The 144,179-nt window shown below is 39.1% G+C and overlaps 2 protein-coding genes across 3 annotated transcripts in view; one reads left to right on the top strand and one right to left on the bottom strand.

Annotated features, from left to right (window-relative positions):
• Nucleotides 1-3,060, top strand: part of sub1b (SUB1 regulator of transcription b) — a 5,175-nt gene extending 2,115 nt beyond the window's left edge. For both annotated transcript variants that reach the window (XM_014977434.2, XM_014977433.2), the window contains exons 4-5: nt 2,496-2,604; nt 2,710-3,060. In XM_014977434.2, the coding sequence (XP_014832920.1) occupies nt 2,496-2,604; nt 2,710-2,789 (189 nt within the window). In that variant the 3' untranslated portion in view covers nt 2,790-3,060. The remainder of the gene's footprint in view (nt 1-2,495; nt 2,605-2,709) is intronic.
• A 27,081-nt stretch (nt 3,061-30,141) lies between these two features.
• npr3 (natriuretic peptide receptor 3) lies at nt 30,142-122,952 on the bottom strand. The gene is made up of 8 exons (XM_088009165.1): nt 122,044-122,952; nt 93,510-93,632; nt 89,702-89,877; nt 65,322-65,457; nt 49,182-49,276; nt 48,947-49,073; nt 48,761-48,845; nt 30,142-34,523 (listed from the first exon to the last, which is right to left on the bottom strand). Exons 1-8 carry the CDS (start codon nt 122,693-122,695, stop codon nt 34,412-34,414), a joined length of 1,506 nt encoding a protein of 501 aa, XP_087865291.1. The 5' UTR covers nt 122,696-122,952; the 3' UTR covers nt 30,142-34,411.
• Nucleotides 122,953-144,179: the final 21,227 nt, after the last annotated feature.

Below are 144,179 nucleotides of genomic sequence, written 5' to 3'. Positions count from 1 at the left end.
GGTTCTCATATTACTTTCAGTCCCTATGAGATTATTGAAAAGCTATGAGGGTCAAAAAGGAAGTAGAAAACCCACAATGGGCAGTGAAATGAATCTGTTTTACTATAGCAAGGCAGTTGGGATTTTATACCTGATGAGACACTTTAAAGTGTCATTGGTGTGATAAAACTACTTGCAATCCCTTTATACTGTACAAGATTTTAACAGAAATATTCTATGGTTGTCAGAAGTGTAAAAATCTAACTCAAAACTTGGAAATAAGAGCACGGGCTGCACAGTGGCGCAGTTAGTAGAGCTGTTGCCTTGCAGCAAGAAGGTTCTGGGTTCCCGGCCTGGGTCTTTCTGCATGGAGTTTGCATGTTCTCCCTGTGCATGTGTGGGTTCTCTCCGGGTACTCCGGCTTCCTCCCACAGTCCAAAAATGATTGTCAGGTTAATTGGCCTCTCCAAATTCTCCATAGGTGTGAGTGTGTGTGCATGGTTTTGTCCTGTCTGTCCCTCTGTGTTGTCCTGCGACAGACTGGTGACCTGTCCATGGTGTACCCCACGTCTTGCCCGGAACGTTATTTGGAGATAGGCACCAGCAACCCTCCAACCCCACTGAGGGACAAGGGTGTACAGAAAATGGATGGATGGATTGATTGATTGAAAAAACAAGCACTAGACGGAGTTCAGCTATATCGGAGGCTTAATGCAGGAACAAAAGGACATCCGGAGCAGCCGGTAAAGCAGCGCTCAACTACCAATACTCACCTGGATCACGGTCAGAAAGCTAAACAAATAACCCGAAAGATAATTCAAGTCTTTGAGCTGGCGGTGTAAGACGCTGGTTCTGTTCTCGCTCTTGGACCGCCACTACGCGGTACTGGTAATATTTCACAGATGGAGTGCCGTCAGTGAACTCTCACACTGAACCTCTGTTTAAAGCTGCAGCATACAACTTAAGCAAATAAAAAAAAATAAAAAAAGATTTTAGATATGTTTTAAAACTTTCGCTGTCCTAAGATAAGACAGATAATCTCTGAAAAATAATCGTTCTCGTGTTCTGCAGAATTACTCAGCTCATTCAGAAACAGCCAATCAGAACCAGCATTAATTAGCTACCCAGGAAGTTACGATTTAGTAACTCAAGATTGTTTATTTTAATGCAACCTGCATTTGACTTTAAATAAATGTCTCCTTTATTACTTGACATTATTTGATATAGGCAGATTTATTTGACTAATAATTTATGGAACAGAGAGCCTTACTGTTAAATATTATTTTACTGATTGCAGATTTTTCAGTTGTCCTTTTAAGTGAGTAGCTGTGCTGCATTGTGCCTGAAAGTATTTTGCATGTTTATGTCTAAATTATGTGAATTTATTGCCAGATAATTTTTTAAATTTTGCCAGATCACATAATATCATTTCTACCTAAAGCAAAAAATTAATAGTCAATCCAGGCGATCGGCCAAGATCGGCCTCATGGGTGATCGGTATCTGAATCGGCAGCAAAAATTCTGATCGGAGCATCTCTTAATATAAACAGATCTGTTTATTACCATTCAGTGATTTGGAGGCGACAGATGCCCAGTTCCAACCCTTCCTCCCCAGAAACGAAGTCATTGTTTCTTCCTGAACTATATGGCTCAAATAAACAAGGTTGCAGTCCTTCATTAGAACCAGCTCCTTTTCTTCATCACTACATGCAGCCTCTTCCTCCAAACTGCACATAAATCGCTCAAGTCTTTGCTGAACTCTCACATCTTCCGCTTCCGTGTATTCAGCTTTAGTTGGTCATGTTTTGACTTCCTCTTACTACAAGACAAGATGGCGCCAGCGTTTGACCTGATTACTACAGACAGAAACAATACTGAAATGTTGTGGAATTTATCAGTCTGTGTGAAATATTTATTAACAGCTTTTGTGTACACAGATTAAAAACATAGTAGTCCATCTTTTAAATCATGCAAGTGTTTTTATGTGTGAGTGACACTTAAGGTTCTCTGTACGTTAGTTATTTGTGTTGTTCATGACTGACTGAATTAATAATACAAGTCTTTTTAGTTTTCTGTCTGGCTAGATACCTAAGATAGACATAAGAAAAAACAAAACAGAATAAGGACAACACCCTGAATATGGGGTAAGCTGTACATCAACTCCAAATAAATTAGACCCAGAGCCATCCATCCCTGTTTTATAGATGGAAGGTGGAGCGAAAGCTTTGGATATTTTCCTGAAAAGATGAAGTCCAAACTTTTCTTGGCAGATCAACACAAGAGAACAAACATTTGGCAGATGGATGGTCAGGAGGATGGCTGACTCCTGCTGTTGGCTCTCATGGTTTTTGATGTTTCCTGATAATTCCACAGAAATCTATGTCTATGACTCCTGGCCTCTAACATGACCACAAACTGCTCATGCAGAACATGCAATGCCTTTTTTGATCCTGGACTTAAAAAAGGAAGTGGATTTAAGTTCTGAAGCAGGATTGACTCTCTTCTTGTTCTTGCAGATCGGTAAGATGAGGTATGTCAGCGTTCGAGATTTCAAGGGCAAAGTCCTGATTGACATCAGGGAATACTGGATGAACCAAGATGGGGAGATGAAGCCAGGGAAGAAAGGTAATCCCATCAGGAAGTTTCAGTTATGTTAAATTATTACTATTGGATGTTAGTATTGCTTTTCCACACATGGTTATTCTCCTTTGTTTTGTTTTTGGCTTTTAGGCATCTCCTTGAATCCTGAACAGTGGAACCAACTAAAGGAACAGATTTCAGAAATTGATGATGCAGTTAAGAGATTATAAATATTCCTTTCATCTTTACCTGTTGAACTAATTGGCCATGTTTGTTAGGTAGTTTTGTAAAGCCTTTGGATTTATTTCCTAATTTGTAACTTTTAGGTTTAGTTATGTGCAAACCTTGACTTTGTGTGTGAAAGTTATTTTGAGCTATTCTTGTGGGCTGTGGTGGGAGGAGTAGGTGGGTAATCATTATACTTTGTTGGGCATAGTGCACCAATACAGTGACTACAGTCATGTTTTTGTATTGATTAATAAAACCAATTCACTAGCTTAATTTGTTGTTGTTCCTGTTAACAGCTCTCTTAGAGTTAGAAGTCGCAGGACGTGGTTTAATGTGATGTATTGCTTCAGAGAACTTAGTCTAACGCCCCTTTTCCACTGGCTGTAATGATCCCGGCTCGGTTTGCTTTACAAGTGTTTCCACCGGCCTTTTTTCGAGGCTGGCCCTGCTTTTTAGGTCCCTGCGTTGGCCGGCCCTGCTTTCGTGGATGATGCAAGCTACGCTCCTGTTCACTGATTGGCTGTGGGTGTGGTCAGACATAGTAGCAAAGAGAGAAGAAAAAACGAAGGCCTGGTCCCAATACTCGCATTTCCACCCTTCTCCCGCCCTTGTGTCCTTCAAATGCAGGTTCATCTTGAAGGGTTTGAGAGCGTAATGTGTCCCACCTTCTTCACATCCGCCCTTCACCCCGCCCATTTTGGGTACTATTTCTGCCCTTGCACGAATTCCGTATTTTCACGTATTTCAATGAAGTATATTACCCAAAATTAACTGTTGCATGTGACGTTTTGAGTTGCAAGCAGCAGTTAAAAGGTGGATTTATGGCAATGTTTTGTAGTTTCTTCCAGTCTTTATAGAAAATTCAAAGAAAAATAACATGACAAGACACACATTAGTAATAAACTAGAACATTTCTGAAGAAATTGAAACAGGCCTGCCAAAGTGTGCCGGTCGGTTGAAACCCAGCGTTCTGATGCTAAAAATTAGCACCAATGCTAGGCTTAGCCAAAAAATAGTCAATAGTATGTGGAGAGTCACAAGTATGTTGACTAACATGGATTTATGCCATTCAGTATGTTAAAGTTAGTGTGTAAGCTAAACTGAGCCAAAATGTTAATGTTAGCCTAAATGCTGCCAGTGGCATTTGGATCACTAGCATTTTGTCTTACATTGACTTCCTCCATTCAGTATACTAAACATGGCTAATAAATAAGAAAAATAGCTAAAAGCTTAATTTAGGGGAAAGTTTAAATTAAGCTTTTAGAGGTCAAAAGATGGCTAAAATGCTTAATTTATGATATACTGCACCACTTAAGGCAGTGCACAACCCTGAGAGAAATGTTCAGGCTTTTATTTTGAAATTTTAAGTAAGCTTTATTTTTAAGGGCTACACTAATTTCATGAGTAACAGTGGTTAGGTTAAACCACTTGGTAACACTTTATTTGATGGGGTGTGAATAAGACTGACATGACACTGTCATAAACTTGACATAACACCTGTCATGAACATGAGTAAGTCTTCGTGAATATTTATGACTGTTGTCATAAAGTGTCATTTGGTAAATCATGACACTTTTAATACAAAGTTGACATTATTCAAAATGTCTTTGTTATGACAACTTGACAATTTTGTCAAGAAATTCGTTTAGAAACTAAATTGTTTAGAAACGAATTTCTGGCTGCAAAGTCAAGTAATTCTGATCTTTCATTCTTACCTGTGAAAGGTAATGCCAATGAATCCAGTTTGTTTTGTAAAACGGTTGAAATAAGTCCACAAAGCACAGGACTTAAGGAGCTCCGATCGCTCTGCTGCCACATACAAGATGGCGGTGACATAACGTACGACTCAGCGCTCCATGAGGGTCTACGTATTCATGTCTATGGTGGGGCCTACCTAACACTAGTTATAACAGCCAGACCTCCTGTTTAAAAAGAAGCCAAAGTTTGGCACCTAATACATATGAGGTATGTCTTATTAACTTTACATTTTCTTTGAGAAAATAACATTGACTATGTTCTTTCTTTCTAATGTTGGCTATGAGCAATTCAAACCAATCCTACTTTGCTGTAAGTTAATGTTAGCTGAAGTTATTAATCTCCATTACTGTAAAGTTAGCCCTTAATATTAAACATATTTTAAAGACAGGCAAATAGGTTTTTTCCCTCCAATTTTAATCTAGCAAATTAAAAGCTAACATGTTAGTCAAAGTTATCCTTTATGTACATTATTTAGCATCTTGATGTGACAGTGCTTGTGTTCTTTGCTTCGGCAACATGAAGACTACATGTCTTCGTCACATGAAGACCCATGTTAGCCTAAGGACACATGGTGGGGGGGACAAAGTTGGCTAATGAAGACATGGTACGAGTGTGGAGGATGATAATGAGGACCAGGCACCAGAGAAAGAGGTCCCTGTTTGAACAAAGAGAAAGAAGCAGATGAAATATTCCCCAAGATAATTAGGTAATTTTTGTGTTAATATTTTCACCATGTGAAGTGAGGTGGGATGGGCCAGATAAGTCTGGAAGGGCGAGCAGGAATCAACATTCACCAGCTGAGTTAATAAGTTAGGTTGTAGACAACTAAAAACTGGTGTTAAATCTATTTATCTATAAATTTTTTGCAAACATCAATAAACCAGAGTATCTTGTTGGAAATAATTTAGACTGCTCATTAAGTGAAAAGATGCACTCATGTGCCTAAAACTATATATTAAATGATGCAATTTGAATAACAACAGTGGCAGTCTGTCTGAACTTCTGCCAAACAAATATTTGATCAGAATAATTTTGTTCAGCTCTAGTTATTATGCTACTTGTATTAAGAAATAATTGTATTGCACTTTATAACAACCAGTCATGTTAACTAGACATTTGCCTGCCAGTCTACCATTCTGACAGTGTGCAGCAAGGGACATTTTTGGGATGGTATTTAAATAAATACTAAATTATGATGACATTGTTTTTTGTTCTTTTCTTTTAAGTGACCACAATCAATTGAGTCATCACCGACTATGGGTGCGTTCACACTGCAGCCTGAAGTGACCCAATTCTGATTTTTTGGCAATTCCGATTTTTTTTGCCAGGGCCGTTCACACTGCCAGTAAATGCAACCTGTATGCGTTCTACAGTGTGAACGGGCAAACAACCTGAAAGTATCCCACATGCGCTCTAGAGGGTGCAATAGCAACGTTCTCAGTGTTCTGCCAACTGCCATAAAAAGAAGTGCTCAGTGTTTGCGGAAGTAAACATTGAGGCTAATGGTGGCGCATAGCTTACACATTTGAAGTTGTTTCTCAGCCGGAGTAATATATTAACTTAATCCTCATATTGTCCGTCATGGTTGTTATTTTTCTTCCCGCTTGCGAGTATCAGGATGGAGAATAGTGAGATTTGTTGAGTAGCAGTGAAGTTCAGTTTGGATGAATGCGACCTGAACGTTAGGTCGCATTTGAATCGGATACGTGTCGGATATGGGTCACAATCGAAAAAGAATCAGACCTGTGCTGTTCACACTGCCATGAAAAGATCGGATACGGGTCAAAAAAATCAGAATTGGGTCACTTCAGGCTGCAGTGTGAACGCACCCTATGAGAATGTCCAGAAGAGATTCACTATGTTTGAATTCATGAAAAGGCTTTCACCATGATTAACTATTACAAGAACAGCTATAATTTCTGAGCATTTCTGACACCTTCAAAGAGCTGCTGCCAGGAAATGAAGACAAGAAGATCTCCTGTTTTCAGAGCATTACAGGAAGGCTATAACGAAGGAGATGGCTGTTGAAAGAACCTATTTTCTAAAGTTAAAGAATAAATAATTCTGTTTTAGTTTTTCAATCAGTGTTTCAGAGATACAGACGTTGACCCTCTGTTTGAAGAATAAGTAATCTTTTGTTTTATTCCAATGTACAATGAGTTTGTTCTACAGCTATGGTAGTTATAAGTAGTTCAGTGTGTATCACTTCTATCACTTCCCTTGAAATATAAATGACATCTTTATAATTGTTGCTACTTGTTTCACTTTACTTTATGTAAAAGTTAATATTAATGACACTGTAATAACACTTAATGACATTCATAACTGGTGCCAGTGTTGTGTTCAAGACCACCTAACCCGAGACCAAGACAAGACCAAGACCAGAGTGTATCGAGACCGAGACAAGACCAAGACTTTTGGGGTCCGAGACCGAGTCAAGACCAAGACCAGCAGCCCGCGCTACATGACACAATAAAATGTAAAATATGATCGAAATTGCTTCTCAAAATAATCTGAAAGATCCATATTACCATAAAACACCTGGATATTAAATACTTAATACATTTTACCAATATTAAATATTCCATTTATGTGCTAAAAAGTGTGATGGTCTCGTGCCATCCCTAAAAACATAACGCCCTGGGCATTTGCCCATATTGCTCATATAAGAAACCACCACTGTCTGCACCATTAAACATAGCAATTGAGGCAATGCCCTGACGGTAAATAATGCTCAACCATGAACACTGACCAAGGAGCAACAAGCAAGAAGTAACCAAACAGAAGGCGCTCATCGTGACTGTTTTCACTCTCTATCCCAGTACATGAAGCCAGGTAGTCTGACACCATGGCAGACATTACTGCTGCCACTTTGAACAAAAACAATCAAAGAGCAATGTGCATGCTCTGCGTGCTCTTTCGTTCTTGTGTTTTAGTTATTTGTTAATTTAAATATCAACGTACATAATTAAATAAAATAATGATGCAGTGTACACAGAGCATTACAAGAACAAAGAACGGGTGTTCTGTCAGGTCAGATCGTCATACGCTTAGCACGAACTCACGGTGTTCTGTCAGATCAGCATACGTTGTCAGATAGTCGTACGCTTAGCTCAGACATGCATACGCTGTCATTACCATATGATTTTATTTAATCAGCAACATAGAATCATGACGTAGATCATTATTAACAGTTATTAACAGTTGTATGGCATCCAGCTGCAGCCAGACCTGCTTTAAACACACTTTGAAACCACGATATTGCATGTATATCCATCTAGTTATCACATTATGTCATATTATAAACAATTTAATTACTTATTTTCGTCATAACTTGTTGCGTATACTGACAACTACACTGACGGTCGGACTTAATGCGCATGCACTGGCATGGTACTCACTGCATGTATGCTATTCTGACAGCGTATGGTAATGGAACACCGGCAATATCTGTCAGACACGTCATTACCATAAGATTTCATTTAATCAACAACATAGAATCATGACGTAGATCGTCATACACTTTGTTATTAACAGTTGTATGACATCCTGACTTAGCGGTTAAGTGAGTTTTACACGGGCGTGTGTTGTAGCTGACTCCAGCTGCAGCCAGACCCTGCTTTAAATACACTTTGAAACCATGACAACACATGTATATTTATATAGTTATCACTGAAAACAATGTAATGACTTATGTTCATCATAACTTGCTGCGTATGGTGAACCGACAACTCCTCTGACGGTCGGATTTCTTAATGCTTAATGCATGTTATGCTATCCTGACAGCATATGGCTATCTGATAGAACAACAGAACAACGGCTCTCAGTGAATGACACTCCAGTCCCATCTAATAAGTAAAGAGCCGTGGAGAAGAATCGACTGTTTCTGAATGTCACCTCACTATATTGCAGACTTTTGGACATAGCATTGTCCCATATATGCGACAAGTCAGTCAACACCTCCGCACAATAATTCAGCACAGTGAGTGATAACATTTTTCATCACAATGCTTATGTGTCTCTGTACAGCTAGCTTTGCTAACATCACGTTAACGGAGCTTACCTTCTTTGAGCTACTTTTCTAAGTGACGAAAAAAGTTAGATGTTGTCTCCACCGTCTGTGAAAGCGAAGCGCTGCTGAGTTAGCTGTGGCCATCAGATTTCTTACTATTTATGCAGCGCTATTATATTACTGACGATTAGACAAACATTTTCTGCCGCTGAGAGGAAACCACTGCGCATGTCCTGGAGCGCCGCACGCGAGTGAAAGGTGGGGAGGGGAGGGGGAGGGAGAGTAAAAGGTGGGGAGGGTGGGGGGAGTAACAGAAACACGTAGTTGCTTGGATTTTAATCGGTGCGTTTTGCATCCACTGAAAACAAAGATGTTAACAAATAAAGTGGACAGAATGCTGTACGTTTAGTGATATTTTCACAGTTGCGGTCTTGACTGGTCTTGAAATAAAATGCCGAGTCCTCAGCGCCCGAGACCGAGACAAGACCGAGACCAAATGCGGTCGAGTCCGAGACGAGACCATCAGAAAATGGTCTTAAGACCGGTCTTAAGACCAAGACCAACTTCGAGTACCACAACACTGACTGGTGCTACTTTTTCTACCTGATGTAAAAGAAATTGTTAATGACTCTTATTAAATCATTTGACAGTGTAATAAAGCTTAATGAAATCTTTATTGTTGGTCCTATGGTCCTACTTGTTTTGCTTTATTTCAGGTAGTGGAAATATTAATTGATGTTTTGTTAAAACTTTTGATAGTGTAACATTTAAATCATTATGACTACTATTATGACATATTTATGACATATGATGATTCTTGGTTAATGTCAAGTTGTCATAACAAAGACATTTTGAATAATGTCAACTTTGTATTAAAAGTATCTTGATTTACCAAATGACACTTTATGAGAACAGTCATAAATATTCACAAAGACTTACTCATATTCATGACAGATGTTATGTCATGTTTATGACAGTGTCATGCCAGTCTTATTCACACCCCGTCAAAGTGTTACCAACCAGTTATATTGAAAGTTGAAACTCTTCAACAGTTGAAACTCTTCAACTCCTCACTAGAAGTTGGAGGGAGATCCATCCGTCCGTCCAATTTTCGATAGACTTCTGGTTTTTCAAGGCAGGCAAACAACATAGCTGGTAGGGAGGAATTACTGTATTCACCAGCTGGGTTACCTGGGAACCCCTGCTGCCAGAACATTAGTGCTCTGATGTTGGTAGCCCAATAATAGTGTTTAAATACAGGTAGGCCCCACCCTCTTTCCTCCCTCGGCTTCTGTAAATGCACTTTAGAAATCCTAGTATTTTTCCCATTCCATATGTAGGTTTAAATTGTCGAGTCCAAGTCTTTAAAGAAGGCTGCTGTAAGATAAATAGGAAGATTTTGACATAAATACAAGAACCTAGGTAGGGAGATCATTTTAATTGAATTAATGCGTTTGACGGGGGCAAAAGTTTTTTAGTACTCAATATTTTGCTTTAATCCTGATATAAACTCTGCAAAGTTTAGTTTGAATATAAGTTTTGGGTCTTTGGGTGTAGTAAGACCTAGATAGGTAAGATGGCTCTCAACCACTTTGAATGGGACTTTTTGTAAAAATCCAGATGGGTACATATTGGAAAGAGGCATCAACTCACTCTTTGACCAATTGATTGTATACCTGGAAATTTTACCAAAAGATGCAATCAAGCTGAGGAGGAAAGGAACAGATTTTACTGTCACGTAAATGTCACGTCATTGGCGTATAAACTAACAAGTGTTTCAACACCACCGACTCGAAGGCCTTCAACGTGCGGGTGCTCCCTGATTGCCACAGCAAGTGACTCCAGTGCAATAGCAAAAAGCGCTGATGAGAGCGGGCAGCCCTGCTGAACTGAGCGCTGCAGGCGAAATGGAGCTGACCGATCATTATTTGTCAGGACGGAGCACATGGGTTCTTGATATATCGGTTTCACCCAGGAGATGAAAGTCTCGCCGAACCTAAACCTGCACAATGATTCAAACATATACGGGCATTCGACCTGGTCAAAGGCTTTATGTGCATGAATGGCCAGAATAAAGACATTGGTATTTTTATGGTCAAGTTATACAGTATTAAGTAATTGTCATACATTGAATAAAAGACAGTCTGTCAGGGATAAACCCTGTTTGATCAGGATGGATAAAAGATGCTAAGCATTTATTCAGTCTAATTTTTGTGATTATCTTGCGATAATCACAAAAGCTGTCAGGTCAGGCAAGTTTCCCATATGGAAGGGACTTTATAGCGTCTCTGAACTCTTGAAACGTCAAGTCAGACTCAAGATAGTCCCTGTCAGATTTATTCAGTTTAGACAGCAGGAGGGATTCAAAGAAATCATTAAAATTAGATTGTGTTGTATTATTCTCTGAAGAATACAGCTTGGCGTAGAACTCTCTGAATCTGCGATTTATGTCAGGAGGGTTGGTTAAGAGAGTACCAGTTTTTGACTTGATGCTATAAATTGATCTTGTGGCTTGGGCACCCTTAAGTTGTAGCACTAACAGTTTTCCAAGCTTATATCCAAGCTCAAAATTCTTATGTCGTAGTTTCCAAAGCAAGTTACTAACCTGGCCGCTCAGAATTCCGTTATATTCATATCTAAGTTTAAGTATTTCCTTATACTCGTCAGGTGATTCAGAGATTTTGTACTTTCTTCAAAGTCAAATTTATTTTAAGTCATGTTTGATATATACAACATTTTTATAGCAACTAAAGAGTTACTAGATTGTGCTATAAAATGGTACTGAGCCTGGAAAATACATAATGCTGGCCCTTTAACCAAGGGCGTAAATCCCATCTCATAATTGGGCAGCACCATAAACAGGGAAATTTTTTAAGAGCAATTTTGGGGTGGTCAGCAAAGTTACAGTAAAATGTAATGTAAAATGTGATTTAATTTTTTTTTGTGTGTTCAAGGTGCATCATCAAAAATGACGAGTAAGTAGCAATGAATAACAAAAGTGTTTTCCACAGAAGTCAAACTAAGATTCAAATGCTGCTTAGATATGAGTTTGATTCAGTGTCACCGATCTAATCTCTGCTACACCTTTACAAAAACTTAAGGCTCTAAATAAAAAGTTTTAATAAGTAACTCTACTTAATGCAATTCCTCATAAATATTGATTTATTGCAGTGGTTCTCAATACAAGTATCATAACTTAAATTTCAAGGTCAGTACCAGAGTTTTTCTAGAAAAATATTCAGATTTTATTTTGTGGTTTTAAAGGCTCTACATTGAAGAAGATAAGAAATAAAGGCATACTCCCGCTCTTCCTCCTTCCCGGGATTTACGCCTTGAGCAGAGCAGTCAAGCACAAGTTAACAATGACAAATTTAATTTCCACAGAGCATGGCTTTGTTAAGTGTCAATCTTTTTAGAGACACATACAGAACACACAGCAGCAAGTGTCTGGGAAATGTCAACAAATCCTCAACATCCCCTCCCTACAAGACAGCCCACCATTATGCAGTCAATTTTGTTCAAATAGTTACTGGGTTGGAAAAAGTTTTATTCCTAGTAGGCATGACGATGTGAACTTTACTCAGAGTCTGCACATCTGAATGCTCAGTATACTGCCTGTGACACAGTCCTTTTTTCCTTCTCATGTACTCAAACCTACAGTCCTCTTATAATGTATCATGAAACATAATCAACTTGTTTTGTCATTATCTGAAATCATACAACAATCAAGTTGTCACTGTTATTACAGATCATGAATACAGAATACAGATTATATATTTCAATTATTCATTACAGACATCGTAATCACAAAACCTCAATCATTCCAACTATTACACACATATGTATTTTGTATTTCTTTTCTTTAATCATCCTTAAATCAATATACAAGATCACTGTTATTCCTCAGGCCTTTACCCTGCTTTCTGCGTGTACCTAGAGAGATCTCACAAGTTCATGCCAGTTTTCTTGACAAGGGAAATGGAATGGTTTGTCTTTTGCAAAAGTGTTATTTTAAAATTACACCATCTGATCAGAGCAAATATTGAGGATGGCACAGAAGGTGCAGGAAGTCAGCAATACCTTTCCTTTTTATTAAACATCCTGATATTTTTTAAAGAGTCCAATTAAGTTCTAAAGATAAAAGCTTAATGAATTCCCCCTTAAAGTCCACTATTATGCCCAATTCAATTTTCGCATGTTTCTATACTTCCATTTGGGCAGGGCCGTGCAGAGACTTTTAAAGAGGAAGGGGCTCAAAGTTAAAAAGGGGCACATTAAACAAGATCTTAAAACACCATACATCAACATAGCAACTACCCATATTAATCAAGAATCTAATATTTAACTGGATCATATTATATCATTGTCATCATGTGTGGACAATGCAAAGCAAATGTAGTCTGTTTTCCCCGATAGGTATAATGTTGCTGAAGGGTTTCTTCTGCTGACAGAGCTGAAGGACTGTGTTGATCTGAGACTGTAGCTTTTAAACAGACCATAGGAGAGAAGGTTGCTGGTTATGAAGTTATGAAATAAGCAAATTTGCTGCTATTTTACTAAATAAACCCAAATAATATCTGACTGTTTAGCCTCCATAGAAACTTGGCTGCAGATTGCTCTAAAGATCGGAAAAAGCTCAGAGGGGTTAACTATATAATTTTACGATTTTAACACCTCAGAGAGATCTAGAATTGAGAGATAAATTATTTTCATTAGATTTTCATTCTAGAAGATCTTGAGAAACATACACACATTTAAGGTCAGTCGATTACTGTGACAGTGTCTTCATAGGTCTGCCTTGAAAAATCTATCAAGCTTCTACTGAAGGTCTATTGGCTACAGTCTTATGCTATCTGTAATCTTTATATTTGAGCTGGATTTGTTCACAGATACTTCACAGTAATAATACCCAATAACCAATGATTGATTTTAAGCTGGCCAATGAACCTGGCCCCACTATCACAGAGTTCACTAAATCTATATTTAATCACTGCTAGTGATGCTGATGTTCTGCTCTAAATCAGATTCTGCCTAAGGCCCCATAAAGGCCCTGGGGCTGGCCCTGAGTTAGAGCTGTTCCCCTGCACTGTGCACTTCTCTCCTGGATGTGAGAGGCCAATAGGGAAATTTAATTTATGAGGCACTACTAGGGACAGAGTATGAGGCTTTTCTGTTTCGTGACTGTTGAGCCACAGAGGCTGTTTTGGTTGCCCGGACTTCTTGTTTTTTCCCCCGATCTATCAGCAGTGATGTGAACCTACCTAGTTAAGTTAATCCTTGGTGAAGCAGAAAGCGAACAGTGAGCAGGTGGTACCAGGGCTTTGAGGTGCGTAACGGTGATAGTCATGGTACCGTTTCTCTATATCAGGATACCTGATTCTGACCCACAGCAGTGGGACCGACTCAGGCTGCCTGCAGCAAACTGGGCATTTAGTCCAGCACTGGGGCAGCCTGATAAAATTAAAGTCAGAAGTGTTCTCTGCAGACTAATCATCTTTGCGCTGGGGTGCGAGGAAGGGGCTTTCCTGCTATTATGAGAATTACAAAAATAAATAGAAATGGTTTTTCTAACTTCCACACCAGACCTATGGTTTTATTCACAAACAAGTGTATGTTGGAAAAAATATATTCTTGCCCATAATTTGATAGAGTTCTGCCTCCCTCATCCTCACTATGGCCCCTCATCCTCACTATGGCCCCGGTGTCTTAGCAACATATAGAGGCAAGGGCACTGAGAATTGGTTCAGTCATTATTAGACCAAGGGGAGAGAGACTCGTTTATTTAGCTAAATTGTTATTTTTAGTTAAATACTATTTTTGAAGCCTGTTTGTGCCCTTCTAGATAAAAAATAAAATAAAAATCAATAAATTATTGAAAAAGGGAAAAAAAGAGACTCAAAATGGGCACTTAGAGCATAGGGGCAGTTGCCCAATAATCAACAACCTTTTTGATCAATTAAACTATCTCACTTTCAGGCCCAACTCCTTTCTAATTACCTGAAGCCAACTGTTGGAGGATGGAATATCATAAATGCCACAAAAATGATCAATTGTCTATACCTGCTTATCCCTGTAGGGTCGCCAGGGAAAAGGTTAGGGTTACTTCTGAAATCAGCTAGTATGGTATGTTCTCTTATGTTTTTATTTGGGGGGGGGGGCACTATGTATACTCTGAAGGGGAATTTAAATAGATATCTAAATTTTCTGAAGCTTGAATAAAGCTCTTGCCTCTGACTGTATTGTCTAAGATCCAAGACTTTGGCTGATTCTGCTCATCAGATGATCATCTTTTATCCCCTTCCTTCTTTATCACTGTTGCTATTAGATACTAGACCAGTAAGGTTGTATATATCCAGCAGGCATTGGGTGAGCAATAAGGCACACCCTGCAATAGTTCACTAGTCCATCAGATGGTAACACAGAATGCATATGAGAGCAATTTAAAGTAGCTAATTAACCTTACAGATAATATGTTTTCTACAATTAGAAAACTCTCATGAATGCCAAACACAAGTGGTTTCTCTCAGTAGGGCTTTTTGATTGTCTACATTTTCACCAGCTGTCTCCTGCACCTTTTGATATTTTGATTGCATGACAAGTGTTTTCTCTTGTTTATATTTGTCTTTCTCTATATCTTCTGTCAGGTACCTCTGGCTCCAGAGCAGCTTGTGTACTCTGTAGTTACTGGCCTGAGAACTGTTTATTGGTTTTTGTTGTCTCTTTTTCTTTCATCCAGTTTGTTTTTTCCTCTTAGTGTCCTCTCATTGCAACAAGCAGAGGCAGATGTCTGTTGTCCATTAGTTTGGCTTCATCAAAGGTTTCCTTTGTTTTAAATTGATTTAACATCATTTGGTGAATATAAACAGGATTGCTGGGTTGATCAAAGCACAAAAGATTACAACATGTTGTGACATACGCCTACAGTGATTAATGACCACAGGTCTAGTTTGCTGATTAAAGTTGCAATATCAGTATTTTTTTTATAACTATAGAAGGAAGATAAGAATTTGTCATATCTGCCTTATCAATGCTCAAATTTATGAACAAACCTATCAAGGCATGTTGGGATAGGCAGAATGAAGGTATGAAACACTAAGGTATGTAAAGGACTTAGAGAAAGGAAGAGTAAAGCAAAGACGGAAGGAAGCCATTTTTCCCCAAGCTGAAAGAGGATGCATTCCATTGCAGCTTGACCATGAACAGTGTGAGATCTGATAAGTTTTTGACGTCAGGCAAATCAGCAGTTGATGGCGATGTGGATAATGTCCAAATCAGCATCATAACACGGTAGTGAGGAAATGACTGTACTCAGCTTTCTTTGTTAAAACTGAGATTGAGTGACTTCCTTTTGTGATGTTTACAACAGTCTTACATCAGATATCCCCAAATCCTCTGGGGATGCTGCTTTCCTCTCATGCAACAGTACAAGTTCAACTTTACCTATTTCTCCAAAACTCAACATGGTTTGTTTTCAAGAAATATTTCAGAAAAGTGTTGACAAGCAAATTTGGTTTTTCAATATAATGACTCAGAAAATTAACTAAGTTAATTGATAAAAGTAGAGAGTAACAAAGTGCATTTGAAATATTTTAGTAATGGTTACATAAAACATTGTGTCATGTTACTTAATTCTGAACCTTTATGACTCACAATGTTTAACGCAGGTCTTGAGGTCTGCTGCACATGTCTTTCACTTGTCTTGGGTGAGTAGCTGAGCATTTAGTAAAGCGTAGAATAAAACAAAAATGTCTTTTATTGTACCTTTTTGGAGAAATTCATATATATACCGGCGCCAAAGTGACAGGTAAATGGAAGCATGATTCACATAATAGTAAAAATATAACAAAGGTCAAATTTTCAACATGAAAAACAACAACACAGTTATTAAAAATAGCACTCTCAGATTAAAATAAATTTGGGACCATGTAGGATAATTAAAAAATGTGTATGTTTGTGCATAAAAAACCTAGCATTTACTGAAAAACTGCAAATAACAGCAGGGATGTAAACAACTTATTGAAACAATTACAAATGTTATTATTTTTTAAAGATGTCTAATAATGATAACAGGGTTTAAATACATCCTCATTTGAGGCTAGATACAAAACTCAGTTGAACTACCTCACTGTCAATCCAATTTATTTTTATATAGTGCCAATGGACAAATAATGTCATCTGCAAATGTCTTTTACAAATATTTTTTTTCAAAACACATTTTGAGAAAGGAAGTCAATTCAATCATTCAGACACATTCAAATATACATGCATTCCAAATTAGCCTAGTTATCAAACAATGCAGTACAGTTCAAATTACTATCAAATTTGCAAAAAAAAAAAAATCTCACAGAATGGTTTACTTACTTTTAGGATTCCTTCTCCTGGATCAGCATGCATGAGTGGTACACTTTGCAGCAATTCCTAATTCTGAGAATGCACATTACTATCAAACTTGTAGTAATGTGCACAAATGCACATTACTAGTCTACATATATTGTAAACCCAATGCTAAACTGGATTTATTTATGTATCCTGCAGAGTTGGGCAGGTTGGAAAAATAAAATATGTAAATTGTGTAGTTTATGCCGTTTTTAAGGGTGCATGTCTGTCTTACACGTGGATGCGAACAAGTGGATGACTACATTGTTTAGGTCTAATGCAGTGGTTCCCAAAGATTTTCTTCTGGAACCCCCTATGGATTACAATGAACCAAAAAAAGGAGAAAAAAAAATCAACTGGGAACACAAAATTATGGGTGAACAACAACAACAACAAAACAGTGAAAGGATTATAAAACATCTGGTAACTATGTACTACAAGTGACTGCTTTCACATCCACTTGCTCTTTCTGTTTTTCCATTTAACAACATTGTGAACAGATGTGTCATTAGGCCCGAGCAGTGAAACGCTGACGAAGGCCTATTGTAATCGCACGATTTCTTCTTTTTTTATTTTTCAGCCACTTTACACAGCCTTCTGGGGCCTTTAACATATTCAAAAACTCACCAAACTTGACCCAAAATTGTCCCCCGAGGAAAATTTTTGGATTCCAGTGGAATAGCAAGCGGGCGTGGCCAAACTGCTCTACAGCGCCCCCTAAAGTGATTGGGAGAAACCGTAGGTCGTAGAGGTCTGAAACTCAGTACGTAGGTAGATCCCCCCAAATCAAGAAAAAAAGCCTCTTGGAGGTATCCTCTAAAATGCACAGGAAGGCTGCCATTTTGGGTCAAAGATCAAATTTTGGCCATTTTTCATTTTTACTCACATCGAACTTTGACAAACTCCTCCTTGAGATTTAGACCTATCAGTTTCATTCTTGGTCAGAATTCAGTTAAGGCATGGGGCTTTAAAAGGTATCAAAAAAATTTACTTTTTGTATATGTTCAGGGGGCGTAGCAGAGTGGCAAACTTGATGTACTCGCCAAAACAAACAAAACGCTATAACTTTCACATGAAAAGCTCAATGGGCTCTTTGCACCTCAGCTTCCGCGTTCGGGGTAAAGCGGCTCGATTGTTTCCGATCCAATACAAATATCATTTACATTAGGTGCTTGCAGGGCTTGGCCAAGGTTTGTACATCGATCCGAAGCCCCAACAAGTCAGCTGGAGAAAGGTTTTAAGATGTTCGCCTCGTTATACATTCATTGACACGAAGGTGAGTTTTACTTAAACTTTGTGGCTAACATTAACGTTAGCTTATGCTAGTAGGCAATATTCTCGGACATTGTTCTTGTAAAATGTGCTATTTAAGTATCTAAACATTCTAACGGACAATGTATTTATCTTATTTTCAAGTGTGTTTATTGTCGTTAGTGTCACAGACTAACGGGGAGGTTACGGTTCGGACTTTTAGCTTCCGAAGCCTGACGAAGCTCAACAAGCCTCATAGCTTAACAGTAGCGCCGCTCTGGTGTCAGAGATCTGGTTTAGCTGTTCAGGTTCAAAGTTGCTGCTTTTAGAAAAATATGACCGTGTTGCTTCATGTCTCCGTGTTATTTCGTTTTATTACCTTTGCGTGTTTCTTGTGAAGAGCTCAGATAGGACGGTGTTTACAGCAGGATGTACAGGCGGATCAGTTGCTCGGCTGTCTGGCTCTGGTCTGCTCTCTCGTTCCCATAAACTCTTTCAGGCTGAATATAGATGTGATTCCATGGAAATAACTCAGGGAGGCTCCTTTATTTATCATCCGTATCCCCGGTAATTTTAGGCTGATCTGGAGTGAAGTGAAGGCTGCAAACTTTGCTGTGTGGCGTTAGCTGGTAGCGACAGATATTTACAAGCCATCTTCTTAATTCAGGATCGCTTGGAAATTAACGAAAACTTAAAAGCCCATTATATTAGGAAGACAACAATATTAATAGTATTGTTTATTTGCATCTGAAATACAACTTAGTCTTTTCTACCAGTCATGGTAACTCAAAGCGGAAAAAAGTGAGCCGCATTAGCTCCTGGAGATGTGACGTCAACGCCTTAGGTGCAAAGAGCCCATTGGCACCAAACGTGGCATGGGGGGATGTTTTTGGGGGGATCTAACCAGGATTGGTTGATGCCTGACGATTCCATCTCGTTATAATCTGACGTCATATAAGCCCCGCCCCCTCACAACAGGAAGTGACTTTTTTACTTGGAAAGCTCCATCTCTGGCTCTCTTGACCTAATCAAGATGATCTTGAGTCAGATGACAGATGACAAGTTGGTCTCACTTGCTTTAAAACGCCCAGAGTTTTCAGAGGAGGGCATGGTGGCGTGGTGAGGTCACAGGTCTTGCTGCCGCCATATATTTGGCTCTAGATTCCATATGTTTTGGCCCAGCTGCACCAAGCGCTCCATGAAACATCAAGATGGAATAACTTCCCCATATAGGCTCCCAGCTGCATCAAACTTCATTTGTATCATCACACACCAGAGCTCATCACATTCAAATGGACAATTGATGACATCACTTTAGCCCCGCCCCCTTCCAACAGGAAGTCACCTTTTGGAAGGAGCAGTTAGAACAGTCTTTCTTTCTGTTGGAAGAAAGACTTCTCTAAATCATACATGCATTATCCTATTTGCAGCAAACTTGTTATGGGCTTGACCTTTGTTAGCCTCTAAAGAGCCCAATAGCTTGAAATTGCAATTCAGTTAGACTGCGGTTGTGCATCGTCAGGGAGCGCTGCGGAAGATGTCAGTGTGTGTCACCTGGCGGACAGCTGCAGGAACTGTGCGAGAGCTTGGCTTTGCTGGAACCCCCGCAGTTGCCACGAGGCCTTCTGTGCACTTCCCTGCGAGGGCCTCCAACACCGGTTGCAGCTTTAATTTGCTTGTTATTTTGTGGAAAAGGTAATTTGATTTTGTGATTTTCAATCTGCGTGAAAAGTGTAAAGACAATCGTTTAAAGGTACATGCAGGCTTTTACTTAAGATTTTATTTAATACAAAGAACAACTGAATTATGAAAATTACCATAATTGGAGCTTTGTGCCAGCTCTTGCCAAAAATCCTTGAAGAAACGGCAGGCAAGCCTGACTTAGTAGGAAATGAATCTTTCTGCCATAATCCAAGACTACACATTGTCAGTCTGAAAGCAGGACTTCATGTCTTTCTTTTCAAAACTTGTAATGCTTGTACTCAAAACTTCTCCTCATGCTCAGATATAGGCTGTGTCCGAATTCAGGGTCTGCATCCTTCGAAGGACGGGTCTACGTAAGATGGGTCCTTCGAAGGCCGGGAATAAACTAAGACCGGAATAAAAATATCTGTGGATTCGGACAGGTCTAGCCTTCACCAACTGTCCCCGCCCCCACCTCAGCAACTCATGTTGCCAAGCAACCGTGACAGTGCGAAGCAGAGAGCGGAGAAGAAAAAAAAACAACGGAGCCGAAGTTTGTTTTTCAGTCATATATTACTGATTTCTATATTATTCTTCACCTTTTATAGTAAAGGATGTTCCATAGTAAAAAGGAAATCTCTTAGTTTGATTCTAAAATGTTCAAATGTGTACTGCAGTTTTCAACAAGGAATACTAATTATTCATTTACAAATATAATACTCTCCACATCACAGATAGGACATTACGGTTAAATAAACCTATTATGTTTGAAGGCTTAACTTTAATTATTCAATCAAACCGATGTGCTCTGCTTTGAAATACTTTATAAACCAAAATTTTTTCAACCAGACCTGTCTGAATAATATGTGTGTTTAACTCCCTCTCATTGGGGAAAGCTAGCGGGAGTTTTTATAAAAATGTGCCAGGAGTAAGGCGTTTTCTCTCGGTATACCGAACCTGGAGCGCCCGGCCAGCTAACAGCTGGCGGGGAGGTGGCTGTTAACACAGCGGTGGCAGACAGGTCCGAAAATGTCAGAGCAATATTGCAATTAGGTGATGTATTGATGAACCGAGGAGATATTTGAGATTTAAACACTTACATTCTCGCCTAAAAACGTTGTATCAAATCACGTTGTGCCATTTAAAGTGTTATAAAGCTAAATAATTATTCGCTATTCACCGCCATGGACCTTACCAAGCTCCGCCCAGAAAAGCCCCTCGACAGTCCCAAGTGGCTGCATGGCTCACAAACAAAGCCTCGCAGGGCTTAGTTTCTATGTGTAAACATGGCGTCTTTCGTTTCAACTGACTCTCTACAAAGTATTTCTGAGTCGATTAGTGTAGCATTTCTGCCGGATTTTCATGTCATCTTTTTTGGACGACATCAAGGTGTTTGAGCCATGCAATGCCTCCAACATTGTGCGCGTCGCAGCGAAATGCTACCGGTCGATGAGGAAAACAGCAGATCCTCACACCCTCTGCATAAATATAGCTGTGGACAAGATCACTGATGCCTATTGTTCTTGCAAGGCTGGGTAAGTCGGCATTCATGGTTTTGAGGGTTATTTTTGGAATCAGTGATTTCTGTTGTTGGCAAATGTTTGAGTGTGCCTAGGCCTGTTACTCGGTACTCGGTGCTAGCGTGGCTAACACGATTACAGTTTCGTAAAAAGCCTTTTCAGGTAAAATAAAATCTTTAATGCATGTCAGATACGGTACACATTGCATATTGATCTGTTCAGCTAACGTAAGACTGTGTAACAGACAGGCTTCAAGGTGTAGAAGTTGTATCGGTACTGCCATTATGCTGTACTTAGCTAAAAGGTTTTCATAATGGATGTGTTTATTATTGACTTTTTTCAGACTTGGGGGTCATTGTTCACACATTATAGGCCTCCTTAAGACCTTACAATATTTCAAGCTTCAAAATTCAAAAGGGATCGTACGGAAAGCGCATTGCTATCACGCAGGAAAAAAAAATTCGAGCGCTATCACGTTATAACGTGATAATTTCGAGCGCTATCACGTTATAACGTGATACGTATCTCGTTAAAACGTGATAGTTATCTCGTTAAAACGTGATAGTTATCTCGTTAAAACGTGATACGTATCTCGTTAAAACGTGATAGTTATCTCGTTAAAACGTGATAGTTATCTCATTAAAACTTGATAGTTATCTCGTTAAAACGTGATACGTATCTCGTTAAAACGTGATATTTATCTTGTTAAAACGTGATAATGTTATGTCCAGGAAGTGGCGGTATTATGCTAGGCTAGTACAGTGGCTAACATGAATTGGTCAGGTTTCCTTTCATGTTTGGTCTACAACATGTAGAGATACGGATGCTGCTTTGTACTGTGGTTAAAACCATTAACAGCATGCCTACTCTGAGCAGGATCCTAAACAGAACGGGACTGCACCGAAGGAAACGTCAGTCCGGTCCTCTAGCTGTAGCGGCGTTCCTGACTTTCTGGATCGAAGCTCAAGTTGGCTTCCGATTGTAGCTTCTGATTTGGGAAATGGCTAAAGGGAGATTATAACCGAGGCTCAGATGTATTTGCTGAACAGTTTCTGTTCAGATTTTTTTTAACAGTACACTTGCTGAATGGCAAAGGCTGTTCGTAACCAAGCAACCGAAATCAACAGAAGGCTCGATAGTGGCAAAAGACAAAACTAGATCCTGTTAAGCATTCTTCAAAATAAAAGACTTCCTCTCTCCAAAATAAATCATAAATCAGCAAAAGCTGAATGGCCTCCTTTAAGCGTCCTGAGAAACAATCACCTAATGATCCTGATTCATAAATTCATAATATTTGTCAAATATTGGTCAAAGATTTTTAATATTTGTCGACAAACAAGGAGCAAAGAAGAGACACCTCTCCTTTACCATATAGGTGACTTAAAATAATGTCTTCTAACGAAGACAAAGAGGGTAGATAAAGATTATTGTGTTGCTTTGATAAAATAAAACTCTGAACTTGAAGATAGTTATAGAAATATTATGTAGGAATATCATGTCTGTTTTTCATTTCTTCAAGTTACATGAATACCTTCCCTGGAAAAAGATCAGACACTTTAGCTATATCCTTAGCAGTTTAAATCCTGCTCTACATGGATGAACATTATATCAGATAGTTGCATTTCTCCCAAATAATAAAATGTTTTTTGCCAGATCATCATTGTATTTTTCAGAAATGGGTATTTTGTTTGCTTAATTAACCTTTTCCTGCCTGATGAGTACATGTACAAGTCTATAGCAATAGAGATCCAGTGGGACACAATAGTAACCCATGCTGGGGGCTGTCTGGCAGTAAAGTAAAACATTGCTGCCCTGATCTGGGTTGAAATAACATAATAGGTTTGATAATTGTTAACACCCTCTGTCATATGGCAGATATAAGAGAGACAGTTTCATTCTCGGGCGTTTACCATTTAAGTGAAGTTGGAAAAAGTTATATTTAGCTCCTTAAAGGGGAGTGAGGAAATTGAAACTGATTAGAAAACATATAAGAATTTTGGCAATATTGTAATTTTTATAATATTGATGTGACCAATTAAGGAGATGGGTAGCATCTTTAACTATTAAACTTTTAAAGCTAACATACTTAGACACTTCCGACCTGGAATAGATTATTCATCTCTGATACTATGTTGCATCACTATAAATCGGAATCTGAAAAGTTGTTGGCATTATTATCCCAGCTGATGGATCCTTGTAAGCCACACAAAAAGGCAGGTGCTCTAGGACAAAAAAGTGAAAGAAAACAGAAGGTTAAAATAATAACAAATATTGTAAATGTGATAGGAGTTTATTTCTAATGCATTCCAGATGCAAAAATATTTTTAAATCTCTCATTACTGAGGTTTCAATTCAGATAAAGATTTCACAAATCACAAACTAGGTTTGAAATATTCTGCCATTAGCGTAGATTAGAATAATCCACTCCAGATTTGAAGTGTCGATGTATGTTCGTTTTTAAAGCAGAACAATTGATTTCTTAACATTTATATGTTAAATATAATTTCCATGATTAGTTACTTATCTACAGTCATATGTCAAGTCATATGTTAAGTATAATTTACATGATTATTATTATTCACCGAATTTAACTTGATTGTACACAATTCCAAAAGGTGACGTGAAAAATAATTAAATTCAAAGCTTTATGTATGATTTATTTTGGAGAGAGGAAGTCTTTTATTTTGAAGAATTCTTAACAGGATCTAGTTTTGTCTTTTGCCATTACCTAGCCTTCTGTTGATTTCGGTTGCTTGGTTACGAACAGCCTTTGCCATTCAGCAAGTGTACTGTTAAAAAAAATCTGAACAGAAACTGTTCAGCAAATACATCTGAGCCTCCATTATAATCTCCCTTTAGCCATTTCCCAAATCAGAAGCTACAATCGGAAGCCAACTTGAGCTTCGATCCAGACAGTCAGGAACGCCGCTACAGCTCGAGGACCGGACTGACGTTTCCTTCGGTGCAGTCCCGTTCTGTTTAGGATCCTGCTCAGAGTAGGCATGCTATTAATGGTTTTAACCACAGTGCAAAGCAGCATCCGTATCTCTACATGTTGTAGACCAAACATGAAAGGAAACCTGACCAATTCATGTTAGCCCAGTGGCTAACATGAATTGGTCAGGTTTCCTTTCATGCTAGGCTAGTACAGTTACTAGCCTAGCATAATACCGCCACTTCCTGGACATAACATTATCATGTTTTAACAAGATACATAACACGTTTTAATGAGATACGTATCACGTTTTAACGAGATACTATCACGTTTTAACGAGATACGTATCACGTTTTAACGAGATAACTATCACGTTTTAACAAGATACGTATCACGTTATAACGTGATAGCGCTCGAATTTTTTTTCCCCTGCGTGATAGCAATGCGCTTCCGTAGGATCGGGAGGTGCTGGTGCCTAACGTTCCGGGCGAGAGGCGGGGTACACCCTGGACAGGTCGCCAGTCTGTCGCAGGGCCACTCAAAATATCCCCATTCACTAAACACAAAGAAAGCAAAGTAATAATACTTACACCAGCACACACTCCTTTGTTTTTATTGATCTTACGACGGTTGAGCTGCAAATGCGGTCGTGCACAAGCGTTGATCCAAGCTAGCCATTCAGTATCAGATTTGGGAAATCTGTGAGTTTTATTTCCACAAATACAATCAGGATACCTGACATCGCCTGTACAGATTCCCCACTGACTCTTATTTGAGTTCTGTCGCAAATACTTTGATTGTGTAGATTGTGGTCTGCTAGTCCACAATCTACATTAGCATGTGTATACTACTTTAGCTTTTGCTTGTGAGACGGTCAAGCACATGGTAGCTGCGCAGTGACGTCAAATGGGCATTAACCAATGAAACGCGGACCCTGTGGTAAGGTCCATTGACGCTCTGCCTGAACGCCCAGTTGGAACCCTATGATAGACATAATATAAGGATAGACGCCTCATGGACCGCTCTCGCCTATTGTCGCTGACGAGATTTAGGGCGGCCATCTTGGAGCGGTACTCCACTCCACTCAGCGTTATGTGTTTAGCAGCTCAATGACGTATCAGCGGATTTAATCGATTATAACACACTTTTTTGTTACTGGAAACCATATTCAAACATCTATCAAAGCAACATTTATAAACAATTGTATTTTTAAGTATGTTTTTAATACATAGTTCATCATATTTAAATATGCTTAGTGGCTATAACAATAGAATAGGAATGGAATATTCTGATATCGATGTATGAAGAGCATATTACAAAGCACACAGCCGTTCATAATTTATTTAATAAATTATTTAGTAATATCAATACATATTTTATATAACTATACAAACACTAATAAATAAAGATTAATAATGGCACAAATAATGATTAATACTGAATTTTATATATATATATATATATATATATATATATATATATATACATATGGGTGATTCTATAATTGGAGATACATTTGGCACTTCAAGAATTGACAAAAAAAAACTTTTCATTTCTTAAAAATTTTCTTAGGTAGTCTATTGAAAAGGCATTAAACTTTAAAAAAATCTGTAATTGCCAAACATTAGCTACATATTTTATAATTTTTTCTCAGAAAAAACATATATTTTGCGGTATGTTATGTCAACTCTGTTACGGACAATATAGACAGTGAGTGAAAAAAACAATAAATTCTAGCAGACTAAAATATTTTTATTCCATTACACCAAGTGTCCTACTACCCAAATACTTTAAATGGAGATGTTTTACTTAAAAATACATTTTAAAAAATCAAAAGATACTCAACTTTTCACAGAGTTGTTCGCATAGGGTCAAACGTTTTTCATTAAAACTCATTGAAAACCATCATTCTTTTAGAAATAAAATTGGTCAGTAATACTAAATCACAGCAGAAGTCAACCAACGATGTATATGGCGCTCTAGACAACAGTTTTCCTTTTTTTTTTTGTGAAAGTATGTCATAAACATGTCAACTCTGTTACCTAACAGAGTTGGTGTTAGTAACAGAATTGACAGGACCATAATAATTTAGAACTGAAAACTCTGTTACTGTCAACTCTGTTACCCTATTTGGTAACAGAGTTGACAGTAACAGAGTTGACAATTTCAAACATTTTTATTAAAAACTCCACTTGTGAGTAGAAATTGTGAAAAAACATGACACCACTGAGATAATGGTTTAAAAACCATTAAATAAACTTGTCTCTGATCAAAAATCTGTGGTATTTTTCTCATGATTCTTTGGTAACAAGATTGACGTTGAAAACGATAACACCTGGTGATTGTGATTTTTAAACTAAAATATTTCCCAGAGAATGGCACATAGACCTCTGTGTGTTTCAGGTCTTATCAGTAAAAGTAAATGACTTAATTTTATGCAGTTTATATAGCCGTAGAAGGCAATTTCCTAGATTTACAGGGACAAAACCATATGGTAACAGAGTTGACAAAAAATTCTCGGACACATATTTTTTCAAAAATAAGGGTATTTTGAGTTAATTTAATGTGATGTTGTTATTAAATTGACCTTTTAGGCAGTTTAAAAAAAGACAGAAAAAACAAATTCACCAAAGAAAAATAATAAAACATAGGTTTTTGCATCATTTTTCAGGTTAATAAAAAAGACAGTACCCAACTCGGACGACAAGAAATCTTGGTTTTTCAGCTATATAAAACAATTTTAAATGTATTTACTTAAATGTTTTTACTTGTTAAATATTATGATCCATTAAAATGAGTAATAAATTATGAAAACATTTAAAAATTGAAATATTTTAATATACCAGACCAAAAATAATGACTCTGGACATCAAATGTATCTGCAATTATAGAATGACCCATATATATATATGTTTTTCAGCCGACGAGTCCAAAATCCGATGTGAGATTCATCCGTGCTGCAGTGAATCCGTCTCTCTTTATAGATATCTCCCTCTTCTTCCTCACATCGTGTCTTTAGGAAACTTTCAAAACAAAAACGGAAGATTTAGGATGTATCTTACTTTTGACAGAGTGAAAGAATATAAATAATAGTATTTACCACTTGTGTAAACTTTGCCGGTGAATGTTATAACACATAATATAAGTTTTATAATATGCGTTATATTGTTTCATTTCTAATATAGGCCCTTGTGTCAGATAATCTAAGTCAATGTTAGAGAATAATTAATTTTTTTAGATTTACGGAATCTCAGTTAGCCTTCATAGCGGGGCTGAACCCGTATTACACCAAGCACTGTAGCTAATATTAGCTGGTATCTCGCCGGTGGACATAAATACAGTAAAGTAATATTCTACCCATAGACATAATATAAGCATAGACGCCTCATGGACCTCTCCGGCGCAGGAAATACGGCGGCCATCTTGGAGAGGTATACCCTCCTACTTTGCTCAATCAAAACAGCAGAAGATGCCTCAGCACTGAGGGATATTGTTGTTCTGGTCGATGGATTATTGATGTGAGGGCTCCACAGACAACATTTCACAAGTAAGATGGACATATTATTGTGTATATATTGTGATTAGAATATGACTTTACTGTATTTATGTCCACCGGCGAGTTACCAGCTAATATTAGCTACAGTGCTAATATTAGCTACATTTGTTTACCCGCAAATAACCCGCAAAATTATTTAAGTCTTCGAGCTGCGATGTAAGACGCTGGTTCTGCTCTCCTGTTGAACCGCTGCTACGCTACAGGTAAGTAATATTTCACAGACGGAGCTTCGCTTCTGCTCCTCCTGGTAGTGACTCTCACACCGAACCTGCTTAAAGCTGCAGCATCTAACTTAAAAAAAATAAATTTTACATGCGTATTAAAACTTTTGCTGTCCTAATATGAGACAGATAATCTCTGAAAAAATAATCGATCTCCTCCCTGTTCTGCATAATTACTCCGCTCAGTCAGAAACAGCCAATCAGAGCTAGCAGTAAACAGCTAGCCGCCATGCTAACAAGAAGTTTTCATTCAGTAACTCTGGATTGTTTATTGTAATGGAACCTGTTTTTGCCTTTGAATGTTAAGTTTTATACTGGAATTTTTTTGGCAATGTTGAGAGGTTTTATTTTGGCTCTTTGCGTTTTTTAGCCTCTTCAGAGCCTTCATATGTTATCAGTCTGTTAAAGATAGTATTACCAATAGCAGTACAATTTGCACAATGCCTGTTTTGTTTAGTTTTCTTCTTGAAAAAAGTTATTAAAAACAAGTTTTTGTCTAAATTAAGGTGAATTTATGGTTCCTTTTTCCACATAATGTAACCGGTAGTGTTTATGATAAAAATAATAATAATAATTATGTGATCGGTATCGGTGATCGGTATCGGTGATCAGCCCACATGGGTGATCGGTATCGGGAGGAAAAAACCTGATCGGCACATCTCTAATATATATAATTCAGTATTAATCATTATTTATTTGTGCCATTATTAATCTTTATTTATTAGTGTTTGTATAGTTATATAAAATATGTATTGATATTACTAAATAATTTATTAAATAAATTATGAACGGCTGTGTGCTTTGTAATATGCTCTTCATACATCGATATCAGAATATTCCATTCCTATTCTATTGTTATAGCCACTAAGCATATTTAAATATGATGAACTATGTATTAAAAACATACTTAAAAAATACAATTGTTTATAAATGTTGCTTTGATAGATGTTTGAATATGGTTTCCAGTAACAAAAAAGTGTGTTATGATCGATTAAATCCGCTGATACGTCATTGTGCCTGCTAAACACATAACGCTGAGTGGAGTGGAGTACCGCTCCAAGATGGCCGCCCTAAATCTCGTCAGCGACGATAGACGAGAGCGGTCCATGAGGCGTCTATCCTTATATTATGTCTATGGATACACCGGACCCATCCTTCAAATCTGGGGAAAAGAAGGACGCATTTGAAGGATGCATTTGAAGGAGTCTTTGAATTCGGACAGATCTTGTCGCCACGCTATGACGTAATCGGCCTACAAATACATCCTTCGAAGGATGCAGACCCTGAATTCGGACACACCCATAGTCTCTGCTTAGATTCTCTGCTGCTTCTGGAACAAAAAAAATGCACCGTTGCCTGTCAACTTCTCAGCCAAAAGAATGAAAGTGTTGTACTGGGTGCGTTTTGTTTCCTACTAGCGGGTGTGCCTGTGTGGCTACTATCGATTGTAGCAACCTGTGCCACCCAGAGGTTGTTGGAAGAAACAATGGCCTCAGCTTTGTGCTCCATATTACACTAAACATCCGCCATCAGTGTGCTACTGATCGTTAACAACCTTCTGATTTTAGGCAGGCGTTTGTTCACCCAAACAACTCCTTACATTCCTACAACCTGCATCCGATTGTAGCAAATTGCTAAAATTGGTAGTAACCACATCGGCACACCGCTAGAAGGAAACAAATGCACCCAGTACAACACTTTCATTCTATTGGCTGAGAGGTTGCCAGGTGACGGTGCCAAAAGGCGGTTCCAAAAGCAAGCAGAGAACGTTTCATAAGCAAGCAGAGAATTCTGCAAGAGTGCGAAGAGAACATTACAAATTTTGAGAAGAAAGACATGAAGTCCTGCTTTCAAAATGAAAATGTGTGCTCTCGAATTATGTCAGAAAAATTCCCCCATAGAGAACTTCTTTTTGGTATTGCTGTAGTGGAAATTAAAACATTTTTACTAGCCACTCATACAAATGTATGAGTGGCTAGTAAACACCAGACACCAGTCACTGTTTTTTTCTTTCAATTACAAACCCCACCAGTACAAGCAAATGACATAAAATACATGATTTATTCTTAACTCTATGGAAACCAGTTTACTGACAATCAGTTTATCATACATATGTACGTATACAGACTAATTAGAATAAACTATGGATACCATAACAGAGGTGTAGTGCAATAAGTTCAGTTGTAGTAATTACTAACAGTAAATTTAACTACACAACGTTCTTGCAATCATTTCCTATGTTGAACATTTCCACATTTTGCCTACTACTCCCCCAGACAGTATTTACTGAAGATGTGTCTAGTTACTTTTAAACATTTTTAAAGTGTTATCAATAGCTGTTTTCTAATTGTTCTATTTGTTGTTCCTTACTTATTACGTTTTCTATTGAAATTCACAATTATTCTTATTACTAAAAATATCTCAGAACGTGTTCATTATTAATTCCATGAGCCATCATCATTCCTGTGTTATATGCCCCCTCCCCCCCTCTCAAGTTAGTTTCTTTCCTTCCCCACCTTGTAGTAATACCTTCTGTGTGGTAATTAACATATTGGTTAGTTTGACACATTTTTCTGAATGGGTTTAGTTTGACACATTTTTCTGAATGGGTTTACGCGCTTTTTAGCTTTTGTTATAGTTTTTCTGATCCTCCCCGTCTCGTATCCGCTCACTTAGCTGAAATGGCGCTATTTATAACCTTAGAGAGGAGTTGCGGGCAGAGGACTGAGGGATTTCATTGGATAAGCTCAATGTCATCAGTGAAATCAACAAATGGGCTGTCGCGGTCGATATAATTATATTATATTATAATATTTTTTTTGTTAAATTATGACAGCCTAGGTCCATCCCATATACAGGTCCTTCTAAAAAAATTATCATATTGCGATAAAGTTAATTATTTTCCATAATGTAATGATAAAAATTAAACTGTCATATATTTTAGATTCATTGCACACCAACTGAAATATTTCTGGTCTTTTATTGTTTTAATACTGATGATTTTGGCATACAGCTCATGAAAACCCAAAATTCCTGTCTCAAAAAATTAGCATATTTCATCCGACCAATAAAAGAAATGTGTTTTAATACCAAAAAAGTTAACCTTCAAATAATTATGTTAAGTTATGCACTCAGCACTTGGCCAGGAATCCTTTTGCAGCCTTCAATGCGGCGTAGCATCGAGGCAATCAGCCTGTGGCACTGCTGAGGTGTTATGGAGGCCCAGGATGCTTCGATAGCGGCCTTAAGCTCATCCAGAGTGTTGGGTCTCTCAACTTTCTCTTCACAATATACCACAGATTTTCTATGGGGTTCAGGTCAGGAGAGTTGGCAGCCCAATTGAGCACAGTAATACCATGGTCAGTAAACCATTTACCAGTGGTTTTGGGACTGTGATCAGGTGCCAGGTCGTGCTGAAAAATGAAATCTTCATCTCCATAAAGCTTTTCAGCAGATGGAAGCATGAAGTGCTCAAAAATCTCCTGATAGCTGCTGCATTGACCCTGCCCTTGATAAAACACAGTGGACCAACTCCAGCAGCTGACATGGCTCCCCAGACCATCACTGACTGTGGGTAGTTGACACTGGACTTCTGGATTTTTGGCATTTCTTTCTCCCCAGTCTTCCTCCAGACTCTGGCACCTTGATTTCCGAATGACATGCAAAATTTTCTTTCATCAGAAAAAAGTACTTTGGACCACTGAGCAACAGTCCAGTGCTGCTTCTCTGTAGCCCAGATCAGGCGCTTCTGCCGCTGTTTCTGGTTCAAAAGTGGCTTGACCTGTAGCCCATTTCCTGCACACACCTGTGGATGTTTCTACTCCAGACTCAGTCCACTGCTTCCGGAGGTCCCCCAAGGTCTGGAATCGGCCCTTCTCCACAATCTTCCTCAGGGTCCGGTCACCTCTTCTCGTTGTGCAGCATTTTCTGCCAACCTTTTTCCTTCCCACAGACCGGAATCATGGGTAAGACTGCTGACCTGACTGCTGTCCAGAAGGCCATCATTGACGCCCTCAAGCAAGAGGGTAAGACACAGAAAGAAATTTCTGAACAAATAGGCTGTTCCCAGAGTGCTGTATCAAGGCGCCTCAGTGGGAACATCAGTCAGTCAGTCAGTCAGTCAGTCAGTGGGAACATCAGTCAGTCAGGTCATCAGTCTTACCCATGATTCCGGTTTTGAGTAATGAACCAGGCTGGGAGTTTTTAAAAGCCTCAGGAATCTTTTGCAGGTGTTTAGAGTTACTTTGTCGATTCAGATGATGAGGTTAATTGCTCGTTCAGAGAACCTTTTCATGATATGCAAATTTTTTGAGACGGGGATTTTGGGTTTTCATGAGCTGTATGCCAAAATCATCAGTATTAAAACAATAAAAGACCAGAAATATTTCAGTTGGTGTGGAATGAATCTAAAATATATGACAGTTTAATTTTTATCATTACATTATGGAAAATAATGAACTTTATCTCAGTATGCTAATTTTTTGAGAAGGACCTGTACAGTATGTCCATCAGTCTGTAGTCCAGTCAGCCACTCCTACCCTGGACAGATTCTGGACCGTATCTCTCCATGTTTCAGACCAAACATGAAGGGAAACTTGACCAGTTCTTGTTAGCCACTGTACTAACCTAGCATATTACCGCCACTTCCTGGACATAAAATTATCACGTTTTTACAAGATGCGTATCACGTTATAACGTAATAGAGCTCAAATTTTTTCCCCCTGCGTGATAGCAATGCACTTCTGTAGATTTGAGATTCGGGTGGAGGTTTGTAAACGTAAAGCCAGGGCTATGGAAGTATTTAAAACAAAACATATGCATGTTAGAATGGCAAAGGTCAAAGTCTAGACCTAAACTCAATCGACAATCTGTGGAAAGATCTGAAAACTGCTGTTCACAAACATTCTTCATCTAATCTGACTGACCTGGAACTTATTTGCAAAAAAGAATGAGCAAAGCTGGTAGAGACAAACCCTAAAATACTTTCTGCCGTATTAGCAGCAAAAGGTGGTTCCACAAAGTATTGACTCAGGAGCACTGAAACTTTTGCATATCACACTTTTCAGTTTTTTATTTGTTAAAGATGTCTTGAATCATTTATAAGTTTATGAACTATATTTATGTTTGTAGTTGTAATGTGACAAAATATGGAAAAGTTCAAGGGGTAAGAATACTTTGCAAACCACTTCTTATACAAAGAAAATCTGTGCAATACACAATACACAGTTATATACAAAACACTATATTTGATTTCTTGTGCCATTCCTCCATCATTTAGCCTTTTTTCACCACATTTTTGAGCCACAAGTTTATTATTTGTGACTTAAAATCAGTCTCCGAAATTGAAGCAAAAAGCACTCTTACTGTGAGACTGCACAACGACTGCATAATTTTTTCTTTGTACAAACCACAATTTCCTAAATTTTTACTTCTAGAATGGCAATCTTTGTTTGCTGTATCTGTAATTTAGGACATCTGTCTAACTGTTGAATCAGCAAAGCAAAAAAAAAAAAAGAAAAAAAGAAAAGAAATTCCTTGTTCCTTGCTTTATGACAATAAAGTAACCAAGTTAGTTCCAATACAGTTTTACTATAAATAAATAAATAAATATAGATATTTTGTAGTTTGAAACAGACAGTGTAATTTTAATTTAATAAACAGTCAATTTGAAGAGGATAAATCTGTGTATTATAAAATATATTTCAGGACCAATACACCAGAATAAGAGAGAGAAAGAAATTATAATAAGATCATTAACTGAAAACCTGAGCAGTGGAAAACGCACACACACACACACACACACACACACACACACACACACACACACACACACACACACACACACACAAAAGGAAAACCTTTTTTTCATAGAGCATTCTTCAATTCACCAGTAAACTTCATCTTTGTGTGTTTAAGGAAAGTCTAAGGCAGTGTTTCCCAACCCTGGTCCTCAAGGCACACTGTCCTACATGGTTTAGAGGTTTCCCTGCTTTAATGTGCCTGATTCAGCTGATTGCAGTTCAGCAAACGCCTGTTAATCAGTCATCGATTGAAATCAGCTGGACTGAAGCAAGGAAATACCTAAAACATGCAGGGTAGTGAGCTTTGAGGACCAGGGTTGGGAAACACTGGTCTAAGGTGACTGGGGTGTGTACCTGTTAAAACAGACCCAGGTTCTAAGAAGTAAATCTGCCCTAAATACAACAAGAAATGTCAAATTGCAGTGGATATGGAATCACTGAAAAATACAGTAAAAACTTTATCCACATTCACATGTATAATCTTCTGTCAGGAACTCATCCTTAATGTGGATTAAGCTGCTGAGAAGTTTGATCTTATGGAGTCCTCTCGTAACTGATGGTGCTTCATGGATTCAGGCTCTTCAACACGTGTACGCCGCTGAATAGTTATCCGGTAGTTTTTTCTGCAAAACCAGGCAAAGCAAATTTGATTATTTATTATGTTTCTATGCTGGTTTAACTATGATGCAGTGAAATACGTTACATTTTTTCAAGCTAAAGTCACAAGCTTTTGCTTCAGTTGGTCTATGTTTGAGATGCCACTGCCCACAGAGTGTTTAAAAACAAAGGGGTGCAATGCTGTGCTTTTATAAAATCAGTCAAACACACAAGGTGTGTAACTTGTCTGCTTTGCACTTAGCACAACAAATTGAAGACATAATTTAAAAAGTTGAAATTTTAAAATGAATCCTAAAATATACAGGGAGCCAGTAAAGTGAGGCCAGGACAGGGGTCACTTGCTCTCTCTTTCGAGTTCCTGTCAAAAGTCGACAGGAACTCAACTGACTGACTCCCAGATAAAGTGAGTTACAGTAATCCAATCGAGTCGAAATAAAAGCGCGGATCACTGTTTCAAAATGCTGCCTGGAAAGAAAAGATTTCACTGATATGTACTAAAATATGTACTAAAATTATTTGTTTTTTTGTTAGGGTTTTTTTTGTACAACATAATAAGCCCTCCGGTCACCTTGTTACCTTTGACCTTTTGCCCGTGACGCACGACGCAGTTGCTTCTCGTGCAGTGAGATAAGGCGGCCAGCTGCGGAGCTCAACGTAGTGAACATTCCAGATAGCAGAACAGGTTTTGGTGAATTAAAAAAAAAGGTTTTTGGTGAATAAAGTGGAGTAGACTTGCTACTTGTCAGATGACGGAAAACGTTGAAGTATCGTTTCTGCTTCAGCGGTTTAAGCAGAGAGGTAATGAAATACAACAGACACTGATAGGCCTCTGCGTCTGCCTTTCTCTGAAGAACTACTGAGTGGAGGAGACAGCCAGGTGAGGAAAAACTGTTCTTATCTATCAATTCAGTATTTTTATCATACAGACATTAGGCTGTTGTTGTTGTGCTAATAGCTAGCTGTTAGCTAACTACTTTGCTAGCAAAGTCAGATAACTAAAAAACTTCTTCCCTGTATCGTTAATGATAGCAGTCAGTCTTCAATATTGCTTATGCAATAGGGGGCACATCTCCCGTCCAAAACTGATCATCTCCATAATGTCTTCTAATTTCCTTTGCTGCATAATGTACATTGTATTTATTCTAGCTAGGGCTGAAACGATTCCTCGAATGATTCGAGTACCTCGATTACTAAAATTCCTCGAGGAAAATTTACCTGCCTCGAAGCTTCTTTAATTTATGTTTTATTAGTTGGCGCACCGTGTTCCGGCCGGGACTTCATTTGCGTTGCGCGGAGCTCTCACTTCCGCCTCTGAGTTGTTGACAAAAGCTAAGTCTCAGCGGCATAAAGTCCAATCTTCAAGATTGGCCCGTGGGGATTTTATTGATTGATGATAATGCCTGACTTTTTATCGTTTTTGGGGAACCAATAAGCATCCTTAAAATGACTGGGGGAATGCCTGGAGTACGGCAGCATTTCTCCTCCGGGGCTGCTGGTTGAAAGCGAACGGCGGGAAGAGCACTGAGGTGAGCGGATAGACTGAACAGGGCGGGCGGCTGAGTAGCTGATGCTTACCGTGTAGCTTTACCGACGAACCGCACAATAAATTTCATATCCCGGTCTGAAGAAACGGGTGGCGGAGCGCATCGTACATGGCTGGTAGATGAGTTTCTGAGTGTGACCAGTGAAGGTGTCGTAAATATCCCGTATTGCTTCCCCCCGTGTTCGTCCCCCGGTCTAACGGTTCGTCAGTCCGCTGGTCTATTTCCTCCCCTCCACCCATCTTACGTTCGTTCATTCGCCCTCTCCTCCCACTCCAGGCGGCATTTCCCGTATTTTCAAACCCAAAGCGTGACAGGTTAGGTGGCAAGGTGAGTTTAATTAATCTATTAAACTCACTGAAGATGAATACATAAACTAAAAGCTGGATTGTAGACATTTTTTATAAGCATATTTGTGAGCCTGCCTCTTTGTTATTAAATTCAATATAATTTCAGATTTTTCTATAACTTTTCTTCTGGTTAACTTAGAAAGTGAGCTATTATTGTTACAGGTTAGTTTTCTAAACTACAAAAAAGCAACTGTTAGGGATGCTCAAATATGAAAAATTGGACTGATATTGATATCTGATAGTAACACCGGTATTATGCCAGATTTACCAATATTTCATTTTATAATTTTTTTATCCGATTACGCGATTAATCGTAAGAATAATCGATAGATTACTCGATTACTAAAATATTCGTTTACAACAGCCCTAATTCTAGCGTTAGGTAAATGTATCTTGAAGGAGAATAGCACTTAAATAAAAGTCCAACAAGGATATTAATTTAGAATTAAAAATAACTCACCCTGAATTACCACTATAGATATAATGTATGCAATAATCAATCAAGTTGCTCCTGTCCAATAAAAGCTTGTCATTAATGAAGGGGAAAAAACTCAATCCAGACTTTAATTTTAGGGTCTGGTTCGCAGAGTATGAAGTTAAATTTGTTTCACAATTATTCAATGAAAAAAAAAAAAAAAAACTAACCTCAAACGGCCATTTAGAACACTGACTCCTAAGGGTTAAGTAAAATAAAATTGTAATCAAAATTTTTGGAATTGTAATTTCTTTTTTTTAAACAAAAAGTTTTGTTTAAAAAACTTCTTTTAAAATTAAATAACTAATTTTTGTCTCGTGAACTTAAAAAGTTATTTGCCAAACATAAACTTTTATTTGCACACATCAGAAATCTTTTGTTACGATTTTAGGCCCTGCCCATGACATCATGTGAGAATCACAAGCAAAACTTTGAGTCACAAAAACTTAGAATAGCAAGAAAAGATTTATGACGAGCGCAAATAAGTTTGTTTTGCAAATAATTCTTTCACTTCATGAGACAAAAATGTGTGATTTTAATTTTAAAACAAGTTTTTTTAAGCAAACCTCAGTAGGCTTTTCTCATGGTGACATGCATTAAGAATTCAATTTTTGCTTTTTTCTTTTTTTTTTTTTTTCTTTTTTCTGCAGTTCCACATTAAAGTTTGATGCAGCTCTGCTTTCCTGAATGGACCATCTTCATCTCCACAGCAAGTGTAGCAAACAGGCAGCTCTTTTTTATAGATTACAGTACACTAAAAGGTTGCATTGTGCCCTTGTACACTATTTTTAATAGTGTAATTCTGTAAAGACAGAATATGTAAATCAGAGCTAAACCACCAACTCTGATTTACATATCTTGCTAAATTACGGGTTTGAATATTGCAATACTTTCCTATAACAAAATTAACCTGCAGAAAGAAATTATTAATAAAATATCTTACATATGCATAGATGTATGCTCTATATAGAGATTTTCCTTAGCTTTGATTGTATATCTCACAATTTTGTAATTTATCATTGTTTATTAAACTCTGAAAGCTGAGAGGCTTTGTTAATATTCTGTCCTAGAAGGCGGTTAGATGTGCACATTTTTTTTCAGCACCTGCCCCTTTTTGTGGTCTCTGCATGGCCCTGCCTTGGTAATGTAATATAATGTAAAAGATTTGTAAAGCTGCTAATAGAAAATTAGTGTGAACGGTCCAGTTCAACAGCCAAACATTTATGCTAGCGTCTTTGTGTTTGCGTGAAACTGAGTTTAAACTTTAAATGAGTTGATTCTCATGGTTGGTGGTGTACATTTCTGAGGTATTTTTGGCTTCAAAACGGTGTGTTTGATAACATTTGATAACAATAATTAAATTTAACTACTCAATGTTTGACATTGTCTAGCAAAATGTTTTTACATCAGGCTACATAGCTGCTACATCGATGAGCTGCTGCTCTATGCTGTAGTTGTGGATATGTTGTTTGCTGCTGAGCATAATCATTTTGTGGCTAAAACAAACATTATTTTTCCAAGTTATGTGAAAGGCTCAGAATCAGTCCAGTACCAATCCACATTCTCAGGGGAGAAAAACTCACCTGGTATAAATTACATTTTTAGCTATTAGAGTAACACTTACGAGAAATTTATTTAATCGTAGAATGTCATGAATATGTGTGTAGAGCTGCACTGATGCAGTTTTCTGGCCAATTTCTGGTTACCGATCTTTAAAAAGCCTGACCCGCCAATTTTGATTTTGGTTGATATAAATTTTCTTTTGTCTGAAATGTCGCTAAATATACCAAAAAAGTCGGTGAGTTGGCAACAATGGGGTGAATATTGTTAACTGTAAATGTGCAGACCTGACCTGGTGGGCTGGTCTGTCAGTCAAACCTCTCACTGCAGAGCAGAAAAGGACAGAGGCTGATCCTTAATTGCTGACGAAGATAAGATTAGGGGAAAAGATCAGCTTCACATGTAAGTATTGGCCAATCACGATCCCCCAAAATTAAGGAAATCGGCGCCCAGAAATTGACTGGTCGATAAATCAGTTGGCCAATAAATGTATCCTGTTATACATGTATATAATGTAAAAAGCACTGCCAGAGATGCAATAAATTTATAGCAGATATGTGAATGATCTAATGATCGGACTGCTGATTGCAGCCAGTGCAATCAGCAATCACATTTAAAAAAAAAAAAAAAAGATACCTTGCACATTTAACAGTCAGGCGTAGAGCCTCAATGACAACTGTGAGGATTTGTTTTTTTCTGTGTGCTTATTTAGGTTTCTGTGTTCTGTTGAGTTTCCGTGTTGTCCCATCTACCCTTGATTGCTCCCAGGTCTGTCTTGTTTCCCCAAATACCCTGTGTATTTAAATCCACTCGTGTCTCTTGTTTTCTTGTTGGGTCCTTGTCTTGTTTATTTGTCTATTTGTTTGTCATTATGATTTGCTACCAGTTCTGAGCTCTTACCCTTCTGCTCACCTGTGCTGCCAGATTTCATTCTACAAACCTGGGTCTACTGTGTCTACCTCACCACTCTACTACCACCAAATCGTGACAATAACTCTGCGCCGTCTCACTTTCCAGCCCTGCATTCAATGATAACTTGCCATGCATGAGCCATGTCTCTCAAAAGGTTCAAAAACCATGACTGAGGCAAAAGAGTCAAAATGTTTTTTTTCTTCTTTAATTTTCAGCCACAAACTTTTAAATTAAAATATCTACTGTTATGTGCTCCTGTCTCTCACCTTCTGGTCTTCTCCTATCTCTCCCTCATTTTGACTCTCCACATCAAGCGGATAGCATAGCATTAATGGATTTACAACAGATGCTACATGTAGAAGTGTACGATATCAGAATATGAACTAACTAAAGATAAAATAAGTATGTTATCATAAAGAATGATAATTTTAACTGATTTGATGCATACATTATACATCTCATAAGATGTCAACTCCATTTACTGCATAACCTGTCCCTTACAGTAAAAGTTTTCACTAATTTATTTTAAAACCACTCTTCAAGCTCCGTATCATCCTCTCCTTTCATGTCTCCTATTTGCTGCTCCTAAACTTACAAAATGTAAAATGACTTAAGAGATGAACAGCAAAGGCATAGATATGAATATGTAGACGCCTTATTGAGCGGGTTGGCCTGTTCCTGTGATATGTCACAGCATCCGCCATATTGAATGTGGCACATCTGCCAGTAAGCTAATACAAGTTAATAAACAGAACTTCATCAAGCACCGTTTGTTGGGAACTGAGGTTTTGGGTTCTGTGAGGGGTTTCCACATCCTTTCCGCCTCCACAGTTTCTCCACTAGATGAAGCCAAGGAGTTGCTGTCACTGTAGGGCGGATCAGCTGATTATTGTACACACCTGCTTATCATCTACTGCAATCTTTCAGTGCTTAAGAGGAGAAGGTTTCCAGTCCACCGGTATTAGCCATTCATGGTACTCTGAGCCTGCCAGAATATGTCCTCTCTGTGGTCCATGAGTTTTTTTTGTGGATTTTGTGATTCACCTTTATGATCTCATTTAAAGGTCCTCTGGATTCCACTCCCAGTGTTACTTTGGTTTTCTCCTCATGCTCTCAGCAGATAGAATCTTGGTGAAGACTCTTTCTGCTGACATAGAAGACTGCTTTTAAAACTCCAATTGGACATTTTGAAGACTTAATTATGCCCTTCGGCCTTTGCAATGCCCCAACCTTCTTTCAAGCCCTTGTAAATGACGTTCTCCATGATTTTCTGAATATTTTTGTGTTCGTGTACCTGGATGACATTTTCATATATTCTAAGTCCCAGTCAGAACATAAGGAACACATTCGCCAACATTTCCTTGAAAACAGACTATATGTCAAAGCAGAGAGGTGCGAGTTTCACAAACATTCTGTCACCTTTTTGGGCTACATCCTTGAGGGTTGACAAGTGCGACCTACCCCCGTAAAGGTCCAAGCAGTTCTCAACTGGTCCATTCCTCAAACCCGCAAGCAGCTCCAGAGATTTTCAGGATTCACCAACTTCTACCGCCGATTCATCAGAAATTACAGTCAGACAGTAGCACCATTAACCGCTCTTACCTCCACCAAGGTCCTTTTCACATGGACTGCCAAAGCTGATGCCACCTTTCTCAGTCTCAAGATCTGGTTCTCCCAACACCCGTTGTCATCCAGTAAACAGTTCATTGTCGAAGTTGATGCTTCTGAAACTGGGGTTGGAGTTGTCCTTTTTCAGTGCTCTGGTTCCAACAACAAAATTCATCCTTGTGGTTTCTTTTCTTGCAGTCCCAGTCGAATGAAATCATAATGTGGGGGACCGTGAACTCCTGGCTATCAAGCTTGCTTTGGAGGAGCGGCGCCACTGGTTAGAGGGTGCTGGTCTCGACAGATCATAAGAACCTGTCCTATCTTCAAGCTGCCAAAAGATTAAACCCCTGTCAATCTCAGTGGTCCCCGTTTTCTTCCCCGCTTTAACCCCCCTCTCTCATATCAATCAGGTTCTAAGAACATAAAACCGGATGGGCTCTCCAGACTACACTCACCCGATGACCTCAAAAAGATGCCGGCACCCAGTCTTCTACCCAGTCCTTCCATTACTACCCTTACATACATTGAAGGTATTATAAACCAAGTTCTACAGACAGAACCAGACCTTGGACCCCTCTATCCAACATGACATACATACCCACTTTAGTCAGAGCCTGCCTCATCCATAGGATCCATTTGGCAAAATTCTCTGCACATCCTGGAAGCTGTCGGACCATCGCTCTCATTATTTGTCGTTTTTGGCGGTGATCCATACATAAAGATGTTAGAGAATATGCCCTCGCCTGTCCTGTCTTTGCCCACAATAAATCTTTCATGCTAACCTCCATCAGGACTGCTTCAGCCTCTGGCCATTCCCAAGCGACCATCGATTTTGTAACTGGAACTTACCCTAACCCAGAGGTTCCCAAACTATGGGGCGCGCCCCCTAGGGGGGGCGCCGTTTCATTGCAGGGGGGGCACGGGAAGCCGTCTGGATGAAAAAAACAAAAACAAAACCTGAACACTGTATGCGCTGGGTTTTTACCTTAGAATGGCCAACTCTGTTATTCCTATGTCTATTTGATACAGTAGAGGCTTCCACACTTCCCATATTTGTGTCCTCTGTCACTTTTATCAGCAGTTAAAACTGTTTAATCCGTTGTTAACATGTTGTAACCCGTTTTTCCGAGCCGCCTTTAAACGCAACATGAGCGCTACGACGCTCGCGCTGGGTTTCCACCTGTGAAGGAGACCTGCTGCTGCTGTGCGGAGCTACGTAGGTTTGTGTTAGAATCACGGCAGCAAACCAGCAAAACGCAAAGAACTTTTCACAGTTTTTCCCTCCAAACTAACCGACTGAGTTGAGTAAAGCTGTTGGATGCAGGTAATGTTAGCTAAAAGATGACTAGCTAATATCAATACAGAACCTTAAGCTGAATAAGTACCTTGTAGGCTACCGATGTTGGTGTCTATTTTCAGCTACGTACATTCATTTAGCCCCCCAAAAAGTCCATGCCACCCCCCCCCCCCCTCACACGCGTCCTTTCAACCAGACAGCCATTTGTAATCCATAGGGGGGGCGCAGACAATGTTTGGAAACCACTCGGGGGGCGCAGAAGAAAAAGTTTGGGAACCACTGCCTTAACCAAAGGTATGACCACAAGCTTCACTATGATTGACTGTTTTTCTAATGCCAGTCATTTCATCCCTCTCAGAAAACTACCTACTGCCTTCCAAACTGCCCAACTCCTAGTCAAGTACATCTTCCATCTCCACAGCATCCCACAAGAAAGAAAGTCACACTTACATTCTGTTTGACCAGTAAAATGGTCAAAAAGAACGCATGAATCAGGAAGTAGAATCGACCTTTAGATGTCTCACTTCCACTAATCTGTCTGACTGGAGCCAGTACTTAGCAAGGATTGAGTATGCTCACAATTCGCATATCTCTGCTGCAACAGGTCTGTCTTCTTTTGAAATATCTCTTGGTTATCAACCTCCACTCTTCCCTGCAGATGAGAAACAGATATCCATAACTTCAGTTATCATCAAGCATATTTGATCTAACACCATCACAGCCCTTAACTCTGGTGTGTGACTGTGGAGGTGTATTAGACCCCACTTGGCATAACATGGCCTGCTGGCATGCTGTTATACGTTATGGTGGTGGTGTTAATTCATAACAAACACCCCAGATGTTTCAGGTTGGCTTCCTTTGTGTTAAAACCAGGATGGTGGAGCGAGCTAACTGTGTTCACTCGGCTGCATGCTGGCATCTAGTGTTATCTGGGGTGTTTGTGTTTTGTGTTGAGCCACATCAGCGACAGGTTGCACCAGATAGCTAGCTAGCTAGCTCGTGTGTTTGCTTTGTGTTAAAGGCTGTTGCAGGGTTGAACAAACCTGGAGCAACATGATTAAAAAGCTATTTCATAAATAATTCTTGTATTTTACCTCATATTTCTGTTATTTAGGTTTAACGCATATCAAAAATGTTTACATTAGTAGAAATAACTTGCAGTAACTGGCTTTTTTATTTGCTTTATATTCAGTGAAAATTAAACATTGGTCAGAGGGACATGCTCATTTGGCTGACTTCTATGCTTCAACAACCCATAAAAACAAAATATCTAGTACATTGTTGTTGTTTGCGACGTGTGAGCTCCTGTTTCGTTTTCGCCTTGGCAGGGTCCACTCGGACCCCCTCTGCTAGCACCCAAAGTGTCAGCATCAACTGTGTTTTTTTTGCCTCAGCGACTGCATCAACTGTATCGCTTCAGACACACACACACGAGGGTTAACTGCACTTTTGAACAGAATCACCGATTTGCTGACAGGAAAAGAGCCCCAGCTCCACATTATATGCCTAGCAAAAAGGTCTGGCTGTCCTCATGTGACATTCCACTTAAATCCGTAAAAAAAAGAAAATAATTCCAAGATTCATTGGTCCATATGAAATCATTAGACCTGCTTTGTCCATTTTTGTCTTCCCTCAACCCATCACATTCATCACACGTTTCATGTTTTCCAGATTAAACCAATTCGGACCAGCATATTGTGCCCTCCTTCCGAGCCCCTTCGATCCCCAGGGCACCTGGCTTATGATATCTGCCGGATCACGGACTCCTGTCAGCAGGGCTGTGGGTGGAAGTACCTTGTTGATTGGGCGGTCTATGGTCCGGAGGGATGGTCTTGGGTGCCCAGCTCTTTCATTTTGGATCCTGATTTCATTTCTGACCATCGCTCTTCCTTGCCTTCTTGTTCCTCTGGACTGCCAGGTGGCGGCCGTTGAAAGAGGGGGCAAGGGGTGTGATATTGGGAGTGGAAAAGAGGGGTTTTCATCTCTTTTCCACCTCCACAGTTTGTCCACCAGATGGAGGAGTTGCTGCCACTGGAGGGCAGACAAGCTTATTACTGCACACACCTGCTAATTATCTACTGCAATCTTCCAGTGCTTAAGAGGAGAGGGTTGCCAGTCCACCGGTGTCTGAGTGTTAGCTGGTGTCTGAGTGTTAGCCAGTCTTGGTACTCTGAGCCTCCCAGAGTTTATTATCTCTGTGTTCCCTGAATTTTTTGTGACCCACCTTTATGATTTCCTTTATAAGTTCTCTCAGCGGTGCTCTGGATTCCACTCCCAGTGCTGCTTTGGTTTCTCCTCATGCTCTCAAGAATCTCATTGAAGTTCTATGGTTCAACTCCCAAGATCGGCAACTCCCAGCTCCTCTGCTTCCAATCAGAACTGCGTACCTGTCAATCCTCCATCACCACTAGCACCCTGCAACTCTAGTTTGACTAACTAAGGAAGACCCCTCACTATCCTTTAATGGTGATCAAACTGGACCCCACAGTTAGTCTACAACTATGTACAACACTGTGTACAACATTGTTATACTGATAACATGATTAATAAATTGACAGTCTTATCCATACACAATGAAACAAGAATTTATCATTGTGAGGCATTGATATATTCACTGACATATATTCAATTTTGAGAGATGAACTAAGGTTTTTGATAAAGAAACTTGCTTTTACAAGCAAACGAATGCTATGTTTTGAGAAATGTGCTTACTGTTTTGCAAATGTCAAAAATGATTTGAGAAATGCACCAAAGTGAATGGAAAAAAAAACTGAGAGATAGTTTATGTTTCTGTTACTTTTCAGGACTTGTAACTTATATAAATGGTTGATGACAACATTTTACACCCAGATAAAAGGTGAGTATCTATTTTGTGAAATACCAAGCTTTTAAAGATGATTTTGTATTGAAATTTGGACGCAAGATTGTTTAGCATGTTATAAGGGTTCTCTATGTTTGGGGACATACATTTTTAAAAAGAGGAAAAGTCCAAAGGCGCTCTTGCCAAACAACAAAAACCTTGATCAGGATTCCTCTATCCTTTATAAAAAAAACATGGCTGTGGGATGGAATCCAGATGATATAGAATAAATGGCTCAAGGCATCATAAAAATATCTTTAGAAATACTTATGTTTACCTTTACTTGAATGTTTCTGATTTGTGCAGTGTTTTCTACTTAGCCCCGTAGGGAACATGGAGAATTTCTTTTGCGTTACCTCACAATAAATTAGCAAATACACCCTGGTCATTAAAAAGCCTTAGTGAAAACGTGTTTATATTTTCTTAATTCTTCGATGCTAAAAACTGATTAAAAATTTATTTATTCACTACATGTTTATGTTTGTTTGTGTAAGGTTGAGATGGAGCTGTACATGAAAACAGCCCTTTATTAACCATTCAGATTACCTGGCGACCTGTCCAGACTTGCCTATTGTGAGGTAATGCAAAAGTTTTGCAAGGGAATGCAATACTTTTGCGAGGTAATAGAAGAGACAGAAAAATCCTCCATGTCTCCTTGGGGGGCGCCATAGTATTCCACATTTTTAGGGTTTATAATTCAGCTTTATCTTTGAAATGCCACCTTCTGAAATAGCATATTATTTTCTAACTGAGCTCATGGTGTAGTAGCGTAAAACCATGTAATAAATCCAGGTCTGACAGAGACATATTTAAGATGATTCTTTGACTGAACATCATATAAACTGACTGTTTACATGCTGTTCATGCAGTGTATCATTTTGACTTTTGCTTTGTTTCTGTTTTCCAACTATAGAGGTGTTCCTGTAATGAACACCTGATTGGAAGACCATGGCCATGTAGCACATCCTCATCAACAAAGTCTGTACTCAGAGACTTGTTTGACTTGTATTTTTGGATTTGAATTGAACTAAGTTACTCTTGATCAACTCAGTCTTTTTTGTGTATATACTCCACAATGAATAATCCCAAATAATAATACTCGCAACCACAACTGCCAGTATTTTACAGTAAATTAGAAACTTTCTTTTACAGTGTAGAAGATGGCGGTGATGTAACGTAGGATTCAGTGTTCAATGAGGCGTCTATGTATTCATAAAGATGTTTCACTTTAGAGTCAAACAGGAAAACAAAATCCACTGTGGAAACACATTTCACCATGTAAATGTGCAGAACAACTAGTGTTCTAGAAGACTAGGGTAGCTGATAACCTAATCATAAATAAATAGTGTGGAAATAATAAATAATAATAAAAAAAAAAAATCAACCTGAAATCCTTTCTGGCTCATGGCTTGCCTGTTCTCCTTTCTGCTTATGATAATATAATTTTTATATTTTACCTCACACCCTAAAGCTCCACCTATCTCTTCCCCAAACCAGTTATTTTCATAATAAAGTTTTGTTCTTATTTACAATGTAACTGGTTAATACATATTTTGCTAACCTGATTTAAGACCTCTCCTGAGCTACCTCAGTCTCAGTCTCATTGTGATGAAATAACAAAACGCGTCAGTGAAGACTTGGGCTGGAATGCTTCGGTCTCTGTTGTGCCTGAAAAAGGCACAACAGAGACCGAGACTGGTGTCCTTCTATTGCTGCTCTGTTTAGTTGGTGTTGAGCCATGGCATCTCGCTGTGGATCTTCAGTTGCACTGCGGCAGAGAGGAAGCAGCTCCAGAGGGTCATAAACAACACCCAGAGAGTGATTGGCTGCCCTCTTCCATCTCTGGACTCACTGCCTCCAGAGAGTCCGCAGCATCATCAAGGATCCCTCACACCCTGGCCACCACATCCTCAAACTCCTGCCCTCAGGGAGGTGTTTCAGGGCAATAAAGTCAAGGACAAATGACTAAAAAACAGTTTCTACCCAAGAGCTGTTGTACTGAATACAGCTAATTTATTTATTTACGTATTTGTCTGTTTTCCTTAACATCCCAGTTGTTTCTGTGTTTTTTCCATTTTATTCTTGAGATATACTTATTTTATTAAACTATTTAACTTGCCTTCGCGAATAGCTATTTTTAAAATTTTGTTGTGCTTTTGTTCGTGCACAAAGACAATAAAAGAAATTCTGATTCCGGTAGAGTCAGAATGTCTGACTCTACCAGAATCTCTGTTCTAGTGAACAGTTGTAGCATGCTGACATCATGCTGGCTAATGTTAAGACAGCAAAGAAAATTATGGGTAACCATGGCAACTAGTGACAGTTTAAATTTAGGCTGGTTCTTTTTGACATCAGGGTGCGCATGCATCCACCATATTTACAAACAAATAATGCCTCTGTATTTTCATTATTATAGATAATCTTGTTTGTCAACATATTTTCAACACTTTTGGAACTTTTGTATGACAGTCTGCAGTGAAATGATCACTAAAGTACAGAAGATGGAGTAGGAAGCCATCTGTTCTTTGTACTTGCTTCGTCTATTGATCTTGAAGAGTTTTAGTTTTAGGGAATGAGAACAGGCGTGCTTGTTCACTGGTGTAATTAGTGATTAATTCACCGCCAGATGTCCTGTTGGCACAACACAGAGGTAAGTTTAAAACATTTCAAACCATGCTTGAATTTAATTAGCATTTGACTTCTAACTCTGTGAATTATTTACTTTTATACTGACAATTTATGCAAAGTTTCAACATCTTGTCAGTGACACTTTAAAGTTTAACCCAGACATCATCATTGTTGTCAAAATAATATTGGCAGATCAACTTGCTAGCGATCCTTGTGTTGAACATCCAAACATATTCATTGCTTCAAAGCCACATGTTGTGCATAAATACAAAATGATCCTGTCTTAACTGTTTCCAATCATGTCACCAGCTTACTGCACACACCACACATCACTACATGACACGAGACATGAGCAGTACCTGCTTTTCTTAAAACAGCTGGAACTATCACAATTCATTGATATAAACACTATAAAAATGTGTTATCAAATTTAGCTGATGCAAAATTTTCAAAATTCACAGCTCATACTGAACTGTGACATCATTTGATCTATTCTTATTTGCTCATTTATTTCTGTTTCACTTTTTCATAGTTTACTTTAATCAACAAGCTCACTGAGCTTGTAATACTCAACTAAACTACTAAGTAAAACAGAATTTTTTTTTTCAGAAGTAGTATTTTAACTGCATGGTTGAAGTATTTTTGCTCATAAACTTGTGTATTAGAGAAAAGTTGTCTGTTTATTCTGCATATGAGCACAAAACCATGTAGTTTGACAACATCATTACTGAACTTAACTCGTCATCTATTGTTATTTAATACCCAATCCTTATCAAGCGAGTATTCATAAACAATAACTGAGAAAACTATTTGGCAATTGTTTTGTGATAATCAGTTGATGTCCCAACTTGGTAATTTTGATCTAAATTACTTATTTTGTTAACAACTGCTTATGGCATGTATTAATTGCTATTCATAGCCAAACCAAAACTATTGTCACACAACATTAACAAATCAACAGATTTGAAGGAAGACAAAAATTCTTTGGTTACTACAGTGTAGTATTGTTACCTGAAAAAGTAGAATGCTATCAGCATTAGAGCTCCAAGAACAGCTCCAACCGTGACTCCAGTTAAGGCTGATACTCCCAGTCCACCTAATCGTGAGAAGTTGAGAAAAACGCAAACATAATGATACATTATCAAGTCAATGAAGCTGAAAGTTAAATTAGTTCTTCAAACAGGGAAATATGTTTACATGAATGATTTTCCACTTCTTTTTCTTTTTTTGGCACTTCCTTTCTTCTTGTCAGAGTGAAATGATCACTGTTGAAGGCAGGCAACAGCTGAAAAGTTTTATTTTCCCCAAAGTAGTTGACTACCACCTGTAAATCAGATATCTATATTACTTTCACTAACCTTTACAATCTTTTATATCTAAGGACTGATACAAGGTACTTTACTTTCTAGGGATCTTTAAATATTTTAATTACCTCATAGTTACCTGCTTCAATGTTGGTCATTGCCATCAAAGAGAAATCGCCGACTCTATCACCATTGACATCTATGGATACCTGGCCAGCAATTCCTATTCATCACCATAAAAAAATAGAAATCATATGAAATACCTTAGTGTTAAAACTAAGTACACCTTATGTCAGTTATAGGGTTATTAATGATCTAGTCTTTACTAGGAACCTTGTGTAATAAAACCAGCAAAAATACTAATGTTTGTACTCAGGATTTTTGGGTTTGGTTTTGCTTTTCATCAGGTTTCAGTTCACGTTAGGTTAGCCTTTCATGGTCATTTTAGTATTATTTTGATGTAAATTATTTTGGTTTGTATGGTCTTGGTTCTTGCTTTCCTTCATTCAGTTCCCTTGTAGTGTTTCCTGTTATGTTTCTTAGTTATTTCGTCAGTCTAGTTATTCTTATATGTCCGATTCTATGTATATCTTCCTTAAGTGGTCCTAGTTAGGTTATTTCTTTAATCCTTGTCATGTTGGGTTCACGTCTTTTAGCCCACATACCGAACACAATCAGGAGAACAGGAAATCTGATAAATAAAGTTTATTTTAACAATGATGAAATATGAGATTTTGTGGTTCTTGTCCTGTAGATGGGAAGCCAGGGTCGTCAGAACTCTGAAGGCAGTGGGAGAGAGATGGTGAATAGATGGCAACTTGGACAGGTTGAATTCTGATTCAGTGGAATGATCTTGGTGAAGTGGAGTTTCCGCCAGGGCAAGACTTGTGTGTACTGTGGTCTCTGGGGTTGTAGTCCCTTTGCAGGGGGTTCCTGAGACGATCCAGGTTCCGGTGATCTTGACAGAGAGTTCTTTGGAGGTAGATGGAAAAAGCTGGTGGTGGAGGGTGGACAGGTAAGTTCTTGTGAGGAAAGGCAAGAAGTGGTTCGATTGCCTGCTGTGAAACCTGGAGCTGTCAATGATTCCTCAGTCAGAGGGACTCGGGCAACCAATGTGTAAAATCCACGGCGCCAAGAGGAAACACCTGAGGGAGAGGCGACAGGAAAATATTACTTGAGAACAATCTTTAGATAACTCAAAGAGCGGACTCAGAGGGGCTCAGAGTACCATAACTGGCAAACACTCAGGCGTCGAAGTGCTGGCAGCCATTCCTCACATACTCCAAGATGACGAGGTGATTGATCACTTGTGCACTGAATCCAGACAGCAGGCACATCCTCCAGGTAAGTGCAGCCTCTTGGCACCATCTAGTGGATGATAAGGGAAGCAGCAGAGAAACAGCAAATCCCCACAAAGAGCCAAAACCCCAGTTTCCAGCAATACCTCCACCCACTCAATGACTGCCACCTGGTGGCCCAGAAGAGCGTGAAGGAAGAGAAGAATGGTAATCAGTGGTAAGCGAAGAATAGATGATCCAGGGACCCAAGAACGCTCTTCCAGGCCATAGCCATCCCAATCGATGTGGTATCCATGACCTCGTCGATGGGAGTCCACGACCCGGTGAACTGTGAAAGCTGGGTGCCCATCTATGTCTCAGGTGGGAGGAGGGGGCTTGGAAGGAGGGCAAAATGTGCTGGTCTGAACAGGTTTGACTTTGTAAACCTGGAACATGCAATGGATGCAAATTGATGATGGGAGGCGGAGACAGACTGCGGTAGAACTGATGACCTTTTCAATTATGTAGGGACCGATGAACATGGGGGAGAGTTTTTTTGGACATGGAGTTAAGAGGGATGTCACGTGCAGAAAGCCAAACCTTTTGTCCAGGTGAATACTGTGGGGGAGGTGTTCTCTTGCGTTCAGGATAACGTCAATTTTGTTTAGCGGTGTGATTGAGGGCAATGATAGTTCTATTCCAGATATTTTTGCAGCGGCGGATGTAGTGTTGAACAGATCTCACAGAGATCTTTTTCATCTGAGAGAAACAGTGGTGTTTTCCCTCAGATGAAAAATGAAACCAGGGAAATAAGGAAAAGAAATGTGAGTGTTATGTGAATATTCAACTGAGGGGATGTACTGACTCCAATCAGACAGAGTACTGGAAGTGAAGCATCTGAGGGTGGATTCAAGTTCTTGATTCATGCGTTTAAGTCGGTCTATTAGACTGGGGATGCTAACTGGATGAAAGTGTGACTTTAGCTTCCAATGCTGAACAGAAATGTCTCCATACATGGGATGTGAATTGTGGACCACAATCAGAGAAGATTTCTTGGGGAATGCCATGTAACCATAAGACATGCTGGAGTTGAGCAGTCTGGAAGGCTGTGGGGAGTTTTTTGAGCATGACGAGATGACATGATTTAGAGAAACAGTCAATAATTGTTAGGTGTCAATAATTGTTAGGTTATGGTCATACCTTTAGAAACTGGGAGCCTGGTGACGAAGTCGATTGAAATGTGTGACCAGGGGTGCTTGGGGATGGACGGAGGTTGATGTGATGAAGTGAGCTGAGAATTTAGCGGAGTGGACCCAATAATGAATTAAACGGGCTCGGATGGAACTGAGGATGAAGACCTTGTTGCGAGGGACTGAGTCAGGGAGAGGTTCAGATTGTTGAGCTTGACGGATGAGATCTTTGATTTCCCAAGTGAAGGCTATTATACAATTCTGCCTTTGTTTTATTGTCCATAATTCACGGGAGTTGGATGTTTTATCGGATTCTTTACTAAATATTTAAATTCTTACAAAAAGTCATGAAATGTACAACCAAAATCAGCAGGTGTAGGAAACCTTGCTTCTACCCAGTCTAATGCTCGGCCAGTCAAAAGTGAAATTATGAAAGCTATCAGCATCATCATGAGAAAAACTTCTAGGGGAATGATAGAGAGCATTGTAGAAGGAAACCCTTATATCAGTTTATCACCTGAAAGTAGATGGACGGACTTCGGAAAATGTGGAGTGGACCGGTGGTTGTGGACCGGTGGTTCTGGACTGGGAGCAGGGGCAGGAGCTGAAGCTGGGGTCTGTTGGAGAGAGCTTTGTAAAAACTTAGACAAGTCTTTGAGGCATGGTTAGTTTCGGCTTGGCTAGCACCCAAGTCTTGTAAAGCGATTTCATGAGATTGAATTAGAGAATGTTGTTCTGCCATACTTCTCCTGAGAACATCTGTGACTGCAGGCCTGAATGTTCTGTCATGTTGGGTTCACATCTTTTAGCCCCCATATATAGAACACAATCAGGAGGACAGGAAATCAGATAGTTTATTTTAGCAATGATGAAATATGAGATATTGTGGTTCTTGTCCTGTGGAAGGGAAGCTGGGGTCATCAGAACTCTGAAGGCAGTGGGAAAGAGATGGTGAGTCAATGGCAACTTGAACAGGTTGAATTCTGAGGTAGTGGATTGGTCTTACTTTGTGAAATAGTGAGTTTCCGCCAGGGCGCGAAATACTGTAGTGTCTGGGGTTGTGGTCTCTGCATGGGGTTCTTGAGATGATCCTTGAGTGATCTTGATGGAGAGTTCTTTGGAGGTAGATGGAAGAGGCCTGCGGTGGAGGGCGGACAGGTAAGTTCTTGTGAGGAAAGGCAAGGAACGGTTCGATTGCCAGCCGTGAAACCAGGAACTGTCGATGATTCTTCAGCTGAGGTGGAGAGGGTCTCGGGCAACCAGTGGGTAAAATCCACAGCATCATGAGGGAAACACCAGAAAGCCAGGAACTCTGGCTGCACAATGGGCAAAATCCAAGGCACCATGAGGAAAACACCCAAGGGAGAGGTGACAGGAAAATATTATTTGAGAACAATCTTTAGATAACTCAAAGAGCAGACTCCATCAGAGTACCATAACTGGCAAACACTCAGGCGTCAAAGTGCTGGCAGGCCGCTCCTCATATACTCCTAGATGATGAGGTGTTTGATCACAGGCACGCTGAATCCAGACAGGAGGCACACTGTCTGGATTCAGACAGGTAAGTGCAGCCTCTTGGCACTATCTAGTGCAAAGGTGTCAAACTCCAGCCCTGGAGGACCACTGGCCTGCAAGTTTTAGATGTGCCTCTGCTGCACCACACCTGAATAGAATAATTAGATCATTAGCAAGGCTCTGCAGAGCTTATCCTCACAAGAAGGGGGTAATTAAGCCATTTCATTCAAGTGTTTTGTACCTGTGGCACATCTAAAAACTGCAGTACAGTGGCACTTGATGACTGGAGTTTGACACCCCTGATCTAGTGGATGACAAGAGAAGCGGCAGACAAACAGAAAATCCCCACAGAGAGCCAAAACCCCAGTTTCTAGTTGTTCCCTATTTCAGCTCCCTTGCAGTGTGTCTAGTTTTCTTATCTAGTTACTGTAGCAGCATAAATCGTACGCTGCCACTTCAAGGCCAATTTTGGCTGCTGCATATAAGCAGGTCTCCACCTGTCATGAGGTTGCTTGCATCATGCCATTGTCTCCATCTGCTTCCTTCGTTTGTTAAATTGTGCTGGGTAAGGGTGGCTGTTTCATTGTTTGTCAGGTTTAATAGTAGCCATTAATGCAAACTGGTCTGATCTGTTTAGCCTTCTTTGCTGCACCTCCAACATCTGGACGGATCTGTCCATTTATGTGTTTGCTGGCGGGAAGGTAAGGGCTAGCCTGGCTAGGTAACATCCATCCCCTAAAGCCTTTACATAGCATTTTGTTATAGCTGCACTGCGGATCTGTTTATCTGGCAGTGTGGTAAGTGTGGTAAGCAGCTGCTGTAAGTTATATTTTCCATCAGCATTGTATTAATAATCTGCTCTATTTTCTTTTGTCTTCTGATGAGTCTCTAATCAGCATTACACCTGGATTGACACTCGCTGCTGTTTTGCCTGTAAAGAAATGTTTTAAAAGACCAACCTGAGCTTTCCTCTGCTGCCAGTAGCATTGATGGCACTACTAATGGGATAAAGTGCAATATTATAGTTCTACTGTATCACTGTTTTACTATTGTTTCATGTTTGTCTTTCTTTTAGGGCAGGGGTGTCCAAAGTCGGTCCTTGAGGGCCGGCATCCAGCATGTTTTAGTTCTCTCCCTGGTGGTAGTAACAACCTCCTCAGCAAGTCAGTGTTCTGCTTAGGTCTTCTAATGACCCATCATTTGATGCAGGTGTGTAAAACCAGGGAGAGAACTAAAACATGCAGGATGCTGGCCCTCGAGGACCGACTTTGGACACCCTGTTTTAGGCACTAAGGCTTCTGTGGTGGCAGTGATGACCCCTGGTGGCAGTGTCTTGCCTTGTATGTTTTGAGGAAGCACCTGTGTTTTTGTAGTGTCCGGGGTGATCCCTTTTCTTCACTGGATGTTGCCCCTTTCGTCACTACTTTCCCCATTGGTAAGCCTCAGTTTCCTTTGAAATTTTAACATTTTATTATAATTAATTTTGTTAAAAATGCATTCACTGTTTTTACCATTCAATTTCATGTTGTTAGTTTAAAAACATATTGAAGTTTAATAAATTTTTTAGAACTTTCTGAATCTCTTCTCATTTCCAGCAGAACTTACCTGTGTCCTCATTACATTTTCCTGGAGTTATTCCAGGTGGCATTGTTGGTTTCCCATTTGGTAAACTTTAACATCCTACATTTGGGTTTCATAATAAAGAAAATCCACCCCAGGTTGCCACACTACCTTAGGTATAGTTCTGTTATGTCTGCATCCATGCCCCATCTTCCTTTAGTAATTCTAGTTAGGTTATTTCTAGCTCCCCCTTAGCTAGTTTTATTATCTCGTCACTTTAGGTTTAGTTAGTCTTTTTGTCTGAATCTATGTCCGTCTTTCTTTAGTGATTCTAGTTAGGTTATTTCTTTGTTTAGATCCTCTAGTTAATCTAGTTCTATGTTCCTTAGTTCTTATTGTTGTTAGATCATCCTTGTTTCTGTTTAGGTTTGGTTATGGTTTTCCTCATGTCTATCATGTTTATCAGGTTCGCTTTACTCTTAGTGTGTCTTCAGCATTAGAAGTATTTTCAGCTCTCTGTTTCCTCCCTTTTGTTTTCCCCAGCAGATCTTCTTTGCTTCCCTGTGCCGCCTTCTCCCTGCCCCTCAGCTAGTTCCTGTGCCAACTACTCACACCTGCAATCAGTTATCTCATCTAGCTAGACCTATTGTGTCTTTTACTGCCTTTCCATACTTAAGCTTCTCTATCTCAGTCACAACTCGCCTGTCCGTCTCATCACTATGCTTGTCATTTTATTCGTCACTACCCTTGTTACCATCCCTGGATTACCTGTTGTTCCTTCCTGTTTCCAGTTTGCTTTGCGTTTTGGATTTCCTTGTTTCCCCTGGATTTTGGATTTTATGTTGATTGATTTTCTTCATTAAAATATCCACTTATTCTACGTCTACAGCCTGCTGCGTTTGGGTCCACTTCTACACTCATGATAGTTTTACCTCAAGTAGATTAGTTTGAACATTTCTAAACAAAACACAGTGATTTCTGTTCAAAATATAATAGCAATCTTTAAAATAAACAATCTTTCCCTTTTTCTGTGAAAAGGAAGTTTTAAAATTTGTCAAAGTACTGCACTTCATAATTTTTTGAAGCACCTAATGTACAAGCTTTGGGTTACGGTTAGTTGATTGATTAGTTAAACATGTTGGCCTATTCTTGTAGTTTTCCTATTAACTAAAATATTGCTCTTCATGATACGCCAAAACTCATAATTAGTTCAAAAATATAAACGATAAACGTCATGGTTTTGGGAATTCTTTCTGCCCATACACAGAACACTTAAGGAAACTAGATAGGAAAATAATAAAGTTTATTATAAAATAAAAAAGAATAATGTCTTATGCATCTTGTCCGAGGTTCAGGAAATTATGTAACTGGAGCAGGCATGTGGAGAGGGAGGGGCTTGGGGGGCTTGAGCACCTGCCCCTTTTTGCTTCTTGCCTCCAAGTGCTTTTTTGGTATTATTATTTCCTAAACCCTCTTCTGACACATAAATAACATGTACTAAAATTATTTGGTTTTGTGTTGGGGTTTTTAACCCTCCGGTCACCTTGTTACCTTTGACCTTTTGCCCGTGACGCATGATGCAATTGCCTCTCACACAGTGAGATAAGGCGGCTAACTGGAGCTCAACGTAGCGAATGTTCCAGATTACAGAATTGGTTTTGGTGAATAAAAAAAAAACGGTTTTGGTGAATAAAGTGGAGTAGACTTGTCAGATGACGGAAAACGTTGAACGTTGTATCGTTTCTGCTTCAGCATGGAGTAGTGGTTTAAGCAGAGAGGTAATGAAATACAGTAGACACTGACAGGCCTCTGCGTCTGCCTTTCTCTGAAGAACTACTGAGTGGGAGGAGACAGCCAGGTGAGGAAAAACTGTTCTTATCTATTGATTCAGTATTTTTATCATACACACATTAGGCTGTTGTTGATGTCCTATTAGCTAGCTGCTAGCTATCGACTTTGCTAGCAAAGCAAGATAACTAAATTCTTTAGTATTGTTTATGCAATAGGGGCATATCGCCCTTCCAAAACCTATCATCTCCATAATGGATATATGTCTTCTAATTTCCTTTGCTGCAAAACATTGAACGTTGTATCGTTTCTGCTTGAGCACGGAGTCGCGGTTTAAGCAGAGGGGTATTTATTCTTGAGGCATTTATTCAAGCGTTAGGTAAATGTATCTTGAAGGAGAATAGCACTTAAATAAAAGTCCAACATTCATTTAAAATTAAAAATAACTCACCCTGAATTACCATGATAGATAATAATGTATGTAATAAAAGTGTGTCATTAATGAAGGTGGAAAAAACTCAATCCAGACTATAAGTAAGTTTAGGGTCTGGTTCGCAGAGTATGCAGTTAATTTTTTTCCCAATTAGTCAATAAAAAAAAAAAAACTAACCTCAGTTAAGTAAAATAAAATTGTAATCAAAACTTTTGGAATTGCAATGATTTCTTCTTTTTTAAACAAAAGGTTTTGTTTAAAAAACCTTTTTAAATTAAATAACTCATTTTTGTCTCGTTAACTTAAAAAGTTATTTGCCCAACAAACTTTTATTTGCACACATTACAAATCTTTTGTTGCGATTTTAGGCCCTGCCTCAACGTCATATGAGAATCACAAGCAAAACGTTGAGTCAAACAAAAACTTCAAAATAGCAAAAAAAGATTTATGACAAGCGCAAATAAGTTTGTTTTGCAAATAATTTTTTCACTTCATGACACAAAAATGTGTAATTTTAATTTTAAAACAAGTTTTTTTTAAGGAAAACTCAGTAGGCTTTTCTCATGGTGACATCCATCCATCCATCCATTTATTTTCTTCCACTTATACGGGGTTGGGTCGCGGGGGTAGCAGTTTAAGAAGGGAGGCCCAGACTTCCCTCTCCCCAGCCACTTCTTCCAGCTCCTCCAGGGTAACCCCAAGGCGTTGCCAGGCCAGCCGAGAGACATAGTCCCTCCAGCGTGTCCTGGGTCTTCCCCGGGCCTCCTCCCGGTGGGACGTGCCCAGAACACCTCACCAGGGAGGTGTCCAGGAGGCATCCTTACCAGATGCCCGAGCCTCCTCAACTGGCTCCTCTCGACGTGGAGGAGCAGCAGTCCCTCCCGGATGGCCGAGCTTCTCACCCTATCTCTAAGGGAGAACCCAGCCACCCTGTGGAGAAAACCCATTTCGGCCGCTTGTATCCGTGATTTCGTTCTTTCGGTCATGACCCATAGCTCATGACCATAGATGGGGGTGGGAACGTAGATCGACCAGTAAATCGAGACATTCACTTTTTCACTCAGCTCTCTCTTCACCACGACGGATCGGTACAGTGCCCGCTTCACAGCAGACACTGCCCCAATCCGCCTGTCGATCTCCCGCTCCCTTCTTCCCCCATTCGTGAACAAGATCCCCAGATACTTAAACTCCTCCACTTGAGGCAGGACACACCCCCTGATATCTATCATTGTTAATGCATGGTGACATGCATTAACAATTCAATTTTTGCTTTTGTTTTTTTTTCTGCAGTTAAAGTTTGATGCAGCTCTGCTTTCCTGAATGGACCATCTTCATCTCCACTGCAAGTGTAGCAAACAGGCAGCTCTTTTTTATAGATTACAGTCACTAAAAGGTTGTATTGTGCCCTTGTTTATATTTTTAATAGTGTAATTCTGTAAAGACAAAATATGTCTGGTGGTCTAGTTCTGATTTACATATCTTGCTAAATTGCGGGTTTGAATATTGCAATACTTTCCTATAACAAAATAGACCCGCTGAAAGAAATTACTAATAAAATATCTTACATATGCATAGTTGTATGCTCTACATAGAGATTTTCCTTAGCTTTGATTGTATACGTCACGATTTTGTAATTTATCATTGTTTATTAAACTCTGAAAGCTGTGTGGCTTTGTTAATATTCTGTCCTAGTATGTGGTTAAATGTGCCCTTCTTTTTTTGACCACCTGCCTCTTTAGTGGTCTCTGCACGGCCCTGAACTGGAGCACTGAAAGTGAAGCAGGGAGAAGGTGAATATCTGGGTGGATTGTAAATATTGTGAAAAATGTTCTTCGTGACAGAGGTCTGTCAGGGGAGATGAGTGGAGCATGATTTGAGTGGGGGTTAACAGTTCCATGGAGTGGTCTTCAAGGAGCTGCAGGGTGAGTGATTGTTGGAGGGCGGACAGGTTTGAATAAGACAATGAGTAAGAGGAGCGAAGCTTTGCCAGATGAGGAACTGAAGCCAGAAGATTTATAACGGCAACCACAGACCATAGCAGATCAGGAATCGTGTGAAGGTACAGTGGGTCCTTTTGATGGTGGGATTGGTGCTATTGCAGACAGCACACGACAAAATCTCTCTTGTGATGTCGTTGGACAATGTGAGCCAGCAAAACATGCTTTTTGCACGCCACTTTGTTGCGTCAAAACCTAGGTGTCCTTTATGTATGTCTTTGTGCAGAGATTGTGGAATAACAGCTTTCTGGCCTTTCATTATGATGCCATTTTCTACAGTTAGCTCATCTCTGTAAGGAAAGAATGGGCGCAGAGCAGGCTCCAATTGTCTCTCTTTGTTCGGCCATCCTCTCTGTATGACGACGGCTAGGTGCTGAGTCACCGTGTGTTCCCTGAGTTCTTACAGTCGGGCTGTTGAAATATAGCTCACCAACATGACATTGAAGGTTTCATCTTCAAATGGATTCTGCGGGGTGTAAGGGTTTGGAGCTCTCGATAGTGTGTTCCCTTTTTTGTACACTAACCTGATGTCAAAGCTCTGTGGTCTGAGAAGCATCCTCTGGAGATGGGCTGGTGAGGTGTGAATCGGCTTTTTTTGGATGCTGAGCAGGGGCTGATGATCTGTTTGCACAATGTCTTGCTTTCCATGGACATAGTCTTTGAACTTAGTACATGGAAACACAACAGCAAGTAGCTCCTTTTCTATCTGAGCATACCGTCTCTCTGTGTCCATCAAAACATGTGATTCAAAAGCAATAGGTTTTCCATTTTGCATGCAGGCACCTCCTAGACCAAAACAGGATGGATTGCATGTCAAAGTGATGAGCTCAGCAACTTTGTAATAAGCAAGAACAGGTGGGGTGGTCAGACATTATTTGAGACGGTCGAAGGCTGTTTGATGTTGGGAAAACCAGCACCATGCAGTTTCCTTGTGGGCCAATATGTTCAGAGGGGCTGCAATGTCACTGAAGCTGGGAATGTACTTGGCAGGGTAATTGGCCATGTCAAGGAAATGTTGCAGTGACGTTTTCTTGGCAATGTCACTCCCAAGGAAACGCTGGGACAGACATGTTGGTGGATGGCAGAGGTCTTCGCAGGATCAGCCTTGAGACCTTCCTTTGTAAAGATGTGACCGACGCAGTGCACTTCACTCAAACGAAACTTGCATTTGTGTGGGTTTAGTCTCAAGTTAACTTGTCTGACACGTTTCAGTACTTTCCTGAAACGTGTCAGACAAGTTAACTTGTCTGACACGTTAGACAAGCCAGGTTGCGACCACGATAATGATGTCAGTCAGAATGACTGAACAGGGAAGCGCAGTAAACAGCTGTTACATGGATTGCTAGAAAACTTTGCTAGCTGAGTTAATTCCAAAATGTAGTCAGCAGTGATGATTTGTTTGTCGAGACACACTCGCCAAAACGAAATTTCATCAACATGATGAGCTTCAGTACTTCGTTTGACGTTTTCCATGTCTGTGCTTGCTTGAAAACCGAGTAGTGGTTGTACATCCTTGTCTACTATAAAGAAGATCAGTGAATGAAGTTGATCTTTGAAATCACATAGCAGTGTGACCACACCGCTAGTTTGAATTCTAACCATGTGCAACCAGGTTAGGTGGATCTCCGTACCCCATTTGTTACTCTCTTAAATGTGTGGAGGGATAACACGTTGCATTTTGCTCCTGTGTCAACTTTAAATTCAACGAGAACACAATTGATGTGCATGGTGGCACCTTCCTGCTTAATATCGATTTGGTGTGATGCTGTCAACCTCGATGCCGCCCACATAGAAAGTCATAGAAACTCTAGATGTAGAGTTGACTGTTCAATGGCAACTTCATGTACTGTCTGTCTGTATGTCCTCTTGCCAGGATTTGATGTTTGCCGTTGCAGCAGTTTTTGCAATGGTTCATTTTCCTGCACTAATGGCACTGGTTGAGACCACCTAATGCATTTTTCTCTTTTTGCAATGTGAGAGCCTCTGTAATTATTGCAGTCAGCTATAATATGTGGCTGGGGCCTAGGTCGTTGTTGCTGTTTACTGGAGAATTTTACAGCATCAACCGCGTTAGCTTGGCTAGCTAATCTTTTGCTTCCCTCCTATGTCATTTCATGAATGTGGAAGATTGAAGCCGTTTTTACCAGAGTTAAAAGGATCCCCGACTAATTGAACATGTTGGCCTAAATATGTTGCAATTTTGATATTACTTTAAAAAAATTGCTGTTTTCGATATGTCAGAACTCATAATTAATTCAAAAATGTACATCTTTTGTTATATTTTTCACCCATGGAGGTCGCCATTTTTTCACCACTGGGTTGATGACTCATAATGGTCCATTCTGTACTGAAGTCTACAGAGTAAACGCTGGAATGTTAACTTTACCCCAGTAGTTGTTTATCATAATGCGTTTGACTGGTGTCATTTTAGATAATGCCACACTGTGCCACACTATCGGCTTTGATAAAAAATAAAAATTGAGACAGAATCTGGATAATATCCCACATGAAAGAAAGGAGAGCGTAGTGCGAGAGCCAGAGTGGAACACAACGAATCACCTAATCTGGACCCTGGACATTTCTCCACAACACTTTGAGCCATTTATACCAGCAGAACCAACAAAGGCTCTAACAGCCAACGTTACGGTAGCGTTAAGGTGATCGCTACCTTAATGAGCTAAAAATAAATGCAGTGCTGCCGCTGAGACAGACAGAGCTGGAAGCTCTTTGAGATGCTAAGAGGAGCTATGCTGCCTGCTGTATTGACATCACCATCAACCAGGTCCATGGAGGTCCGGTGTCGATGGAAATTAAGTCCGGCGTGGCTGTTACCACTGCACCGAACTCTAAGCAGCACAGCTGATGCTGAACCGGACACAGCGCTACAGACGCTGGGAGAAACGTCAAAGACAAGCAGCACTAATGGAATTATTACTGCTGGAAATGCTAATAGAGCTAGGTCATTGGTACTGTAAAACCACTATGACACTGAATGAAGTTCAGTGTCATAGTGGTACTGTAACACAGGGTGTTACAGTAACAGTAACACCCTGTTACTGTTAAGAAAATAAATTTAAGATAAGCTAGTTTTAAAACTTAACATGTCTTGATTCAAATGGCCTAAATTGTGGTTTTAAATCAGTAACGTATTCTGGCCTATTGACCTTTATGTTACCTGTAGTTACAGCAGATGGTTTGCTAGGATCGTTTGAACTGCCTTTTGTCTGTGTGGGAAAACAATACAGTGGAAGTTGTAGCTTTTCACACTCATCTGTGAAAAGCCGTAAACACGGTAGGAGTTCCTGGCTTTAGAGATGGTCAGAGATAGCTCCTGGATTGGATGAGCAAAGATACGCCTTATTTGAATAAATTAAAGATAAGAATACGCCTTTTACTATAAAACTTTCTACACAGAAGTAACACATTAGATTTGCTCTTGCAACTTCTCCAAAGACGTCTTTGCTTTTTATTTGTCGTTTCCATCTTTTGTCTTTTTCTCTCTCAGGTAAATTCATGTGTTGTTTGTGCTCTGAGGTTTCTGATGTTATGTGATGTGTTTGTCTGGTCATAGTAATGCATCTGTCTTGAATAAATGCTGATTATTGTAACGCTGTTATCTCTGTGTGATCTCAGTCTTTGCGCACAGCATTTTTCTGAACCCGGGCATAAGAGAGGATTTAACGAGTCAAAAGGTTTTTAAAGTTCAAGAATTTTTCCTCTCTTTTAACATTACCTAACTGGACACAGAGCTACAGAAGTACTTACCGGATCACACAGTCCAACCACAGGTGAGTGTCATTCATTGTTTCATTATGAAGCTGAAGGCAGCAGCAAAACACCAGTTCCTACGGCCAATTCTGTCCTCTTCCTCAGTTTGCTCCTTCTCATCTTCACCATCTCCTGTTATTTCTATGTTCCGATCGTTTTCAATGCGCTCTGGTTCAAATTAAAAAGGCTAAATAACTGGCTCCAAAACATCACTGTTTTGGCTGGAGGAGCCAGGCAGTTGGACCATTACCACGTCATTTACCCAGAATGCATTGCAGTGTGAAAAACATGGAGACATCCCTGTGAAAATATTTTATTAAAATTTATAAAAACTAAATAACCTACAGTATTATTACTGTGTTGTTTTTACATCTGAGATAAATATTTCCCAAATAAGGTCTATTTTTATTACTGGTCGTAGTTCCCTTTAAATAACTGTCTCTTAATAAAGCCTTTCTGAGAGACTTGGGATGCTACAAACTATCCTGTCGCAGATTAGATTAATCAGTAAGTTCACCGAAATTGCAGGTTTTAGCTTTTATTTTTAAATCGCTGATAAAAGACTCAATGCTGTCACCCTGTCTTTGATTTCTGGATTAAACTTGTGTCGCTCCATTGCTCTGTTGTATAAGAGGTTGCAAATTTCACAGAATTTCAATTTCTAACTGTCTGGATCCTCCCTTGATTCTGCCGGTGTGATGATGGCTCCATCCTCGTCATGTACAGCAGCAGAGTAGACAAATGAGCTCGATGCCGTCTGGACCCGTGATATAAGCTGGCTTGTTATGGTGCGCAGCAGCAATAAAAATGCTGCACTCCCGTTCAAAAATGCGACAGTTTTTGGCCACAGTCTCATTGAAAACCACAGGGTTGGGTCTGTGAAAACCTCTGCCATCATATATCCAGGACATGTGCGCTCCAGGCAACAGGCATAGATTGACGATTCAGGGCAAAAGAAAAAAAAAATTCGTTGGAAGAACAGAAAATAAGGAGGAAAAAAAGCCTTTGAGTGACAGTTTTACAATCCCTTCTGACACCATATAAATGCTTGCTCTTTGCTCATTGTAATAAAAATAGGACAGGCAACCAGTAGAGATTTCACTTAAAAGGAGTTTTAGTGATAAGAACCGTAGCTAATAGCTTGCACATACTAAGTACCTCAGACAGAGACGTTACATGCATACCACCTGTACGGCAACCGCTGTAGGACAAAATAATAATTTCACAAATGATAGTAAATGTCCGTAATCCAACATTATTTGTGGGTTATAATTGCAAAATAAGCGAAATGGCATGCCAGCACTCCTAAGCACTGCAAGCCACCATCCTGAAAATGGACAAGAATACTTTTTGAGGAGCATCTGATAAAGAAGAAATATGATTCTTCTTTTGTGAAGAACCATATTTTGTACGATTTTTCACAAAATACCCACGATTGTCAAATGGCGAAAAATGGAAATTGCAAAGTCATTATCCATGGGGGAGGATGGCCTGCAAAAAAATGTGATGCTCTCTCTATGACTCTTTTGTTACCTTTGGTTCCCAAAGTGTGGGGCGCGCCCCTAAAATGGGATGGAAGGGGGGGCAGTGTCATTGCACGATGAAAAAAGATAAAACTCTCAGGGAGCTGTTCATGTTTTAACCCCATTTGGCACAGAGGCTTTTTTAAAAATGTATTGATAGCAAAGTTGAATATTGTTACAAAAGAAAAGAAAGTTTGAAATAACACTGACAGCAAAGAATACTCTTTTACAGTATAGAACCAAAGCCTTAAATCAGGTCTTCACACTTTTTGCACATTAACCAGAAAACAGAAATTGCTCCATCATTATGTCTTCTGAGGTGGAATATGAAGTAGTGTTTTACCACAGGTTTGGTTTACATACTATACCAAAGCAAAAAAAAAAAGTTAATTCTTTCCATTGCGTATAGTGAGGGTGAGCCTCATGCTACTAAGATAACACTGTCTGGAGCCAGTGCACTCAGTCAATGTCTACTACCTGCCATCAAATGAAACATGATGTATCTTAGAAGATGATTCACTTTCCATAGAATTATTTAATATATATTGGAATTAATCTATATGAACACATTTTAACAGCTTCATAGTGATTGCACTTAAATAATCATTAAAATCAACCCCTGTGTCTTTCTTAGGAATGCAACCTTCACATTCACTAAATGTCATAAATCATATCATAAATGTTATGCTGTTTCATATAAGCTGCAAACAAAAATAAGAGTAAAAAAATGACGGTCAGTACTGTTAGTGTAGATTCCCTGTTCTTAATGGCATGATAATGATAATAGCTTAAATAGAAGGCAACTGGAAAAAGAACCTCACATGTAAAATTATTTTTCATTTCTGATCATGGCTAGAAGGCTCTTAAGAAATATTCAATTATATAACAAGTGTAAATTTGCAAGTAAGAAAAAAGTCTCAAACACACAGCCAAGGAAACTCTTACTTGGTTTCAGAGAAAAAAGGAAAATTTCTAGAATTGCCCAATCAAATTGCCTGACAAATATTTTAATTGAAAAACTATAGAAAGAACTAAAGATCAGTGTGCAAAGAAATAGTTTCCAAAACTTAAAGTAATGCATATTCAAAACTTATTTTTCCTCCTACATCCCAGGTTACTTGCATAACATCACAAGAACACTTTGTTAAAATAAAATTATGTATAAAATTATCAGTTTTTTTGAAAGTTTATTAAGAGTTTATTAGAAAGTTTATTACCTTCAAAAGTTCTGTTCCACATGTGTGAGGTTATCTCAGTACCGTTTGTCTTTGAGTATCCATTCTTCATGCCTTCATGTAACGCAATGGAATATAGCACCAAGGCATCATGGAATCCTTCAACAAACATGTTAACCTGACAGGATAGAAAATGTGCTAAGTCAAAAACAGGAGATGACCCAAATAGATTAGTTTAAGATTTTATTTCAAATACTTAATGTACTGGAAGTAAATACAGTAAAAATTGAAAATACAGCAATTATTATTGCAGTTAGTGGAGCTCCAGCATTTGTGTTCTGAGTTTATATTTGTCATCCATGTATGAACTTGTGAGAGTTATTACTGCTGGGTAAAACAACAGCAAAGATCAACTAAGTTTCCATTTAACCAAAAACAAACATGATCTTGGCCTTCCTGAACCCTAACTGATGACAGGAACCTTATGAATAATGCAAGGACACACAAAACAAGCACTCCAAATTATTTTAGGTTTAGGGTGGGTGCTGGCCAAATAATTAGAATATCATGAAAAAGTTTATTTAAATTAGTAATTTCATTAAAAAGTGAAACTTGTACATTACATTCAATTAATACACATATTATACATATATTTCAAATGTTTTTTTGTCATGCAAATTTGGTTGGAGTGTCATCATTCCAGCCAAATTTGCAGTACTGTAATTCCGTCACACTTTGTGCCATCTGAAAAATTGCAACCATTTCTAAATTTGGAGACGTTGTGCCAGTATATATATATATATATATATATATATATATATATATATATATATATATATATATATATATATATATATACCAGCCAGTATCGGGTTATTACAGTAATTTCACCCACACCGTGGCAGGGAGTGAAATTGGGTTAATTTCACCCCCTGCCACGGGAGTCTATTAAAATGGGCACTATTTTAATATGATGGTAAATTGCGAAAATAACTTGCTAGATATTGAAAGTTCCTGTTGTTATGGATAAATGGCAAATATATTTACTCAAAGGACATTTAAAGAACTGAATTAAAGTAAACAACAATATTTCTCATCCATTTTATTTTAAGACATAAAGGGTTAATGTTGATTATTATTACTGAACTAATGAAATCCGAATTCAGTATCTCAGAAAATTAGAATATTACTTATGGACAGTACAAAAAAAGTTTTTTTTTTTTTTTGGAAATGTTGGCCAACTGAACAGTATGAACATAAAAAGTAAAAAATTATGAGGATGTACAGCACTCAGTAATTAGCTGAGACTCCTTTTCACCAATTCAGCGTGACATGGAGTCCATCAGTCTGTGGCACTGATGGACTCCATGTCCATCAGTGCCAACCTGGGCTCTCATGTCCATCTTATGAGAGCCCAGGTTGCTCTGATAGTGACCTTCAGTTCTTCTGAATTGTTGAATCTGGAGTATCTTCCTCTTCACAATACCCCATAGGTTTTCTATGGGGTTAAGGTCAGATGAGTTTGCTGGCTAATTAGCCCTTTCATGCATGAATTATGATCCAGTAAGTCAGGATTTTTTTCCAAAGTAATTTTGATTTTCCCAGGGCATAAAAATAAGGTGGGAAGAAAAATTTGTAAAATTTTCTTCTTATTTGTCCACTTAGGTGAACAACATGTGTGTACGTCTTTTCAACTAATGAAATGCTGTATATTATAATGTGAATATACTTTGACATTAGTTAATAGAATGCATAAATATCGAACATTGTATTCAACTCTCATCCTACTCTAATGTTCATTACTGTCTGATCCCTTAATTCAGTCCGTCTCATTCAACCGCTTGATCTCATTTTTAGTCTTATTTTTGCTCCTTCTGAAGCAGTATGATTTTATTATGGACATTTTTAATTTTATAAAACTAACAACATTGAATATGAGACTTCAGCCATTCTGTTGTTTTCTGTTGTTTTCTGTACCATAACAGTACTGTCTCTTCAGTTTCAGACTTATATCAAGGCTATGTTGTATGAAAATGCGCAAAGCACCCAGGTTGCAAACAACACATTGGATGCAGATGTATTTAGTTTTGTCTGTGGGCTGGATGTTGATATTTTTAATTGCAGGGTCAGTGTTCTCCAGACCTCAGCCTGATCTCATGGGGTGTCTTAGACCAATGGTGTCCAACATCAGTCATGGAGGGTCAGCATCCTGTATGTGTTAGTTCTCTCCCTGGTTCAACACACCTGGATCAAATGGTGGCTCATTAGGGACCTCAGGAGAAATGCTGAGGAGGAAGTTACTACTACTGGGCAGAGAACTAAAACATGCAGGATGCTGGCCCTCATGGGCCAACTTTGGACACCACTGCTTTAGTCACCGGTCTGCATTTCAACGGTGATGGGATGGCACTGGTACTGTTGAGCGTGTCTGGATGGAATCTTCATTTATTAGCACACAAGCTACAGATTCCTTGAAATGTAAAATATTCACCTTCTCCAAAAAGTGGAAAAAACACTTAGTATGATGTTAAGAAGAAGACCTGGTTCTGATGATCAATACATTCTTGATCTTGAGTATCTTTTTTATGATATTCTAATTTTATGGCCAGTATTCAGTATATTGAAGTATTCCGTATTTGTTTATACCAAACACTAAGCATATTAAAATGATTAGAAAAATAACAAATTAAATATATATTATTAAATAAACTTGAAGTATTCTGGAACAAGACAAAGTCTCCAACGTCAGTTCTTTCATGTGCAATCTTGATTTACTCCCCAACCTTAGTGAGTATTGGATAAGTATGATTGAATTAAATTATCTAGCATGATTGCCTGCTTCAACAATTATTGAGTTAGGTCATTACACTTACAAGATGAGTGAGTGAGTGAATAAATGTACTTTTTTAATCCCAGAGAGAGATTCTTTCAGTGCTTAAAAGCCTGTCAGTGCTTTTTATCAACAACGGTACAATGCAATGAGGCAGATTCTGCTGGAGGTTATCATCTTCTCCGTCACTACATGCATTTTTAGCAAACTCAACAAATCAATACAATCAACTGTACACTCCTTAAAGATGAGAGATTGTTGCAAAGTCAAATCAGTGATTCAATACAATAATCTGAGCTTCCTTAGATAATGAACTGGACTTGACTGAACTTGAACTTCTAATTTAGTAAATTATTCAATGAAACTGCTGCTCTTTGATGCAGCAGAGAATCAGAAAAGTACTCCCCATTATTCACCAGGACAAAAGTTTGCCTCTCTGCTCATGACATACCTCTTTAATGCATTCCAAGAAAACTTCCCCCCAGCTTCATCAAGCGCTATGAAATTTAATCCATCAGTTCCACAGATGCTTATCTCCATCTCCCTGCCACTATTTGTCAATGTTCCATGTTTCTCAGATCAAATCAGTCCATCCTTGGATGATGTTTTCAACAATGCAATGGTTGCCATCCATCTGACTTCTGGCTGCCTCCACTCTCCTCTTTCCTTATCCTGTCATCTTTACCCTCCTTCAAGCAACCTGTCTTCACTCCAGCAACCTTTCTAAGTCCATGCTCCAGTCTTCTCATTTCAAGCATCCAGCATCTTCTGTCACTCTTCTCCAAGCCTCATTGCACCATCTGATCAACCATCAAGCCAAAGCCCTCCGATTCCACTCACTCCTCCCTGACTTTCATCTATCTTTTCACCTTGATTCACTTTCAGCTCAATTTCTCAATGAAGAGAGGGAGAAGTGGTGCATGATTATGCAGATTTTCTGCGGTGTTCTAGAATTGTGTTCTGCCTGTAGGTTTAGAGGAAGTGAACAAAGCCTTTCAGTCTGTGTTGGCCATATTTCCAAATACTGAATTAACATTTACAGCTACCTTGTTCAGATCAGCATTTTTCTCCTCACTGTGGGGGATGGCTCTTTACAACGCAGACAATTTCTGGTAAGCTTCATAGCATCAAACCAATGCCATACATACATCTCGTTAATGACTGAACATAGTCCATGCCTCAAACAAGCAACTGTTTCTCAAGATCCAAACTTTCTGTCTGAAGCAAAACATGAAACAAGGGGCTGGTTTTGGCCAGGACAGAATTAACAACAGTAATGACAACAGCCACTGCAGCTAATAGCAAACAGTTATGGGCACCTCTTATCAGAGCAGTATTTCTCCTTCATTACTAGTCACAAATCTTGGTATCAAAGTGAGCCCAGCTCACTTTTGAATCTCATATCAACCTCCTCTGCAAGACCTCCTTCTACAAAACATTTCCATAATCCGTCCCATTCTCTCCTTCTCAGACACTGAAAAACTGCTCCATGCCTTTGTCTCCTTCAGACTGGACTACTACAATTCACTTCTCATTGGGATTCCTAGCAAGAGCCTGCAGAGGCTCAAGTACATCTAAAACTCTGCAGCTAGGATCCTGATGAGAGAGCGCAAAAATGACCACATCACTTCTTCTTGTACTGTTTTGATTGTTGATTCTGTGTTGCATGACTTTGTGTTTATGATGTAAAGCACTTTGAAATGCCTTGCTTCTGAAATAAAAAAATTGATTGATTCTTCCATCCATCCATTTTCTGTACACCCTTGTCCCTTAGCGGGGTCGGAGGGTTGCTGGTGCTGATCTCCAGCTAACGTTCCAGGCGAGAGGCGAGGTACACCCTGGACAGGTCACCAGTCTGTCGCAGGACAACACAGAGAGACAGGACAAACAACCATGCACACACACACACACACACACACACACACCTAGGGAGAATTTGGAGAGGCCAATTAACCTGACAGTCATGTTTTTGGACTGTGGGAGGAAGCCGGAGTACCCGAAGAGAACCCAAGCATGCACAGGAAGAACATGCAAACTCCATGCAGAAAGACCTGGGCCAGGAATTGAACCCAGAACCTTCTTGCTACAAGGCAACAGTGCTACCAACTGCGTCACTGTGCAGCCCTGATTGATTCTTGTTTTTTCAAATTTACTTTTTTTATTGTGACATAAATGAAAGACAAGTGTTAGAAATGAGTGTGCAAAAAAGACAATAGAGAAAAGAAAAAAAGAAAAAGAGAAATAGAAGAGTCCAGTGTGGTACCTGGGTACTTGTAGTGTTGTTGATATGATAAAGGAAAAGGGAAGATAATGTTAAAATTACTGATCAAGTAATATAGCATTACTACTACTAGAAAAACAACAACAAAAAAAAACCTAATAACAAATAACAATGTCAGCTATAATAACTAGAGGCTGTCTGCCCCTGAGGCCAAAGATCAGAAGGCGCATCACAGTGAACCCAGACAACAACCAAACCAAACCATCAGTGCAGAGGTCACCACTCAGCCCATGTCAGAAATGACAATGAAAGGCCCACCTTGTGTCCTGTGTTTTAAACGTTTTGATGCAGCCCTAGTCTTGTGTTATGCAATTAAAAGAAAGAGATGGCAAAATGGGATGTGATACCGGCTTAGACCACGCTTACCCTATAATTTGTGTATTCCGCCTCTTTTTTAAAAAAATTTTGTTTATTCATTCATTTTTTGTGTTTATCTTAAGTTTTCTTTCATGATGTCATTGGAATAAAATAAAAATAAAACAAGAAAAAAGAAACTTAACAAAATATCCTTAGTTGGCTAACAGTAAGCTTGATGGAGCACAGTAGACAGAGGTCTGGGACCCCACCCCAACGATTTCCCTATATTCCCTCTCTCCAGTGGCCTATACCAGAGCAGATGGCACCATACCATACCAACTTTATTTATAAAGCACTTTAAAACAACCACAGCTGATACAAAATGCTGTACATTAAAACACAACATAATTAAAATAAATAAATAAATAAAAAAATAAAAACTCTTACAGTTTAAAAACAGACAAACAAACATATAATTTAAAACTAGATCCCGCTGGAGTTGAAAGCCAAGTAAAATAGATGGGTTTTAAGACGAGCTTTAAAAGTGGACAGTGAAGGGGTCTCTCTAACCTGCAAAGGCAAGTCGTTCCATAACTTAGGACCCATGACAGAGAAAGCCCTGTCCCCTCTGAGCTTCCTTCTTGATCTCAGTACCTCCAAGAGCAGCTGATCTGCGGACCTGAGAGACCGATAGGGTATGCAGGGGTGAAGAAGCTCAGAGAGGTAAGCCGGGGCAAGATTATGCAGTGATTTAAAAACAAACATAAGAATTTTAAAATGAATCCTAAAATATCCAGCCAGTGAAGTGGGGCCAGGACAGGGGTCACTTGCTCTCTCTTTTGAGTTCCTGTCAAAAGTCATGCAGCAGCATTCTGAACCAGCTGCAGACGTGAAAGCAGCGACTGACTGACTCCCAGATAAAGTGAGTTACAGTAATCCAATCGAGTCGAAATAAAAGCGTGGATCACTGTTCCAAAATGCTGCCTGGAAAGAAAAGATTTCACTGATGCCAATCGCCTTAAATGATAAAAACTGGACGTAACCACGGCTCTGATTTGGCTGTTCAATTTAAAATCACTGTCCATCTTAAAACCAAGATTAGTAATAACAGGTTTAAAATATACCTCCAAGGGTCCCAGGACAACAGAAGAGGACTCACAGGAGCCACTGGGTGCAAACACCATCACCTCTGTTTTCTTTTCATTAAAATTTAAAAAGTTCAAGGCCAAACAAGCTTTGAACTTCTAGACATGCCAGGAGATGTTTGATGGAATGTACATGAGGACAGAACCCAGAGGCAGTAAATAAAGAGAGAAAAGCAGTGGGCCCAGAATTGAGCCCTGCGGTTCACCAGCAGATGATTCAGAGTCACTAATATTCACGGAAATTGTTCTGTCCTCCAGGAACCATTTAAGAACAGTGCCACCAATAGCTACAATGTGCTGTAATCGCGATATTAAAATGTTGTGGTCTACTGTATCAAAAGCATCAGTTAGGTCAAGTAAAATCAGAACATGTTGACCAAAATCACATGCAAGAAGGATGTCATTAAAAACTCTTATTAAAGCAGATTCTGTGCTATGAAGAGTTTTAAAACCTGACTGAAAAACCTCCAGAATGCCATTTTCACCAAAGGATGACATACTCAAGCTGACATTATTATCAATGATAATAATAATAATAATAGTACAAAACAGCAACAACCATAATAATTATAGTAATATTCAACAATAATCGAAGAACAAACACAACAGTTGGATGAATTCAGTGCAAGAAAATACTGTGAATGTGTGTGTTTGTGTGTGAGGTAAAACAATAATCTGTTATGTCTATCCAGAAACTGATTCTGAAAAAAACATTGATTTAATTAGCTGGTTAATAAAAACTTCATTAGAAGGTATGCAAGTAAAAGTGTATTTTAATAGTATTTAAATTGTATTACAGTACAATTTAAAGTGTACTAACTACTAAGTGTACTTTCATGTACTTTTTTGGAACAATTTAAGTTATACTTAGTGTAATGGATAGTGAACTATTTAAATTAAGTTATCTAAATTATTCAAATTTGTAGATTATTTATTGTAAATTATTTAAAGGATGTTGCAGGTTGTTTAATGATATTTGTCTGTTTTGATTACCACTGTTGGTGGTTTATGTTTTGTTTAATTGTATTTGCACTTTAAGTTTTTTTTGTTGTTTTTTTTGTACCTCGCGGGCTGCCGTAGCCAAATGAGGGCAGGCCCTATAAAAGCTGGGAAATCACTGTATCAATGAATAACTTCAACAAACTGTCGGATGTGCTTGGCACTGTTAACGTTTAGCGTTCCCCGGTGAAAGCAGCGAGGTACGTTTTATTTTGTTGTTTGTGTTGTAAGTTTATGTTTATATTCTAATATTTGTATCCGTTTAGTTTTCACGGTGACTATGGTGACTGAGATGGGTGTGGTGACTGTTTGATGATCCACATCAAAGAAAATAAACAAACCATGAAAATCACCCGTCGAGACTGCGCAAAAATTAATTCACGTGCTGGGGAGCTGCTACAGTGAAAACTCGGGGCTTCCGTGTGTCGCCTTCCATTGACTGTGAGACGTTTGGATCGGACATCGGCCGAATAGTCCATGGGCCAGAGGCCAAAATTTGACATTTTTGTCCATTTCAGGGTGGCAAAGTCTATCAATATTTTTTGAAAAGATACATGTCTCTAGTTAATATTTTGGTATGATAGCCCTTCCAAAATGGTAGCTGAGTCATAGTTATCATCTCATGAAGTAAACAACCCCTTTGGAAAAATTCTGGTTTTTGGGACTGCTGTATCTCTGGTTTAGGGTCATGGTATGGGCATTTGTCAAAGGTCTGTAATGCAATATTTGGTATCATCTTAAAGGGGACACTCTTGGCTTTCATTTAAGCCATGTTTTGAGTTTCTCCGACCAACACAGAGGTCATTAGAGGTCGTTAAACCAAAATTATTACAAATTTTTCCACATCTTTTGACCAAACTATATACACTTCTTTCATCCCAGCGGTATCCAGGGACATCAGGGACACAAGAGTTAATGACTAAAATACTCAACAGACTCTAAGGAATCAGAAAATATATGATATGCCTACACTGTCTGTCTATGGGAGGCGATTATGAGCTGTAATTTGAAGTTACAGACTTGGGCTATAACCTTAACTGGTGTATATGTTGGGGGTTTAGTGGGGGTTTGTTTAGCGTGTCACTCATGTCTAGTTTGTTAGTTATAAAAAAGTTAATCAGTAATAGTAGAAATGTACACTTGCATATAGACTTTAGGATGCTGTATTGGCCTATTTATCATATTTTGTGAGTTTTTCCATCATGGGCTACACAATAGTAGTCCAGGATGGCCACATAGAGACATAGCAGAATGAGAGAGGAGACCACCCTCATTAAATGACAAATTCTGAGGTAAAATAAAAAAAAAATGATTATTTTCAGATGCTTAGGCTACTATTGACAGCATAATTCAGATTATTATATTACATTTCTGCCAACAGATGATAACCTTAGGCCAGTGGTTCTTAACATTTTTTGAGGTACCAAACCCATCAGATTCATATGCGCATTCACCGAACCCTTCTTTTGTGACAAATAAAATGATTTTTTCCAAATTCACTCCAAAATTACCAAGTCTTCTTGAAAGGTAGAGTCTCTGACAACAGTTCTTCAAAATATAGTCAGTGTTTTCAGCAAAGTTGAGCAGACTGTCCAGGAACGACCCAAGGTATTTAAAATTTGCCACAGTTTCAACAGGTTGGCCATCGAGAGAAACTGGAACCACTTTAGGCTCTCGTTTAGATCATTTAATTAGCTCTAGATTCTTAAGAGAATGAAAAATTAATAATAAAGACTTTGCAGTATTCTGATTTAATAATGTAATTATATTAGTTGTGTTACCACCCCCACACCACTAGAGGCAGTACCAACCCCACAAAGATGTACTAAGGAGCAGATTTAGAAGTACACCAAAAGCTACAGAAAGCTTCAGGTGACCAGCAGCATTGAACAGCCTTTGTTTGTCTGCTATTCATTTACTACCACATTTCTTTTAACCCAGCTGTACCTGAGAGGAAGTTAACAACTGCAATACTTAACAGACTAAGGCAGTGGTCTCAAACTGCATTCCTCAAGGGCCAGAGTCCTGCAACGTTTAGATGTGTCCCTTTTTATACACACCTAAATTCATTGGCTGAACTACCTTACCAGCATGCAGTCTTATATTTCAAAGCAGTCTTGGTGCAACATTAGAGCTTGCACATTTTTGAGCTCTTCAGCCTGTTTGCACATAAGGTAGCTTGCATGCCACCCAACTGTTCCTGATGCTGGGGGTCCTCACATACATAGCAAGATAGTTGGCTATTAGACTATTAGATGTGAGGACATAAACCTGTACCAACTAGCTGGCTTTATAGATAGGCAGACCATAGTCAGACAGAAAGACAAAGAACTTTATTGTCATCATATGCTGACATTAAAATTTATTGCCTTGAGTAACAGAATTGCCAATAAAAAAGTGAAAAATTGCTTAAAGTATAAAAGTGTATAGTCAAATAAAAATAAATATTTAAAAGGAAAAATATGTAAATGTATATAACTTTAAGTCAATGAATTTGTATGTCCAGTCAGTTCAGTTTTTAATATATAAAAACTCCCTTAGGATCTTCAGCATGACTGTCTCCTGCTCTCTACATAAAGCTGCACTATGTAACGTTTATTAAAAAAATATATATTTTTTACTTAATTGAAATGATCACTATGTCCTGAGAATATAAGATGGATAATCTGTGTAAAGAATTAGCTCCTCTGCCTTCTCCCTCTGGACCTGCTGTCACCTGAACAAATATTCTGCTCTGTCAGACACAACCAATCAGAGCGGAAAGAGGGTCTTAGCGCTGTCAGTCATCCTCATATAGGTGCTGCTCTACCCTGGTTTTCCTGGAACATTAAGTTGCTTCTCCACCATTAGCATATTTAGAAGCATAAACATGAGGTTGATTGACAGTGCTAAGACCCTCCTCCTGACTGGGTGTTTTTGACTGGTTGTTCTTTTAGCGCTGTCAATCAACCTAATGCTCATGCTTCTAAATATGCAAATGGTGGAGAAGCAACTTAATGTCCCAGGAAAACTGGAGTAGAGCGGTGCCTTTGTCTGCTGCTGTACATAGTGTAGGTACTGCTGTACCTACACTGTACAGCAGTAAGTCAGTGACAGAATCTGGTCATCAGCTTCTTGGACAGACGACACTGCCTGAGGGTTCTCAGAAAAAATGAGGCTCTTCTGGGCTTTTTTTAAAGAGGTATTTGGTTTTAAAGGTCCAGTTGAAATCCTTTGAGATGTAGACTCCCAGAAATTTGAAACTACTGACCCTTTCTACTTGCTCACCATCTATGCTCAGCCCTGGATTGTCCTCTTTGTCCTGAAGTTGAGGGTTATTTCCTTTGTCTTCTTGGTATTCAAGGTAAGGGAATTCTCCCTTCACCATTGGTTTACCATGTTACTAGCCTTTGAACATCTTCTGTATGTCATCCGCATTTTTGAACAAGACAATATTATTCTGGGTGGCTTTGCAGTCATGGATAAATTGGAAGTAAAGGATGGGGCTGAGGACACAGCCTTGGGGCATACCTGTGCTGAGTGTGACCGCGGAGAAGGTAAGGGAGTTGATCTGGACATGCTGGGGTCTGTTGGTTTAAAAATCCCTGATCCACCAGCACAGTCCTTCTCCTAGTACCAGGGACTCTAGCCTCTCCACCAACTTGTCAGGAGTTGGAGTTAAAAGCTGAGCTATAATCCACATCCAGCATCCTTACGTAGGTATAAAGTAATATCAGTATGCTTATTATAATAAGTCTTGCCATCACCTTTTAGTTTTTGAACAACTTTCATTTCACCAATGATCCATTGAGACTATTATTCAACATCAACTGATTCTTCCAACTGTCTTGCAAGAGGAAACTTGCTAGAGTTATTATGAACATGAGAAAAGGCCATTGATCTAGTGGATGACCAAAGACTTTTTAAATCTGAAGGTCTCTTCTTTGTTAAGCTATTATGATGCACTCAAAAATATTTCAATCTGTTTTCTTTCCTTTTGTTAGATAGCAAAAAACAGTGGTGTAAAAGAGTGAGCCCAGTATTTTTGAAGCTTAGGAATGTTTTTATTGTGTCAACGAATGTGGTTGTTGGTAAGTATTTTTCTAAATTACCTGTTCTGAACTTTATATAAGCTTCCTCTCCAGCATGATGAGCTTACAGCAAATCACTGACTGTTTAGTGATACAATGAATCTGGTGAAAAGACCGACTGTGTCTGACTGAGGCTGACTTAGAGCGTTTACCCAGCTTTTCTCCATAAGTTCTACAAAGGCATATCTGTCCATCTCTATCCCAGGCTTCTGTAGGCCATAATGTCTCACACTTTCTGTGGGCTCTTTGTCTGTCATGTTCCTAAAGGTGCTTTTCTACCAGCCTACCTCTAACTGGTTTGGCCTCAGTCCACCTCGGCCAGATTCATTTTCCTTTAGCAGATCCAGTGCGGCTCTGGCTGGCTGTTCTCAGATTTCCATATCTACTTCAAGTGTAGTACAGCTGGACCGATCAGGGTAGTGACCAAAGCGATTTCATATACCACAAAATAATCAGCTGATTGAAGCCTTTATCATTATCTTTGGGCCAGCAATGAATTTCTATAAAACAAAATGAAATATCTTTGAGTCCATCTGAACCATAACCTTGAGGTTCTCCATGGCTGAGTGTCACTTCAAACCTCTGCAGAGAATTGACCAGTTGCTGTGCTAAAGGCCCTCCCACAATAGTGAGGAACAGAGCGGGTAATGGAAAAACTCACTACCAAGGGTAGAACTGAACTATGCACTAACTGGTTAGTGCGTGACTTGCCAGTAGAAAAGCACCTTAAGTTACCTTAGATACTGAAGTCTGTTTTCTGAGGTGAGATAGTATCTGGTAGCGGCTCTGGCTTTTAAAATGAAACCTTTGGTTCCTGCAGGTGTCTTAGTATCCTTATTCACACACACACACTGGATTATTTCCAAATGGATTAATGATACTCAGATGGTGAACATTCTAATTTACTGTTAATAGCTATGTGTCATCTGAAGAAATAAATACAAAAAGTCAATAATATTTCCAGGTCTGTAACTGTAAACCAGCACTAAACTTTGCTCCAGATAAGTAGAAATTGAAAGTACAGAGTAAGACTATTTAGCTAAATTGTGTAGCTATCAGAGGGTAGGAACAGCATCCAAACAAAGGCAGTTCAATGCTGCAGAATGTACATTTTAGGGAAAAAATTCTGTTGTATATTTGTTGAAACTGTTACCATGTTGTCACAGTATGCTGAGACAAATAATCTGTGAAGAAAAATCAAGCCCGTCTGCCTTCTCGCAGTGCTAAATTGAAACAACCAAGCAGAGCCAGGAGGAGGGTCTCAGGACAACATAGTAATAGTTTTAATAAATACATAGATTTTTAAATAAAAGTTACATGCTGAATCTAAATGGTTACATCTTACTGATTTTATTTTTTAACCAACTCATTTGTGGGCCTGATTGACATCAACATTCTCAGCAAGCATAATGTAGATGGTACCGATATGCCTAAGGTTATCATCTGTTGGCAGAAATGTAATATAATAATCTGAATTATGCTGTCAATAGTAGCCTAAGCATCTGAAAATAATCATTTTTTTTTTATTTTACCTCAGAATTTGTCATTTAATGAGGGTGGTCTCCTCTCTCATTCTGCTATGTCTCTATGTGGCCATCCTGGACTACTATTGTGTAGCCCATGATGGAAAAACTCACAAAATCTGATAAATAGGCCAATACAGCATCCTAAAGTCTATGTAAGTGTACATTTCTACTATTACTGATTAACTTTTTTATAACTAACAAACTAGACATGAGTGACACGCTAAACAAACCCCCACTAAACCCCCAACATATACACCAGTTAAGGTTATAGCCCAAGTCTGTACCTTCAAATTACAGCTCATAATCGCCTCCCATAGACAGACAGTGTAGGCATATCATACATTTTCTGATTCCTTAGAGTCTGTTGAGTATTTTAGTAATTAACTCTTGTGTCCCTGATGTCCCTGGATACCGCTGGGATGAAAGAAGTGTATCTAGTTTGGTAAATGCCCATACCATGACCCTAAACCAGAGATACAGCAGTCCCAAAATACAGAATTTTTCCAAAGGGGTTGTTTACTTCATGAGATGATAACTATGACTCAGCTACCATTTTGGAAGGGCTATCATACCAAAATATTAACTAGAGACATGTATCTTTTCAAAAAATATTGATAGACTTTGCCACCCTGAAATGGACAAAAAAATGGTCTGGCCCATGGACTAGAAGTTTGACGCCGCTTCGGAGTCAACGCTACCATGAGGAGCTGTCTTCGCGGTGGATCCAAGTTTGCATGAGAAACTGATTCCGACAGATGATGATCGCTGGCTCGGTGAGAAATTGACTGATCAAACAATACGGAAACGACTTGGAGATGAGGTCACCTGACTGTTATTGGCGTTTATGAAATTACGCCGAATTAAAAGGTAAACGGGACCAAAAAGAGAAAAAAAAAATTAAATAAAATGGAATGGTGTGTTCTGCAAGTATTTTGAATGTGGGTTTAATTTCATTGTAAAGAGTTAAGATGTCACTGCCAAGTGAAAAAGGACTTTCTGCTGAAGATTTGTGTACTGAAGTAAAGCCAAAGGGACAAGAGTTAGTTTCAGGTCCTCGAACAAGAAAGTTAACCGAAAAAGGAGAGCAGTACAGAGAGGCAGAATCTGCAAAACGGACAAAAGCATTTCTTAAATCTTATGTATCCTGGGAACAAATTGCCAGAGAAGCTAGGAAGAAATTAAAAGGTTTCTGCTCTCAGGAGAATCTGAATGAAATAAATCAGCAAGTTCAAAACAGCCTTGATAAAGTGAGGCAGATATTGTGAGTTCCTTCAACGTAATTCTTTAAATACTCCAGATATTGTGCAGAAACTAGATGCCTGTACTATATTAACAAATGAGATTTATGATCTTGTATGTAAGCGTTTGGAAGGGAGTATTGTTGAAGAGAAATTTAATCAAGAAGTTGAAAAGAAAAGGGTGCGAGAAATCTTAAATAGAGATGAATATCAGTCTGTGTTTGGAGAAGCCTCTACTGAAAGTTCTTCATGTACATGTGGTTCATCAACGACCAGCTCTAAAGTTTCTCAAGAGCGGGTAATTGCAGAAGCCGATCTTGCGGCCAACGAGGTTAAAGTTAGATCCATGTTGGAGATTGAAGCTCAATATGCTAAAGTCAGTAAACTTGAATGTGAGTGGAAATGTCATGAATCCCAGATTATGGCAGAAATGAAGCAGAAGGAGGTTCTGCAGCTCGGGTTGAGGTTTATAGCAGACTTGAGGATGGTGTTGAGCGGGAAAATCTTGATTCTAATCCTGAAGTTAAATCAGTGCAACCTTTAAAATGCTCAAGAAAGTCAACTGCAAGGGCTGCATCAATTCTACCACCTCAGGTTTGCTCTGAGGTTCCTGCAGTAAACTTGGCTGAAGCCTTAACGAGCTCGTTGGGTTTAAGTCGCCTCCCTGTTCCGGTACCTGCCATATTCTCAGGCGACCCTTTGAAATTTGTGGACTTTAAGATATCATTTATAACTTTAATTGATTCAAAATCCATCTCTGTTGGGGAAAAAATGTTGTATCTGAAAAGTTATCTCTCTGGAGAAGCCCGAAAGGCTGTAGAAGGTTTCTTTTACAGAAGCTCTGAGGATGCATATGAAGGTGCTTGGTCAGTTCTTCAGGAAAGGTATGGAAACCCATTTGTAATTCAGAAAGCGTTTAGGGATAAACTTAAGTCTTGGCCAAAGATTGCACCAAATGATCCCTTGTCTCTCAGAAATTTCGCAGACTTTCTGAAAAGTTGTGAAGAGGCCATTCCTCAAGTAAAAGGACTGTCCATCTTAAATGACTGTGAAGAAAATCATAAGATGTTGAAGAAGTTACCAGACTGGGTTGTACGTAAATGGAGTAGAGTTGTTGTTGAAGTACTTGATGCATGTGGGGAATATCCATCTTTTGAATGTTTTTCTAGATTCATACAAAAGGAAGCACGTATAGCATGTAATCCTATTGCTTCTCCATTTTTGTTAGTCTGGAACTTCTTTAAATGATCCTTCCAGAAAAGCAAAGGCTCTTAGTACTAGTACGGAGTTCAAGAAACAAGAAACTGTTCATGTTCTGAAATCTAAACTGCCTTGTTTGGTTTGTACAGACATGTCACAAAGTGTTGCTAAATGTCCTAAATTTGCAGCTAAATCAATGGAAGACAAAAGGTCATTTATACATCAGAACCATCTTTGTTTTGGATGCTTGAGAAAGGGACATTTATTGAAAGATTGTAAAACGCGCCATGTTTGTGGAGAGTGTAGACGGTATCATCCTACTTGTTTGCACCAGGAAAGGGTGAGATTTCAGGATGCTGCTCAGCAGTGTTCCATCTCTCCAGAAGAAACGCCTCAGGTTTCTCGCAGTGTTTTGTCTCATGCACTCACCCGAAACATTTCTGCGACATAAAGTATTGTTCCAGTTTTTTTGTCTTCAGTCAAGGATCCTGGGAAGGAAATACTTACTTATGCACTCCTTGATACTCAGAGTGACTCTTCCTTTGTCTTAGAAGATCTTGTGAAAGGCCTGACCGTTGAAACAAAACCAGTACAGTTAAAACTTAGTACCATGGTTTCTGTTGATACACCTGTTGCAAGTCAAATTGTGTCTGATTTGCAGGTTCGGAGTTTTTTCTCTGATAATTACATATTGTTGCTGCAAGCATACACACGTGATTTCATTCCTGTTGATGCATCTTGCATTCCAAGTAGAAGTACAGCATTACAGTGGCCTCACCTTAAACATCTGGCTGGCAAAATGCCTGCTTTACAAGACTGTGAAGTAGGTTTACTCATTGGTTTTGACTGTCCTTCTGCTTTGGCTCCCTTGGAAGTTGTTGTTGGAGGGGAAAATGAACCTTTTGCTCAGAAAACTGCTCTTGGTTGAAGTATTATTGGGGCAGCTAATCCACATTTAGATCGGCAAGGTAACCAAAGATTTGTACACAGAGTGATGGTGAAAGAAATGCCAGCTCCATTAACTTCTGATGTTTTAAAAGCTCTGGAGTTGGATTTCAATGAAAAGGGCTTAGAAGGTAAATGTGTTTCTCAAGATGACATTCGGTTTATACAACTTCTGAGTGAAAATATTACACAGAAAGATGATGTCCATTTGGAGATGCTCATTCCATTTAAAACACCCTGCCTTCCTATGTTGCCAAATAATAAGAAGCTGGCTTTGGTTCGTCTACAACATCTGAATAGAAGGTTGAAGAGAAATGATCAGTTCTACAAACATTACAAAACATTTATGGAGTCGATCATTAGCTGTGGTGATGCTGAACTAGCTCCTGAGGCAAACGCCAATGATTGTGTGTGGTACTTGCCTCATCATTGGATGTACCATTCAAAGAAACCAGATAAGTTAAGAGTGGTGTTTGACTGCTCCGCTAAATTTCGCGGTATCTCTTTGAATGATACTTTAACTGGTCCAGATCTGATAAACTCTTTAATTGGAATCCTGCTGCGCTTCAGAAAAGAAGCTGTTGCTATTATTTGTGACATCGAAAGGATGTTTCACCAGTTTTGTTTAATCAGAGCATCGTTGTTACCTCAGGTTCCTATGGTGGGAGCAAGGAGATTTGGAGAGCGAGCCTAAAGAGTATCAAATGAAGGTTCACCTTTTTGGTGCTGCCTCCTCTCCAGTTGTGCTAATTTTGGCTTGAAATATTTGGCACAACAGCAGAAATCAAAGTTCCCAGCTGCAGCAGCATTTGTGGAGAATAATTTTTATGTTGATGATGGGTTAATAAGTGTCCCTACAGCTAATGATGCCACCAAACTAATAACTGATTCACAGAAACTGTGCAAAGAAGGTGGTTTGAGACTCCACAAATTTAATTCCAACAGATCTGAAGTCCTAAGGCGTGTGAATCCATCTGAGAGAGCCACCAGTGTGGTTTCTGCTGATTTCAAACCTGACTTGGCGCTTACTGAACATACCTTAGGTATGCGATGGCATGTCAAAACTGACTGCTTGGGTTTTCACATCGATCTGAGGGACAAACCTGATACACGCCGCGGTATTTTATCAGTAATAGCCTCTCTGTATGATCCATTAGGATTTCTTTCACCATTCATTATGAATGGAAAATGCATTTTACAAGATCTGTGCCGCAGAAGTATTGGGTGGGATGACTCTCTGCCTGAGGACTTGCATGTACGGTGGGAGAAGTGGAAGTTCAGCCTTCAGGATGTCGAGAGATTAATGATACAAAGATGTTATCATCCACAAGGATTTGGAAACATTGTTAAAACAGAACTACATCATTTCTCAGACGCTAGCAACCTAGCATACGGTGCATGCTCCTACCTCAGGTTGGAGAATGACAAAGGAGAAATCCATTGTGTGTTGATCATGGCTAAAGCCAGAGTAGCTCCTTTGAAGATTACAACTATTCCTCGTCTCGAGCTTTCAGCTGCAGTGGTGCTGCAAGGTTGAGTGTGCTGTTAAAATCAGAACTTGATATGAAAATAGACGCAGAGTTTTTTTGGACAGATTCACAAGTAGTGTTGTCATATATTAATAATGAAGCACGACGGTTTCATGTATTTGTGGCAAATCGGGTCCAGATAATCAGAGAACACAAATCCAAATCAATGGAATCATGTTGACACCACTGAAAATCCAGCAGATCATGCGTCAAGAGGGCTGTGTGCCTCTGAGATTTTAACCACTAAATGGCTAACAGGTCCTGAATTTTTGTGGAAAGGGGAGATAAAAAGGGAACTTAAATCTTGCCCCGATCTGTTAGTTGGTGACCCAGAGGTTAAAACTGTCCAGACATTTGTAACAACAACACATGAGACTGAAGATTTTCTGGAACGTTTCACTAGATTTTCATCCTGGTCAACACTGATTAAAGTAGTGGCCAGAATCAAAAGACTTGGACACAGAAACGAATGTTATTCAAATGTGGTGAGTGTTAAAGAACGTGAGGACGCTGTTAAATCAGTGGTGAAACTTGTACAAAAACAGGCCTTTGGCTCAGAGATGAAGATGTTAAAAGGAGGAGACATCCTTCCACGTTCCAGTCCTCTGTTCCATTTAAATCCATTCGTGGAAGATGGTCTGTTGCGGGTTGGTGGACGATTAAAACATTCATCGCTTGGTGAAGATTTTAAATATCCATTGATTTTGCCAAAACACAGTCATGTCACTCATCTTATTTTGTCCTACTGTCACACTCAGGTATGTCATCAAGGTAGAGGTGAAACTCAAATGCAGATCAGGACAAATGGGTTTTGGATTATTGGCTGCAGCAGGTTGGTGGCTCAGATGATTCATAAATGTGTGCAATGCAGGAAGCTCAGACGACCTGAGGAAGAACAGCAAATGGCTGAACTTCCAAAGCAACGCTTGGAGGCATCTGCACCATTTACTTATTGTGGAATGGACTGTTTTGGTCCTTTTGTTGTTAAAAGAAATCGTAAGGAATATAAGAGGTATGGGTTGGTGTTCACCTGCCTCTATTCGAGAGCTGTTCACATTGAAATGTTGGATGATTTGTCCACAGATTCCTTTATTAATGGCCTGCGTTGCTTCATTAGTTTGAGGGGAGCTGTTCGCCAGATATATTGCGATCAAGGAAGAAATTTTGTAGGAGCCCAAAATGAGCTAAAACAGTATGATCCTAAATATCTGGAGTCTTTCCTAGCAGAGAACCAATGTGAGTTCATTTTTAATGCTCCATCAGCAAGTCATGCTGGTGGTGTTTGGGAGCGTCAGATACGCACCATCAGAAATGTGTTAGTCTTTATATTCTCTCAAAACTTAGGAAAACTTGATGACGCTTCATTAAGAACTTTCTTTTATGAAGCCATGGCTATAATTAATAGTCGTCCTTTAACATTAAAGGGAATAAATGACCCTGGTTCTCTTGAACCTTTAACGCCCAACCATTTGCTTCAAATGAAATCTGCGTCTGCCTTGCCTCCTGCAGGAACATTTGTGAGGGAAGATATTTATTCCTCAAAACGTTGGCGCCGTGTACAGTTTCTGGTTGAACAGTTTTGGAGTCGATGGAAGAGAGAATACCTCCAGAATATTTCCATTAGACAAAAGTGGCATGTAATTCGGCATAATGTAAAGGTAAATGATGTTGTAATTGTCAAAGAAGATTTTCTCCCAAGAAATAGGTGGCAGTTGGGTCGTGTTGTGGAAACGATGGTTGATAGTGATGGCTTGGTTAGAAGAGTGAAGTTAAGAACAGGAGAACAAAGATCAGGAAGGGATATTATCTCAGAGTTCAGTGATAGAAAGACCGGTGCAAAAATTGGTGGTGTTATTGGAAAGTGACTTGTAAACTGAATGTACACAGACAAGTATGTTTTAAACAATCTGTATGGTTTTAAGAGAAACTTTAAAATAATGCATGATTTTTCTGGTAATAGTTCATGCATTATTGGTGGGAGTGTAATTGATAGTGAACTATTTAAATTAAGTTATCTAAATTATTCAAATTTGTAGATTATTTATTGTAAATTATTTAAAGGATGTTGCAGGTTGTTTAATGATATTTGTCTGTTTTGATTACCACTGTTGGTGGTTTATGTTTTGTTTAATTGTATTTGCACTTTAAGTTTTTTTTGTTGTTTTTTTTTTTTGTACCTCGCGGGCTGCCGTAGCCAAATGAGGGCAGGCCCTATAAAAGCTGGGAAATCACTGTATCAATGAATAACTTCAACAAACTGTCGGATGTGCTTGGCACTGTTAACGTTTAGCGTTCCCCGGTGAAAGCAGCGAGGTACGTTTTATTTTGTTGTTTGTGTTGTAAGTTTATGTTTATATTCTAATATTTGTATCCGTTTAGTTTTCACGGTGACTATGGTGACTGAGATGGGTGTGGTGACTGTTTGATGATCCACATCAAAGAAAATAAACAAACCATGAAAATCACCCGTCGAGACTGCGCAAAAATTAATTCACGTGCTGGGGAGCTGCTACACTTAGTATACTTTAAGTATATTGTTTTTTTAATGTATTATAAAGATGCTTGATTAGTATATTTTGAGTGTACTATTTTTGTGATTGAATTACATTTAAAATATATTTAGAATTTAAGTATGAGTATTACATATTTCATATATTAGTAGTGTGATCACAGTATTCTACAATTATACTTTTGTATTATAATTGCTAATGAAGTACACTTTTTAGTTACTTAATGTCTTTCATTATTCTGCTTTGCCACTTTGTACATTACATGCTTCATACACACTACAGTACAGTATATTAGGCTACCAGAACACAGAAGGATCAATTACAACACACTTTCCAAGTTAAACAAATTACATTGTGTATTCAATATATTCACATTTTTCAAGAGCACATTGCCAATATACCATCACAAAATTGTACAAATTGTCAATATATTAAAAATGTACAGACAACGTGCTTAAGAAAATCAGCACAATAAAACAATTGGTACACTTTAGAGGAAATGTGAAAAATATTTCACCAAGGAGAGAGTATTGTTTCAATTTAATGCCATGGTATTCCAATATTACTGCAGACAAACTGACATTTCTCTTTCCTAAGAACAGTGAGGATCAGTGACAGAACATTCCCATTCACTGCACCACTGCACTTTACAGAAACCTACGAAAAGTACAATAAAGCAATTAAACAGAGAAAGCATTTGTATTTTAAAGAGTACAGAAAAACGGCAAAGAAAAAAGTATGACTTACAATTTTAAGATGTTGTGGACTCGCTATGTATGTGACATCATCAGAACTGATGATGATTGGGACCAGATGCCTGAGGTGAAAAATCATTTCTGGGTGTCTTCTTTGCCTGTATAAGTTAAAAGTAGATAAATAGTCAGCAGTATCATAAAATCAGTTGATGTTGGGATCAACTATGAAGTCGTTTTAAATGTGGACCTAAGGGAGACAAACTACCTTAAAATCTTTCCATCCATGATCTGAACACACTGATCCTTGCAGGGTGGTGAGGGCGGCTGGTGGTGCCCATCTCCAGTAGTCATCAGATGAGAGGCGGGGTTCACCCTGGAAAGGTCACCAGTCCATCACTGGGCCCTGAAAACTAACAATAAACATGTATGAAAGAAAAATGTTAGATCAACAAGGATAATAAATTCTGTCCAATTATTTTAAAATCAAATCATGTTTATTAAGAACTTAGTGTTGGTTACACACCAGTTTTTGCTGTGTGTGTGTGTATATATATATATATATATGTGTGTGTATGTATGTATATATATAAAAATAGCCTTCCACCATGAAGACGATGTGGAGGTTCATCCTCAGAACAGGTTGTTGTTCTGGTGGAGCCAGAGCCTCTTCTGAGACAGGAAAGTCTTTAGGTTTTCTAATTCCTGATCCCTGGCTTCCTCTTTCATCTTCATTTGCTTGGACTGCAAAAATATGTTGAAGATAAAAACAATGATGAATTAGTTATAACAACAGCCTCACAATATCAAAGTGTCTTTGGCATACTTAGCTTAATTAAAACCAGTTTATGAAGAAAACTATATTAAGTCGCAACAAACAGAGCCTCCATGCAGTTATAGCATGAAGTTGAATGATTGTTATAGTAATAATAAAAATCACAATAAAACTGATAAAATATTTCTGAAACCAACGGAAGTTTGTTTATATATGCTTTTATACGTAATACTTTTTTATACTTTTTATACGTACTTTTTATAATTAAATGAAGATAATTAGCATTTTTAAGCAAACTTACCACCAGTTAGCAACACGTAAGCAGCCTTCATTCCTTCGGGCTCCTTCCAGGACCCACATTTCATTTCCATCCAGTTCTTGTCCAGTTGTGTTGTCGTCTAACTCAGACTAGGATGTCACCAGCTTAAATTTACCAAAACTACTAACTATTATCAAGGTCCTCTCTAATTTTGAGGCAACATTATGTGAGTAAAAATGGTGAATTTGGACAGCATCTGTTACCTTCACTGGCTTCATGGCTTTTCTTCTTTTTATGGTGCTTTTCAAAAAACCTGAAAGTGTGCATTACTGCCACCATCTGGTCTGGAGTGTGAACTGGAGCTAATGCTGTTCACTTATACATCTGTTACATAACAATGCCGTTACATCATACATTTGAAAATGAATTGGGTAAAGACATCTTCCATGTTTTAAAAAACTGAAAACAACAGATCATATTCGAAGAGATGTAAAGCTGAAGATACCTGCTACATTTAATGTTACAAGTATTGTTTTTGTTGTAGAAACTCTGTCACTAAATTGTCAATGTTTAATATTTTGAGGCATGAACACATTATTTACTTTGTTAAAGAACATTACATCAAGTTCCACTATAAGGATTATATTTTTTTTATTCTTCGACATTTTAACAAAAATAGTAAAAGATCATTAAGGCACCTAAAAAGGTATCATTTAGTATACAATCGGATGTAATTTAATATTAATTTAATATATTTTGAGCATTTATTTTAAAATATACACACAATTTTTTAAAACCATATTGTTTCCCTTGAGCAAATACATATTTTGTTCCCTTAAAGTATACTTTTATTTAATGTGTTTCTTAAAAGTGCATTTTGATACAATTATATTTAAGTGTGTTTAAAGTTATAATGTCAAAATTGGTACAAGCATACTTTTTAGTATACTTTGTATATATTTATAGAACACTTAATACTTAGTGTACTTAAACTTACAAATGTAAGTATATTTGAAATATATTAAAGTATATATATTTTTCACTAGGGTAAATAAAATCTATTATTATTATTATTATTATTATTATAGCTTCAATGTTTATTACCCCATAATACCTCAAGGTCATCCAAATTTCAGTGTAAATAACATAATAAGTACATGATCAATGAAACCATGAACCAAACTCCTGATGACCCAGTCTGAGAGGGCTGGTGAGTTCCCACCTGGTGAGTGAGCCCTGGAAAGTAGGGAGAGATTCCTACCAGAGCAGAAGGTAGTGCCTGCAGCGGACCCTTCACGTTCCCAGGAATCATAGGTCACTATTCCAGGACTTGGGGGCTTGAAGTTTAATTCAAAGCTAATTGCGCAAATCACCATCAAGTGTGGTATATAACAAGGTGACACTTTTGGTCATTGCTTTGCATAGGTTGGAACCTTTGGACTTAAGTCATTACAAGGGGTGGCTATAGACACTGGTTAAAATATCTTTGAATCCCACAAATGAACAGTAACTTTGAATAGTGTTCAAGGACATATGCTAGAACCAAGTACCCACAGAGAAAAAGAGCAAACTAAATTGTAAAAACAAAGTCAAAATTATCAATACATCTGTGCTACCAGTCATAAAGATGACATGGAATTACAATAGCTTGAACAAATGAGTAGAAAGATGCCAATGATGTTAAGAAAAGGAATCTCTCTATGTGATGGCTGCAGTTACAGCCACACAGATGGAGCCCTGTTCAATCACACAAGTTGTATAATAGGGTTAAATAAAAGAAACCTTTTTTTTAAAGTTCAACTTTCCTGACTGTCCTTTTTACTGCTCGCCCTTCTACCTCATTTCATCACCCTTAGCATGCTATTGAATACATACCAAGGACTAGTGAGCCACCATGCAAGATTAAAAAAGCAAAGATCTTGGAGTATATCAGGAAGATGAATCCCAATAATCAATTTCTAAATTATTATCTCAAGTAGTAGAAATCCAATTGCCCAAACTGAGGACAAGGGATAATCATCATTAAAATAAAAGACATTTTTACAAATTTTGTCATGACATGAGGATCAGTTGTATATAAAAGAATGTGAACATTTGTTTTATTTGGAACAGACGGAGATACATACATTTCCACAGTCATTGCAGTCATAAAGGCCAAGTCCCTCTATGGATCTTTTCATCTCCATGGAGAAGTTCTCATACTCTGGCTTGACTGTTCTGAGTAGAGTCACTGTGTTTAGGGAGGCATAGGCTTGCCTGGCATCGTCGTCAAACTCATCCTCTCTCTTCCAAGAGCCATTGCCTGGAATGTTTAATGTTTAATTAATCACATTTTAATTGAAAATTACGTAACTACAATATAAACATAATTTTCAATTGAAAACTCGCCCTTTTGCAAAATTATTAGATAATTTGCAAAATTATCTAATTTTACTGATTAATGATAATGTCCGGGTTTTTGTCGTTTTTCGCAGGACCAATAACCATCCTTAAAATGCTTGGAGGACTTCTCCTACCGGAGCTCCTGGTTCAGAGTGAACAGCGGGGATGAGAACGGCGATAAAAAGGTGAGCGGATCGACTGAATACTGCGGGCGGCTGTGCATTAGATGCCTAGCTTTACTGAAAATACCGGAAAATAAATTTCATATCATCCCGGTCGCAACTGATGGGTGGTGAAGAGAATCGTGACATTATATACTTGGTAGATGTGTGTGACGAATGCAGACCGTGTCAAATCCAGTAGCTAACATGAACACAAACGTTATAAATGGCTGGGCAAAATTAGAGTTCATCAATTAAACTGACTGAAGATGAATACATAAACAGAAAGCTGGAGTATAGAGATTTTTTCTTTATAATAACCTAGTCACAAATAGGCGATTTATGAGCCTGCCTCTTTATTATTACTACATTGAATATAATTTCAGATTTTTGTATAACTTTTCTTCAGGTTAACTTAGAAAGTGAGCTATTATGTTACAAGTTAATTTTCTAAACTACAGAAAAGTTATTGTTTGGGAAGTTCAAATGTGAAAAATTGGACTGATATTGATATGCGATAGCAATACTGCTGTTATGTTAGATTTACCAATGTTTTATTTTAGCTTTTTTTTTTTATCCGATTACCCGATTAATCGTAAGAATAATCGATATAATCGATAGATAACTCGATTACGAAAATATTCGTTTACAACAGCCCTGCTATAAGAGGAGTATAGCTTCCTCCGATTTTGAAGTTGTTGTCTGATTGGAGAAAGCATATTAACAACTTAATCCTCATTATCGTCTGCCATGGTTGTTGTTTTTCTTCCCCACTTTTGTGTTTCAGAAAGTAGAGTCGGGACATTAGTCGAGTATCACTGACGTTCAGGTTGGATGAAAGCAACTTGGATGTTCAGATACAGGTCACATTTGAAAAGATACATATTGGATATCCAAGTGGCCTGTGTTGCCTTTGAAAAAATTCAACCTGTGTTGTTCAGACCGTCATGAACAGATCAGACACAGGTCACATTAAGGCAAACCCCCTCCCCCCAAAAAAAAAATCTGAATTGGGTCACTTCTGGCTTCAGTGTGAATGCAGCCTTCTGAGATTTCAACCAAACATCGCTGAAGAGGTGTGTGAACCAGAGGTACGATAAAACTGTTTTGTTTCTTGAGATAAAGATGATAAATATATGGAAGGGTCCAGCACCTGATGGAATCTGTGTAGATCTAACAAACTAAAAAAATTAAAATCGGTAACTTTAATTTCTATTGTGATTAAAACTTTAGAAAATATTTTAAATGTTTGAAAGTCCCACCAACTATGTTTCAATTTGCATCTCAGCCTAGAGCACTGGTACCCAAACTACAGCCCGCATTTGGTCCGGCCCCCTGAACAATACCAGAGAGCATTTAGACTTTTTTTCATATACCGTATTTTCCAGACTTTAAGCAGCTACTTTTTTCCTAAGCTTTGAACCTTGCGGTTTATATGTGGATGTTTCTTCAACCACCAGGGGGCTCTTTAGCAGGAAGTGAATCATTGGAAATAAAAGAAGAAAGCGCCCATGCATGCATGCAACGCATAGGGGCGCAGCACCAGAGGGGTAAAGCAGCGAGTTTTACCCTTCACGTAACTTCGTCTTGGGGGGTGGGGGGGATGAAGCGAGCGTATGTTTTCCATGCTCCTTCAACCTTCCTTCGGGGGAGAGGTGGGACAACTGAATAATGTGTAGTTGCGCCACTGATCATTATGAGAATTTGAGGCATAGATATTAGGATCCAATAGATGGCAGTAGTGCAACAATAATGAATGCAAGCTGCCGTTGAAATCTAAAGAAGAAGAAGAAGAAGAAGTCGCCCATTTTCATTTAGCACATGCTAGTAGCGGTAACACTTTATTTGAAGGGGGGATGAATAAGACTGTCATGACACTGTCATAAACATGACATAACACCTGTCATGAACATGAATAAGCCTTCATGAATATTTATGACTGTTGTCATAAAGCTTCATTCGGTAAATTATGACACTTTTAATACAAAGTTGACATTATTCAAAATGTCTTTGTTATGACAACTTGACATTAACCAAGAAATCATTACTGTTTAAACTTTACCTTTAATAACATAAAGTTACCTAATTTTTAAAGTGCAATCAATTATAACAAATTTATATCAGTAATGATTTCTTGGTTAATGTCAAGTTGTCATAACAAAGACATTTTGAATAATGTCAACTTTGTATTAAAAGTGTCATAATTTACCGAATGACGCTTTATGACAACAGTCATAAATATTCATGAAGGTTTATTCATGTTCATGGCATGTGTTATGTCATGTTTATGAAACTGTCATGACAGTCTGATTCACCCCCCTTCAAATAAAGTGTTACCCTAGTAGCAGACACGAAGGACCAGCACTTTTACTGTTACAGTTACCGTTCGGAAACTACCGTAATCAGTTCAATTAAATCTAAACTTGGCAAATTTTTCTTTTCTTTTTCAACCCTAATAAATGTGATATTCAATTGACCTGTTATGACTCAAATGTTGGGTGTCCGCCCCCCTCTGCTGCGTGCTGCATCATTGTGGAAAACCTGGAGTGGCAGAGATATTTGCGGCTTGTTCCCCGGTGCGGCTTATAGTCTGGAAAATACGGTATTTATTTAATAAATAGTGTTATTTCCTGGATTTTTTCTGTGAAGGACCCAGAGAGGGTTATTTGATTGTGCTTTCTGGAAGACAATACATTTTTACATTTAGGCACTCCTGCAAACGTCACACTTTTTCTGTTACAAACTGACTCCGGCCCCCCACCAGAGAAGGGAAAAGTTATGTGGCCCTCACAGGAAAAAGTTTGGGGACCCCTGGCCTAGAGGATGTTGTGTCAAGTGCAAGATCTTCATGGGCTTGTGTGCTGCCTTCACTGCTTTTTATTTTGTATTCAAACAGATGCAGATGTTCTACAGAAAACACTTGTTAAATTCTAAGGTGACAATGTTGTTCTTTCTCTCCTTCATGGAATGGAGACTTTTCCACTTTTCCATAGTGTAGCATGACAATAAGCAGGATTTATATTTTGTTGATGATTATCCTAATATTCACTCTGATCTGGATTTTTCTTTTACCAACTATTTTAAAGGGTGCACCCAGGTCAACAAAGTGGTGCTGATGTATTACATAGTCAAACTTTGTAATAATAAAAAAAAGTTTGAAATAACATAATATCACTGTTGTAGTTTTTAAATGTGATGTCCATGTTACTTCTTGGATATAATTTGTAATTTTAAATGATCACATGAAGCAGATCTAAGAAAAAAGGCAAAATGTATCCCATGGTACAGATGTGCACTCTACTCTTTTCTCCTCCTGCAAGATCATAAACATTAATACTAATTGTTGACTTTTTAAACAACTAATTTAATGAGAAACATGACGTGAACTCACCATAAGAAGAGGCATTGAAGAGATCAACATTAAAAAACATGTAACTGCCATTGGTCAGCTGCTGCTTGTGTGCTGCAAGCATGATTTCTCGAATCCTGTCTGCTCCAGCACATATGATCACCACTGGAGAAAAATCACAGTCACATTTCAGTCAAAATTTTGCAAGAACAATACAATACACAAATAGTCATTGTTCACGAGAAAACATTGTTTTGAAAGAACACTATCATGGAAAATTTACAAAGCACTTGTGTACATGTACTATTTAGGTGAAGAATGTGGCAGAATAGCTCACAAATATAACATCTGGATGATGAAATGGAAAGTACATGAATTGAACCACTCGTCTAATTATAATGATCACTCACTCAAACACTCTTACCCGACAGGCAACTTGGGGTTTAGTGCCTTGTCTAAGGGCACATCATTATTGCTGGGGGAGCTGGAATCAAACTCACAACACTTAAGATTGCCAGACTACTGGTCTGTGCAAGGGTGCAACTACATAATTTCTGAGTTGTATGCAGACACGTTATAGACACCCTCACTCCCTGAAATTTTCAGTGTGCAGGTGAATAAGAATGAATTAGTCATGCATTTTTAAAATACAAGACTTCTATTCCAGCTTTTTATTTCATGTGATTATATGTAGGTAATAGGCTCTATCAAAAAAAAAAAAAAAAAAAAAAAAGGGTAACAATATAATCAAATGCAACAGTAGCAGCAGCCAGTGCTCAATACAACTTCTGTGATGGAAACATGAAATTATAACTTTTTTTTTTAACTTTATTTAATGTCAAAATAGAAAATATATGGTGTGATACATTCCATTAATGAAAGGAAAATAAAATCACGGAGCTAACAAAAGAATAAGACAGAGGGTATTGTGTTGCAAAGAATGAGTATTATGAACTGTGTGTGCATATGTATGACAGTTTGAGGAAAAAAGGTAATATGAACGACATCAGTATGTAGAGCAGTGGTCCCCAAACTACGGCCCGCGGGCCAGATCCGGCCCGCCTCCACATTTGGTCCGGCCCCTGAACAATACAAGAGAGCATTTAGATTTTTTTGTCCATATGCCGTATTTTCCGGACTATAAGCCGCTACTTTTTTCCTAAGCTTTGAACCATGCGGCTTATATGTGGATTTTCCTTCAACCACCTGGGGGCTCTTTAGCAGGAAGTGAATCATTGGAAGTCAAAATTGGAAATAAAAGAAGAAAGAGGCCATTAAATTAGGTTTTAATAGGGAATTGAAATTTGAGAATGTTGTTGATCTGTTAAATAGCATTGAGGGGAAAAGAAGATTTTTCGGGTTTTTTTTAAAATAATACTGGGATCATTATGAGAATTTGAGGTATAGATATTAGGATCCAATAGATTGGCAGTAGTGCAACAATAATAAATGCAAGCTGCCGTTGAAATCTAAAGAAGAAGAAGAAGGTGCCAGGACAAGGGCGGTAAGGCACGACCAGGCTGTGAATGGTTGGAAGGATGTCAGAGGGAAATGATGTGTCAGGTAGTGATTTTGTGGAAATGGAAGAGGGTGCTGATGGCGTGGAAAACCAAGAAATATGGCATACTCAAAAAGCTAAGCATAAATGGAAAAAATCAAGACAACAAATAGAATCATCTGTTTCCGAGGGTGAAGGAGAAACAGGTGAAATTTGTTAAAGTACTAAGAGATGGATCTTTATTGATTATTTGTAATGGTATTAAACAAAAAGAAAGGGCACTAAATATAAAAAGAGTGCTTGGAGAGAATGTGAGAGGGAGACTTTTGGATGACAAGAAGTATGTACGTGGAGTTATTTCAGGTATTCCACCCGACGTGCCGGTTGCTGAGATCAAATCGAATGTATCAGGAGGGAAAGTAGTGGAAGCCAAACAATTGAAAAGAAATAAAAATGGAGAGAGGAGTGATAGTTTTTCTATCATGTTAAAATTTGAAGAGAACAGTCTGCCAGATAAAGTGTTTGTATGAGCTATTATGTCCGACCATTTATTCCTCCGCCGTTGCGGTGCTTTAAATGCCAGAAATTTGGACATGTCGTGGGAGTGTGTAAGAGGAAACAGAAATGTGGGAGATGTGCTGGGGATCATGAGTATGGAAATGTGAGGAAGGAGCTCCGCTGAAATGTTGTAATTGTGGAGCTGGACATAGTTCAGGATTTAGGGGATGTGTAGCTAATAAAAGAGCTGAGGAAGTTCAGAAAATTAAAATAACTACTGGCATTACTTATGCAGAGGCAATGAAAAAAGTTCTTGTGCAACCAATATTATACCCAAAGAAAGTGTCTGGAGGAGAAAAAGAAGGATCTAATTTACAGAATGCTGCAAGATTAAAGGCGACACTCTACTCATGACAAAGGAGGATTTTGTATTGTTCATGGTAGAAGTTGTTAACTGCACTGCTCAAACACAAAGAAAAATGGAAAAAATGCAAATAATAGTGAAGGCAGCCCAAAAGTATCTTGACTGTAAGAATGTTAGTTGGGAATCAATTAAGAAAAAGTTAAATGAGACACAATCTTTTCAACCTCAATCATGCAGTGGTGGCCCTTCTTCTTCATGTCAGTTATTTTCCAGTGGAATGTAAGAAGTCTTATTAGTACTCGAAATATATTTCGATTTGACAGTTAAACCTCACCTGATTTGCATTCAAGAAACCTGGCTTAAGCCTCATCTAGATTTCATAATTCCTGGGTATACATCAATTAGGAATGATAGAAAGGAAAGACAAGGTGGGGGAGTAGCAACTTTTGTACAAGATGGTATAAGATATAAAGTGGAATCAATAGGGCAGAATTATGAATCAATAGTAATTAAGATTTGGATAGGAAATGGTCAAATGTCTGTGATAAATTTTTATAATGCTAACAAGAAGTTGTCCATTCAAGATCTCAATGTAGTAAATGAACAAAATGTAGGTAATTTCAATTCTCATAATATTTTGTAGGGGAGTCTTAATACAGATGCAAATGGTTTGGTGATTGAAGAATTTCTTGAGTTACATTCACTGTTTAGCGTTAACAATGGTAGGCTCTACTAGATATGATTGTTGTAGGAATTTAAAGAGTGTTTTAGATCTAACTTTGGTTTCAAATGGAATAGCTGGAATTACATCTTGGGAGGTGCTGAGTGATTCTCCTATGGGCAGTGATCATTTTCCTATTTTAGTTTCAGTTGGTTCTGAAGTGATAAAAGAAGAGGAAGGGCAGATTCCAAGATGGAGGCTAAGTAGCGCTAATTGGGAGTTATTTAAAAATGTAGTTGATAGTCAATTTAATAAACTGGGTGAGAACTTGTTTTGTGTTATTCAAAGATTATGTCTGTCATTATTAATGCAGCTGAAAGTTCAATTTCTAAAACAAGGGGAAGAGGAAATAAAAAATCTATTCCATGGTGGAATGAGCAATGTAGTATTGCTATAAAGGGAAGAAATAAAGCTTTAAAATTGATAAGAAGATGCCATACCTTTGAGGCATTAATTCAATATAAGAAAGCACAAGCTATAGTTAGGAAGACTATTAGAGGAGCTAAGAAGGCTTGTTGGAGGCAGTACTGTAATTTCATCGGAAGAGAGACCAAGTTGTCTGAGGTATGGAGAGCTTTTAAGAAAATGAATGGTGTTAAAAAGAGTTTTTCCTTACTGGTTTTAGAATTAAATGGGAATATAGCGGTTAGTAGAGTTATTAGCAGAAACGTTAATTAAAGTGCATAGTTCAGAAAGTTTATCTGAAGACATGAAAAGTAATAAAGAAAAGTTATTAGCTGAAAATCCAGAAGTTACTTTTAAGAGAGTAGTTTCAAATCAGGATTTAGATATGCCTTTTACTATGTATGAGTTGGAAAAACCTATTATTAATGCTAAGCAATCAACTCCGGGGACGGATGGAGTGTGTTATACAATTCTCAAACATTTTAAATATTAATCTCTTACCGTTATATTAAAATTGTTTAATTTGATTTGGATGACTGGGAGTATTCCTGCAGAATGGAAACAGTCAGTTATAATTCCCATGTTAAAACCTGGTAAAAATGCAACTGACCCGTCAAGTTATAGACCTAGAGCTCTTACATCTCAACTAGGGAAAATAATGGAGAGGATTGTTACAGACAGGCTTTCATATTTTATCGAGAGTTAAAATAAATTTTGTCCATTTCAGAGTGGTTTTTGTAAAGGGAGAAATACAATGGATGCAGTTCTGTGTTTAGAGTCAGAAGTAAGAAAAGCTCAAGGCAAATAAAGAGTTAGTGATTGCTGTGTTCTTTGACCAGTGGTTCTTAACCTTTTTTGAGGTACCGAACCCCCCAGTTTCATATGCACATTCACCGAAACCCCCACCCCCACACACAGAAAATAATTTGCAGTATTCTGATTTATTAATGTAATTACATTAGTTGTATTACCTCCCCCATGCCACTAGAGGCAGTACCAACCCCGAAAAGATGTGACTAAGGAGCAGATTTAGACTATAAAATTTGGTAAAAACAGTGAGCTTTACTGAAGTAATTAAAGACACAAGTTCAAATCCATGCTGAGAGTGGAACTCCTTCCCGCAGTACTGATTGGCTAAGCAATGTAACGTGATTCTCTGGAGCAAGTGATGGCAAAACGGGGCGTCATCACGACTTTACCTCCGCGGCTTTACCTCCGACGACTTTACCTCCGACTCATCAAACCCCTGGGGTTCGATCGAACCCAGGTTAAGAACCACTGTCTTTGACATAAAAAAGGCTTATGATATGTTATAGAAAGAAGGATTATAGATTAAATTAAGAAGAAACTTGGTATAGGCGGTAAGATTTATAATTGGGTTTTGGATTTTTTGTTTGGTAGAGAAATAGAAGTTCGGGTTGGGGCGAATTTCTCTACTTGGTATTCTGTTGAGAATGGTACTCCACAAGCCAGTGTGTGTAGCCCAATTCTTTTTAATATTATGATTAATGACATTTTTGATGAGATAGATAGTAGTATAGGCAAATCTTTATTTGCAGATGATGGGGCTCTCTGGGTACGGGGACATAATCTGGTATATTTGCAGAAAAAGATGCAGGATGCCATTTTGAAAGTGGAAGGTTGGGCTAATAAATGGGGGATTTAGGATGTCAATTGCAAAGACTCAAGTTATTTGTTTTTATAGAAGACAAGGAAGTTAAGTTGAACCTTTATAAACAAAAGCTTGAACAAGTGAAAACAGTGAAGTTTTTAGGTGTCATCTTTGATGAAAGTTTAACTTGGAAACATCAAACAGAATCAGTTCAAAATAAATGTAAAAAGTGAATAATCTGTTGAGATGTCTCTCTGGACAGGAATGGGGAGCTTCAAGAAGTGCATTGTTGGGAGTCTATCAGGCTCTAATGAGATCTACTCTGGATTATGGGTGTATAGCATATATGGCAGCTGCTGACAGTCATTTGAGAAAGCTTGATAGTGAGCAAACACAAGGATTGAGGATTTGTTGTGGAGCTTTCAGAACATCATCTTTAGCTACTCTACAAGTAGAAACTGGTGAGCTTCCTTTAAGATTAAGAAGGTTGAAACTAATGTATGTGTACTGGGTAAACCTACAACGACATAAGTATGATCACCCAGCTAAGATGGTGCTGAAAGACTGTTGGGAACATCATAAATTAAATTTTAAGTTTTGGGTGGACTGGGGACATAAAGGCAAAACATCTTGGTTTAACTCTGCTCCAGTATAGTACAGTTCCTCAATCTGAAATTCCACCATGGTTATTTATATCTCCAGAAGTTGATCTTCAATTGAGGGAAATTCTTAAAAAGGGAAAGACCCCAGAATGGGTTGTAGTTGATAGATATTTTGAAAGATATAGAGACAACATAGTTATATATACGGATGGATCTAAAGGTCCAAATAGTGGTAGAACTGGGGCAGCAGTGAATATCCCACACCATAAAGTCTTGATTAAGAGGAGAACAGCTGATCATTTAGTTGTTTTTACAGTTGAATTATCAGCCATTGTATTAGCCTTAGAATGGTTGCTTGATAATGATATTTTCTTTTCCTTTTCAACCCTGATAAATGTGATATTCAATTGTCCTGTTATGACTCAAATGTTGGCTGTCCGCCCCCCTCTGCTGCGTGCTGCATTATTGTGGAAAACCTGGAGTGGCAGAGATATCTGCGGCTTATTGCCCGGTGCGGCTTATAGTCCAGAAAATACGGTATTTATTTCATAAATAGTGTTATTTCCTGGATTTTTTCTGTGAAGAACCCAGAGAGGGTTATTTGATTGTGCTTTCTGGAAGACAATACATTTTTACATTTAGGCACTCTTGCAAACGTCACACTTTTTCTGTTACAAACTGACTCCGGCCCCCCACCGGAGAAGGGAAAAGTTATGTGGCCCTCACAGGAAAAAGTTTGGGGTAGAGCAATAAAAACAAACAGAACATAAACAAAACACAAACAAAACAAAAACAACAACAAAAGAAATATTAATACTAGCAATAAAAATAACAGCAATGAATTATGAAAGACAGGTAAATATGGACATATGGCAGATCAACTAGTTGGAATTGATAAATTAATTCTACTGAGTAGAATTTGTTATATTACATACAGGAATTACCGTATTTTCCGCACCATAAGGCGCACCTAAAAACCTTCAATTTCCTCAAAAGTCGACAGTGCGCCTTATAATCCGGTGAGCCTTATATATGGACCAATATTGAGCCACAACAGGTCTATCAACTACGTTAAGCAGCCGCCGACTTCATTTTCGCCCGTAGAAAAAGAAGCACGCGGTGCATGCTGGGATAGTTGTCAGAATGCTGGTTTGTAATCTATTAATAAAGTTTGACTGACCTATCTACCTACTGACCGTCTAGAATCAGGTTGTCTGCAGGTCATTTAGCACCATGTTCTCTATGAACATGCTGTGCGAAAATGGAGAAGGGCAGGCGTGGAGCATTAGTGGGGATGGGTGCCCATGGGAGCCCGGGTCTGGAGGTCCCAGACCCGGGAGGAATGGTTTCAAGTTGCTTTAATGTCTCATTATAGACAGAGAAAGTGCACCCTCGCACTTTCTCACATTTTTGTGAAAGCTTTCATGATGTTGTAGCAGTTTGTTATGAGACAGATAATCTGTGAAAACAATCAATCTCCTCCATCTCCTTTCTGAATTACTATTACTGGTTAAAATAATGCACCGTTCTGACCAAAACAACCAATCAGAACTAGTAGGACGCTCTTAGCACTGTCAATCAACCTCATTCACTCACTGCATGAGTGAATGAGGTTCAGGGAGGGTTCTGGTTATAAATTATCATTACAAGAAACCGTTTATCTGCTGTCATTGATAGCTATGCTAACTAAATTGAGCATTCACAGTTTGAATCTGCACAGCTCTGTGCTATGCTAGTTGCAGCACGGCACAAATCGAGGGGGAGGAAGGATGAGCAGCACCACATGAGATTGTGATTGACAGCACTAAAACTCTCCTGCCACTGGGCTGGTTGTTTCTATCAGTGGGAGAAGGCAGAGGAAATAGATTTTTCACAGATTACCTCTCATACCGTACTGTCACAACATCATGACAGTTTTAAAAAATGTCAGATGACGGAAAACGTTGAAGTATCGTTTCTGCTTCAGCACGGAATAGCGGTTTAAGCAGAGAGGTAATGAAATACAACAGACACTGATAGGCCTCTGCGTCTGCCTTTCTCTGAAGAACTACTGAGTGGAGGAGACAGCCAGTTGAGGAAAAACTATTCTTATCTATCAATTCAGTATTTTTATCATACAGACATTAGGCTGTTGTTGCTGTGCTATTAGCTAGCTGCTAGCTAACGACTTTGCTAGCAAAGATAGATAACTAAAAAGCTTTTTCCCTGTATCTTTAATGATAGCAGTCATTCTTCAGTATTGCTTATGCAATAGGGGGCACATCTCCCATCCAAAACCCATCATCTCCATAATGGATATGTCCAATCTTCTAATTTGCTTTGCTGCACAATGTACATTACATTTATTCTAGCGTTAGGTAAATGTATCTAGAAGGAGAATAGGACTTAAAGTCCAACAAGGATATTCATTTAGAATTGAATTACCATGATAGACATAATGTATGTAATAAAAGTGTGTCATTAATGAAGGGGAAAAAACTCAACTCAGACTTTAAGTTTACTAATTAACTGCATACTCTGATTCTCAGAGTTTGCAGTTAATTTTTTCCCAATTATTCAATGAAAAAGAAAAAAACCTAACCTCATTTAAGTAAAATAAAATTGTAATCAAAACTTTTGGAATTGTAATGATTTCTTTTTTAAAACAAAAAGTTTAGTTTAAAAAACTTTTCTTATATTAAATAACTCATTTTTGTCTCGTGAACTTAAAAAGTTATTTGCCAAACATAAACTTTTATTTGCACACATCAGAAATCTTTTGTTGCGATTTTAGGCCCTGCCCATGACGTCATGTGAGAATCACAAGCAAAACTTTGAGTCACAAACAAAAACTTAGAATAGCAAGAAAAGATTTATGACAAGCGCAAATAAGTTTGTTTTGAAAAAGAAATTCACTTCAAGAGACAAGAATTTATGATTTTAATTTAAAAAAAAAGTTTTTAAGCAAAACTCGGTAGGCTTTTCTCATGGTGACATGCATTAAGAATCCAATATTTGCTTTTTTTATTTCTTTTTTTTTTCTGCACTTCCACATTAAAGTTACAGCTCTGCTTTCCTGAATGGACCATCTTCATCTCCACTGCAAATGTAGCAAACAGGCAGCTCTTTTTTATAGATTACAGTACAACAAAGGTTGCATTGTGCCCTTGTTTATATTCTTAATAGTGTAATTCTGAAAAGACAAAATATGTCTGGTGGTCTAGCTCTGATTTACATATCTTGCTAAATTGCGGGTTTGAATATTGCAATACTTTCCTATAACAAAATGGTAACACTTTATTTGAAGGGGGGTGAATAAGACTGTCATGACACTTTCATAAACATGACATAACACCTGTCATGAACATGAATGAATATTTATGACTGTTGTCATGAAGCGTCATTCGGTAAATTATGACACTTTTAATACAAAGTTGACATTATTCAAAATGTCTTCGTTATGACAACTTGACATTAACCAAGAAATCATTACTGTTTAAACTTTACCTTTAATAACATAAAGTTACCTCATTTTTAAAGTGCAATCAGTAATTCTTTTAAAAAAAAATTATATCAGTAATGATTTCTTGGTTAATGTCAAGTTGTCATAACGAAGACATTTTGAATAATGTCAACTTTGTATTAAAAGTGTCAAAATTTACCGAATGACGCTTTATGACAACAGTCATAAATATTCATGAAGACTTATTCATGTTCATGACAGGTTTTTATGACAGTGTCATGTCAGTCTAATTCACCCCCCTTCAAATAAAGTGTTACCAACAAAATAAACCTGCAGAAAGAAATTACTAATAAAATATCTTACATATGCATAGTTGTATGCGCTATATAGAGATTTTCCTTAGCTATGATTGTATATGTCACAATTTTGTAATTTATCATTGTTTATTAAACTCTGAAAGCTGTGTGGCTTTGTTAATATTCTGTCCTAGAATGCGATTAGATGTGCCCTTTTTTTTTTTTTTTTGAGCACCTGCCCCTTTAGTGGTCTCTGCACGGCCCTGGGTACTGCGTACCCCTAAAAGATTTGGTGGGGGTACGCAGTTCCTGCAAGAGAGGGGAGCGGCTGTCTGCTGTCAAGAATCAATGGGTTCACTGTGCAGCTGTGAGTGATTAGTTTTTCAAGAACAATCTAAAACACGACTTAATCAGTTAATAGTTTTTTTTCCTATTTCATATTGTTTCTGATCTCTTCGTGCTTTACTAGAGCAGGGCGCAATAAGTCAATCGCGAAAGGTTTTGAGTCGGTCTCGGCATTAGGTGACAAACTGAACGCCGCCAGGACGCTGAGACCAGCATGTCCTCCTCTGACTCGCTTATCAAAATGTTCGTGACTTTATTAAAGAACAACAATTTTTTTTTAAATGTTCAAATGAAATTTCAGTATTGTTTCAACAAGGTGTTGCACAATTCTGTGCGTTCCGGTTCCATTACTAAAATAACGAGCAATATATGTATATATATATATACCCGGGTTCAAATCCAGGCTGGGGCAAAAAGTTACAACAGTGAAATTGAGCTATGCAGTGTGGGTTCTTAGGCAAGACCCTTGGAGCTATATAGCCTACCTCATACCATGAGAGACATTGATATGCATAACATACCGGCTCAGATGTCGTCCGGCCAAACAAGGTCTGCGTCAGGTGCTGGGGAACCAGAGCACCTTGATGACAAATGGGCTACTGGAACAAGACGGAAATGGGCGAGAGGTGAAAACCTGGATCTGTTGAAATGCTACTACTCAAGTAACCCTAGTCAGAGGGTTACTTGACCCTCATTCAGAGGGTCCCTCATTCTCATGCAAAGAATGAGGGAAAAATGGTTAGTTCAACATCCCCAGTCTACAATGACTGCTAAACAACTAGTAGCTCAGTGTTCCAATATCCGCAAATGGCAACTGCTATCACAACTTGAGATTGACGGCAAGGGGGAGGAGCCTGGATGTCAGGACAGGGGGGAGTTAACTACAACTACCCCAGAGACTGGGTATGTAGCCCCAGTAATGAATGAACCATCAAAGCTGAACGAGGCAGCAGCTGACCTGAGAGAGAGAATCATGGCCAGAATGAGCACGAGACAACCCCGACGCCAACTACAGCGGCTGAGTGCTGAGTGAGCACAGTTACAGTACCATCAGAAAGTCTCATTGAAGATGTGAATGCAGCATTGAGAACGATCCCTACCTACACCATACCAGAAACCAATGAGCTGATATACAGCTCAGTATCAGTGATCCTTGAAGCACTTGAAACTGCCAAACAAAGAGATACACAAGGGAAAATGAATCCAGGAGGATTAACCGGCTCTTCTCCACCCAACCAGCTAAAGTGTACTCTCAATGGCAGGGTACTAACAACAGAGCAGACCCACCAAGGCTGGAGACTGAACAGTACTGGAAAGGCATATGGGTATATGGGTAACCATCACTGTGGCAGATGTCCAAGAAAGAGTCTCGGGTATGAAAAACTGGACAGCACCAGGACCTGACATGATCCATGCCTACTGGCGAAAGAAAATGGGACTCACCTTGAATGGCGCACAATCCTGATCCAGAAGTATCCCTCAAAGGGTTCAGTCCCATCCAACTATCGGCCAATAACCTGTCTCTCTACAACATGGAAGCTCATACATCATAGCGACTAAGATAAGTGGACACATGGATAAATACATGAGCACAGCACAGAAGGGCATCGGCATAAATAGCAGAGGAGCCAAACACCAACTCCTTGTAGACCACACAGTCGCCCGAGACTGCAAAACCCGACACACCAACCTGTGCACCGCTTGGATTGATTACAAGAAAGCCTATGACTCAATGTCACATACCTGGATCATTGAATGCTTAGAGATGTACAACATCAATAGGAGAGCCTTCATTGCAAACTTGATGGGGCTGTGGAAAACCACCCTTGAAGCCAACTGCAAACCACTTGCACAAGTGTCCATCAAATGTGGCATATATCAAGGAGATGCTCTGTCCCCACTGCTGTTCTGCATAGGCCTGAACCCCCTCAGCCAAATCATCAACAAGACTGGCTACGGATACCGACTCAAGAATGGGGCCACAATCAGTCACCTCCTCTACATGGATGACATCAAGCTGTACGCCAAGAGCGAGCGAGACATCGACTCACTGGTCCACACCACCAGGATCTACAGCACTGACATTGGGATGTCATTCGGACTAGAAAAGTGTGGCCGGATGGTCACAAAGAGAGGGAAGGTCGTCCGTACAGAAGGGGTCTCACTCCCAGAAGGAACAATAGCAGACATAGAGCACAGTTACAAGTACCTGGGAATACCACAAGCAAATGGCAACCTTGATGAGGTCACAAGGAAAGGAGCCACAGCAAAATACCTCCAACGAATAAGGCAAGTCCTGAGAAGCCAGCTCAATGGCAAGAACAAGATCAGTGCAATAAACAGCTATGCCTTACCAGTAATCAGATACCCTGCAGGAATAATTAGCTGGCCAATGGAAGAGATAAAGGCCACGGATGTTAAGACTCAGAAGCTACTAACCATGCATGGAGGGTCCCACCCCAAATCCAGCACCCTGAGACTGTACACGAGCCGTAAGGAATGAGGCAGAGGACTAGTGAGTGTGAGAGCCACTGTCCAGGATGAAACATCCAAGATCCATAAATACACCAAGGACAAAGCCTCAACGGATGATGTGCTCAGCGAATGTCTCAGGCAATGGGGAACAGAGGGCGAGGTGCTGGAGGAACTATCAAGGGAGGACAAGCCCCTACATGGGATGTACCACCGACAAATAACTGAAGTGGCTGATATCAGGAAATCCTACCAATGGCTGGAGAAAGCTGGACTTAAGGACAGCACAGAGGCCCTTATCCTGGCCGCCCAGGAACAGGCCCTAAACACCAGAGCAATAGAGGCTCAGATCTACCACACCAGACAAGACCCAAGGTGTAGGTTGTGCAAGGAGGCCTCTGAGAGAGTCCAACACATAACAGCATGGTGCAAGATGCTGGCAGGGAAAGCGTACATGGAACAACATAACCAAGTGGCGGGCATAGTGTACAGGAACATATGTGCAGAATATGGACTGGAAGCCCCGAGATCAAAGTGGGGAACACCCCCAAAGGTGGTGGAGAATGACCGAGCTAAGATCCTGTGGGACTTCCAGATCCAGACAAGATGGTAATGGCGAACCAACCGGACATTGTGGTGGTGGATAAAGAACAGAGGAAAGCCGTTGTGGTGGATATAGCAATACCAAGTGACTACACCATCAGGAAAAAGGAGCACGAGAAACTGGAGAAATACCAGGGCCTCAGAGAGGAACGGGAAAAGGCCTGGAAGGTGAAGACCACAGTGGGGCCTGTGGTCATCGGGGCCCTCGGGACAGTCACCCCCAAACTGGAGCAGTGGTTAAAACAGATCCCAGGAACAACATCAGACATTTCAGTCCAGAAATGTGCAGTACTAGGCACAGCCAAGATACTGTGCAGAACCCTCAAGCTCCCAGGCCTCTGGTAGAGGACCCGAACTCAGAGGATGAAAAAAGAGACCACCCGCGGAGGGTGAGAAGGAAATTTATATATATATATATATATATATATATATATATATATATATATATATATGATCCATACCTACTGGCTAAAGAAACTCACTGCCCTCCATGAGCGACTGGCAGCTCAACTGAACCAGCTGCTACAGAATGGGACTCACCCTGAATGGCTAACTGAAGGGCGCACAATCCTGATCCAGAAGGATCCCTCAAAGGGTTCAGTCCCATCCAACTATCGGCCGATAACCTGTCTCTCTACAACATGGAAGCTCATGTCAGGCATCATAGCAGCTAAGATAAGCGGGCACATGGATAAATACATGAGCACGGCACAGAAGGGCATCAGCATAAATAGCAGAGGAGCCAAACACCAACTCCTGGTAGACCACACAGTCGCCCGAGACTGCAAAACCCGACACACCAACCTGTGCACCGCTTGGATTGATTACAAGAAAGCCTATGACTCAATGCCACATACCTGGATCATTGAATGCTTAGAGATGTACAACATCAACAGGACTCTAAGAGCCTTCATTGCAAACTCGATGGGGCTGTGGAAAACCACCCTTGAAGCCAACTGCAAACCACTTGCACAAGTGTCCATCAAATGTGGCATATACCAAGGAGATGCTCTGTCCCCACTGCTGTTCTGCATAGGCCTGAACCCCCTTAGCCAAATCATCAACAAGACTGGCTACGGATACCGACTCAAGAATGGGGCCACAATCAGTCACCTCCTCTACATGGATGACATCAAGCTGTACGCCAAGAGCGAGCGAGACATCGACTCACTGATCCACACCACCAGGATATACAGCACTGACATTGGGATGTCATTCGGACTAGAGAAGTGTGGCCGGATGGTTACAAAGAGAGGGAAGGTTGTCCGCACAGAAGGGGTCTCACTCCCAGAGGGAACGATAGCAGACATAGAGCACAGCTACAAGTACCTGGGAATACCACAAGCAAATGGCAACCTCGATGAGATCACAAGGAAAGGAGCCACAGCCAAATACCTCCAACGAATGAGGCAAGTCCTGAGAAGCCAGCTCAATGGCAAGAACAAGATCCGTGCAATAAACAGCTATGCCTTACCAGTAATCAGATACCCTGCCGGAATAATTAGCTGGCCAATGGAAGAGATAAAGGCCACGGACGATAAGACTCGGAAGCTACTAACCATGCATGGAGGGTTCCACCCCACATCCAGCAACCTTGTGTACAGACACAAGCCGTAAGGAAGGAGGCAGAGGACTAGTGAGTGTGAGAGCCACTGTCCAGGATGAAACATCCAAGATCCATAAATACATCAAGGACAAAGCCTCAATGGACGATGTGCTCAGCGAATGTCTCAGACAATGGGGAACAGAGGACGAGGTGCTGGAGGTACCATCATGGGAGGACAAGCCCCTACATGGGATGTACCACCGACAAATAACTGAAGTGGCTGATATCAGGAAATCCTACCAATGGCTGGAGAAAGCTGGACTCAAGGACAGCACAGAGGCCCTCATCCTGGCCGCCCAGGAACAAGCCCTAAACACCAGAGCAATAGAGGCTCAGATCTACCACACCAGACAAGACCCAAGGTGTAGGTTGTGCAAGGAGGCCTCTGAGACAGTCCAGCACATAACAGCAGGGTGCAAGATGCTGGCAGGGAAAGCGTACATGGAACGACATAACCAAGTGGCGGGCATAGTGTACAGGAACATCTGTGCCGAATATGGACTGGAAGCCCCGAGGTCAAAGTGGGGAACACCCCCAAAGGTGGTGGAGAATGACCGAGCTAAGATCCTGTGGGACTTCCAGATCCAGACAGACAAGATGGTAATGGCGAACCAACCGGACATTGTGGTGGTGGATAAAGAACAGAGGAAAGCCGTTGTGGTGGATGTAGCAATACCAAGTGACCACAACATCAGGAAAAAGGAGCATGAGAAACTGGAGAAATACCAGGGCCTCAGAGAGGAACTGGAGAAGGCCTGGAAGGTGAAGACCACAGTGGTGCCTGTGGTCATCGGGGCCCTCGGGGCAGTCACCCCCAAACTGGAGCAGTGGCTCAAACAGATCCCAGGAACAACATCAGACATCTCAGTCCAGAAATGTGCAGTTCTAGGCACAGCCAAGATACTGCGCAGAACCCTCAAGCTCCCAGGCCTCTGGTAGAGGACCCGAGCCCAGAGGATGAAAGAGACCACCCGCGGAGGGTGAGAAGGGAATTTTTTTTAATTTTTATATATATATATCTATATATATATATATATATAGATATATATATCTCATGGTGTGTCTTTTGTGTGTTTTGGAGTTTCTGTGCTGATTCAATTTTTTACGAAGCAATAAAAGCTGGGCAGCTCTTGAATTGCTACAAAATAAAGCTGTATTTCCCTCAGTCCACTGGCTGCAATGTTGTCACCATGAGATGCCATGAGACCTAAATTCTGAACATCATGGTATGGAGTGAATCCCAGTTTTCCATGTCTGGCATATAACCATTAATTTTAGCTTTTAAACTGGTTCTATTGATCCTGTGTCCAGACAGAGGGATAATCAAGTAGTCCAGCATCATGACCTGTTTCTTCTGAAGATCCTGCAGCTTCCACTTCTCTTCCTAACATGGCGCCTCCTCACCCTGAGTCTCATACTGATAGGAGGAACCACAGAGCTTTGTTAAGTTAAAAGCACATCTTCTGAAGTTGGGATATTTTTCCTTCAACAGGTTCCAGAGGAAACCTGATGTTGGACTGGATGGATTTTATTTCACTGTCATTTGTGAATGTTAGAGCCTCATTTTCAACAGTGGAGCTATTAAAGTTGAAAAAGGTTATTATTTTGGAGAAAGTCTCATCAACATCAATATTTCCACTAAATAAGAGGCAAAAACATAATTTGTTTGATAAAGGAAAAGCCTCTCAGATTCTGAGCCAGACAGCACCAAACTATTTTTTAATATTAGACAATTAATGTAATTTCACATAATTATCGAGGTAGAAGCCATTTGTTAAATACTTAATGACACATATTTACAGTGTTTGATGTTTGTTATAAATGACGTCTCTCTGTCATTTAAGCACACCCGTTGCCATGGCAACCTCCTGCATTCCTCAAGCCGACCAGAGATTACGTTAAAAACATAACATTCAGTCCATTACGATATTAGGTTTTCAGGCTTGATATTTATTTTGCGATCATTAATAACCCTCTCATGAAACAGCGGTGGTTGATTAGTTAATTTTAAACTCCCGCTCTGCTTGTTATTTTGGTAATGGAACAGAAACGCACAGAATTGCCCAACACCTTGTTAAAACAATAATCACTGAGATTATTATTGTTGTTGGATCATTAATTTGAACATGTTTTGTTAATTTTTTTTGTTGTTCTTTAATAAAGTTACTAACATCAGAGGAGGACGTCCTGGTCTCAGCGTCCTGGCTGCGTTCAGTTTGTCACTTAATGCCGAGATCGACTCAAAACCTTCCACGATCGACATATTGCGCCGTGCTCTAGCAAAGCACGAACAGTTCAGAAACAATATGAAATGGGTAAAAAGTTATTTATTAACTGATTGAGTCGTGTTTTAGATTGTTCTTGAAAAACTTATCAGTCACGGCTGATTAGTGGGTGAACTCACGGCTGCACAGTGAACCCGTTGATTTTTTACAGCAGACGGCCGCTCCCCTCTCTTGCAGGTGCTGCGTACCCCCGCTAAATCTTTTAGGGGTACGCAGCAGTACCCTACCGTACCCCCTTACTTTCACCCCTGCTTACTACTAGACCTACTGATTATCCCTCTATCTGGACACAGGATCAATATAACCAGTTTAAAAGCTAAAATGAATGGTTATATGCCAGACATGGAAAACTGGGATTCACTCCATGCCAGGATGTTCAGAATTTAGGTCTCATGGCATCTCAAGGTGACAACATTGCAGCCAGTGGGCTGAGGGAAATACAGCTTTATTTTGTAGCAATTCAAGAACTAGTACCCCCAAGAATTTAAAACTACTTTCACCCCTGGACATAACTCATAATAAAATCACAAACCAGTATTGAATCCAATATTTACCTTACTCCACAGACATCAACTCACCAAGATAAACTTACGGGGAAGCATTTCACCGAAGCTCTGTTCCCCAGAGACAGCATCACTGGAAACCCTGGAGCGATCTGAAGTTATGGTTCCGGGTCCCATACTTTTTAAAGGAAGGTCATGTTTTCCTTCTCTGCTGAATTCAAATTTGGGGACTAAGTTCATTTAAATCTAGTTTGACCATGTTCCAGTAAAAGACTATTTTTTTAAGATCAAAGAAGCATTTATTTCTTTTGAGTGGAGACAGATGTTTATATAACCGTATCAGGGAGGAAGCTCTGGTTTGGCAACAAGACCAGATTGTTTTACACCAGCTGTTAAATCTTATCAAGGTGGTCAAAAGGTTAAACTCACACAGAGCCACGACCCCCTGTGAATGCCTGCTCAGTCCACATAGAAACTAGCTATGTTTTAAATTATACAGAACTACAAGCTAAATAATTTTAATTCAGCTTAGTGTATTATGTTTCAATAGAAATATCTTACATAAGAGATTACGCCGATTGAACCATGGATATTGAACCAAATTTTCTTATTTAAAAAAACATAATCAAGTCTAAAAACTAGCATATTTTAAATTTATTTTCCTAACAGTCACTATCATCTTGCAACTGTGAGCTGTATTAACAATATAACATAACATGACAAGAAAGAAACTTATTTGTAGTTATTTTGTTCAGACATATGAGGTGGAAGTGTAGAAACAGCCACTTAATCCTATGTGTCATTTTAAAATATTTACCTTTTGATATATTTAAATAATGACCATATGATGTAGAGGAGAACACAGACTTGGCATAGAAGCAGTTGTCTTATTGACAACAGTGTTGCATGGTTTATATAAGTGCTCCCCAACCTTTTTATTACCACGGACCGGTCAAGACTTGGTCATTTTGCTGCGGCCCGGAGGGGGTGGGCGAAGGGGGTTGGGGGTTGCGTCAGATACGGCTTCTGCACGTTTGTGTTACCGCTAAAGCCTTTTTCCCCTTTACGACAATCTTACAACATCTTGCAGTGTGTGGTGTGTTACGTGGTGGTGTGTTTGGGCATATTCAACATGTTGATTGTCTTGGCCCGATTATCGCAGCCTGTCGGGTTTTCCCAGACTGAGAGCGAGAATGCAATCTGTTGAATGTGACAGGTAGCCACAGGGGCCCGGTACAGGGGGCAAAAGTGATGACAATTCTCAGGGCCCTTGACCACAGGGGGTCCCCCCCCCCCATTTTTTTTTTTACAGAAATAGAAAAAAATTAGGGCCCTGTCAATTACTGTTGTTTTTATTTTTATTGTTTTTAGCAGTAAAAATTAAATGTTACCACTCCCAGACCAAAGCAGGAATGAACCATTTAACACAGATCCAGAGGGTGTTCAATGTAAACACTGAACACAGTCACTTGCTAAGGTAATGCTTTCACACCACGTGCATCCTCTTTCTGGTGACCAGCGAACATGCTGGATTCAGCTTCCTACATAGACCTTTCAAAATAAGAGTCGTAACAACAAAAAATGTGCATAATCAAAATAAAACATGTAAACTAAGACTGTGGCAGTAAAATCAAGTTTAAGAAAAAAAATAGAGACAAAAAGACAAGAATGTAACACAGTTTTTCTCCAAGACTGCAAGACAGTCTAGTCTGCTGCCTCACCGGCTTCGCTTCTAAGCATTTGAATGGCAAAATGTGAAAATCCAGCAATTTTGAAGAAAAAAAAAATCAGAATTGGCTAAGCTAAGTAAAAAATAGATACTTTATAGTACAAACCACAGGGTGAAAATAGCAATATAAATAGTTTTATTAGTATATATTATTTTTCCATGATGACAGGTGAGGCTCTGCCTCACCTGCCTCCCTTGACCGCACGTCACTGATCTAGACCTACAGCCTTGTTCCAGTTTGGTCTCAAAAAGTGTCTCTTCTCCTGACTTCTACTCTCTTAGAACAGATGTGTTAAAAACAACGCATGATGTGTTAAATTTTAACACATGTGCCGCATCAGCTCAAGGACAACACATGACGTGTTATTTGTAACACAATTTTTGTGTCTGTCATTTTAACACAAGTATTGTGTCACTTAAATCAAAATTCAAAAGAATTCTCTCTTCAGTGCAGGCAATTTCTGGTAGGCTTCATAGCATTTTACTGGTGCATTGCATATGTCACAGACAAACTTTAGCGATTGGGTAAAGTTTAAAACCTCGACAGGGTCAACACCTCCAAGAAGCAATCGTTTCTCAATAGCTGAGAACCCAGACCCTCTGGATAAAACAAATAGCAGAGGACAAAGGGGGTGCTTTTGACCAAGCTAACATGACTTGATCTCTTCAAGTGATCAACTTGAATTCAACTGAATTCTATTCAGTTTATTTATTCAACTTTGTGAATATCTACAGTTGTCATTAGCCAAGACATGCTAATGACAAGCACCCTGGCCTGCTTGTCAGTCAATCACAGACATTTTTATTTATGGCACCAGTTTACAACAAATGGCACCAAAACTCTTTAGGTGACAAACACATCCAATTTATAGGCAAAATAAAGTTAATTCAATTAAGCCACACACAACCTATATAGTCATTTTCTGTGAGCTTAAAGAAATCTGCTTTCTGATTAGATTAGTTTGTCAAGAGTTCTTTTAAAAAACAACAACTTTCAAGCAGGTATTAAATACTTAAGCATGTATTTCTGTATTTAAGATGTTTTTTTATTGGTTTGATGTATAATCCTAAATGTTTTTCATTAGCTGAAAACAGAAAAAGGGATCATAATTAAAAGAAATACAAGCTTGTAAAAACATTTTCTGTCAAATTTATCTATGTTTCAGTTAGTGAATTGAATAGATGGATAGATGGATAGATGGATGGATGGATGGATGGTCCTTGATTATAGATTAAAAATAAATGACCAAACAAGTAACTGCACAAAATTAGGCTACAATTGAACAAAAAGTAACCAGAATCCCTGTTAAAAGGGAAGATTCAGAGTCTCACTGGAACATTCCTCATAACTCTGTCACTTAAAACATACCTCCTGAAATATCCCTCAAGTGAGTGGGACAAACTTCACCTCAGTCCTGCCAGCACTATAGCACCCTTTAATTACACTGGACTCTGCACACACTACAAGCTTGTGTGTGCTCTGTGGGTCATTCCATGAGGCAGTGTTCACAGCCAGCAATATTTCAAAAAGTTTAAATTATCCTTTTGCTGCTGCTCTGATGTAAGTAAGAAATTAATTCAGGAATGGTGGGGCAAATGGTGCTCTTTTAGACCAGGGAGAGATTCTTTCAGCTTTCTGTACTTAGTTTTGAAGGAAACTTCTCCATACTTATCTAGCCCATATTCAATGTGAACATTTCACGCCAATTTGGTCATTTACATATTCACACAAACAAATTTTTGCTTTTGATTCTAGCTATTTTTATTCATATATCATATCCTAAGCACAATAGGATATGCCTTGGCAATAGTCTGATGTGGTGCAAAGAATACAATCCCCAATATTGCAATTGGAGATTGGAATATTGGGAAAATGATCATTAGAACTACTGATTACCAGCTGTTCCTGATTCACCTTAATGATTACCGTTAATGAAGGAAATGTCAGCAATTATTTACAATTTACAAGCCGAGCTACATTCTTGTTCCTTTTTGGGATACAAGAAACAAGAGTGGTGGTGGGAGTGAAGGCAAAATTTGATGAGAAAACCTCTTTGCCTCTTGTTGCAAGGAATGCAGGGGGGAGTTCAGACTTATCCTTCCAAACAGTGCCAACCATTGGCATCTTCCTTTTCAGGAGCCACTGGCTGAGTTCATATGAGGTTGTCACATGTGACATTGTACCCTCTCAGTCCAACAGTCAATTCAAGCAGAACTCCGATCCCTTGATCTACTCCAGTGGTCCCCACCGCGACCACTTTTTATCACCGCGGACCGGTCAAGGTGTGATAATTTTACCGCGGCCCAGGGGGGTAGAAGAGAGTCATATGTCACAATTTAAATTTTTTTGCCCCGATTTTCCCTTTATAACAATCTTTTAACGTTTCGAGTTCTAAGATTGTCGCTGCAATATTTGTAACCGATCATCTTGCTGTGAGTGGTGTATTACGTAGAACGTCCAGACCCCTCCGATCTAAAATCGGGAATATTCAACATGTTGGATTGTCTTGGCCATTTTATCTCAGCCTGTGGGGTTTTCCATGACTGGGAGTGAGAACGCAACCTGTTGAATGTGACATAAAGGTAGCCAATCAGGTAGTGCGGTGACATAAACATTGAGGGGAATCCCCAAGAGCTGACGTCGCACAACTGAGAGCCTGGTTTAGGACATAGAGCAGCAAATAGAGCGGCTGCTCCGCAGTCTTTAATCCAACGGCGTTTTTTCCTTTTTGTCACGTCTTTTATCGCTTAAAACGAGTCCACAAACTATCACTGTGGCTTCTACACCGGTTGTTTATTCTAAATTCACATGTGGTATGTTGGGGGTTTTACGGGGATGTTCCTGAGTAAAATCGGTTCGCGTGTGGTCTGTTGCTCCTGCCGTGTGCTGGAGAATCTGTTGTACTTTTATCGGCTCGTGTCGTGTGTGGTCACAGAGGTTTGGAAAATCGGTCGACAATTAAATCGTACCGTGTGAAACAGACTCAAGACTTACAAGCTCTACTCCTCTCCTCTCTAGCGCCTAACACTCTCTGACTATGATAGCTATGCTAACGTTTACACAGCCCTTCAAAATAAGATACAGATGCACCACAAAATCGGACATTTTTCTTTAATGAAAACTTTAACTCACGATAATGACAAATCAATGGGAGCCCTGAGTTTGTTTCTCTGCAATGAGACGGTCCCATCTGGGAGTGATGGAGACAATGACACCCTTAGTGTTGCTTATGCACAGCGTGCTTGGTCTCTATGAGGCGAAACAGTTTGAAGGCTTCATTGCCTCATTAGCGAGCAGAACGCCGTATATTATGCAGAGCGGGTTTGGAATGTGGGAATCACCTACCGGTCCGGGATAAATCCATTCTCCTGTCTCTTGTCTGAGCCTTTTCCCCTTTGCAAAGAAACTTTCTAAAGACATCTGTTTACTCATTACTCATTTTGCTGCTTGTGGGCTCAATGTTGGCACACAAGACGTAACCGAGAGAATCTGGTTAAAGGATTTTCAAAATAAAAGATTCTCCGGACTCAGATAATACATAAAACTGAAATATTTAATTATTTCTTGTGCAGCCGGTACCAATTGGTCCACGGACCGGTACCAGTCCGCGGCCGGGGGGTTGGGGACGACTGCTCTACTTGGCAGTTTCACTGTGTACACTTGCATATTCCATGCATAGCTGGATTTTGCATCACAGGCCACCCATATTTTGATGCCATATTTTGCTGGTTTGCTTGCCATATATCAGATGATCAACCCTCTTGTCCCAGGCCTCTCTGATGGCTGCCAATTTATCCATCACATGCACTGCTGGTCTTGATTCTTGGTTGTCAAATTTCAGCGTTTTTGAGAAAGTGTGAAAGATTTTCAGCAGCATTGTGGCACAAAAAATTGCCCTTCCACTCTTTGTGTCCCAGAGACTACATGTAGCCTCATCACTGTACCTATTTCATGCATTTGATGCCCCACAGAGATGATAACTCTGTGGGGCATCCTCTGTCCGCCCAGTGCCTTTCTCACTGGTTGTATGAGGCCATCTCACAGGTTTACACTTCCTCCAGACTGGATCCTCCAGAGAATATGAGATCTCACTCTACAAGGATTTCATCCTGCAGTTCTGCATGGAGGAATGTCTGTGAAGGACATTTTCAAGGCAGCTTCCTGGTCATCTCTGTGGTCATTTATTCGGTTTCAATTGTATGACGTTTCCACATTCTCTATTGCCCTTTCTGTTCCCAGAGTTCTGACAGAATAATTACTTTGGTTACGTGTTAATATTGTCTCACCCTTGCATGTAACACAGGGCGACATGATGTTATGTTTCAGTCACGATTTGTGTCTTCTGCTGTAAACCTGCCAGTTTTTTCCCATGTTGTGTCTGTTGCACAGTAAGTGGCATTTCCTACTGTAACATAATGCATGATTCAGCTGATGTTTATTGTAATTCAGTTTTTTTCCCCTGCGGAGCTCTATGTTTATTTAAGCATTTGAGAACAACATGGTTGTGCAAAGTGCTCTATAATAAGTTACCTGCTCTGTTCATCGTTACAGTGTTACAGTTTGTAACGTTCGTTGTTCCTATTTGCAGCAGCAGGTCTTTTTATCTCAGCCTTTTCTGACCAGAGGCTATTCTCCTGTCTAGCCTTCTGCTGTATGGGAGGGCGGGAGTGCGTAATTACACACTCTAGGCTAAGACTGTTTTTTGTCATATGCGAGCAGATGCTTTATGGTGGTGATCTGGATGGACCCAGTGAGACATAAAGATAAAGGTAATTTTATCTATATAGCACATTTTCAGCAAAAGGCAATACAAAGTGCTTTACAGGAATTAAAAGGTTGTAAACAAAATAACAAAGAGCAAAACAAAAAAAAGAGAAAAAGAATCTAATGTTGATCTAAAGTATGTGTAAGCTAAGTGCACCTGTTCAGGGTTGCTAAGTATCCTCTGGTCTAATTCCATTTCTGGGTTGAAAGAACAAGAGTCTAAAAAGTAGTCTCGATCCAAAAATGTCCTCTGGGCTTCTTGTCTCTGCATCTAAATACAGCTTAAGAGTGACTAATCTAAGTCATTTTCTGAGTTAAAAGTGAGAAGCCACAGTTTCTAAGGAATAGTAGCATAAAAAGTAAGTTGTGACTGTTCCTGTATTTCTGGATTCTAAGTTGTAATTAATTTTCTGGGCTGTAGCAGTATGAGTCTCTCTGCATAAAAGTTATCTAGAAAGTATAATATTGATCTAAATCGTGCTTACATCACAATTTCTTGCATTACTAATAAACTAAAATAATCCTTTTCTGGGTTAAATAGTGAGTACTCCACAGTTTTTAATAGGTAAACTAGCAAAAGAGTGACTAATAAACTGAGTCTCTGGATTCCAAGTTTGTTCTAATTCCTTTGCTGGGTTAAAAGTGAGTACTCTACAGTTTCTAACAAAATTAAATATAAAAAGAGGAAAGGACAGATTCAGACAAAACAAAGACATGAGTAAAGGCAGTGACATCACAGGGGCCATAAAACCACGTTGCTCAGGATCCCGGCAGAAGTCCAATCAAGGTGTTGCTATCGAGGAATGTCCTTGGGAGTGCTCAGCTCCACAGCTGCATGGATAACAGGAGGGGGTGAGGTGGGAAGGAGCGTTTGGAAATATGCCCTTCCAAGGCAACACAGGGAAATCCAATTCAGAGTCTTAGGTCGGGTAGATTATAAATTTCAATCTTCCCTAATGTCTCTCTGATACATCACAGTTCCCAATTACCCAAATTAGTTTGGTCGTTCCACTGAACCGAAACTAGCAACTTCTCCAAGATCGATTCCATTCCTTTAGTGAGTTTTAGAGTCCTCAGCTGGGCTGCGAGTCTCAGCAAGACTCACATCCAACTTGCGTCTCTGTCCACACCAAAAGCCTGAATGTTTGCTAGTTCGGCCAAGTCCATCACAAATTTGTCAATAAGCCAGGTATCCACAAGCTCCAAACAGCAGAAATCCTGTTATCATGAATAAATCCAGGGTGAATCCTGCCGAGTTTGTCCCCGCAGGACAAGAGGGCTCTCTTGTGCCCAGTCTTCTTGTCGAGAAAATTTGATCAATTGCATTGAGAGAGATCCAGATCCATAATTTGTAGATTCGGAGGATGTACAAAGAAAGGCTCCAAAAATATAGAAAAAGACAGGACAAAAACAGAGCAAGCAGCATAGACTGCATCCTGCTTTTCTGTTGACCCACTAGCGATAAACTTAAAGGGCGAAGCCTATACAAAATAGAACGTTGGTTATGTATTGCAACCCCAGATTCTACAAGGATAGGCGCGGCCCTTTAAGCTGTGGCGGGCCTCACTGGTTTCAGCTATTCAGCTGAAAAAAAAAAAAGCTGTTAGGAAATCCATTATTTATACAGACCAGTGGGGCCCACCCAGTCGGTGGGCGTGGATTAAGCTTTTTTGAGTGCTGCGGTGCGCAAGGGATAAACCCACTAGTGATAGCCTTAAAAGGCTGTGCCTATACTCATAGAATCTGGGGTTACAATACGTAACCAACGGTTTCAACTGTAACACTGAAGTTAACAGTATCAACTGTAACACTTCAGTGTTGCAGTTTTGTTTCAGAAAAAAAAAAAATTTCAGAAAACCTGGTGGACCAACACCAGCAGGTGATATGCCACCCCAAATCATCAGAGTGTGAAAGTTTCACACTGGACTTGAAGCAACATGGATTCAGTGCCTCTCAGCTCTTCCTTCAAACCTTGGAACCTTGAGTTCCAAATGAAATGCCAACTTGAACCTTTTCTGAAAAGAGGACTTTGGACCATTGAGCAACTGTATAGTTCTTTTTCTCCTCAACTCAGGTAAGCCTCTTCTGGTGTTGTCTCTGGTTCAGGAGTGGCTTGATACAAAGGAATATGACATTTGTTGCCCATAATGGCTTTTGATTCGCTGAATACCTCAGTCCACTCGACAATCTTCTCATCCTGTTTCTGCTCCACCTTTACATGCCACACTTTTTCCTTCCATTCAACTTTATATGAACATGATATAACATTTGGTAACACTTTATTTGAAGGGGGGTGAATAAGACTGTCATGACACTGTCATAAACATGACATAATACATGTTATGAACATGAATAAGCCTTCATGAATATTTATGACTGTTGTCATAAAGCGTCATTCGGTAAATTATGACACTTTTAATACAAAGTTGACATTATTCAAAATGTCTTTGTTATGACAACTTGACATTAACCAAGAAATCATTACTGATATAAATTTGTTATAAAAGAATTACTGATTGCACTTTAAAAATTAGGTATCTTTATGTTATTAAAGGTAAAGTTTAAATAGTCTTATTCACCCCCCTTCAAATAAAGTGTTACCTAACATTTTAGCAATACTCTGATTTTCTGAGAGAATTTTGTTTTCATCTTTAAACCATAATTATCAATATTACATAACACAAATACTAAAAATATTTCACATAGGACTTTCACTTTTTGAAATGAACCTACAATTTTTCCACAATATTCTAATGTTATGAGCTACTAGTATTACAAAAACTATTGTTTCAAATTACATCTCAAATAAAATATTTTCCCACAGAGCTCCATGGCAACAGATTCTATTTTTAGAATATGACCTGTGGGCAATTTAATTGGTTCCTCAGGGCACTAAGTGACTACCTCTAGGATATTACAGCTGTGCAAAAATAAATAAATAAATAAATAAATAAATAAATAAATAAACTGTTGCATCTTGTTGACAATATGGAGTTTGGGGCTTTTAATTATATAATACTTAAACAAACATGTCTCGAATCTCTATAAAAATTCAGCGGCTCATACAGATTCCTGGTTTCCTTGAGTTTTAAAACATAAAAGAGCATGACAGAATCTGTCTGGTCCCCCCTGATTTGATTTCTGCTGGGAGCAGTTTGTTTGATCTCAACACACAGGCAGAGGTTAGCTGAGATGATGTCTTATTAAATAAACATCATCTGTGCAATCATGGCTTTTTGCCACTGCTCCATGTTAATGATGTTGCATACTGTGCTGCTCTACTGTGAGATTGACATCTTGTAATAAAACACACTCATTTTCTGGCTCCACACAGTTCTGTTCAGGGCAAAAGGGGGCTGGAATTTATTTCAGCAAATATTACGTTAGAGTTTAAGCTGTTTGCTACCCAGGTTATCCAGTCTGAGATTTAAAGTTACTTAGTTTGTCCTATAGCAGTGTCCCTCAAACTTTTTCAGGTGGACCACTTAACTAATCTAAAACAGTCACAGACCACCTAACCTGAAATTGCTCCTGTGACAGCACATCTTAATATATCATGCAACCTACCCATTTCTATCAATTGCATTTATTTATTGTATTTCTTTAATTTAATTTAATATTTTTTAATTAAATAAAAACAACAATAGCTGTGATCTGAAAGTAGAGCATCATTCATTACCAAGCAAAGTGGTAAAAAACAAAGAACAGTTCTGAATAACTGGAGCAATTCCTACCAATAACCGTTCAAAGGAATCCAGTCGCTAGTGTCACATCAACACTCAGCAGCTTTGACTTAGCTTTCCCTGATGATATATATAGTCCTGAAGTTGTTTTCTTTCCACAGGTACCTGCAGCTTTTCTTTTGAGTGACCCGGTTATATGCCAGTTTTCCATCATTATTCTCAAACACAATCCTTTGGTAAGCTAGCATCACACTATGAGTTCTCATCATGGCAAATAAATGGACGTTTACATGCAGTACCTTGCAGACCACAGTTTGAGAAAGACCGATTTAAAGTAACTACAAAACGACTGGAAGAATGTCGATTTGTAAATGACAGAAATATTGAGATGTTCAGAGATGTTCAGCCATAATTAATAATTAACCAGAAACACTTCATCCCAATGGTGAGACTTGCTGCAAGGATGATTGATGATTTGGTCTTGTATTGCAACCACAGAACCTGGCCACCTTGCAGTCAGAATCAACTTTCGCTGTATCCGCCTGTATTTCTAAGACAGTCTAACAGCTAACTATTGGCTTAAGCTCTCTCAGCAACAGGTCAGTCACTGAGAACGAAGCAGCAAATCTGCAGAAGAATGGCTGGAAATAAAAATAATGAATGTTTGTATGGCTGAATAAAAATACTGATTGAAACACTTTGGGACCTCATGAGTAAACTTGTAGATAAATCTCTGCAACTCTCAAAGAAATGAAACTATTTTGGGAAAGAAGTGTAGGGTAAAATACCCTCTCAATAATGTGAGACTGATAAAACCAGACAGCACAGATTTTTCAGACTGCTGCTTAAAGTGGTTACATAGGCTGGTGGATCTCCAAAGTCAGACTTAGTTTATTGTACCCTACTGTTACATTTTTACTACCTCCATGTTGACTCCATTTTAGGACACTAACTTAAGTTTAATTAGTTTTTTTTTAATCTTTTGGGAATTTTTAACTTGGTGTCAATATTTCTATATGAGTTATAATATATATTTGCAAATAAAATAGTAAATCGTCATTTCAATGTTGCAATTTTTAAAGAAATTGGTCAGATTATTTTAAACACTTTTCTAAACAGTTTGTATAAAGCAATAAAGCCGCTTTACCTTCCATGTCCTGATTATTCTTGAATGTTTCTTCAATATTGAAAGGGGCCTGTTCATGGATTATTTCAACTTCCACATTATAGTCATCCATTAAATGGTAGACTCCCTCCAAAGTGAAGTAACAGTCCCGCTCCTTCATGTCGTCTTCGATCAGCAACAGTGCGCTCTTCCATGTGAAGTGCTCGAACATCGCTTTGAATGTCTCTGCCATTTTAACGTAGGACGGGGCTATCCGAGTCAGGTGAGAGTACTCCGTCTCCTTGTTCTTGAAGGCGGTGGCCAGAGCACCTGCAGATATCACCGGGATTTTCCAGTGGGATGCCAGCCTCACCACACCTGCCGCCTCGTACTCACGTACTGGACCGAGGATCAAGTCTGGCTTCAGGTTACACGACCTGTCCGCCAGCGTGAATAAAGCGTGGTTGGCCAAGTCGGAGTTCTCAAAGTGAATGTTGAAGTGGAAACCTGGATATTCTGCCTTCAGTCTGTCCTGTGCGTAACGGATCGCTGGTGCGACTCTTGCATGTGAAAACAGGAAAGAGTCATTTTGTGGCAAAAACACCAAAACCTCAATTTCCTCCGTGAAAGAGTTGGTGATAAATGGGTTGAAGATGACCAAAAAGATCAGAAAAGGTTGAATAAACGGTGCCATGGCGCCGCTTTGAAAGTTTAGCCTCAGACAAAAACCAATCAACGCTTCAGAAGTGTTCTCTAAACGCTTCTCTCTCCAAGTTGGCTCCCCCTAAGCAGCGCACTGAGCTACAGACAGCCCTGATTAAATATTTCCAGTGAGCAGGTAAAACCAGAACGCTTCTCAGATCTGGGTTTTGTTCTGCAGAATCAAAATTTGCCCCAGTGCTTAGTCCGGACAGTTTCGTAGATCCGTTCAGCTCCAGTTCAGACACACGCGCTGCCTGGCTCCAGTCTGGAGTTTTGAAGCATCCTTTCAGGAATATTCCTGCGTCATGAAGCGCTGCCCACCTCCATCTTAAAGCTACACTGCTGCGGAGCTCACAATGAGCTACTTCAGCACAGCCCAGCTTTCTGCATGGCTCTCGAGGCTGCAAACAGCTCATAGAATACTCAACTCTCCTCAAAGTAAGCGTAGGGTGGTCGTTTTAAAGAGGTGACATGCATACCTTCTTTATGTCATATTCTGTTTTTAGTATACAAAAGCATGTTAAACGCATTGAGATGACAGGAAATTGGAATTTAAAAAAGCAAAGATATTTTTAAAATCAGATATTCTGCAGTGAACTTAAATTTCGCATCTACAGAGGCAGTGCCCAGGGGCGTGCAAAGACCACTAAAGGGGCAGGTGCTAAAAAAGAAAAGGGCACATCTAACCGCATTCTAGGACAGAATATTAACAAAGCCACACAGCTTTCAGAGTTTAATTAACAATGGTAAATTACAAAATTGTGAGATATACAATCAAAGCTCAGGAAAATCTGTATATAGAGCATACAACTATGCATATGTAAGATATTTTATTAGTAATTTCTTTCTGCAGGTTTATTTTGTTATAGGAAAGAATTGTAATATTCAAACCCACAATTTAGCAAGATATGTGAATCAGAGCTAGAGCACCAGACATATTTTGTCTTCACAGAATTGCACTGTTAAAAATATAAACAAGGGCACAATAGCTTCTTGTCAGAAAAGGCTGATGATGACCTGTTGGGAAAGAAAACAGGTCATCATTCTGGTTTTAATCTAAAAAAAATAACTTGCACATCAGTTGGTGTTAGAAAAATGGGTAACACTTTATTTGAAGGGGGGGTGAATAAGACTGTCATGACACTGTCATAAACATGAATAAGCCTTCATAAATATTTATGACTGTTGTCATAAATTGTCATTCGGTAAATTATGACACTTTTAATACAAAGTTGACATTATTTAAAATGTCTTTGTTATGACAACTTGACATTAACTAAGAAATCATTACTGTTTAAACTTTACCTTTAATAACATAAAGATACCTAATTTTTAAAGTGCAATCAGTAATACTTTTATAACAAATTTATATCAGTAATGATTTCTTGGTTAATGTCAAGTTGTCATAACAAAGACATGTTCTCAATTGGGTTACAGTAGAACATGCAGGGAACATGCAGGATGGTCCAAAAGAGTGATGTTATTCTCTTGGAAGAACTCCTTTGTCAGGCAGGCAATGTGAACTGCAGCATTGTCCTGTTGAAAAACCCAATCATTACCACACAGACGAGGGCCCTCAGTCATGAGGGATGCCTGCTGCAACATCTCCACATAGCCAGCTGCTGTTTGACGCCCCTGCACAACCTGAAGCTCCATTGTTCCATTGAAGGAAAACGCACCCCAAATCATGATGGCGCCCCCACCACTGTGCCGTGTAGAAAACATCTCAGGTGGGATCTGTTATGACTGGCTCAAGGTCATAACAAAACGGGAGGCCATGCAGGGGTTAAAGTGCATTTAAATTAGTATTTATTAACAAAAACAACAATGGATTGTGGATATCAGTATCAGTGGTGTAATGCAAATGCTTGGATGTGTTGTATGAGTGTGCATATGGAAGTGTTGAAGTGCAAAAACAAAGACAAACTCAAATGTGCAAAAAGGAGGGGAGCTGAGGCCTGGCAACAAACACCACAAGTGTCAATCGGCCGAGTGGACGCTGAAGGCGACACAGAAGACAGAGACAGCCAGGTTCAAGTACTCTATGCTCCAAATTAGCAAATCAGCAGCACCTGTAAAGGGGAGGAGCACAAAGACAAACAAGACACCTGCAGCCCAGCCTACAAGGCCTAGGGCCGTAACAGGATCTCCTTGTCATGCCAGTAACGTTGGAAGCCATCAGAACCATCAAGGTTAAATTTTTTCTCATCAGAGAAGACAACTTTCTTCCACCTTTCAATGTCCCTTGTTTGGTGCACCCTTGCAAAGTCCAAACGGGCAATTTTGTGGTGTTGAGGAAGACGTGGTCTTTGAAGACGTTTTTTGTTTCTGAAGCCCTTCTCTCGCAGCCCCTTCTCTCCCGTCTGATGGTTATTGGGCTGCAGTCAGCACCAGTAGTGGCCTTAATTTAGGTAGAGGATCGTCCTGTGTCTTGACAGACAGCCAATCGGATCCTGCAGCTCAGAGCTGGTGAAATTTTTTTGGATCTACCACTTGACTTTTTTGTTCCATAACCCTCAGGATCATTTAAAAAATGCAAAATGACTGTCTTACTGGGTCCAACCTCAGCAGCGATGGCACGTTGTGAGAGGCCTTGCTTATGCAGCTCAAGAATCCTACCATGTTCAAAGTCAGTGAGCTTTTTTGCTTTTGCCATCAGGAGGTCTTGACAGTGTAAAGACTTGACAGAAAATGACATGGAATCCAGATTTTTCACAGCTTTTGGCTTTTAAAGATTATGGTCTTAAACTTTTGATCAGATGAAAAAAATCATGTTTGAGTGTAAATGCAGTTTTCAGAAAATTCCCTGCTAAAAGTTCTTGTCTCTTGCGCTGATTTTTTCCTTTGACATTGTGAAGCTCTACTTAGAACCTTCTTAAGATCCAATAGTGCAAAATGCAAATTCTTGCAATTTTTTGACTGGTCTTAAGATTTTGATCAGGAGTGTATGTATTATTGTTATAAAGGCTGAGCCAAGAAAATTTGTCTGGATCAAACAGACAAATTTTACTCTGTACCCGTGAAGTAGCTCCCAGTCTCAAAAAGGTTGGTGACCCCTGCTCCAGACCATATTTCAAAGAAATTGCGTGAACTAAGTGCATAAATGAAGCTATGAGGGCTCCTTTTTTTTGACTGGTCTTAAGATTTTGATCAGAAGTGTATATCATGATTACATGCGGTCTAATCATATTAATGTTAGGGACTACTGACAATAGTTATAAGTAATAATTTACCATGGCAGCTATGATTAATTGCTTTTATGTGATCAGAAGTTCTTAGTTCAGAGTTTTAAGTTTGATTCCCTTTTTTAGCTTTTCTGTGTAATTCTATATTTCCTACAAGTGACTGACAGTATGGATTAATGCAGCTGCTGTATGCACTGTGAGATTTTCCTTTAAATAAAAGAAGAAAAGTTATTTTATATTTTTATTATCCAACCCTCTTTACTATTAACAAAATTGTGTGAAATGCCAATAACTCAAGAAATTAAGTTGAAATTACATAACTCATTATGTTAATTGGAAGTAACTTATATAAAAATGTTATGTCAACTAATGGAGGGGATGACTTTTAACACTGTAGGGAAAGAAACAAAAATTGAAAAAATCTGGGAAATAATTAAAAGAATGAATGGAATAAAGATAGAGTTTGAATATCATATATTAATAGATAATACAAATATAGTAAAAGATGAAGATAAAGTTGAAATATTGGCAAGAACATTTAGTAAAATTCATAGTTCAAATAATATTAGTGAAGAGGGTAGAAAATGAAGAGAAAATACAAAACTTAAATATAAAGATTTATTACAGTGGTGGTTTCCAAACATCATCTATGAAAAAACTAAATTATTTCATAGAATTTGATTATCATAGGTGTGTTTGTGAATGCGTGTATGATATAGATGGGTGGAATACAAAGTTATGTATAAGTATGTGTGTGTGCACATGTATTTATTGGTAGGATATATTTATTTATTTATTTTTTGGTAGAATACACACACACACACACACACACACACACACACACACATATATATATATATATATATATATATATATATATATATATATATATATATATATATATATATATATATATATAGAGAGAGAGAGAGAGATAAATAGATAGATCATCACGAACCACACTCCATACCAATAAGTAAACTAACAGTTTGTTGCCAACAGCCAGTAAAATCAAGAAATCAAGAAGAATAATTATTTTTGATTTTTAACAAAACATTTATTTATAATCAAAAAGTGCACAGAATACAATTAAAAACAAGATATTCACATCAGGATAAGCTTAAAAATTAATTAAATAAGATGCTTGTTAAATATCAGTTTTCCCTGAGTTGATATATTGCACAAAATCCCATTAAAACCCCATAGCTGCAGGAAACTTTCCATATTTCCAGTGGCTCTGTGGAAGCAAAACTCCAGCCTCAGCCTGGCCTTGACGTTGCACTTCCACAGAGCCACGGCATTGAGTTGTGGTCCAGCCTGGAGTCTGTCTGTACTAGATAATTAGCCATTTTAGCTTTGGCAATTAAATTAAAAATCTGGCACTTTGGCTTGTTGGCTTTGTTAAAACGCAGTCCATAAATAAAAATAGAACTGGTAAAAACAATGCCAAAACAGCTAAAAACACTCATCAATCAACTAAAAAATGTCATCAGTCTTCTACAATTAATAAAAACATGAAAAACACTCTCAGACAGACCACAGAAAGGACACTCATTTAAAACCCCTGGACTAATGACGATAAAAACGAGTTTGTAGCAATGGCACCAATCCTCCATTGGAGATCACCAGTCTGTTTTTTTATAGGAGGTTTATAGAGGGTCCTCGTCCTCCCAGTCGGTCTGTCCACACTCTCACAGGTTGTTCCGTAGGGTTCTTTAATTTAGGACTTTGACACAGTTTTTATAAAGTACTTTTGGGGCTGTACTCTGAAGGCTCATCTGTGAGTCTTTACTGGACAGCAGGGGACCACTGTCCTTTGTGAAACTGGTGTTCAGTGTCAAATCAGGGACCGGGTCTGTCGGGTCCGGTGAAACCTTTCTCTCGTGGAGCAGCTGCAGGAGACACCTCTCCCCAGCCTCTCTTTCATCAGGCCCAGGAAACACTGCACAAGTCTAATGGACCGGAACCCCGGCAGAGAAGCAACGGCCTGGATGTTGAAAAAGTACGGTCCAGCTGTCTCCACCAGATGTTTCAATACTGTCGTCTTGGACTTGCACAGCGCCTCCGACAGTCCTGGTATTGTGCTGCGATACACGTCCAGTCTGGACTCTCAGACTAAAGGCTCTTCTAAAAACCAATGCAGAGAGTTATGCGCCTGTGAATGACATAGTTTAAAAAAGCAACAGAATCTAAAAACATCCTGATAAAACTGAGGCAACCCTTTTAACTTTAAAAGACTAAAATCAGTTAAAAACCATAGCAGCATCCAGCCCCAGTAAATTAACACGTCTGATAATGCAGCTGGCCACATCCCTCCACATGGGATCCTGTCAGGTACTTCTGAAGGAACCATAAACAAAAAGTAGTTGTTCTACTGGCCAGGTGGACAAGGCCCTGACTCCCCTCCTCTCTTGGTAAAAACAAGACAGACTTTGGCACCCAGTGTAGACTGTTCCAAAAGAAGTTTACCATCTCTGTCTGTACTTTTACAAGTAATCCAGATAGGTCTAAAACAGAGAGCTTGTGCCACAGGTGTGATGTGATAAGATTATTTAAAACCAGCACCCTGCCCCGGTAGGACATCTGGGAGTGCAGCCACCTCTGTTGTGGATAGGGATAATGTGAGATCACGTGGTGTTATTAGTGATTGTAGATCACCTGTTGCTCACCTGGTGACTTCAGTGAGTTGGTGATGGGGAGGTCTACTTTTTGCTGACCACTATGTTTTGTCTTTGATCACTGTTTAATTCTACGGATCCGTTTTTATGCTGCTTTTGAACACTGTTTGCCTTTGGATATTGACAATAAAATCATTGCAACTGCAGCTTGGATTTACGTTTTGATCAGCTTGCGCGTCAACAACCACTCCCCTACTCAGCCGAATTTTCTGTTCGATGTTTTCCCAACGTTTTCCAAAACTGCCTAAAAACACACCAAGATATTTAAAACCATCTTTCTTCCATACAAGACCTTGAGGGAGAACTGGGAGCCCAACAGACCACTCACCCACGACCAGGGCTTCGCTTTTTCCCCAGATCAACCTCGCAGCAGACAAGACAGAAAACTTTTCTCTGATCTTGGTTAAAATACTGACATCTTGCTGGTCCTTTATAAAAACAACATCAACCAGGTAAAACCAGACCATAAACATCAAATGTATTTTCTGAAGGAGGAGTTCTAGGAAGAGTGCGTAGAGCATCCCCAAGAGCGCGCAGCCCTGTCGAATGCCTGTACGCACCCTAAAAAGAGCACACGGTACCATTGCTCTTCAGCACACTCTCAATATCACTGTACAGTACCTGGATCTTGGCAATAAGACCCTCGCTGAACCCAAACGCCCTCATGGTTTTCCAGAGGAAGTCGTGTTCAACGCGGTCAAATGCCTTTTCTTGATCTAATGAAATCAAGCCAGTTTGTAAACCTAATGAGCCGGAAACCTCCAAACATCTCGAATTAGGTAGATGTTATCTACCATGGACCTGCTGGGGACGCAATAGGTCTGAATCCGGTGGATGACCTGCTCCATAGCTTTCCCCAGCCTAGTGGCCAGGGCCTTGGAGAGGATCTTGTAGTCGGTGCAGAGGAGGGACACAGGGCGCCAGTTCTTGATGTCCTGCAGGTTCCGTTTTTTGGAAAGGCAACCTTCCAAAAGGGTTGATGACTGCTCTGCAACAGTCATCAACTGCGGCAAGACAAGGGTAATGAACCAGTGAGCAGACTTTTGTTGTAGACGTTCGAGCAGGTCTTTACCCAGAATGTCCCAGTAGCCCTGTAAAACTCTACAGTGAGCCTGTTAACGCCTGCGGACTTCTGGCCCTGCATGCTGAGGAGGGCTGTGTGGAGTTCCTGAAGCCCCAGAGGGTGCTCCAGCTCGGTGTTGATCTCCTCGGAGACCTGGGGTAGTTCATTGCAGAACTCCCGGAACAGTTCCTTGTTCCCCTTGTATTCACTGTGGAACAGAGAACGGTAAAACTCCACAGCCCTCCTCCTGATCTGACCTGATTCACTCAGTTGCTGCCCTGTGCCGACAGCAAAGAGTAGATCAGCTTCCTCTGCCCGTGCTTCCTCTCCAAGCTGAAAAAAAGCTCGAGGGAGCATCCACATCCGTAATGTTTTGGATCCAGGACCTGAACAGTATACCTTGGACTTTATTTTCTAGCAGGTTTGCTAAAACCTCAATATGCTCTCGATTTCCTGTGGATTCACTAAGTTGTTCTAATTCCACGATATTCATTTCCAGATCTCTGATAGATCTGGTAATGTCATGGGTGACATTGACAGTGTGCTGCTGACTCAGCAGTTTTATTTGTACTTTCCCATAGTCCCACCACTGTCTTAGATAGATAAAATCAGTCTTCCTCCATCTAAAACCAGTCCAAAAATAACTTAAAGTCTCTTTAAAATCTTGATCATAAGTTAAAGCTAAAATGCCAGTAGGCGCAGTTCTAGGCAAAATGTTTCTAATAAAAACACTACTTAAAAGCAACGAGTGATCTGTAAAAGCCACCGGTAAAATCTGGCATGTTTTACAGTGTGGTCAAGACCAAGACCAGAGTGTATCGAGACCGAGACAAGACCAAGACTTTTAGGGTCCGAGACCAAGTCAAGACCAAGACCAGCAGCCCGCGCTACATGACACAATAAAATGTAAAATATGATCAAAATTGCTTCTCAAATTGATCTGAAAGATCCATATTCCCAAAAAACACCTAGATATGAAATACTTAATACATTTTACCAATATTAAATATTTCATCTCTGTGCTACAATCTGAGGTGGTCTCGTGCCATCCCTAAAAAGATAACGCCCTGGGCATTTGCCCATATTTCTCATGTCAGAAACCACCACTGTCTGCATCATTAAACATAGCAATTGAGGCAATGCCCTGATGGTAAATAACGCTCAACTATGAAAACTGACCAAGGAACAACAAGCAAGAAGTAACCAAGAACAAGACGCTCATTGTGACAGTTCTCTCCCTCTCTCCGGTTACATGAAGCCAGGCAGTCTGAGACCATGGCACACATTACAGCTGCCACTTTGAACGAAAACAATCAAAGAGCAATGTGCATTATCGGCATGCTCTTTCGTTCTTGTGTTTTAGTTATTTGTTAATTTAAAAAATATCAACGTACATAATTAAATAAAATAATGATAGCTACTGCAGTGTACGTAGAGCATTACAAGAACAAAGAACGGGTGTTCTGTCAGGTCAGATCGTCATACGCTTAGCACGAACCCATGGCTATATCAGACACATCATTACCGTAAGATTTCATTTAATCAGCAACATGGAATCATGACGTAGATCATCATACACTTTGTTATTAACAGTTGTATGGCATCTGTGGTGTGCTGTAGTGGCGCAGGGGTTAACGTGCTATATTAATGTTAGCTAGTCATCTTTTAGCTATCATTACCTGCATCCAACGGCTTTACTCAACTCAGTCGGTTAGTTTGGGGAAAAAACTGTGCAAAGTTATTTACGTTTTGCTGGTTTGCTGCCATGATTCTAACACACACCTGCGCAGCAGCAGCAGGTCTACTTTACTGCCTCACAGGTGTAAACCCAGTGCGAGCGTCTCAGCGTTAATGTTGCGTTTGAAGGCGGCTCGGAAAAACAGGTTACGACTTGTTAGCAACGGATTAAACTGTTTTAACTGCTGAAAAAGGTGACAGAGGACACGGATATGGGAAGGGCGGGAGCTCCTATTTTATCAAATTGATATAGGAATAACAGACTGTTGGCAATTCCAAGGTAAAAACAATAAACAGCTTCCAGTCCGGGGCCCGCTATGGACACCGTGAAAGCTCAAACAAGGTGTTTCAGCAAAGTTATCCCACTTTTTCCAACTGCATGTGTCCTAATCAGACGCACACAATGCATGTTTTCTCTCAATCTATGGGAGAACGGTACCTGATAGGGAAACGCAAATCCATATGCCTTCAAGTAGAACTTTTTTTAAACACATGTGCACTCAGTTTCAAAGAATCTAGAACCAACTAGGCGAGAGCATTACACGTTTTCGATGTGTACTGTTACTGTGTAAACACAGATCGTAATTAGAACGTTTTTGTGTAAACAATCCAACAAAAACGGAACAAAACTTCCGTTTTTGTTGGATCGTTGTCGTGTAAATGCCCCCTAAGAGGTCAAATACTCTTTTCTGGAACTGCATTTGAGAGTTCTTCTATGACTCTGTGATGAGCTGGTAACTGTTAGCTAACAGAAGACTTGTTAAATAAACAATGACACTAAGCAAATTGTTATATATACATGACTCAATAAACAAACCCACAGATAGAGATAATCCAAACAGGACATGTCGTGGGTCACACAATGACACTGGAGTTTATTTTTACCCTTGGTGCACCATCCTGCTTGTCAAAATATTTAATGTAGCATCCTGCTTTTTCAGGACATCCCATTCTTTTCCATTTTTTCTGCTTTTAGATGTAAAAAAGGACAAACTTGTAGGACAAATAATTAGACACTCATCTTTTTTTAGAATGAAAGTTGTGGCACTAATATATCAGACCTAAACAGTTCTGAAACAACTTCACACATGGCTGCATTATTTACTCAGAATGAATGTTTAGTGAATGAAAGATGAGTTGATAGAAAAAGGTTAATGTTCGACTGTAAATTTTCAAGGTTGAAAACTTTGCTGCTTTTCTGTCTCATTGAGAACTTTTGGGAGCATAGTTATGACTCAGACAAGACCACTTCTACACATCAGAAGCAATAAAATTATTCTTAGCAACAGCACAGGAATTGATCAGACTGATCATCAGAGGAGAAGGAGAACCAGATAAGTGAAACTCGAAGCTTGTCTTATGAGTTTACCAATTTAGAAATAGAGGAAATGGGGATCCTGAGGTTGTTGGACTGTCAAGATGTGTTGTTGAAGTGGACCCAAATGCAGCAGGCAACAGACAAGTTGTGAATATTTAATTAACAAAAACCAGAATTCAACTTACAAAAGGAACATCTAGGGAAGCACACACACACAAAAAAAAATCCAAAAACAAATCCAAAAACTAAAGTCACACGAGGCTCTAAGAGGAGCGTGGAGAACGACGAGAAGAGGAAAGGGTTGTAACAAGACGGACTGGCAAATGTTGACAGAGAATGAGGAGCTTAAATTTTGTGACATTGAGAGTGGGAACAGTGAGTCTGGCCTGGTGAAGTAACTGATTGCAGGTGTGAGTAGTTGGAGCAGGAATCAGGCTGAGGAGCGGGGAGAAGGGAGTGAACACAAGGGAGGGAGGGAATACAAGGGAGTGGAAATAATTCTAACACTAAGAAAACTCTAAGACTAAAGAAAACATGGCAAGCTAGAAAGAGAAAGATAGGAGGAAAACCATAAAATAACTCAACAGAAACAAAGCTGATCAAAAAATAATAAGAACTCAGGAACACAGAAACTAGAATAACCCAAAGGACTAAACAAATAAATAAACCTAACTAGAAACACAACAAGGGATATAGAAGTTATAGAAGTTATTCTATATCCCTCGTAGTGTTTCTAGTTCAGTGTTTTTCAACCACTGTGCCGCGGCACACTAGTGTACTGTGAGTGATCGTCAGGTGTGCCGTGGAAATTATCCAATTTCACCTACCGTATATTCCGGATTATAAACTGCTACTTTTTTCCTACACTTTGAACATGCGGCTTTTCTGTGGATTTTTCTTCAACCACCAGGGTTTAGCAGGAAGTGAATCATTGGAAGTCAAAATTGGAAATCATAGAAGAACACGCTAATTTTCATTTAGAACAAGCACATGCTAGCAGCAGGCATGATGGAGAAATGTTTTCAAACTCATTTGATGCAGCTTCTAAGTTGAGGAGTATCGATCTGGCAGTACAGGAGGGAAATAAAGCCGCTGTACGTAAACTCGGCATGAACAAAACCGGATTTGGAGACGGAGAACTGCGTCCTTAATATATCCAGCAGCTATTAGGATGTAGCACTCTGCTGGGTCCTTATGGGAAACCGAGAGCGGCAGAGATACCAGCGGCCTGTAGCCCGTTGTGGCTGATTTAAATAAGTTTCCGGAGGGAAACACAAGTATGAGAAATAGCTAACAAAAAATTTAAAACAACAAATGATTGAGAAGAGTAAAACAAAAAATGCACTAAAACATAGCTGATAAATAAAAAAAGGAACAGCAAAGGACACAGGAGAGTGCAAAACCAAACTCAAAAACCCAGTCTTGACATGGACAGGTTCTGTTAAACATTTGGAAAAGAAGACTATGGTGTAAGGTAAACTGTAGTATCAAAAAATAGCTTTAAATATCATTGTTGAAAACAAATATAATGCTATTTGTGTAAATATACTGCAATGGACTGGTGATCTTGTCGAGGGTGACCCCACCTCTCACCTGTTGACCACTGGAGATAGTCACCAGCTCCGTCATGATCCCGCTAAAAATAAGTGGGCTGAATAAAATAATGGATGGATAAATGGATGTGCAAACATAAATTGTTAACCCCTTGTTAATTTATTATAACACAAAACTCTTTGTTTGATGATTATTATTGGTAGCTATTGCTTAACTCAGTAAATTCTTTATGTAACTAGCAAAAAATACATTTAAAATGTAAAAACTGATATAGGGGTGGGTGAAATGGACTCAGTTTTATCATATTTTGTGATAATATTGAGACAACAGGGCCATGCAGAGACCACTAAAAGAGGCAGGTGCTAAAAAAAAAAGTGGCACATCTAACCGCATTTTAGGACAGAATATTAACAAAGCCACACAGCTTTCAGAGTTTAATAAACAATGATAAATTACAAAATTGTGACATATACAATCAAAGCTAAGGAAAATCTCTATATAGAGCATACATCTATGCATATGTAAGATATTTTATTAGTAATTTCTTTCTGCAGGTCTATTTTGTTATAGAAAAGTATTGCAATATTCAAACCCGAATTTAGCAAGATATATAAATCAGAGCTAGACCACCAGACCTATTTTGTCTTTACGGAATTACACTATTAAAAATATAAACAAGGGCACAATGCAACCTTTTAGTGTACTGTAATCTATAAAAAAGAGCTGCCTGTTTGCTACACTTGCAGTGGAGATGAAGATGGTCCATTCAGGAAAGCAGAGCTGCATCAAACTTTAATGTGGAACTACAGAAAGAAGAAAAAAAACAAAAGCAAAAATTGAATTGTTAATGCATGCCACCATGAGATAAGCCTACCAACTTTTGCTTAAAAAACAACATTTTTTTAAATTAAAATCACACATTTTTGTCTCATGAAGTGAAAAAAATTATTTGCAAAACAAACTTATTTGTGCATGTCATAAATCTTTTCTTGCTATTATTCCTACTTTTTGTTTGTGACTCAAAGTTTTGCTTGTGATTCTCACATGACGTCGTGGACAGGGCCCAAAATTGCAACAAAAGATTTCTGATGTGTGGAAATAAAAGTTTATGTTTGGCAAATAACTTTTTAAGTTCACGAGACAAAAAGGAGTTATTTAATTTAATAAAGTTTTTTAAACAAAATGTTTTGTTTAAAAAAAGAAATCATTACAATTCCAAAAGTTTTGAATACAATTTTATTTTACTTAACTGAGGTTAGTTTTTTTTTTTTTATTGACTAATTGGGAAAAAAAATTAACTGCATACTTTGCGAACCAGACCCTAAACTTACTTATAGTCTGGATTGAGTTTTTTTCTTTCATTAATGACACGATTTTATTACATACATTATATCATGGTAATTCAGGGTGAGTTATTTTTAATTCTAAATGAATATCCTTGTTGGACTTTTATTTAAGTGCTATTCTCCTTCAAGATACATTTACCTAACGCTTGAATAAATAGCTCAAGAATAAATACCCCTCTGCTTAAACCACGACTCCGTGCTCAAGCAGAAAGGATACAACGTTCAATGTTTTGCAGCAAAGGAAATTAGAAGACATATATCCATTATGGAGATGATAGGTTTTGGAAGGGCGATGTGCCCCTATTGCATAAACAATACTGAAGAATGACTGCTACAGGGAAGAAGCTTTTTAGTTAGCTTGCTTTGCTAACAAAGTTGATAGCTAGCAGCTAGCTAATAGCACATCAACAACAGCCTAATGTATGTATGATAAAAATACGGAATCGATAGATAAGAACAGTTTTTTCCTCACCTGACAGTGGGAGACATCCTCCCACTCAGTAGTTCTTCAGAGAAAGGCAGACTCATAGGCCTGTCAGTGTCTGTTGTATTTTATTACCTCTCTGCTTAAGCCACTACTCTGTGCTGAAACAGAAACGATACAACGTTCAACGTTTCCCGTCATCTGACAAGTAGCAAGTCTATTCCACTTTATTCACCAAATTTTTTTTTTTTTTATCCACCAAAATCAATTCTGTAATCTGGAACGTTCGCTATTAGTTGAGCTCCAGTTAGCCGCCTTATCTCACTGTGCCAGAGGCAACTGCATCATGCGTCACGGGCAAAAGGTCAAAGGTAACAAGGTGACCGGAGGGCTTATTATGTTGTACAAAAAACCCCAACAAACAACCAAATAATTTTAGTACATGTTATTATGTGTCAGAAGAGGGCTTAGGAAATAATAATACAAATAAATAAACAAATAAAAAAATTAAAATTTGACCAAAAAGGCACTTGGGAGCAAGGAGCAAAAGGGGCAGGTGCTCAAGCCCCCATAGACCCTCCCCCACCCCCGCACGTGCCTGCCTCCACACAGGACCTCGTTTATTTATTTTACGATTTTGTTATTGCTTCTTTTTTAAACAGCAGCTGCCAATTAAACTGAATGTTACAATCTTGACATGATTATATGAGTTACCAGGGATGTGGGGGGGGGGGGGGGGCCCTGGGGGTGCTTGAGCACCTGCCCTTTTTGCTCCTTGCCTCAAAGTGCCCTTTTGGTCAATTTTTTTTGTTTTTGTTGTTTTTTTTGTTGGTATTATTATTTTCAAAGCCCTCTTCAAACACATAATAACATGTACTAAAATTATTTTTTGTTTTGTTTTGGTTTTTTTGTACAACATAAGCCTTCCGGTCACCTAGTTACCTTTGACATTTTGCCCGTGACGCATGACGCAGTTGCCTCTTGCGCAGTGAGATAAGGTGGCTAACTGGAGCTCAGCATAGCAAACGTTCCAGATTACAGATCAGTTTTTGGTGAATTATATATATATATATAAAAAATGTTTTTGGTGAATAAAGTGGAGTAAACTTGCTACTTGTCAGATGACGGAAAACGTTGAAGTATCGTTTCTGCTTCAGCATATCCCAACTTCAGAAGATGTGCTTTTAACTTAACAAAGCTCTGTGGTTCCTCTTATCAGTATGAGACTCAGGGTGAGGAGGCGCCATGTTAGGAAGAGAAGTGGAAGCTGCAGGATCTTCAGAAGAAACAGGTCATGATGCTGGGCTACTTGATTATCCCTCTGTCTGGACACAGGATCAATATAACCAGTTTAAAAGCTAAAATGAATGGTTATGTGCCAGACATGGAAAACTGGGATTCACTCCATGCCATGATGTTCAGAATTTAGGTCTCATGGCATCTCATGGTGACAGAAATACAGCTTTATTTTGTAGCAATTCAAGAGCTGCCCAGCTTTTATCGCTTCGCAAAAAATTGAATCAGCACAGAAACTCCAAAGCACACAAAGAAACAATATATATATAAAAATAAAAATTCCCTTCTCACCCTCCGCGGGTGGTCTTTCTCTCTCTTTAATCCTCTGAGCTCGGGTCCTCTATCAGAGGCCCGGGAGCTTGAGGGTTCTGCGCAGTATCTTGGCTGTGCCTAGAACTGCACATCTCTGGACTGAGATGTCTGATGTTGTATATATATATATATATATATATATATATATATATATATATATATATATATATATATATATATTTTTTTTTTTTTATTTTTATTATTTATTTATTTTTGTCATAGTACCCGCAAGAATTTAAAACTACTTTCACCCCTGCTTATAATCTATTTAACCCTTTTAAAGAGCTGCGTATGCCCAGAGCCAGAAAACTCGTTCTCCCTGTCAGATCCACAGCGGCACGAGAGCGCCCCCACTGGCAAGAAGCCGCATGCACACAGCACACAGGTCAGTCTACAGGTCCTTCTCAAAATATTAGCATATTGTGATAAAATTCATTATTTTCCATAATGTAATGATAAAAATTAAACTGTCATATATTTTAGATTCATTGCACACCAACTGAAATATTTCAGGTCTTTTATTGTTTTAATACTGATGATTTTGGCATACAGCTCATGAAAACCCAAAATTCCTATCTCAAAAAATTAGCATATCATGAAAAGGTTCTCTGAACGAGGAAGTAACCTCATCATCTGAATCAACGAAGTAACTCTAAACACCTGTAAAAGATTCCTGAGGCTTTTAAAAACTCCCAGCCTGGTTCATTACTCAAAACCGGAATCATGGGTAAGACTGCCGACCTGACTGCTGTCCAGAAGGCCATCACTGACGCCCTCAAGCAAGAGGGTAAGACACAGAAAGAAATTTCTGAACAAATAGGCTGTTCCCAGAGTGCTGTATCAAGGCACCTCAGTGGGAAGTCTGTGGGAAGGAAAAAGTGTGGCAGAAAATGCTGCAAAACGAGAAGAGTTGACCGGACCCTGAGGAAGATTGTGGAAAAGGGCCGATTCCAGACCTTGGGGGACCTGCGGAAGCAGTGGACTGAGTCTGGAGTAGAAACATCCACAGGTGTGTGCAGGAAATGGGCTACAGGTCAAGCCACTTTTGAACCAGAAACAGCGGCAGAAGCGCCTGATCTGGGCTACAGAGAAGCAGCACTGGAATGTTGCTCAGTGGTCCAAAATACTTTTTTCTGATGAAAGCAAATTTTGCATGTCATTCGGAAATCAAGGTGCCAGAGTCTGGAGGAAGACTGGGGAGAAGGAAATGCCAAAATGCCAGAAGTCCAGTGTCAAGTACCCACAGTCAGTGATGGTCTGGGGAGCCATGTCAGCTGCTGGAGTTGGTCCACTGTGTTTTATCAAGGGCAGGGTCAATGCAGCAGCTATCAGGAGATTTTTGAGCACTTCATGCTTCCATCTGCTGAAAAGCTTTATGGAGATGAAGATTCATTTTTCAGCACTACCTGGCACCTGGTTACAGTGCCAGAACCAATGGTAAATGGTTTACTGACCAATTGGCCTGCCAACTCTCCTGACCTGAACCCCATAGAGAACATGTGGGATATTGTGAAGAAAACGTTGAGAGACGCAAGACCCAACACTCTGGATGAGCTTAAGGCCGCTATCGAAGCATCTTGGGCCTCCATAACACCTCAGCAGTGCCTCCATGCCACGCCTCTCACCCAGAACGTTAGCTGGAGACAGGCACCAGCAGCCCTCCCGACCCCACTAAGGTGTACAGAAAATGGATGGACAGGTGTGAATTATAATCCACACCTGTCCACAACCAGGACAGGTCGAAAGTCTGTCGCAGGGCAACACAGGGCAACACAGAGACAGACAGGGCAAACAACCATGCACACACAGGGACAATTTAGACAATCATGTTTTTGAACTGTGGGAGGAAACCGGAGTACCCAGAGAAAACCCATGCATGCACAGGAAGAATATGCAAAGTCCATGCAAGAAAGACCAGGGCTGGGAATTGAACCTTCTTCCCTGCCAGCATGCCTAGGTGGGCCCCATATGGGGAAAAGGAGGGCAGACCAGATGGGTCCCATATGGGTTTGTCCTCGGGCTCCACGGTGGCCCCACATGGGTTTGCCCATTTAGTGCCCATGTAGGGCCCACGTAGGCTGTGGCCCTACATGGGCAAACCCATGTGGAACCCGCAGACAAACCCATATGGGACCCATATGTCAGCCCTCCTTTCCCCCACATGGGGCCCACCTAGGCATGCTGGCAGGGTTGCTGCAAGGCAACAGCTCTACCAACTGTGCCACTGTGCAGCCACTACATCTGCAGGTGTTTGCAATCTGTCAAATGACAGACACCTTAGTCCTAAGCATAACCCAGAGAGCACTCTGCCCTTATAAAGTGTTACATTTATTCTCTGGGTGTGTGAGAACAGCTCGTACATTTAAATAAACCATAGTTCACATTTTCTGTCTATTTAGCAGTATTGTACTTTTTGTGACACACCAACATGCGTCACTAATGACTCACAGTGCAGATCTCTCAGAAGACACTTTGTTCGCTGGCAGATCGCAAGGTATTTGCTGACGTCAGAGCCAGCAGTGTTGTTACACTTAAAATCATTAAATTCATTACATGAAAAGGTAAAGTGTTATAGGGACTGAAAAGCATATTTTTGTGCTACTTTTATCTTAGGTATCCAAATTATACTATGAAGAACAACTTTGAGAGCTTTTGCAATTATGGCAATTATGTGAAACCATGTACATTTTAATGTGATAACATCTGTTTACTTTGGATGTTACCTTTTGTGTGGGAACTCAGTCAGAGAATTGTTCAGAGCCTAAGGCAAGCTGCTCTGTAAGTGCAGATTTAATACTTCTGTATTTTAGAAATTTTTGTGCAAACTGCTATGCCATGCACTATATACAGCTGTGATTTCTTTGGTTTTATCTTAAGCATAATGACAGGAGGAATACTTGACACCACAGTGTCATAGTGAATATATTTGGTCAAGTTTGGCGAAGGTGGGGAAAAAAAAAAACAAACTTATTTTGCTATGTCAGTGAAGAATAATACAAAGCTATAACTATAACCCTGGGATTCTTTTCCATAACTTATTAAAGCTACATGAAATAACTTTTATAAAAAATTATGTTTTTAGCATATTCATTTGTTTTTTCTGGAATAGTAAATTGTTTCTCCATTAACACATTTAGCAGACACTCTTCTTGGCCCTGGTTAGTTGTTTGTGATCAGAAGCTATGCATTTCTTACGATGGCAGTAGTAGCTCAGGGAGGAGGTGGAGGAACTCGAGCTTTTCACACATTATGTCTTGTACTGTCACAAATTCTTTTTTTAGATTTTTGTAAAATTTAAATGCTTTACTCAAGCAGACTGAAAACATATTAAGTTTCCAGCTTAGTTTTCTACTGATGAATAAAGTTGTGGAGCTCTGATAGACTACATTTTGGAGGAGCAGCTTTGTTAGGTGTCAGACAAAAGTGGATAAGTAATCTAATCATTTTGATGGTACAATTCGGAAAACTTTGAAAACAAATAAAATAAATTTAGCCTTTTAATTAGATAAAAACTGGTAGATGGCTATAGCTGTATTTTTTAGTCATCAGGTTCATCCATCCATCCATCCATCCATCCATCCATCCATCCATCCATCCATCCATCCATCCATCCATCCATCCATCCATCCATCCATCCATCCATCCATCCATCCATCCATCCATCCATCCATCCATCCATCCATCCATCCATCCATCCATCCATCCATCCATCCATTTTCTTGTCCCTTAGTGGGGTCGGGAGGGTTGCTGGTGCCTATCTCCAGTTATTGTTCTGGGCGAGAGGCGGGGTCACCCTGGACAGGTCGCCAGTCTGTTGCAGGTCATCAGGTTCAACAACTAACTAAAGAAAATTTTATATTTGCTATTATCAAATGCTTTCAAACTGAAAAAACAGAAAACACTGTAATGTATAAATGTTGCTTTGCCATATGTGATATGGCTTATGTCATAATATAAATATAATAAAAAATATTCACAAATCTATTTGTGTCTTGTTTTGTCTATCTCTGGAAAGAAAATTGATTTAGCAACAGAATGACATATTTCAAATGATTGTATCTGAAATAGATAAAGTGGAAACTTGCAGCATGAACGAATGCTATACATTTGAATAAATAACAAAAATGATAGGGACCATAAAAGATCACAGAGGCAATACAAAGGAATTGACTTATGTTCCAATAAAACTTCTAAGACACACAATTTTGAAAAAGTTATCAATCTTTACATTTTTTACAACAACAGGTGAGCAGAAAATTCGATTACAAAGGCTGCAATACTTGAAAGGGCCTAGAATTAATAGCTATTTTAAAAAGAAGCTTTGTTTCACTGTTTTCAGTCCTGGCAACTGAAAACAGTTGCCAAATCAAAGGCAATTTGTAATTTGGTCCTCATCCCTGCATCATTTAACTTAACAACTTTAACTTAGAAAAAGGTCTACTTTAGTTTCTAGCAGATGTCAAAAGGTAAAAGGTAATTCTAATTTCAATAGTTATGTAAATCTTGCCTTATATGAACTGTGTGAAAAACTGCTTGCCATGAATAAAACCTAACAGTTTGAGTGTTCTCAGTGCAGCTGATACTCTGAAATGTTTACACTTACTGACATCTGCTGGCCACCTCGTGCAAATGTTGGCACCATTTAAGTTTAAATATGAAGGCTCTTGTGAAAAATAAATATAATAAGTATATGAATTGTTAGAATGCTTGAAGCCAGACTAATCATCAGTATACTTAAAGTTTAAGGATTATTTAACTTAAAGTATTTTATTTTGGAAAAACTTGTCCCAGAATAGCAAGTTTTGGAACAAAACATATGTCCTGCATAGGACTGATGACCTATATAGATCACCACAGGGCTCTGAGAGCAATGAAACAATGAATAAAATCTAGGAAAGTCAAGTGGTAAATTAACAGTATATAAATTCTGTTAAATTATTTTTTAAATCAAATCATGTTTATAAAGCCCTTAGTGTTGGAAACACACCAGTTTTTGCTGTTGCTAAAAATGTAGCCAGGAAGAAAAAAAAAGCATAACTTACGACATTGTGGAGATTCAACCTCAGAACTGTGGTGGTGATCTGGTGGGGCCAGGGACTTTCTGTTCTCACACAGGGAAAACTTTAAGTTTTCTAATTCCGCCTCCGCTGACCGCTTAATTGCCGTTGGCTCGCTCACAAACAAATATTTACAACATGAGTCGAAGAACAAATATTTACAATACAAGTCAAATAATTGTTAACTAAAAAAAGACTTCCACACATATACCTCGCCTCTCCGCTCCAGCCCACCTCCCCCACAAGCAGGGCCATGCAGAGACCACTAAAGGGGCAGGTGCTCAATAAAAAGAAAAGGGCACATCTAACCGCATTTTAGGACAGACTATTAACAAAGCCACACAACTTTCAGAGTTTAATAAACAATGATACATTACAAAATTGTGAGATATACAATCAAAGCTAAGAAAAATCTCTATATAGAGCATACAACTATGAATATGTAAGATATTTTATTAGTAATTTCTTTCTGCAGGACTATTTTGTTATAGTATATAGTATTGCAATATTCAAACCCGCAATAGCAAGATATGTAAATCAGAGCTAGACCACCAGACATATTTTGTCTTTAGAGAATTATCCTATTAAAAATATAAACAATTTTAGTGTACTGTAATCTATAAAAAAAGAGCTGCCTGTTTGCTACGCTTGCAGTGCAGATGAAGACGGTCGATTCAGGAAAGCAGAGCTGCACCAAACTTTAACGTGGAACTGCAGATTTTTTTTTCTGGAGAAAAAACAAACAAACACAAAAGCAAATATTGAATTGATAATACATGTTACCATGAGAAAAGCCTACTGAGTTTTGTTTAAAAAAACTTTTTTAAAAACTTAAAATCACACATTTTTGTCTCATGAAGTGAAGGAATTATTTGAAAAACAAGCTTATTTGCACATGTCAGAAATATTTTCTTGGTATTTATTCTAAGTTATTGTTTGTGACTCAAAATTTTGCTTGTGATTCTCACATGACGTTGTGGGCAGTGCCCAAAATCACAACAAAAGATTTCTGATGTGTGCAAATAAAAGTTTATGTTTGGCAAAAAACTTTTTTAAGTTCACGAGACAAAAATGAGTTATTTAATAAAAAAAAAAAAGTTTTTAAAAAAAAAAAGTTTTTTTTTTTTTTTTAAAGGAATCGTTACAATTCCAAAAGTTTTGATTACAATTTTATATTACTTAACTGAGGTTAGTTTTTTTTTTCATTGAATAATTAAATTCATACTCTGCGAACCAAAAAATAAACTTAAAGTCTGGGTTGAGTTTTTTCCCCTTCATTAATGGCACACTTTTATTACATACATTATATCTATCTTGGTAATTCAGGGAAAGTCATTTTTAATTCTAAATGAATATCTTTGTCGGACTTGGTTATTTAAGTGCTATTCTCCTTTAAGGTACATTTACCTAACGCTAGAATGAATGCAATGTACATTATGCAGCAAAGGAAATTAGATCTCTCTAATTTCATATGATCTCTCGCAGATCTACATTTAATTGTAAGGC

The sequence above is a fragment of the Poecilia mexicana genome, unplaced genomic scaffold, assembly GCF_051168715.1.
Source record: "Poecilia mexicana isolate PSO_F unplaced genomic scaffold, ASM5116871v1 scaffold_9, whole genome shotgun sequence".
Lineage (NCBI taxonomy): Eukaryota > Metazoa > Chordata > Actinopteri > Cyprinodontiformes > Poeciliidae > Poecilia > Poecilia mexicana.
The sequence above is the reverse complement of the archived record's forward strand: the minus strand, read 5'-3'. Positions and strand labels throughout refer to the sequence as shown.

Bases quoted from the DNA above. Each gene is read 5' to 3' on its own strand.
- npr3 (XM_088009165.1), bottom strand. From the start codon at position 122,695: ATGGCACCGTTTATTCAACCTTTTCTGATCTTTTTGGTCATCTTCAAC. The intron at 65,458-89,701 runs GTATGTATCTCC...CTATCCTGTCAG, and splicing joins ACTGCAATGACTGTGGAAAT to GTTAACATGTTTGTTGAAGG. The intron at 49,074-49,181 runs GTAATTAAAATA...TCTGATTTACAG, and splicing joins TTGAAGCAGGTAACTATGAG to GTGGTAGTCAACTACTTTGG.